Source organism: Halichoerus grypus, chromosome 2 (assembly GCF_964656455.1).
Source record: "Halichoerus grypus chromosome 2, mHalGry1.hap1.1, whole genome shotgun sequence".
In the NCBI taxonomy this organism is placed as follows: Eukaryota; Metazoa; Chordata; class Mammalia; order Carnivora; family Phocidae; genus Halichoerus; species Halichoerus grypus.
The window spans coordinates 52,668,701-52,812,879 of NC_135713.1; the positions used below are offsets into that span (position 1 = coordinate 52,668,701).

Sequence of the window (144,179 nt, forward strand, 5' to 3'; positions counted from 1 at the left end):
CAGAAAGAGAGGGAGAAGCAGGCTTCCCCACAGAGCAGGGACCCCAATGTGGGGCTCAATCCCAGGACCCTGGGATCACGACCTGAGCCAAAGGCAGACACAACCGACTGAGTCAGCCAGGCGCCCCTCTATGATTACATTTATATGAAATACCTAGAATAGTCAAATTCATAGACAAAAAGTAAAACAGTAGTTGCCAGGAGTTGGGGATCAAAGGGGACTTATTGTTTAATGGGTACAGAGTTTCAGTTTGGGAAGATGAAAAAGTTCTGGAGATGGATGGTGGCGATGGTTGCACAACAATGTGAATATACTTGATGCCACTGAACTATACACTTAAAATTGGTTACAATGGTAAATTTTACCTAATAAATATTTTCTGCAATAAAAAAAATGGGCAAAGGATTTTCCAAATAAGATATTAAAATGACCAATAAGCACATGAAAAGATGTTAGACGTTATTAGTCATTACGCAAATGCAAAACAAAACCATGAGATAACACATCATAGCCACTAGGATGGCAATCATCAAAACAACAGATAATTACAAGTGCTGACAAGATGTGGAGCAATTGGAACCCTCATAACATTGCTGGTGGGAAGGTACATGGTGCAGCCACTTTGGAAAACAGTTTGGCAATTGCTGAAAATGTTAAATATAGAGCTGCCATATGACTTATCAATTAAACTGCTAAGTAAATACCCCACAGAAATAAAAATATATATCCACACAAGAACATGTGCATGACTGTAGCATTATTCATAACAACCGAAAAGTAAAACAGCCCCATTATGGAGTGAACATGCCCCCCAAATTCATATGTTGAAGCCCTAAACCCCAATGTGATGGGATTTGGAGGTTGGGGGGGTCTGTGGGAGATAATTAGATTTGGATGAGGGTGGAGCCCACTTGATGGGATTAGAGAGCTCTCCTTTCCATCCTCCCAACCCATGGGACCCCCTTTCCCCCTGCTATGTGAAGATAGAGCCAAAAGGTGGCTATATGCACACAGAAAGAGGGCTCTCACCAGGAACCAAATCTGCCCAGCACCTTAATCTTGGATTCCCCAGTCTCCAGAACTGTGCAGAGGACAGACTTTGTTCCACAGTGGATGTGTCATTTGTTTTGATACTCATAAGATGTCCCTATTAATTCCACTGTTTAAAAAAAAATGAAAATCTGAAACAGCAATAATTAATTCATAGCCCAAAAGGGGTTCTTAACATCACATCCATTGCTAGCAATTTCCTAATAGGTTCTTACCCTTTTTTAAGCACTTTTTGTTAAAGGGTTTGTGAGTTAGAGAGTATTACAATAAGCTAGCCCTTAATTTCTCAAGCTAACCCAAAAGCTATTGTGAAATGACCATCTGAAAATTAAAAATAGTGATGTCTAAGACAGTGAGTTCAGTTGAACAGACCAAAGTATAATTGAACAATGAAATTCTGAACTTGGATTTCAGGTGTGGATAAAACATCATTCTTTTGTCCATGAACTTCAAATCATTTCATAAGTACCTCCATCAAGAAAGCATTTGTGGAGGGTCACCTGGGTGGCTCAGTCAGTTAAGCATCCAACTCTTGATCTCAGCTCAGGTCTTGATCTCAGGGTCATGAGTTCAAGCCCCATGTGGAGCTCATGCCCAGCATGGAGCCTACTTAAAAAAAAAAAAAAAAGGAAAGGAAAGAAAGCATTTCTGGAGACGTAATTCAGCAGGGAATGTAAGATGTGTGATGGGAGAAATAGAAGAATGAAAAGTTAACCACAAGCCAGGTGACCCTGAAAAATCTCTGACCTCACTGCCCTCTCCAAGAAAATATGGATCACAACCTATTCTGAACTAAACTGTGTCCCCCTTAAAATTCATATGTTGAAGCCCTAATCCCACTGTCACTATATTTAGAAATAGGGCCTTTAAAGAGAGAAAGTTAAATGAGGTCCTAAGGATATGGCCTCTAAACTAATATGACTGTTGTCATTGTAGGAAAAGGAAGAGGGGTGCCTATCTGTCTCAGATGGTAGAGCATGTGACTCTTGATCTCAGTGTTGTGAGTTCAAGCCACACATTGGGTTTGGGGCCTATTTAATTAAAAGGAGAAGAAGAAGAAGAAGAAAGAAGGAAGAAGAAGAAGAAGAAGAAGAAGAAGAAGAAGAAGAAGAAGAAGAAGAAGAAGAAGAAGGAGAGAAACCAGCAAGATGGGAGCACATAGAAAAGTCCATGAGAGGACATAGCAGGAAGGTGGCCATCTGTAGACCAAGGAGAGGGCTTAGGAGAGTCCAAACCTGATAACACCTTCATCTTGGATTTCAGCCTCCAGAATATGAGAAAATAAGTTTCTGTCATTTAAGCTACTCAGTCTGTGATATTTTATTATGGCAACCTAGAAAACCAAAACAATTTTTGTCCTGAAAATCTGGCAAGGATTCTAGGAAGTTTGGATTAGAAAATACATGCGGAATTCCTTTGTCAACAATGAAGTGTACTAAAAACAGAGGATGCCATTACCTCTTTTTTTTTTTTAAGATTTTTTATTTATTTATTTGAGAAAGAGAGAGAAATAACGAGAGAGAGAGAACGAGAAGGGAGGAGAGGGAGAAGCAGGTTCCCCGCTGAGCAGGGAGCCTGATGCGGGGCTTGATCCCAGGACCCTGGGATCATGACCTGAGCCGAAGGCAAACACTTAACTGACTGAGCCACCCAGGTGCCCCTGCCATTATCTCTTGATTGGAATCATCACACACTTTCATATTAAGGGAATGTTCACTTAAGGAAAATGTTTAACAGAAGGAAGTCTAAAGAAAAACCTAAAATATTGGTTTATGTTTATTCGATTTATATTAAGCCAACTCCTCCCAGTTTTTGAGCTCTTTTATCTGGCATATTAGGAGATAAATTCCTAGTTCAAGGTTAAAACAATTGGAAGACTAATTTATTATTGTAAGTAATGAAGGGCAAAGTCTTGATAACATTGCTCAGTTTAAATATACTCAGTCACTGATGTCAGCAGTGCTATGGGTTATAATTTATCTCCCAGAAGATTACTTATATTGATAGATAATGATATCTAACACTTACCGAATTCTTACATGTTCTCTTTCCATGTATTAGTTCAATTAATCCTCACAATTTTTGATATGCTGTTAAAAAAGTACTGAGGCTGTGAACTAGTAAGGAGGGAAACTGAGACCCAGACTGTAGTCTGACCCTTGGTGTCTCAAACCACAGTTTTTAATTATTGGAAGTTCTTCTACAAGGCAAGGATTGGCAGGAAATGCCTTTTTTTTTTTTTTTTAAGAGTTACTCATTTATTTTAGAGAGGAGGGGAGGGGCAGAGGGAAAGAGAAAATCTCAAGCAGACTCTGCATGGAGCGCAGAGCCTGACACAGGGCTCAATCTCACAACCCTGAGATCATGACCTGAGCCAAAATCAAGAGTCGGATGCTCAACGGACTGAGGCACCCAGGTGCCCTGGCAGGAAATGTCTTATAGAAAGATTTGTATCAATGTTATTTGGCAGTATTATTTACCACATTCAAGTATTTTCATGCTCAGATACACTGTATTTATGGTTACATGATGTAAATATATGCATATTTCCATTAAAAATAGAAACACCCATAATATGTCTGAAGTTGTTATTCTATTTGAGTTAGATCTATGCATGGGTGGCTTCCAACAAAAAGCTAGATATTTTAGAAGGCATAAGCAAATTGAAGCCTTGTTCTATCATATTTTAACTACACATGGGCACATAAAATGCATGTTTTTATTTATTACTCTTACTTCAACACTGATATAAAGGTCCTAAACTTGACAAGCCAAAATATTTTAAATCAAGAAGAGAGTCCTGTAAATAATTTCAAAGTGGAAATTATGAACATAAAATAGCTATAGAAAACATAAACATGCATAAAGCATTTAGTGATGTTTCTTCACATCTAGTTAGAGAATTTCAAGCATGCTAAGTACATAGAATCTCTGCTCCTTTGTGTTGTTTGCTTCCATTGTAATCTGTGAGTATTTGACTAGAAGCTTCTATAACAATACAGCTGACCAAATGTAAATTGACTAGTGTCATAGGAGGTTTTAGATTGTTCCAGTAGTCAGATGCTTCTTTTTCACTACTGGCTCTTTCCTGTCATTATTTAAACATGTGCAGATCTAGCTCATCTTTGAAAAGCAAAATATCTCTCTCAATATCATATGCACCCTGTGACCATTGCCTCCACCCCTCACAATCAAGCTCCCTGCAAGAGTGCTTTATATATCCATTGATTTCATTTTCTCTCTTTCTTGTTCATACATCATTTTATCCTCTTTACAGCATCAAGTACTGGTGCTCCCTCTGTCCTTGAAAAACTTTCTCTTGATTCCTATAACACATCCTTCTGTATCTCTTGTCTCTAACTGATTTACTTCCACAACTCAAATCATCCCCCTTTATTCTGATGAGTCCCAAAGCGATCTGCAGCACCTAAAGTTTCTCTGGGTGCTTTTTGGACATCACCACTTGGAAGTCCCTCAGGCATCACTAGCTCAAAGACTTCCCCCACAAACCTGGTCTTTTTCCTGTATTCCATGATCTGAGCATATAAACAGAATCTCCATTCAACCTACTGCTTAAACCAGAAATCTGAACATCATTACCGACTCTTCCTTCTTCCTGATCCCCTAACCAGTCAAATCTCATCAGTCTCTACAATCCATCCACTGTACCCCAAAAGGTCCCTTGAATCCATCTCCTTCTTTCCATTCCCACTCTTACTCCCTCGGTTCAATCTCATCACTTCTGTCCCAGGTTAAGGCAATGGTCTCTCAACTGCTCTTCCCAACTCCACTGTTGGCCCCCTCTTCACAGTCTTCATGCCAATGCCCAGTAGTCATTCTAAATTACAATCCAATTGTGGCAATCCTTTAAATTCCATGGTTGGTTTTCTAAAAACTGTAGAATAAAGTCCAAAATTCCAAGCATAGTATAATGGTGTACATGGCCCTTTAGGATGGACAGCTGCCCTCTCCCCACCTCACTGTTAGACGCCACCCCCCACAACACCCTCCACACATTAGCCAGAGTGATCTATATTCCATTTACAGAAATCAGTTCACTCTCTCTTTCCTCTGTGCCTTTCCACATACTGTTACTTTTGTCTGGAATGTCCTTTGCACCAGCCTCTTCAGTTGGCTAAATCTTTCAAAACTCAGATCAGGAATTAGAGTGAAGAGGATAAAGAAACAAGGAACATAGCGACATAAAGCAAGGAAGGCCTTGACCAATTCAAGGCTAACGTAGAGAACAAAAGTTCTGACCTATGACATAACCTTATTCTAGTACAGTGCAACAGAAAAAAAAGCAAGATTAGAAAATGCAATAATACTTCATTTTCCAAATCTCAACTCTGACAAAACCTTTTGTGTAGAGGTGTACATGTGTGCACATGTGCTTTTGGGAAGAAAGTGTAGCAGCCTAGGGAGAAACCTGAATAAGGGTGGGAACTGTTATCCAACCCCATTCCCACCCTCTCCTACCAAAGCAGCAGACCACAGAGAACCCCCCCTCCCCCCCAGTGTGGCCTTTAGACTAAAGACATGCACCTGGATGATAATGACCCAGCTTATCCTTCCAACCCCTGTCATCACAGAAAATAATAACCAACACATCCTGTGGCCCAAAGTTATAATATTTTTAATCTGGGACTACAAAATACAAAATATTTTTAGTCTGGCACTTCCGATGTCCTCAATAAATATTTGTTGAATGGTCAGACAAAGTAAATAGGCAACATTGTCAAAATGTTGATAGCTACTGAAGCTGGGTAAGGAGTTTGAAATGTTCCAAAATAAAAACTTTTTTTAAATGCAGTATAATCCAAATTCAAATTATGTTTAAAGTATATTTAGTTAACAGTAAATGGTAGCTACCAACAGGAAATATATAGAATATCCCTCAGTTCTGAATAATATACGACAATAACATCAGAGTTCTTAGAGAACTGAGTAAGATCGTGTGGGTTTAAGTTCAGCACACACCCTGCCTGCCATGTGGGAAGTATGTAACAAATACAAACTCTTTTTATTATTGGCTGATCTTGGCTTTGAGCTCCGCACTCAACAGAGTCTATGTCGATTGGACTAAATGCTAGCAGATCTTCCCCTGATGTCTCCCAGTGCCTTTATGTGGCAGTGGTTACGTGACAAAGTTTAGTTTTGCATTGAATGTAGTGAAACCTCAATTAGTTGGAAGGGGATACCTTATCTAAGGTAGTTAGAATCTCTGAATGGCAAGATATACCTGACATTACTAATCTATTTTCTACGTATCCTTCTCCCTGCCTCCCCCCCACCACCCAGACTATACACAATTTCTCTGGTACCCCACGGGCTAATAAAGAGTCAAAAAGCCACTGCCGAGCAAGCTCTCTTCATATGAATGAGACTGAGTGGATGTTCTAGTGAACCGTTGGAGAGGTGGAAGGGGTTGTAATAACTAGTTCCAGGAAGGATCAGAAAGCAGAGTGGAAGCTACTCAGCTGAAATCCTTTTGATCCTCGATTCTTAGTCCCTCATCACAATTGGAAAAATCAACATACAAAAGTTCTGGACATTGGTCAGGGAGCATAAACAGAGGGTGAGGTGCAAAAGCTCCTCCAATCTCCAGGATAGAGACAGACCCAGTGAGGAATTTCCCTGTGAGTCATGGCAGCGTTTGACACTGGACCACCGTTATACCTGCTTGTTACAATTTTTGTTGCTCAAAGGCACTTCTACAGTCTACAATGTAGAGAATATGATTAAGTCTTCCTGTGACTGCCTGGGATTCTCGCCCAGCTTCAAGGCCGTTATTCTGAGCTTTGGTTCTTCCTGCACTTAACTGGCGACAGAGAAGAAAGTATGAAGATGGCAGCTGCATATATCATTGAGCCTCGAAAATACCTGAGAAGCCAGTCATTTGAAATATTCCTGAAACTCATTACTAAATCTACACATCTTTACAAATAATTTCATAGCCAATGAATAGCTCATTTTCTTTCTTTCATCGTTGAGTCTTACATTTGCACATTTTTCTAATTAGGTCTTTTCAGTTATTTAAATGATAGTCTCTATTCTAATATTATGGAATAAAAATGACAGTGGGGGTGAGGGGAAGGAGAAGAGGTAAGGAATATCCATTTGACTTGATTTATAGTTAATCAATGTTTCTTTAGAGCTATTGAAACAATTACTTTCATGTAGGGAATTTCAGATTTTAAAAAATAATAACAAGATCCTAATGTGAGAGAAACATTTTTATCACATAAACACTAATATACTACCTAAAGCCTCGTGTGAAAATTTCAAGTATAAAAGACGTAGAAATCAATACATGCTATTTAGATAATTTTATTAGTTTTAACTAAACAATTCTAATACTCTGATTCTAGGCTGAGAAGACTAAATCTGACAATTGAGAAAACCCAATCAAATGTATGTTTAAGCAAGACATTTCAAAAGAAATGTTAGTAATTTAATGATAAAGGCTACCATTTAGCAAGTATTTACTGTGTTCTGGGCATAGTGCCTACCTCTTTATGTACTTTGCTTTATTTCTCTCAATAACCCTATGAATAGGGTACTTTGACTTGCCCAGAATGGAAACCAATGTGATTTAATAACTTGCTAAAAGTCACATAGCTAGTTAGTAACCTATGATTTGAAAATAAGTTTTATTCCAAAGTCTATGTGTTTATAGTGTTCATAAGACTACACATTTTACCAGGACAGGGACCAATATATTTTGTTCTCCACGGCACATATTATGTGTTCGAAAGCTGGAGTGTATATATATACATACATATGTAGGAATATATACATATATATTCCTAATTCTGTAACTAAAAGCCAAAAGAGAAACATGTACATTTATGAACTCACACATTATTGTAGTGAGTACTTTTTAAATGTTTTAAATTGTCCATTTATACTCACTATGTTAGTTTGTTTTCAAGGAGGACCAAGGCCCCTTCCCCATTTGAAAAGCTGAATTTTGTCAGCTAAACTGATTTTGTAGCTGAGGTATTATTTTGAGGTATTAACTTTTCTCCCAGTTTTCCCTCCCCTTTCCTCTCCACAACTCTGCCCCCATTTCGGGGCTTGGTTCTGTGACATTGCCTAAAGAAAATACACCTCAGAGAAAAGAGTAGAGATACCAGCAAATCTTTCAGATTTTCACTTTTCATAGCTCAGAGAGCCACTAACCAGGAAGAGGTCATGATAACAGAGACATCCAAGTACAGTTCATGAGAACTGATAACTGACTCTGCTCACCAGTCCTCAGAGGGAGGGAGTCCAAGAAGGCTTCAGGCTAATTATTTTCCCACCAACATGGCATGGGCTCACTTCACACATGAGTCTGTGGACTTAGATTCATAGTTCCTACAAATATTTTCCCATGTAGTTTCCTCTTAAGAGTCAACCACACACCTTCCATTTTAAGCCATTAAAAAACTACCAACTTTCTCTTTCAATTTGCTCAAAAATAAAATTCAGAAAATTGGTAAAGACCAAGAATTTACCTAGCCCAACTCCATTCTTGGTACATTATACCAAAAGTAAAATAAAGCAAGAATCAATTGATTTCCAAAGCTCACAAGGAGAAACCTATGGAATTTAATACACCGCCGCATAGAAAAATTCATCTCCTCTCCCTGTGTGATGAAAAATTAAGGCTTTATTTTGTGTTTTGTAACTAGCCACTGTATTTTTATAAAGAGAGGCCGAACAACTCTACTAAACCGCAGGGAACAAAAACTCCCAGTACATTCTGGAATGACATTCTGGCCAATCCGGCTGCCAGAAGAGACCTTAGCCAGGACAGGGTGCGTGCAGCATCTAGTTCGATCTCCTCCTCATTGAAGACACTTTAGGAAATTCTCCAATGAGAGACGCTTAGGGGTAGGGGGCGTGGTCTCAAGGGGCGGAGACTTTGTCTCCGGGATAATGGGAAGTGTGTGCTAATTGGCTGGACTTCCTCCCTCCCAGACCAGCCCTCTTTGGACCGCTGGGGCCATCCATCAAAAGAACTACACCAATCAGAGGCTAAAATTCCCCCCTTCCCTTCCCACCAGGGGAAAGCCCCGCCCTCCAATATATTACTCAGTCGCTCCGGCGCGGCCCCTTCGGCTCCGAGCTGATCCTGTGGTGGGCAGTGTCGTCAGGGCGGCGCTGCAGAGACCTCCACCCAGGACGGCTCCCCCTCCCCGGGCCTCTCCCCTCTTACCCGCGAGTCCCCTCGCCTCGTGGGCCTGTCGGATCTGATATCGTGGGGTGAGGTGAGAGCAGGCCCGGGGAGGGTGGTTACCGCTGAAGAGCCGCAGTCGCGATCAAGGTGAGCTGGGACTTCGGGGTTGACTTCGTGGTGCGGCTAGGGAGCAGGGTTGGGGGCGTGAGGTGAGGGATAGGTCCGGCCCGCGCTCTTTTCCTCGATTAACTCTCCCGTTGCTGTAAGCAACAAGTCCAGGCTAGTCCGAGCTTGGAGGGGCGGGGCCAGATCCGACCTCCTGAGAGTGTTACTGTCAGGTCGGCCAGCTCCCAGGGACCAGCCCAGGGCAAAAAGAGCTGGACCCATAAAGTTAGAGGTTCCTCATTTGCCCACCCCTTCCGTCGCGCAACTTTAAAGATCCCCTGCCTACCTGTCTTTCACTTGGTGTGGGAGGTATCCTTGTATCTGGGGCTTAGCTTGTGGCCGGGACATAGAAGCTGTGGAATACCGATTCTTAAAATTAATGAAACTCCCAGGTTCATTTTGCAACTTAAATTAGTCTCCCGCCCTCACTACGTGTTCCTGTAGCACCCTTTAAGTTTCCTTTCCTGACACCAATAAAAGTTAACAATTACTGAGCGCCGTGCGTCAAGCATTGTGCAAAACTCTACGTGAATCATGTTAATTTAATTTTAACAGCCATTCAGAGAGAGAAATATTGTTACCTCGTTTTACAGAGGTAGAAATAAATTCATTATTATCGTCCAACGTTTCTTAGGTACCTATGTGCTAAGCACTATACCTAGGTGATCTCATTTTTCCACACAGGCCTCTGAGGTAGGTAGTAACCTCATACCCACTTTACAGATGAGGAAATAGGGATGAAGTAAAATTAACTAACATTAACAGTTCATACTGTTAATATATGGCAGAATTACATACTACCATCTAATTTCAAAGTTTTGGCACCCATCTTACAGCATCTATATTGTTACCTCTTGACAATGAATGACTTGAACAAATATTTCTTGAAGATTTGCCATTTTTGTTAAGGTATGGCTCCTGCCCTCTAGGAACTCACAATTTAGGATGTGACCAACTGGTGGGATGGGAGGTGGGGGGGATTGTAACAGATGGCACTTTGCAACGACTTAGATTCACTAGCGGCATTGGGGAGGGGAGACTTGTGTTATAAAGCACTTGGCATGATAGAAGGCAGGCAGGGCTTTTCTTACACTCCTTTCTGGGCCTTGTTCTATATATAGATGATAGAGGTACTGACAACAACTGACTCTCAGAAACTGCTACACCAGCTGAATGCCCTGTTGGAACAGGAGTCGAGATGTCAGCCAAAGGTCTGCGGCTTGAGACTAATTGAATCTGCACACGATAATGGCCTCAGAATGACTGCAAGGCTAAGGGACTTTGAAGTAAAAGATCTTCTTAGTCTAACTCAGTTCTTTGGCTTCGACACGGAGACATTTTCTCTTGCTGTGAATTTACTGGACAGATTCCTGTCCAAAATGAAGGTATGTTTAAAGCTACATTACACTGAGTATTTCTTAGTTTTGCTTATTGTGTTTTGGAGATGGAATTGCTCTAGCTTTGGGATGGCATTCATAAACTTGACCTTTTTTATTTTCTTCAAGTAGCCAAAACATTGTGATAGTTCTGTGTACGTTCTGTATACATTCTGTACACAGAACGATATGATGAATGCTTCCTTATAATCAAGAATAAGGCATCGTTAAATTTAACTTCTGACATTGAAAAATAGTCTAATAGCAAATAATTGCAGACTCTCCCAGTATGAGAGTTGGCTGTTGTTTTTAAATTGAAAGAAGTGTGTTAGAGGTAGAATGCTAGATTGTGGTTAAGAATTAGAGGTTTGTTTTTTGGTGGGTTTTTTTTTTTTTTCTTTTTTTGGATGCTGTGAACCACTTGGTCGGTAGAGTATATTTCTTAATCTCCAGTCATATATAAGGTTCTAATTGTTGTAGCCTTAGACCTATTCAGATCTTGCTTATGCTTGCCATTTTTAACATCAGTTGGCATACAGTTAAGAAGAGAATATCTTCTGAAGGAGAAGCATTTATATAATTATTTCCCTATACTGGATAAGCAGGACATCCATGTAGCTTTCAGAGCTTGCTTAACTGTTAAATACATCTGCCTTCTTTGTGCCAATGGTCATTCATGGATGAGATGATGTAACAACTGGAATGGAACTCATCTTTTAGTCCTCAGTACCTAACACAACACGTCATATACAGAAGAAACTCCATATTTGTTGAATTGGATGGTTCAAGAAACTTGCTCGACAGATTAAATTATTCTTTAGGCACCTTGTGCAAGCACTACCTTTGAATCTATAAATGTTGCACAGATTAATAATATACGTCTGTCCCTTGGGGCGCCTGGGTGGCTCAGTCGTTAAGTGTCTGCCTTAGGCTCAGGTCATGATCCCAGGGTCCTGGGATTGAGCCCCGCATCGGGCTCTCTGCTCCGCGGAAAGCCTGCTTCTCCCTCTCCCACTCCCCCTGCTCGTGTTCCCTCTCTCGCTGTGTCTCTCTCTGCCAAATAAATAAATAAAATCTGTCCCTTAAGGATATTACAATCTTACATGAAAATAATATTTGTACCAATAACTATCAAACAATGCACGGCATAATAAGAAAGATAATTAAACCAAGTATGTTGCTGAAGGGGTTCCAAGAAAAGGAGGGTACAAACACTGGTAAAAGCTTCTTAAAGTTTCATTTAACTTGGAACTTAGGATGGAAAGAAGTTTGACCCTGTCACATTGTAGACATTCAGGCAATGATAAATAAATAAGAGAATGGTAGTGGATAGAGCTTTACAGGCAGAGTAAAACAGTGTGTGCTAAAGTATTTAAAAACGATTTTATGTGTTAACTACAAAGAAAACAGCCTGGAAAAACACGACATCCGAGAAATAAATTTTGCATACCTTCCGTAAGGAGTTTTAGTCCTTCTATAAGCCTTTGACCAGTTAATTTATTTGGTCCAACTAGAACTTAGTGCTTACGGTTCTATAATGATTTAGGAAGAAAAAAAAAAGAATATCTTATGGACTGAAGTCAAACATTATACTGAAACTTAGTCCAGTTTCTCCAAAATTGGTTGCAAGTGGGTACATAGCGTCGACAGGCTGCAGTTAAGGTATGATTAGATCTCGTTAAGTCCTGCACAGTTGAGAAATAATACCTCAAAGATACATTTTCATAATGATGGATCTGATTATCCTTTATGTTTTTTTAATTGAAATAAGCTAAAACATGGGCTTATTGTCTTTTTTAGGTACAGCCCAAGCACCTGGGGTGTGTTGGGCTGAGCTGCTTCTATTTGGCTGTTAAAGCAATAGAAGAGGAAAGGAATGTCCCATTGGCAACTGACTTGATCCGAATAAGCCAGTATAGATTTACGGTTTCAGACTTGATGAGAATGGAAAAGATTGTATTGGAGAAGGTGTGTTGGAAAGTCAAAGCTACTACTGCCTTTCAGTTTCTGCAACTCTACTATTCACTCATTCAAGAAAACTTACCAATTGAAAGGTATGTAATCTTTGTTTTGACCAGAGGAGATTTGGAAATCAGAATGGTATTCTGGATGTTGCATAAAATCAGTATCTTGGGATAATTCCAATCAAAATAAGTAAAATGAGAAAAAAAAAAAGTAAAATGACAGCTGCAGCTTCTTGGATTTCACTTCACTGTCCAGCAGAAGTGAGACTTTAAGTTGTCAACAGCTTTTTGAAGTCTGTGAAGGCTAATTCTTGGGATTAAAGGACATTTCAACCTTTTTTTATTACATTTTCCACTTTACAGACTACTTAACTCATAGAACCTAGTAAGTAAGCATCTAACAGATTTATGGAAAAAGAACTTCAGTAGCTGCAGAAATAGATTAAAATGAAAAGAAAAATAACTTGATGGTTGTGATATGATACTTTTTTGGCAGGGGTGGGGGGGAGCAAATTATTTAAAATTCATGTTGGTATCTTTAAGAAGTTAATGCCCCTGAAAGAAGGGGAATTCTTCAAATAATTTATTTTCTGTGGTAAGTGTGCATAAACTTCATTTTAAAATGACTTCTTTGATGTTCTAAACATCTGTCTTTTGACTACATGTAAAATTATCTACATAAAATTAATCTCATTTTCATTTTCTATTTAAAGGAGGAATAGCCTTAATTTTGAAAGACTAGAAGCTCAACTTAAGGCATGCCACTGCAGGATCATATTTTCTAAAGCCAAGGTAAATATTTTATAAAGATTAAACCTATTTATATACCTATTTTCTATTCAACACTTAACTTTAAAATTTACCTCTTTTAGCCTTCTGTGTTGGCATTATCTATCATTGCACTGGAGATCCAAGCACAGAAGTGTGTAGAGTTAACAGAAGGAATAGAATGTCTTCAGACACATTCCAAGGTATGTCAAGGTCATAGCCTAAATGGTGTTAACAGCTGTAAAAGAAACTAAACCACTTGTACTATCTCCTGAAGTAAAATGAGTTGTCATGTGTCTATTTGAAACTTGAGTAGCTTACTTATCCTCAAATTTATTTAACAAGGAAAGACACATGTTAGTAAGATTGCAATTATTGCTGTGGTTAAATACTATAGGACTTTTGATTTTAGAGAGAGCGAGCAGGGATGGGGGGGTGGGGAGGAGTGAGAGGAGAGAGAGAGAGAATCTCAAGCCGACTCCCCACTGAGCGTGGAGCCTGACATGGGGCCCGAGTCCATGACCGTGAGATCATGACCTGAGCTGAAATCAAGAGTCGGATCTTTAACCACCTGAGCCACCCAGGCCCCCCATGTAGGACTTTTATTTTTATTGACTAATATTTTTTTTTTTACTTTATGTACAGATAAATGGCAGAGATTTGACCTTCTGGCAAGAACTTGTATCCAAGTGTTTAACTGAATATTCATCAAACAAGTGTTCCAAACCAAATGTTCAGAAGTTGAAATGGATTGTTTCTGGACGTACTGCACGGCAACTGAAGCATAGTTACTACAGAATAACCCACCTTCCAACAATTCCTGAAATGGTCCCTTAATTGGTAAATGTGGTTCATAGTTACTCTCCATATAAAGAAAATTTTCTAATGCTATAGTTCTATAATTCAAGAATTAAAATTGAATTCTTTTCAAAATAAACAAGACAGAGTTCGAATAGTAATGGGGAAAATGACTTCACTGATCTAGTCAGTTAATATTTTGAGGGCATTTACTACCTTCAAAATACAGTACCCTAAGAGTAAGGAATTATCTAATCTTTGGTATGTACATTAGCCATTTCATTAAATTATCAGCTTAGAAAATCATATCCTCCTTAATAACCTAAATTTTAAAAGAAACACTAAGACACTATTTTTCACACCATTTTGCTATATGTAGACTTTAAAGTTAACACAAGCCTGAGCAGGACAACAGAACCAAAAGTTTGAACGGTAAATTATCTAGTTTGAGACTGTTAGCTTATAAGCAAAATCAGTATGAACTTGGATGTTACACTTAAAGTAAGTTATGGCAGATTGTCTCCATACTGGGTATCTGCAAACTGCCAGGGTATCTCAACACTATACCATTGCTATAGCAGTTGGAACACTGGAAAGTAGTTATATGCATAAAAAAACGAGAATCTCATTACTAACGTAGGATATACATTCTTGCCATCTGAATTTAACGGAGTGGTGATTTAACTTTTTCCTACTCAAAACTAAATGTTAACACATCTACATGTGACATGATTATAAATCTTTGATTAAACAGTTCATTTGTAACAGCTAATAATATCTATGTTTGGCAGAATTCTAATAACTTGATTTTTTTGTTTGTTTAAATAGGATTGTTACAGCAACAAAAAGCTCTTCTCTGAAGCCTTTCTCCACAATCCTGAGCTATGGATTCCATAATGTTATAATGGATTTAAGCTGTGAAGCCTCAGAACATCACAACTAGATTAGCATTGATGTTCTCAGATGTGGGAAAACTACCTAATTAACAAGCTGTAGTGGAATTCAATTAAATTTGAATTCATCTGTGAGGCATACAAATCAAAGCTAAGAGCATAAATGTGAAATGTTAATAACAAGCCTGGGAAGGTAAACTGTGAATCTTCGTTTCTAACATTGACCCAACCTTCTATATTGGGTCAGTATATCGTATTTAGGTGTTATTAAAAGTGGTAACGTAATTAAATTCTAAATTAGGAGGTATACATCAAAACCAACATTTCACAAATGCACTTTTAAGGCATAACAAGAAGGGTCACTATTAGGCAGTGAAAATGGTTTCTTGGTATCTATAGTGCAAGTAATAGATAATCCAGAGATTAGACTTTATTGATACTTGGGAATTACACTTAAATTTGAAGGCATTTTATAAAAGGAAAACTACACGCCTAGTCATTTTGGCATATTAAGTTATCTTTAATATTTTTTCTAAAAAGCCGGTGATGTTTATATCCATGATGAAATTTACACAATATCTACTGCCTCCATCTAATCCCATCAAGAAAATTTGTTTTTATTGTATTAGTAATTCAAAATAACTTCGCTCCAAAAACTTGCTGATTTAACACTCCAGAAGTTTTTACTAAGGGCTGTTTTTATAAAAACTGCTGTTGCTTCTAATTTAGAATTCTTAAAGGAAGAGAATATACTTTCACTAATTGCCCCGCCTGTGCCAAAAGAAAGTCTAAAAAAGTAAGTAAGCATCTTCATAATTATAAAGTTGTTAAGGTAGTATTCGAGATTTTCTATTAAGTCAGTGACTATAAGGAGATCTACGGCATTAAAAATGTTGTAAACAGTTACTCAGTGCAGCAAGTAGCCTGAGTCCATCCATAATGGCTGTATCCAATTTTGACATCATGTTATCAGTAAATGTGCACTGGAAAATAAACCAAAGAACCACAATATATCTTATACTTTTGTGAACTGTGTTCTGTGGATAACTTCAGTTTTCCCAAAAGGCTGATATATTTCAATAATTTGACTACATCAGTGTTAATTCTGAGTTGGCAGAGGTAGCCTAACCAACTACCATTATGTTTTGGTACTAAGGGATATTATCTTTCAATAAAGTTATTGAAATGCATTCCTTTGCTGGGTAGTTCTCTTTGTTTCTGTTCTGATTTAACTGTGATACCAGAACCACAATAAAAAGCTATCTCCACTCAGTATATTTAAATTTAGCGGGAAGATGCACGATAGCAGAAACAAAATCTCTGTTAATAGTATAGCTATTGCCTAATTGATGCTTTATTTTCTAATGGCTTTTCAGAAGACACAAGATTAGGACAAATATGTTTAATGTGCATTAAAAAGTTGGTGATGTAGTACTGGTAACTTGTCATTTAGATTCATCACTACTATGGATATTCTCAATACAAATTCACCCTTATATTCTGCCCAACTGAAGTTCTGTGCAAACTGCCTTACCTTAAAAGGCATCCCAGCAAGGTGGTTGTTAATGACAGGTAATTATGTTAGTCTGCTAACATATTGTGTTAGTCTGCTTAGATTGGTAATTGGAACTGAAACATAGGATTTTGAAGTGTTCATGTTTAATTAAACTAAGAAGGCAAAGTGAACACTGCAGAGTTATTGAAACAAAAACTTAAAAGGAAAATTCCTTTTGCACTTGACTAAGATTAGATATATTTAATAATCCCTCTTTTCAGTGTAATTTTTAAAAAGGGCACCTGAACCTTATGTATTTCTACTTATGAGGCATACTATCTAAAACAAGAGACGGGTGCCTGGGTGGGCAGTCAGTTGAGCATCCGACTCTTGGTTTTGGCCCAGCTCATGATCTCAGGGTTGTGGGATCAAGCCCTGCATCTGGCTCTGGGCTCAGCATAGAGTCTGCTCTCTCCCACCTCCCTCTGCCCCTCCTGCTCATGCCCTCTCTCTCTTTCTCAAATAAATCTTAAAAAGAAAACAACAACAACAAAACACATTTCTGGGGTGCCTAGCTGGCTCAGTCCAAAGAGCATGCAACTCTTGATCTTGGGGGTCTTAAGTTTAAGCCCCACGTTGGGCATAGAGCTTACTTAAAAAAATAACACATTTCTCATCTAACATTTGTGATTAGCAATAATGATTTTTTACTGTCAGGCACTACTGTCGTGTTTTATATGAATCCTCTCATCTAATCCTCCAAACGGAATCAGGATATCCAAATTTACAAACGAACTGGAGTCACACAGAAGGTGACTGATTAGCCCAAGGTCACATACCTGGTAATTGGAGTTAGAATTCAAATTCAGGCAAAGGCTTTGTTCTTAGCCACTCTGCACATTACCTCCCAAATAGAAAATTAAATGGACTGATGAAATTGAGTAATTTCCAAACAAAACTGTATTCTAGCCACATTAATTTCAGGGCTGCCATCATGATCATAAAAGAAGAGTAACACCTTGGAATTTATTTTCCCTATTTTGTAATAGTAGATTAATTTTTATAAAATGTATTATTGCTTACTAAGTTTAACCTGTAAATTTTCATAAACCAAAACCAGTAAACATAAGTCAAATAAGATGGATTAAGATAAGCCAATTTTGGGGGGGCACCTGGCTGGCTCAGCTAGTAGAACATGCAATTCATGATCTCAGGGTCGTTTGAGTCCCACAATGGGGGTAGAGAATCTGTAAAAAAATAAATAAATAAAATCCTAAAGAAAAATAAAAGCCAATGTTTTACATTAATTTGACAAAGTAGATTTTGGAGCAAGTAAAATGATCAGGATTAAAAAGGGATCATTAAATAATGATAAAAGAATCAACTTACCAAGAAGACTTGACAATCCTAAATTTGTAGGCACCTAACATCAGAACTTCAAATACAAGAAGCACATTGGAAAGAAAAATGGACAAAGTTTCAACTACAGTTGGAGATTTAAACACTATTCTCAGTTATCTATAGAACTACTAAGAAATCAACAAGAACACAGAAAAATTGAGTAATACCAATAACCAAGTGGATCTACTTGACAAAAAATTTCATCCTAAAGCAACAGAATAAGCATTCTTTTAAAATACACACGGAATATTCACCAAGACAGACTATATCCTGGGTCACAAAAAACCCTGAAGAAATTTAAAAGAACTAAAATTATAAAGTATGTTCTCTGATCATAAACTAGAAATACCAGGTAACAGGAAAATCTACAAACACTTGGAAATAAAACAACAAGAGTTCTGAATAATTCAGGGCTCTAAGGGAAATTCTAAAGAGTAAAATAATTTGAACTGAATGAAAATATCAAAATGTATGAAATGTAGCTAAACCAGTGCTTAGAGTAATTCACATTATTAATTGGCTTTTATTAAGAAAAAAAAGTCTCAAAGCTTCCACATAAAGAAACTAGAAAAAGAGCAGAATAAACCCACAAAGCAAGCAGATGGGAAAAGGTTATTAAAAAAAAGGGGTTTAAAAATCAGTGAAACTGAAAATAAGGAAAATCAACAAAATAAAAAAATTCTTTGAAAAAAGCAATAAAATTGATGAATCTCTAGCAAGAATGACAAAAAAAGACATTACCAGTATCAGGACTGAAAGAGATAACACTATGTTAAAAGGACACTAAAGAAACAATACATACAACTATGCACATCAAGTTAAATGAATCCATCCCTTGAAAGAAAAGAACTACCAGAACTTAACAAAATAAACCAAACTAAAACAAAATAAACTAGATAACCTAAGTTCTGTTTTTAAAAACTGGATCTGTTGTTTAAAATGTTACTGGCAAATCCCATAAAATGCTGAAAGAAAACAACACAAATTCTACACATCTCTTCTAGAAAGGAGAAGAATCACTTTCCAATTCATTTTAAAAGGCTAGCATTGGGCGCCTGGGTGGCTCAGTTGGTTAAGCGACTGCCTTCGGCTCAGGTCATGATCCTGGAGTCCCAGGATCAAGCCCCGCATTGGGCTCCCTGCTCGGCAGGGAGTCTGCTTCTCCCTCTGACCCTCCTCCCTCTCATGCTCTCTGTCTCTCATTCTCTCTCTCTCAAATAAATAAATAAAATCTTTAAAAAAATAAAAATTAAAAAAAAATTTTTTTTAAAGGCTAGCATTACCCTGGTACCAAACCAAGATAAAGATAACACAAAATCTCAATGATGAGACCATTATCTCAAATGAACAGACACGAAAATCTTCAACAAACAAATCGAGATACGTAAACGGCAGTAACATGCCATGACCAAGTCTGGCGTGTGTGAAAATATAAGCAGGTTCAAAATTTGAGAATCAATCAAATCAAAATTTGAAAACCAGACAAGACAAGGACAGCCACCCCCACCACTTCTAGTTTTCTAGCAAGTGCAATGAAGCAAGAAAAAAATAAAGATCTATGGAGTAGTACAGACTAAATAAAACCCTGTTTGTGGTTTCTGAAGAAAATCCCAGGAATTCATAACAAAAAACTCCTAGAATAAGCAAGTTTAGGAAGGTCACAGGATACAAGGTCAACAAACAAAAATCAAACATTTCTATGTTACTAGCTATGTACAACTGGAAACAAATTTCAAAAAATATATCATTTACAACAGCTCCAGAAAATGAACACTTAGGAATAAATCTAAGAAAAGATGTAAATATTCTATAAGCTGAAAATCACAAAATGCTCATGACTGAAATCAAAGAGATACTAAATGGAGAGATGCCCCATGTTCAAGGACTGGAAGATTTACACTATTCCAGTGAAAATCCTAGCAGGACTTTTTGTGATACAGACTGAATATAGCTGATTCTAAGCTTTACACAGAAAGACAAAGTTAAACAGCTAAAACAATTTTGAAGAAGAATTAAGTTGAAGAAATCATGCTGCCCAATTTTAAGACTTACCATAAAGCTACAATTATCAAGGCATTGTGGTATTTGTGAAGGGACAGACACATGGATCAATGAAATAGAACAGAAAGATCAAAAACAGACCCATATAAACAGCAATTGATTTTTGACAAAAGTGCAAAAGCAATTTAATGAAGAATGGACAGTCTTTTCAACAAATTATTTTGAAACAAATAGACATCCACATGCAAAAAAATGAAGTTCCACCTATATTACACAGCTTACACAAAAAATTACTTAAAATGGGTCATAGATCTAAATGTAAAACATACAATAGTAAAACTTTTGGAAGAAACATTGGAAAAAATCCTCATAACCTGGGGTTACACAGAGTTCTTAGATATGATACCAAAAGCATGGTCCACCAAAAGCATGATGAACTAGAATACATCAAAATTTAAAACATTCATGTTTTAAGACACCATCAAGAAAATGAAAAAAACCTACACAATAGAAGAAAATATATGCAGCTAATATATATGAGACTTGTGTACAGAATATATAAAGAACTTTTACAACTCAATAATAGACAGATAACCCAATAAAGAATGGGCAAAGGATTTGAATAAACATTTCTCCGAGGAAGATACATAAATGGTCAATAAGCACAAGGAAAGATGCTCAACATAATTAGTCATCAGGGAAACACAAAACCACAGTGTGATACCACTTCATATCCACTAGAATGGCTAAAATTTTAAAAATCATGTAACAAGTGTTGGCAAAGATGTGGAGGTATTAGAAATTTCATACACTAATGGTGGGAATGTAAAATGGTATAGCCACTTTGGAAAACAATCTAGAAATTCCTCAAATGATCAGACATAGTTTCCATATAACTCGAAATTCTATTCCTAGGTAAGAAATAAAAATATACATACACATAAAAACTTGTACTTGTTTATTTTTTTTAAAGATTTTATTTATTTGAGAGACAGAGGACGCACACAGGTGCACGGGGGGCAGGGGCGGGGAGAGAGATGGAGAAGCAGGCTCCCTGCTGAGCAGAGATCAACTTGGGGCTCCATCCAGGGACTTCAAGATCATGACCTGAGCCGAAGGCAGATGCTTAACCAACTGAGTCACCCAGGTGCCCCTACTTGAATGTTTATAGCAGCATTATTCATAATAGCCAAAAGGTAGAAACCTCCCAAATGTCCATCAACTGACAAATGGATTAATGTGTGGCAAATATACAATGGAATATTATCCAGTCATACAGAAAGAATGAAATACTGACATACTAGAACATGAATGAACCACTAAAACGTGCTAAGTGAAAGAAGCCAGTAACAAAAGACCACATTATGATTCAATGTATATGAAATGTCCAGAAGAGAGAAATTTATGAGATAGAAAATAAATTAGTGGTCACTTGGTTGGGGGTAGAGGGAGAGGGAGTTGAAAGCTAAAAGGTACGGGATTTCTTGAGGTGATGAAAATGAAAACTGACTATGGTGATGGTTTAATAGATGACTATACTAAAAATCACTGAATTATATATTTTAAATTGGTAAAATGTATGGTATGCGAATTATATCTCAATAAATCTGTTTTTTAAAAAACATTATAGGGTGCCTGGGTGGCTCAGTCGGTTGGGCATCTGACTCTTGGTTTCCGCTCAGGTAGCGTCTCATGGGTCAAGGGATTGAGCCCCACAGCGGGCTCCGTGCTTGACAGGGAGTCCGCTTGGGGATTCTCTCCCTCTGCCCCTCCGCCCCGCCCTCTCTCTCTCCAGAGTGGATAAATAAACCTTTAAGAAAAAAAGATTACATATGATTCCACTGATGAACATTCTTGAAAAGACAAAACTATAAAGACAGTCTTAATCAGTGGTTTCCAGGGTTTGAGGCTATGACTACAAAGAGAGAGTATTTTAAGTTTTTGTAGTGATTAAACTATTAAATCTCTTGGGGCGCCTGGCTCGCTCAGCTGGTAAGAGCATGCAATGCTTGATCTCAGGGTCATGAGTTTGAGCCCAATGTGGGATACAGAGTTCACTTAAAAAAAAAAAAACTTAACTGTTCAATCTCCTGATTTTGAAGGTGCTTACAGATACCTCTACATGTTAAAAGTCACAAAACTATGAACAGAATCTACATGCTAAAAATTCACAAAACTACGAACAGAAGAGTTAACTTTACTGTGCTTATTCAAAATATGAATTTCTTTGAAAGTCGAGAAGCCAATTAAAAAAGCCTCTTCCCCAACAATTTATTCCTAAATTTATTGGTTAAAGTGAACAAGATAGCCTCTTTGCCAAAGAGTATGGCAGGGATTCAGTGGCCCACAACGGGGTGTGTTCAGGTCCAAGCAGGTGAGGATATCCCTGTTTGCTGCAAGGTGTTGGAGCCTGAGCAGAGTAAGGAAGGCATTCATGTGAGATGACCTAGAATAGGCAATCAAATATATTGAGGATAACAGAAATCAGACTTTTCACTGTTGTTATAAATATAGAAAGGGAGAAAAGAAAAATGAACCCCATGGGATTAGACATGAAAGTTTAAGTGTGAACTCATGGTTTTCAATATATAGAAATAAACATAGCTGTACATATAAGCACTATACACAGCCAACAGCAATTGCTCACTAGCACACAAATCTTGGTTTCTAAATACCATTCTCCATCTAAGAGAAGCAGGAGACCTTAAAAACATGGCTTATTCTTGAGCTAGGGCAGGGAAAGCATAAGCCTGGTATCAACTTGTGCCAGAAAATAAGAACTTACTCAAATAATGATGGGACAGGTCAACAGGACATGGAAACCACCTAAAATGGTTTTCCCCTAGCCAAATCAAGAAAAATTGTAAGCATCAGAGTAATGCAAGTAATAGATTTTAACCCACTGAATAAAGTAGAAAATCATGAATCAATAAAGATATAAATAAGTTGGAAGTTTGATGAGAAACAGAGTAGTACTCCGAAGCTACCGTCCCACAAAATAATTATAAACCTACAAAGAATAGCTTTACTGTGGAGAAGACTGACAGACACCACTTATTCAGTGATCTAAGTAAACACCAACAGAAAAAGGACAAATCAAAATTACTAACTCACAATAGGATGCAGTAAGAACACAACATCATGGGGCACCTGGGTGGCTCAGTCGTTAAGTGTCTGCCTTCTGCTCAGGTCGTGATCCCAGGGTCCTGGGATCGAGCCCAGCATCGGGCTCCCTGCTCTGCGGGAAGCCTGCTCCTCCCTCTCCCATTCCCCCTGCTTATGTTCCCTCTCTAGCTGTCTCTCTCTCTGTCAAATAAAATCTTTAAAAAATAAAAATAAAAAGAACACAGCATCACTTCTGTAACATCCCTGCCAAAGATGAATAACCTGAGTCTAATCATGAAGAAGTATCAGACAAAACTCAAAATGAGGGATGTTGTACAAAATTAGCCTGTAATATTCAAAAGTGCCAAGGTTGTAAAAGTCAAGAAAAAATGAAGATTTGTTCCAGACTGAAGTAGACCAGACACCGGACATTTAATCTAAAGGGAAGGCATGATTGTGACTGGATCCTTTTGCTATACAGAACATTATTGGGACAATCAGTTAAACTTGAATGCAATAAAGATCTGAGGATTAGATGGTCATAACGTATCAATGCTAATTTCCTGATTATATGGTTGTATTGTAGTGATATAAGAGCATGTCCTTTGAAGGAAATACACACTAAGGTACTTAGAGATGATGCAGCGTCATATCATAAACTTACAAACAGTTCAGGAAGAAAACAGTTCTTTGTACTTTACATGTAACTTTGCTATACATTTGGGATTGTTAAAAATAATTTTTAGGGGCACCTGGCTGGCTCAGTTGGTGGGGTGTGCAACTCTTGATCTCAGAGTTGCGGGTTCAAGTCCCACACTGGGTGTAAAGATTACTTAAAAATTAAATTTTTAAAAAATGTAGAGAGATATTTGAAAATTCCAAAGGACATAAAAAGAATGAAATAAAATTTCAAGATAATCCTTCCTTATATGTCTAGATCACTGAAGAGCAAAACTATGTCCCTGACTTATAAACATTAACCATTATTTGCTTTTTGTCACTGACAAAGGACTCACCCAATGATCATATTCACGTCACTGCTTGTTTTGTATTAATCCATTCCTATTGTTAAGTCTCTATTTTTCAATTTCTTGACAAAGTCATCTCCCAAGGAATAATATATTACTTCAGAAATTTTCATTAACTCTTAAAATGAACTTACTCAGAATATATTTGTGGACTTTTTCCTTTCTTAAAACTTTTTTCAGTAATATAATTCCTTATGTGTACTGGCATACTTACAGAAAGGGGTACACGATTCCTATTTAGAAAAGTTTATTGAACATTATTCCTGCATTACACTTATTGAAAGAAAAATTTAATTGTCCCTGAAGGCACCGGTCATTTCACATGATCTATACCCTAATGTTTTTTGTATTAAAAATACAGGTTAAATCTGAAATTAGTAAAATGCAGCATATAAAACTTCATGCTGAGCAAAAAAACAAGTCCAAAAAAAAGTTACTCTATATCAGTAGAATAGTTTCCACAGTATATAAGATGTTTCCTATGTAAATGATATTTGAATGCAATTTTTAGAACCATAGTTAAATATATTTTGCAATTTGTTAACTGCAGGTATCCACATTTTCCTTCCACCACATAATCTGTTCCTTTAAATTGGCAACATCTGCTGGGATCCACAGAATGTAGCAAAAAAAAAAAGTAGTAGTTATTTCTCAAGATTTGAGAAGTCTGGTCCACCTTTAGTGTAGTTTCCCGAGATTTCTGCTCCACTGAAGTCAAAACCAGGATTCTAAAAGACATGAAAAAAATTATGATAAATCTTAATAAGGAAAAATATAAGATATAACTCAAAATATAACTCAAAGGGAAATGGTAAAGATATAAACTAGCAAGTGACACAACAGGAAATCCAAATGGCCAATAAACATGTCAAAAGATGTAATCACCAAAACAGAACTTAAAACTAGGAGGTATATCTCAATTTTCAGATCTACAATATTTAGAAGATCGATATGTATATTACAAGTTGACAAGTGTATGGGCAAACACATACTTCAGTATGAGTGTGAAAACAGATTTTAATAACTATCATCGTTTGGGAGTTTACTACATGCCAGGCAGGGTTCTAAGAGCATATTCAACTTTATCAACATATTCAATCCTCATAACAATCCTAGGAAGTACTATCTCATGCTTTAGTCTTTTTGGAAGGCATTTCATTTATTCAACAAACATTTACTGAGTTCCTACTGTTTGGAAGACACTACTAGAGGCATGTGGAATTCAAGAGTGAACAAAACAAAGATCCCTGAACTGGTGGAGCTGACATTCTTAGAGGAGGACACAAGTAATAAACTGTAAGTTATCTAATGTAGAGGTTGGCAAAGTTTTCTGTAAAGAGCCAAGTAGTTAGATATTTCAGGCTTTGAAGGCCATACAGTCTCATAACTCCTTAAGTCTGGAGTTGGTATAAGAAAGACAATATACAAATGAACAAGCATAGGTGTATTCCAATATAACTTTACTTCAAAAACAGGCAGTGGGCCAGATTTCCTCTGTGGGCCATAGTTTGTGAGCCCCTGATCCAGTGTTAAAAATTGGTGCAAGTGCTACAGAAAAAGAAGAAAGAAAGAAGAAAGAAAAGCAGGGCAGAGTAAGGGAAATCAGAAGATTATAGTATTTAAATAGGATGACCAAAGATAAAGTATACTTTATTGAGCAATGACTTGAAAACAGTGAAGAAGTTAGCCAAGCTTTGGGAGAAGAACCCTGTAGTCAAAAGGACAGAAAAGGAATGGCGTGGAATGTTCAAAAATAACAAAAAGTATGGCTAGAGCAGAATGACTGAAGGGGAAATTAGTAGGAGAAGAAGTCAGGGAGATCACTGAGACCACATCGGATAGAATGAAAGAGTTCTGAGAAGAGAAGCGATATGTTCTGACCTGCATTTTAAAAGGACTACCATGCTATTTTGAGAACACTGTAGCTTGGCAAGGGTAAAAGAGAACAACTAGAAGGTTATTGGAGTAATCTAGGCAAGACACTACAGATGGTCCAGATCAAAGTGGTAGTAGAGTTGGTGGTGAGAAGTGGACAAATTCTGAATATATTTGGAAGGTAGTACCAGTAAGGTTTCCTAACAAATTGGACAGGGTGTGTGAGAGAGAGACAGGAGTGGAGGAACATTTTTGTTCTTTGGTCTGATCAAGTAGTTTCCATCAACCAAGATGAGAAGACTAGAGGTAGAACACGTGTGGGAGGAAGTTAGGGAGTTCATGTTGAATATGTTGAGTCTGATATATCTGTCAGACTGTCAAGTGGAGATACTGAATTGGAAATGTGACTCCAAAATTGGGGAAAAAGTCTAAACTAGAGATACATATTTGGAAACCATCACCATATAGAAAGAAATTATCCATCAAAACTTTAACAGTGCTTTGATCCAGTAATTCTTCTCCTAGATAAATTAACAGAACATTGGAATAGTTTTAGAGAGATGAAAGCACAAATTTTGTTCGAAATAGACACAAATCAAAAAATCCAAATCTTAAAAAAAAAAAAAATCCAAATCTTATCAAAAGGGAATAGCTAAAGAAATAATGTTGATATATTCAAACTAGAAAACCCTCTGAAGTAGTTAAAAGGAACAAGTTTTATCTATACATACTGGTAGGAAGAGACCCAAGATGTATTATTAAATGAAAAAAACATGAACAATACACATAGTGTGATCCTGAATTTATGTTAAAAACAAAGTAGCAAACCAATACATCAATGAGATAAGAATGAGACAGATGCACAGAATGGAGAGATGTTGATGAAAGGAACTTTTCACCTTTTTACACTATGTAAGTCTATATTGATTGAATTTTTATGAATTCATTTATGCATTATTGGTGTAAACAAATTTAAACTTAGAAAACATGACAGTACAAATAAATTCCTCTACAGAAAATTTGACAAAATAAAACCCACACAAAGAAAGACCAGTCATTTTTCTAATGATTTAACTTAAAAAAAAAATCCTCTAAAGAACTTTCGTAATTTTTTGTAACCACATTTGAGTTTTAATTTCAAATAATAATCATTCTATGATTTTAAAATGTTTAACAATATATATTCATACATTCATCTGACTTACTTCTTTCTGGAATCTCTCTAATGTAAGTTTTCTCTGCATTTGGTCTTGCACCCAAGGATCAGCTGCATATTCAGATTCTAGAAGAGAAGTCCAACAATTTGCTGCATCTCTCTTTGTCTTTGTAAGAACAATACGGACCATTTTTCTGTCCTCTAAACAAACAAAAATCACAAATAAATTAGAGTTCATCATTAAATTTATTTTCAAAAATCATTAGGTAATCTTGACATACAATTATTTTCAATGCATTTCTATCACTATTCTCTTCCAAAGCTGCAAAGACAAAGGACGTAATACAACAGAGGGAAACATACTAAGTTCCAAGACAAAATTAATTTTTAAAAAAAGATTCCAAGAATTATAGATTACCCTTACCCAAAGTCCATGTTCCCTCATCAGCTATTGTAGAATCAAAGAGCTTGCCCTGAAAAATAAACATATAAGGTACTAAAAACATATTTCATTAATTTTTATAATGCTTTCATGATTTAAGACTTTCCTAATTTCCTATGTAATCCACATGTAATTGTCTAGTTTGGTTATAGTAAGGAGATAAAATTTTATACCATTTCTTTTTTTTTTTTTTTTTTTTTTTAAAGATTTTATTTGACAGAGAGAGACACAGCGAGAGAGGGAACACAAGCAGGGGGGAGTGGGAGAGGGAGAAGCAGGCTTCCAGCCGAGCAGGGAGCCCGATGCAGGGCTAGATCCCAGGACCCTGGGATCATGACCTGAGCCGAAGGCAGACGCTTAATGACTGAGCCACCCAGGCGCCCCTATACCATTTCAACATATTGATAGGTGCTCAACCCTATCTTTCCTCCTAGAAAGTGAAATGGAACCTAGTTTACATTGCTTGAAATATTTACTATGACAAAGAACATAGGGCTCTCTAAAGAAAGATCAGGGCTCCATATTTTAGAAGATGAATAAATATTACTGATCACTGAGCCAAATGTGAAATTAATATCTGAAATGCTTTATCTTTACCAATTGAAATGAACTACAAGAAGAGCTTTCCTGCTGAAATTAAGAAATGATATCTCTTAAAATAAACTTTAAAAAACTGGTTCAGGGGCACCTGGGTGGCTCAGTCGTTAAGCGTCTGCCTTTGGCTCAGGTCATGATCCCAGGGTCGTGGGATCGAGTCCCACGTCGGGCTCCCTGGTCCGCGGGAAGCCTGCTTCTCCCTCTCCCACTCCCCCTGCTTGTGTTCCCTCTCTCACTTTCTGTCAAATAAATAAATAAAATCTTTAAATTAAAAAAAAAAAAACTGGTTCAATCTCTTTGTTGGGCAATGTAGCATCAAAAAAATTGTAAAGCGGGGCGCCTGGGTGGCTCAGTTGTTAAGCATCTGCCTTCAGCTAAGGTCATGATCCCAGGGTCCTGGGATCGAGCCCCACATCGGGCTCCCTGCTCCGCGGGAAGCCTGCTTCTCCCTCTCCCACTCCCCCTGCTTGTGTTCCCTCTCTCGCTGTATCTCTCTCTGTCAAATAAATAAAATCTTTAAAAAAAAAAAAAAAAATTGTAAAGCACGTACTATAGTTCTGATACAGATTAGCCGTGACTGATTTTTCAGAAACTGTTCTTTTAAGAAAGAAATCAGCAAATATAAGTTTAAAAGAGAATGCACCTGCTCAAATCCATTTTGATTTGTTGCTACTTGCCAAATTTAAGTTTTAGGAAATGAAATTAAAAGGTCACATAAAAAGAGAAAACATTTTTTCAGTATGTCAATACTAGTGAGAAAAAACTCTATGGGTCTAAATGTATACCTAAAATCCTAAAGTTAAAGTTACTGTTAAATTCCCAAAGTCACTGGAATTACTAAAGGAAATATGAATTGTAATCTTAAACCACTGTTCAGGAAACTATGAATTATACAACTATCCAGAAAACTCAGTAAGATCCAAGCTGACATAAATCAATGTCTTTCACATGAATCTTTCTTTTCCCTGAGGCACTTAGAACATTTCCATATAGGGGCGCCTGGGTGGCTCAGTCGTTAAGCGTCTGCCTTCGGCTCAGGTCATGATCCCAGGGTCCTGGGATCGAGTCCCATATCGGGCTCCCTGCTCGGCGGGAAGCCTGCTTCTCCCTCTCCCACTCCCCCTGCTTGTGTTCCCTCTCTCACTGTCTCTCTGTCAAATAAATAAATAAAATCTTTAAAAAAAAAAAAAGAACATTTCCATATAAATAATAGCTAACATGTAGTGTACACTCATTACATACTAGACACAAGTCCAAGCTCTTAATTCCCCTGGATACCATGTTATGCTCAAAACAATCCTATCAGAAAGTTACTACAATTACCATACTTTGTGGGTGAAGGCAGAGAGACACTGAATAATCTCTTGCCCAAGGTTACAAAATTATAAAAATGGCATAGTCAGGTATCCTACAACAAGGAATCTCCCTTCACCACTTCATTACACTGTCATCAAACATCTTGAGCATCTAATCTGGGAAAGAAATCTAACTTCAAAGTAACTGAATTTAACTATAAAGCTTATCAAGGAAAAAGCGGCTCCCAGATCCAACGGACATGATGAGAATAAAAGGAGTATTATTTTCTTCAAACAACTCTCGACCACCTGCTTAACCACTCCACAAACATGCAGAATTTTTCTGTTTGATGAAAAAGTAAATCACCTGACATCATCTCTGAATCCTCATCCCGATATCCTTATCCTTTATTTTCTTCTTTACTGTTCTATAACTGCCTGAACATTTATTAGTTTAGCTTTATTATGCCTCCCTGCAAGAACATAACCTATCTGAGTGCAGGAAACTTCTGTCTTGTTCACCATTGACCTCTCAACACCTCATCAGTGCCTGGAAGAAATATATGCACAATAAATATTTGTTCCTTTAAAGATCTAAGTGAAGACCGGCAGAGGAACAAAAGCATTAGCTTCATTTGGTTTAGAAATAAAGACAGAAAACAGGGCTCCTCAAATCTCTACGTCAACTCAGGACTAGCCGTGAGAGTGGGGGGCTCCGACCAGACCAGGCCAGTGATAGCGCTCTTTCGGCCAAAGGAGCCATTCGGCCTCCCAACAGTCTTTTCACGGAAACCATGAACCTTAGGACTCTGGGACTTAGAGCCCAGGAAGAAACTGAGCACAAGCCCAGACCTGCCGCTACCTTGAGGATCTCGCGGCCACCCACGGCCAGCGCCACATGCCGGCTCTGCAGGCCGCACTGGATATCCTGGGCGCGAGTGCCAGGCGGCACCTGAACTTCAATGAACACCTCCTCCAAGGTCTGGTACCACTGGCCCCACGGCGTCCCGCACGGAACCACCCCACTGCGCTCCTCAAACGGGGCCGACATACTCCAGTAGCCTCCCAGCTGCAGCCGCACGGAGCGAGACCAGCGCACGCGCGAAATCTCCACGCTCAGGCCACGCCCGGGACTCTCCGCTCAGGTCACTGCACATGCGCAGGGACGTAGGCTGATGTCTCAGCCTGTTCCTTTTTCCTTTTCAATGGCCATTTAGGGCCCTGGCAGTACCCAGTCTGAAAGAACTGAAATCCGGGGAAGTTTACACCCAAGGAAGGGTCGGAGGTTGGAACCAGTGAAACTAGAACTCACTGCACGGCCACCTATATGACGCCAAAAGCGGACTTTCCAAACTTCTCAGTTATGAAATGCGCTTGCGCAAATGTTGCTCGTATGTAAGTTACAATTGAGTAACGCCAGGAATGATTGGACACGGGGTGGGAGTGGAGGAGGAAGGAGGCAATAATAGTTTCCTATTGGCTGATAACCTAAACGCAAAGAAGCCCTAATTGGACGCGTCGAGGTTAGGTGCGCATGCTCTTTAGATGTTCCCGTCCTGGATTGGTGTGCCCAGGATTTTGGTTTCAAATCTGCTGACGTTAGAGGTGGGCGGGGAATAAGCCGGGAGGTTTGAATTTGCAGTGAGTAGGCTGTAATAAGCGGCAGGAAGTTGGGAGGAGAGCTAGTGACCTTCAGTTTGTGGAGCTGGTCGTCAACATGTCTTTTCCTAAGGCGCCCCTGAAACGATTCAATGACCCTTCCGGTGCGTACGGGGAAAGGAGCTGGGGGTCGGGATATGTTGTCACGCACCTTGCCCCTTTTGGTTCCTTTCATCGGAGGCTAATAGGCAATTTTAGGGCTGCGATGGGTCTCATTCAATTGATTCGTTTTTCTAAAATCTATACTAAACATTTACTACATTCCTAGTACTATTCAGAGTGATAAGGATACAGCAGTGAATGAAGCAAAGCCCCTGCCTCATGGAGTTTACGTTCAACTGGAGAATGCAGCCAATAAACAGTACTGTGGAGAAACTAAAGCAGAGGGAAGGGAATCAGAATAAGGAAACTGTTGGTAGCTATTTGATGGTCGAGTGCGGAAGGCCTCACTGATAAAAAAAAAAAAAAAAATTGACCTGTGGCTTTTCGTATGAACTTGTGGTTTTCTTTTGGATATTCCATTCAGGAATAAAAGAAGGATGATTGGTAAAGGCAGTAAAGGAAAAGACCTGGAGCACGAAAATAACGTATACTACAGTTTCACAAAGGTCTAGTAGGTATACAGGCTGGATTTCAACCTAGTTCTTCAATCAAAATCCTAAATCTAACAACCAAATTTGATTCTTTAGTCTTTAAGGAAGTTTTTGTTAAGTATGGTTTTAATTGTTCTCAACTTTCATGATGCTGCTTTGTCACTGTCCACCATCCCATCATTTGCTGGCCCATATCCCATTTTGGGAGAGTGTAAACCTAATGATGAACCAGAATATAAGATTTCAACATCATTTTATTTTCTGGCTGCTCTGACAAGTCTAGACTGGCACTTCTCATGCTTTCCCACAGAAGCATTCCTAAAAGAAGAGAGCTGGGCGCCTGGCTGGCTCTGTAGGTAGAACATGTGAGTCTTGATCTCGGGATTGTGAGTTCAAGCCCCATGTTGGGCCTAGAGCTTAACTAACTAACTAACTAAATAAATAAATAAATAAAAATTTAAAAAAGGAGAGAGCACACAATAACCACAGGCTCTGCATACCCTCATCCTCTCTTCCCCCAAAAGACATAGCTAACAGTAATGGTGAAAGTCTCTCGTTTGCTTTGAAACATAAAATGTTCCCCACTGCCTGCCTCAGCCCCTATCCCAAATGAGTAAAATAGGTGCTCTAAGACATGCCATTGTTAAACTGATTTTAGGGAAACCTTGCCAGCCTCCTATTCACCCCAGGTTATAAACAGTTTGTAAAGTGAGAGATTTGAGCTAGCCAAGATTAATGTTTTTTGCTAAGTCTGCCTTTACCTTAGATACCCCAGTGAATTCTGTATTTCAATTTGAAACTCTCTTCTGATTAGAAATCCACTATCTCAATTCCTTATTGACCACATTTAGGTCAAAAAGCTCCCAGGATTGGAATTTTTGTGTCATTATTTTTGTTATCATTATTCCAGGTAGAGGAATGGAAACTTCATTCCCTCCTTGATGTTTTTATAGCCTCTTAGAATTGATGAAAGGAGTGACTTTAATACTTTTAAATTGTGTCCCAGAATGAGAAATAAATTGTGTATCTCTATCCAGGATATATTTTTTTATATTTCTACAGCTATCACTGAAACAAAAAGTCCCACAAAACAGTGCTTAACTTTGCTACATTTGAGTCACACTGATATTTTCTATTGTGTTTCACTTTTTTTAATGCTAGTCAAGATGTACCAACAAGTTCTTATCTATCATTCCATTTAAAAAACACGGGGCGCCTGGGTGGCTCAGTTGGTTAAGCGACTGCCTTCGGCTCAGGTCATGATCCTGGAGTCCCGGGATCGAGCCCCGCATCGGGCTCCCAGCTCGGCAGGAAGCCTGCTTCTCCCTTTCCCACTCCCCCTGCTTGTGTTCCCTCTCTCGCTGTCTCTCTCTCTGTCAAATAAATAAATAAAATCTTTAAAAAAAAAAAAATAAATAAAAAAAAAAAAATAAAAAAATAAAAAACACTTAAGGGACAGCCGGAGTTGCCTTGAAATGGTCAAACTCCTTGAAGTTCCTCTTTATTTGCATGAAACTCTATGCTGAAGTAAATAGCTTTTCAGAGAATAGTATGAATCTATTGATTCTCAGTCGGTTAAAGCTTTATGCTAATGATATTTTTACCCTTTTGTTTAAGTAGGCTTTATGCCCAGTGTGGGGCTTGAACTCATACCCTGAGATCAAGAGTCACAGGCTGTACCAACTGAGCCAGCCAGGCTCCCCTTATGCTAATGATTGTCCTGAGAATGAGATCTCAAGTCGACTATGCATAAACACTCTGAAGTGCCTTCAGTTTGAGACTCTAGTTAAGTGAGGTTATACTGTATAAATTTCTGGATCATAGAAATATTGTCTAGTACAGGGGTGCCTGGGTGGCTCAGTCAGTTAAGTGGCTGCCTTCTGCTCAGGTCATGATCCCAGGGTCCTGGGGTCAAGCCCCTTGTCAGGGTCCCTGCTCAGCCTGGAGCCTGCTTCCCCCTCTGCCTGCTGCTTCCCCTGCTTGTGCGTTCTCTCTCTCTCTCTGTCAAATAAATAAAAAATATATATTGTCTAGTACAGTTTGTACTATGTATAACATGACTTTATAAATTTCCTGATATGTCAATATTAGCCAGAGATGAATTATCACTATAAATTTTTATTCCAGACTAAACCTTGAGGGCTAGACTTTTAGTTGCTTCATTTCTAGAATCTGATGGTAGTTACCTCAGTGACTCTCTTTGAGTAGAGTTGATTCCAAATATTTTTTTCTTATATTCAATCCTTAATACAAAGCCATGTTGCTTTTTTTAATGATGTTTATCTCAAGACAGTCTTCACTGTTTTGTTCAGTTGCCTGTTTCTTTGACTCATTGAAATAAAGAGCATTTGGGGAAGATAATGGTGTTTTTCATAGAGAGGCCTGTTTTTGTACTATCAAATGGATGCTATTTTTACATTTGAAAAAAATAAACTATTAATGGTATTTTGCATTTGTATTACTTTATTATGACATGTTTTTAACTTAAGATCATAAATTACATTAGATGAGACATTAATGTGCTATGTTTCCTTTAGGTTGTGCACCGTCTCCAGGTGCTTATGATGTTAAAACGTCAGAAGTATTGAAAGGACCAGTATCCTTTCAGAAATCACAAAGATTTAAAAAACAAAAAGGTAATGGATTCCAAAATAAAATAATGGTTATGTGATTTCATAAGTTTTAAAGTTATGACTAACAGTATTTAAATTAGAAGATTCTATACTATTTCTAAAAAAGTGAAGCTACAGTTATATGTAAATTTTCTTATTTGATGAATTTACAAATGAGTCAACTACAGAATAATGCTTTAATCATTTCACTGTTGTATAACCAGAAAAATTAAGCAAGATACTCATGTAAATATATAGTTTCCCTTTTGGTAATTACCTTAACCTTCTGTCAGGGAATATCAAGAAAATCAGAAAAGTGTTGGATGTGAAAATACTGTTGTGCAACTAATTATTCGGACATGTACAATCAAGAAATGAACTTTATATTACTTCACTAATAATTACAATAAGAAATTTGGAAATTGGATTTTGTCTGTGTTTCAACATGTAAGCACCAACCAAGATCTGTACAATTTATTTTATTGTAGAATCTCAACAAAATCTTAATGTTGACAAAGATACTACCCTGCCTGCTTCAGCAAGAAAAGTTAAGACTTTGGGATTAAAGGTGAGGAACTCTGATATTCTAGCTGGTTTATCACCTAAATCATGAAAACATTTCTGAAAAGTATTTTATTTGATTAGAATGGATTAAGTGTATAAAGTAAGGTTATAAGTAAACCTATAAATTAATAAAAAATATTATCATTAGGACTCTACCAAGATTTATATTTCTGCCTGTGTCATTACTAAATATATTGTTTAAACGTGCCCACAGTTCAGAATTACAAAACAGTCTCCACTTCTCAGTCATTTCTCAATCTAAATTGTCTAACACCTTGTAAGCCTTTAAAAAGTATGCAGTGCTTTGATTTGGTAGTTAATATCATTTGAGTTGTTTTGGTTTTGTTTGTTTGTTTGTGCAGAAGGGTAAGTATTGGTGAAGAAAAAGGAAAAAAAAAACATTCTAAGGCCTAAAAGAGATGTGCTGCTCAAAAACTATCAAGGAGTGGTGGGAGATTAAATTCTTAACTTCATGTTATGGCTTGTGTAACAGCCTAAGTGTTATTAGTGTTTCCATTAGTTCATAAAGCAAGTTGTAGTTTCTTAAGAAATTGCAAAAAGAGATTTGTTAATATGGAAAAGATTGAGAGTTAGGAAACCAAGGCTGTAGGGTAAGCTTAGACTTGTTCATTCGTTCAGCAATTACCTAAGTCTCTTGTTTTATAATGTGGGGCTTCATTATCCAATATGGAAGTGATTAGCCACATGTGGCTATTGAGCACTTGAAGGTGAAGAGCTAAATTTTTATTATTATTTAATTTTAATTAATATATATTTAAAAACTGATACTTGATTCTGTTGTTGGAAAACGCAAATGTTTTTTGGAACATATTGGGTATGTGAATCTACTTCTTGATCTGTACATTTTATGAAATCTAAATATAGATCTCTCTCTCTCTTTTTTTTTTTTTTGTAAGTAGGCTCTACACCCAGAGTTACAGTGTGGAGCCCACTGCGGGGCTTGAACTCACAACCCTGAGATCAAGACCTAGCTGAGATCATGAATCGGATGCTTAAACAACTGAGCCACCCAGGCGCCCCATAGATAGCTATTTCTGATAAAAATCTAGCATCTGAATGAGATGTGCCGTAAGTGTAAAATACACAGCAAAGTTTGAAGACCTAGTACAAAACACATAAAATATCTCACTGATAATTTTATACATTATAATATAATGACATATTGAAATAATACTTTTTACATTTAGGGTAAAATAAAATATATTATTAAAATTCTACTTTTTAAATATGAGTACTAGAGGGGTGCCTTGCTGGCTCAGTCAGAAGAGCATGTGACTCTTGATCTTGGGGTCATGAGTTTAAGCCCCACATTAGGCATAGAGATTGCTTAAACAAATAAATAAACTTTAAAACATATATATGACTACTAAAAAATTTGAAAATACATATGTGGGGGGCGCCTGGGTGGCTCAGTCGTTAAGCATCTGCCTTCAGCTCAGGTCATGATCTCAGGGTCCTGGGATCGAGCCCCACGTCAGGCTCCCTAGTCAGTGGGGAATCTGCTTCTCCCTCTCCCTCCACCCCTCCCCTTCTCATGCTCTCTCGCTTGCTCTCTCTGTCTCTCTCAAATAAATAAAGTCTTTAAAAAAAAAAAAGAAGTATGTATGTGGTTTGTGATGAATTATTATTGGGCAGCACTGATATAGACAGTCTTTTCTTACACATTGATTTAAACATATATACAATGGGATATTCTTCAGCCATAAAAAGGAATGAAATCCTGCTGTTTGCAATAACATGGATGGACCTAGAGAGGATAATGCTAAGTGAAATAAGATAGTTAGAGAAGGATAAATACCATATGATTTCACTCATACGTGGAATTTAAAAAACAAACGAGTAAAGGGGGAAAAAAAGAGAGACAAACCAAGAAATTGTCTCTTAACTCTAAAGAACAAACTTATGGTTACCAGAGGGGAGGAGGATAGGAGGATGGGTGAAATAGGTGATGGGGATTAAGGAGTGCTCTTGTCTTGATGAACACCTGGTGATGTATGGAAGTGTTGAATCACTATATTGTACACCTGAAACTAATATTACACTGTATATTAACTATACTGGAATTAAAATTTAAAAAAATAAAATAATTTTTAAAAAGAAGTTGCTTTAAATTTCTTGATTTGAATTTCTTGAAGAAACAGTTCTGAGATTTTGAATTAATTACAGAACTCTTAGAAAACTTACATACAGGCTTGTGTAAAACCCCTAATTAATAGACCTTCCTTGATAGAAAATGCCATCATATGGAAAATTAATAAATATGAAACTGATAAAGCCCCCCCCCCAACTTAGAAGCACATAAAGCAGGTTGTGTTCAATATGTTTATCTATTTTCTTCCATTTTAGATGGAAAAGATAGATATTCTGTTTAGGGCCATTGTGTCAGAAAAGCTGTTGGATATAAAAATACATTGAACAAAAATTATATGTCTTATTTAGAATAAAGGCAAAAGTAGATTAGAACCAGCTTACACGGGACACCTGGGTGGCTCAGTTGGTTAAACATCCGCCTTCAGCTCAGATCTAGGTTCCGGGATCCACCCCCACATCTGGCTCAGCGAGAGTCTGCTTCTCCCTCTGACCTCCCCCCTCTTGTGTACTCTCTCTCTCTCTCTCTGAAATGAATAAATAAAATCTTAAAAAAAAAAAAAGTATCAGCTTACCCCATTTTAATTTTTATGTCTTTGCATGTGTAGGTTTTTTTTTCCTCTTTGGGTATCAAGGTTTAAGTTTATTACTCTTTGTAAGATTCTTTTCTTTCTGGGATAGCATAATTAAATATTCAAAATGTATTGATGTTTACATTAGAAAGAAGGCATTCAGCAGCTTTATTCATGAAGCTCCACCTGTTCTTTTCCCTGGGCTTATTAGGAAAATCCTAATAATCTATTAGGGTGAAAACTCAAACCTGAAATATTTTAAGATTTAAAGAACCTTTTCCTTCTTTTACCAGACAAGTCTCCTACAAAATGTTTAATAGGCTCAGTGAAATGTTTAAAATAGAAATTAACTGTTTGATGAGGAGCTCCCCTCTACTTGCTAGATAGGATGCTGCCTGATTCATGAATTGCTTAATGAAGCCAATTAGATCTTTAAGAAAAAAAAAGAAAGGGGTGCCTGGCCGACCCAGTCAGTAGAGCCTGTGAATCTTGATCTTGGGGTTGTGAGTTCAAGCTGCACACTGAGGGGTAGAGTTTACTTAAAAAAAAAAAAAAAGAAAAGTAAGAGAAATTAAAGTGTTTAATCTTTTTTTATAACTGAAAATCAAATCTGTGATATTTGTGGCACTTAAATTTGCTTATCTCTGTTCTTTGACTTTTAAATAGAAGGAATCTCAAAAGAATGATAAAGATTTGAAGATATTAGAAAAAGAGGTAAGCAATGCTTTCAACTTAATTGAAAAACAAATGTGCTATAAAATGGAAAGAGTTGGGACGCCTGGTGGTTCAGTCGGATAAGCATCTGCATTCCGCTCATGTCATGATCCCAGGGTCCTGGGATCGAGTCCTGCATTGGGCTCCTTGCTCAGCGGGGCGCCTGCTTCTCCCCCTGCCTGCCGCTCCCCCTGCTTGTGCACTCTCTCTCTCTGACAAATAAATAACTAAAATCTTTAAAAATAATAAAATAAAATGGAAAGAGTTACTTAGAGTTAAGAGACAGGGATTCTGTTGTGCAGTTTGGCGAGTTCTATAGCAGATGGGCAAGGCCTACCATCAGGACCAATGCCTGCCAGTTAACTGTTGTTCCCTAGCTTCCTTAGATACCATGTTTCAGAGCCTGGTTGTCCATGTGGTATGCTGGCAACGTCAAGTTTATTGGGGTGCCTGGGTGGCTCAGTCGTTAAGCGTCTGCCTTCGGCTCAGGTCATGATCCTAGGGTCCTGGGATCGAGCCCCGCATCGGGCTCCCTGCTCCGTGGGAAGCCTGCTTCTCCCTCTCCCACTCCCCCTGCTTGTGTTCCCTCTCTCGCTGTGTCTCTCTCTGTCAAATAAATAAATAAAATCTTAAAAAAAAAAATCAAGTTTGTTAGCATACTAAGGGACAGATTCAAGATAACCCACTTCAATGAAAAATTGATAACTAAAAATTACTGCATTGATTTATCACAATTATGCATGGGTCAGATATTTATATTTACTCAGCGCACACTCTTCCTGTATGCTAATCTATATGTTAAGACAGTGACTAGCTAGAGAATTTCTTAATGAGCATGAAATCCTAGCAGGTTAGTTGAACTCTGAAAAAGTTGTGCTAACCGGACACATCCTCAGCACTGTAGGTATATGTATGTCTTATTCAAGGATAAAATGGAGCTGGAGGGTGAACCTGGAACTGTCCTGTCCAATATGGTAGCCACTCACCACTTGAGACTTCTTAAAGTAAGAACTCAATTTTTTGATCACACTAGTCACATTTTTAAATGCGCAGTAGGCACTGCAGTGAGTGGTTCCCATACTAGACAGTACATTTCTACCATGGCAGAAGTCTCTACCGAGCAGAGGTGACTTGAAGAACCCACTTACTGGGGAGCCTGGGTGGCTCAGTTAGTTGAGCATCCGACTCTTGATTTTGGCTCAGGTCGTGATCTAGGGGTCATGGGATTGAGCCCCAGGTTGGGCTCTGCGCTCGGTGTGGAGTCTGCTTGGGATTCTCTCCTTCTGCCCTTCCCCCCGCTCTCTCACTCTATATATATAAAATAAAATCAATAAAATCTTAAAAAAAAAAAAACCCACTTACTTCCATAAGCAGGGGTAAGATAGTCACTGCCAGCTTTGCTTTTCTGGCAGTCTTTTTTTTGTATGTTTCCATTGCTCACCAACTCTTTTTAGTGCATATATTCTTTTGACATATTACAACTTTCATTGATTATAGTTAAATGTTGGCTTAGGACCAAGAATATGTCAAGTTAACTTTGCAAATCTCTGCCCTGGTTGCTCTGATTCTTTTAGTATTTAGTTATATTGGCCATCATTTTATTGAGGACACATGCCTACAATAGAGGGATTGATACTTAGAGATGTGATAGCTGAGTCTCAGAGAGATGGCTGGTGAGTGAGTGGCAGTGCCAAGATCAGAACTGGTAATTTGTGTCAATTTCTTAATCTTTTAGAATAGAGATTTTAGACAAATACAGCTCTATTTTATTTAAACCCCACAGTATTTGTAGTTTGTTTAATTTGAATTAATTAGCAACATGTAGAGTAGAATTTCATACAAAACAAATTCAGATTTCTGGCCTATGTAGTGAAATCAGAAGATCTGACAATACTCTTACAGATTTTTAAGACCTATCATAAATATGACTGTTGAAACAGCTAGTAAAATCGGAATATCTAAGAGCATCATGTCACAGGGGTTTTTCTAGAACTTTAATGTTTCATTATCAATAGCATATAGTTTCATTGGCACTGTATTGGTGATTCATTCATTTATCATCTTGTTTCTGTCCAGATTCGTGTTCTTATGCAGGAACGTGGTGCTCAGGACAAGCGGATCCAGGATCTGGAAGCTGAGTTGGAGAAAATGGAGGCCAAGCTAAATGCTACAGTCAGGGAGAAAACATCTCTCTCTGCAAGTAATGCTTCACTAGAAAAACAGCTTATTGAGTTAACCAGGACTAATGAGCTACTAAAATCAAAGGTATTTGAACCTGATAATAATACTTACAATTGAATAAATTAAAAACATGTTTTTTTTTCCTATATAGTTGTTTGGAATTTTAGGCTCTAGTTTAGTCTTTTTCCTTCACCAAATGTACCTTAAATGTTAAGCTGCTTCCAAAAAGAATTATTATCTTTTTTATTATGGTACCTTTTTTATTATGGTATAAGAGGGCATAAACAAACAAGTTACTTTTGTTTTAATGTCTGATATTTTGTCACCCTTCTTCAGAGTTACCCCCAATAAATAAGGCCATTAATAAAACTTGCAAAATTTACACCTAGAGGTCACTTTAAAGATCTTTCTCTGAAATAAATAATAGCATAACAGCAGGCTTCCATCTCAAATCCTTTTGGAAGTGAAGTGGGAAATGAATAAATTTGTGGACTAAATATGTTTAATAGATAAATTTTGTTTATTAATATTAATATACTAATAGATCTTAAAGGACATAACATGGTCATCTGCTTTTGTCTGAAGTAGGAGGAGGCTGTAAATCACTGTTCAGTTCGATAACAGTCACTTACTCAGGGCCTGTAATGTGCTGAGCTCTTTGATTACAAAGGGAGCGAGGGTGCATAAGAATCAAGCTTGGGGCAGGGAGCAGATTCCTGGGTCCCACTGAGGGAGATTCTGATTTGGTAGGCCTGGGATGGACCCTGTAGCCTACATATTTCCAAAGAGATCAGGCAATTCAGATGCATTTTGCTAAGCAAGCACACTTGACAGAATCCTCCCCAAGAAGCTTGTTATAGAGGCTTGCAGTGGACTCTTCAGCATGCAGAGGTAGGTGACCACCCAAGCTGCTCTCAAAAATAAACCAGAAAAGGGCGCCTGGCTGGCTCAATCCGTAGAGCATGCAACTCCAGATCTCGGGGTTGTGAGTTCAAGCCCCACATTGGGTGGAGATTACTTAAAAATAAAACCTTCCCCAAAAATTAAATAAATAAACCAGAAAGTCATATTAATCAAGAAGAGGGACAAGAGCAGTAATAGCATAAAATCTGTAATTCTGGTGTGGTCAAAGCCTATTTTCTCTACCAGAGTATAACATAAGTAAATAATAGTTCCAGTAAAAGAATAATCAATATTTCTGTGATTTTTATGTAGGACCTAGTAGAAAATATTTCTGAATTTTTTATGTTTCTTGTACTTAGTTTTCTGAAGATAGTAACCAGAAGACTATGAGAATTCTAAGCCTCGAGTTAATGAAACTTAGAAACAAAAGAGAAACAAAGATGAGGGTGAGTGATATCTTTGGTGAGTTTGCTGTGTCTGGATCTGGGGGTCTGAACAATCTCTCATTTCCTAAAACAGATATTTCTGTTGTGTAGAGTGTGATGGCTAAACAGGAAGGCATGGAGGTGAAGCTGCAGGTCACTCAGAAGAATCTTGAGGAGTCTCAGGGGAAAATAGCACAACTTGAGGGGAAACTGTGAGTGACTAAAAAAGAAATTATTAAGTGTAACTAATTCTTGATTTACCTCTCACCCTGCTCTTGTTTACTGAGACTGAACCTTCCTTCGCTTATGTCATTGATCCCTGCTTGCCCTATTTCTCTTCTTCAGCGGAGCCCTGATGATTCCCAAACATTTTATGCTGAAAAGATGTATGAATGTTTTAATTTTGTCCATCTTCTGTATAAATGATGAGGAAAGGCTTCATAATCTTTGTAGTAGCACCATCTTATGGAGATGGTAGACCAAAATAGAGGAATATTGGTATAGGAAGCTGTGATTAATGCAAATCCTAGCCTTCTTTTTATTACTGAGCTGTAACTTACCTACAAAAAAATATACTGAGCATAAGTATTCAGTTTGTTGACTTTTGACAATTGTAATCACCTCTGTAATCACCACCCAAACAAGATAGAGAACATTGCCATCCTTCCAGAAAATTCCTTCCTGCCCCTTCCTGCTCCCCTGCCCTTCCCCATTGTGATGTCCCCCAACCCCTGAAGCCACTTTCTGACTTCCATCATCATAATTAGTTCGGCCTTTCGTGGGGGATGGTTATCACAGTATGTGCGTGTATGTCTTTTGTTTAACATAATGTTTTGAGATTCATCTAAGCTGTTGTATTATAATTTGTTCCTCTATTTCTGAGTAGTGTTCCACTACCTGAATTTAGCTCCATTTGTTTACTATTTCTCTGTTGATCATCATTTGGGTTTTCAGTTTCTGACTGTTGTGAATAAGACTGCTATGCATGTCTTTTTCTGGACATAAGTTTTTATTTCTCTTGAATTAACATCTAGGATTAGAATTCCTGGATCATAGGGTAGTGTAGTATATGTATAATGTGTTAAAAAACTCAAAAGTGGTTGTCGCATTTTACAGTCGCACTTAGCAGCGTATGATAGTTCCAGTTGTTCCACTTCTTCTCCAAGGTTTGATATTGTCAGTCTATTTGATTTTGGCCCTTCTAGTAGGTAGGAAGTAGTGTCTTATTTGTCATTTTGTTAGTATAAGGGTCAAGCTTCTCTTTCTGTGCTCGCTGACCATTCATATAAATCCTTTTATAAGGCGTCTATTTAAGTTTTTTGCTCATTGTTTGAATTGTTTGGAGGAGGTAAACACATGAGTAATTAGAAGAAAGGCAACCTAAAACAAAGGCTTAATAGCAACAAAATGCTATTTTGTATGTGCGGTGGGTAGGGAAGCCAGGAAAGCTACAAGAAAGATCATTTCTAACACTCAGGATTTTATAGGTGATAATTATCATCATCATCATAATTTTATCAGAATTTATTTGGAAAGCTTAAAAAAAAACCAAAACTTCAGTTTCCTATTTGAATATTTTAAATTGTCAATTTGAGAGGTCACATAAAATGATGGTTAAGAATTTGGATGCTACAGTAGAGCATGCGACTCTTGATCTCAAGGTTGTAAGTTCGAGCCCCACATTGGGTGTAGAGATTATTTAAAAATAAAACTTTAAAACACACACACACACACACTAAAAAAAAGAAGAATTTGGACTCTAGAGACAGCCTATCTGATACAGCATTATTTGGTACAGATTAAGCATTATGTGTGACTATTGTACATATTCATAATGCCATTTTTTTCAGTGTTTCGATAGAGAAGGAAAAGATTGATGAAAAATCTGAAACAGAAAAACTCTTAGAATACATCGAAGAAATTAGGTAATATGAATAGTAGTTTTTAATTGGACCTTATTTTGTTGAATAGTGATGAATACATCATTTCATCCTTTTTCATTTAATTTTCTCTGTGCCTAAATTATGTGCTCTTCAAAATAATTTGTTTTAATGCAGTTGTGCATCAGATCAAGTGGAAAAATACAAGCTAGATATTGCCCAGTTAGAAGAAGATTTGAAAGAAAAGAATCATGAAGTTGTAAGCCTTAAGCAGTCTCTTGAGGAAAATGTTGTTTTACTTTCTAAACAAGTAGAAGACCTGAATGCTAAGTGTCAGCTGCTCGAAAAAGAAAAAGGTATTTAGATAAGTAATATGTACAATATTTAAGGAAAGTACTGCTATATGAAAACATTTTTTAATAATTATGTAAACAACATAAAAATCCTGTTCTCTATATGGGAATTTTTATCTTTTATAATGTTTGTTCTCTATTTCAATATATTGCTTGTCTTCATTGAAATACATACAGTGGTGCAGTTCTTGACTTCCCCATTGGGTGGCCATTTAAAATGAGAAGATACAGAACCAGGGTTCGAGGTTTTATTTTGTACAATAGAATATATACTATATTATATATATAAAATGATACGAACCTCAGAGTTATGTTTTGGCTTTACTTCTTTCGAAATACTTGATCTGTGTAACATGCTAATAACAAAAAATATGGAAATCCAGTTTCTCAAAGTTAGTATCTAATTTCAGCATTTTTCACTTTTATAGAAGACCTTGTCAACAGGGATAGAGTACGGGATGAAACTCTAAATTCTGAAATGCAAAACTTAAAGGAGAAACTTACTCTTGAAAAACAGGAACATGAAAAACTACAACAAAAAGAATTACAGACTGATTCACTTCTGCAACAAGAGAAGGTAGTTTACTACAATATAAAAAAAGAAAACAACTTGTGCTTATTGTATGTCATTCATTTCCACGTATATCAGAAAACCTTTCAATTGTATATGTCCTTCACGCTGACAATTCTATTTTTAGCATCTTATCCTGCGTAAATAGTCCTGTCTATGCTACAGATTTATCTGCAGAGATGTTCATGACAGGGTGATTGATAATGTGAAAAAATTATAAGCAACTGATGAACCAAAATAAGAAAACTGTTTAAAAATATTTTCTTGTAGGATGCCTGGTTGGCTTAGTCGGTAGAGCATATGACTCTTGATCTCAGGGTTGTGAGTTCCAGCCCCACGTTGGGTATAGAGATTACTTAAAAATAAAATCTTAAAATAAAAATAAAATCTTAAAGGGCGCCTGGGTGGCTCAGTTGGTTGGGCAGCTGCCTTCGGCTCAGGTCATGATCCCGGAGTCCCTGGATCGAGTCCCGCATCGGGCTCCCTGCTCGGCGGGGAGCCTGCTTCTCCCTCTGACCCTCCCCCCTCTCGTGTACTCTCTCTCATTCTCGCTCTCTCAAATAAATAAATAAATCTTTAAAAAAAAATAAAATAAAATAAAATAAAATCTTAAAGATATATATATATTTTTCTTGCACATTCTGTGTTAGATTACTACTTGGGCATTTACAGTTATGTTATAAAATAGTGTCTAAATGCATGTGAAACAAAAGTGACAGTTTTTAAAAATCTGGATTACATAAAGAATAATGTACATATTGGTGAGAAAAACAGTTCACTAAAAAAAAAAATGGGCATAGGATGGAAATTCATCATTCTCAGAAGTAGAAATTCAGATAATCTATAAAGATGAAAAGATGCTCTACCTTAGTAATAAAGAAATTGAGATAATTGTTTTTCCCTTACAAGATTAGTACAAATTAAAACATTTGATAATATATAACATGTTAATGAGAGTGGAGCAAATAGGTACTCAAATGCACAGATAGGAAATACTATATTGTTGGGCAACCTGCAACACTGAAGGAATTAAGTAGATTTATATATACTGACTTAAAGATCTCAAAAACTATTTTTAGGATTTTTTTAAATGACCTTTACATATGTAGCTTATATTATTTATGTGTGTGTGTGTGTGTATTTTTTTTTTAAGTACATAAGTGTATAGAAAAAGACCAGAAGGCATGTATACCAAACTAGTGGTTATCTCTATAGTGAGAAAACTAAGATTGGGGTGGGGTATAATCAGAGGCAATTTTCACTTTACTTGGGTTCTTTTTGTTTTTTGTTATTTTTTTTGCCATCCAGTCCCGCAACTGCATTTATTGTTGGCAGACCTCCAAATGTTTTTTTGTATCTTAGTATCTAAGAGATGTGTCTCCTAAATGCATTGTTAGGAGTGTAAAGATGGAGGGAATGCTTATTTACAGTGAACATTCTTTTTAAAGGCAAAGGGCCCTGTTTTCATTCATTAAGTGCTCTGGGCACATCTATACCAGGTTTTTCTTTTTGTTTTCGGTTGAGGTATAAATTGACATAAAACAGTATATAAGTTTCCGGTATTCAACACAACAATTCAATACCTGTGTGTATTGCAAAATTATCACCACAATAAGTCTAGTTAGCATCTATCACCATAGATAAGCTAAAGAATTTTTTTCCTTCTGAGGAGAACATTTAAGATCTATTCTCTTAGCAACTTTCAAATATGCAATACAGTATTGTTAACTATAGTCACCCCACTGTACATTACATCCCCATAACTGAAGTATTTTATAACTGGAAGTTTATACCTTTTGACTTCACCCATTTTGTCCACACCCACCTCTGGCAACCACCAATCTGTTCTCTGTAGCTGGGTTTTTTATTTGTTTTTAGATTCCACATATAAATAAGATCATATAGTATTTTTCTTTTACTTATTTATTACAATATCCTCAAAGTCCATCCATAGCATCACATATAGCAAGATTTCCTTCTTTTTTATGGCTAAATAATATTCATATTATTTACCACATGTGTATATACCACATTTTCTTTATCCATTCATCCATCAGTACATATTTAAGTATTTTCCGTATCTTAGCTATTGTAAATAATGCTGATATGTACATTGGGTGCATATATCTTTTCAAGTTTGTATTTTCATTTTCTTCAGATACTTAGAAGTGGAATTGCTAGATTGTATGGCAGTTCTATATTTAATTTTTTGAGAAACATTCATACTGTTTTCCATAGTGGCTACACCAATTGATATTCCCACCAACAGTGCACAGTGGTTCCCTTTTCTCCACATCCTTGCCAACACTTGCTATTTCTTGTCCTTTTTTTTTTTTTTTTTTTTTGGAATCTCTATGCCCAACGTGGGGTTTGAGCTCATGACCCCAAGATCAAGAGTCACATTCTCTACCAACTGAGCCAGCCAGGCACCCCTGTTTATTTTCCTTTTGATAATAACCATTCTGACAGATGTGAGGTGAATCTCATTGTGGTTTTGATTTGCATTTCCCTGACGATGAGTGATGTTGAGCATCTTTTCATGTACCTGTTGGCCATCTGTATGTCTTTGGAGAAATGTCTATTCACATCTGCTGCCCAGTTTTTAATCAGATTGTTTGGGGTTTTTTTGCTTTTGAACTGTAAGTGTTCTTTATATATTTTGGATATTGACCCCTTATCAGATAATTATTTGCAAATATTTTCTCCCATTTAGTAGGTTACATTTTCAATTTCTGGTGGTTTCCTTTCCTACAGAAGCTTTTTAGTTTGATACAGTCCCACTTGTTTATTTTTGCTTTTGTTGCCTTCGCTTTTGGTGTCCTAGCCAAAAGATCATCACCAAGATCAATGTCAAGTTGCTTACTCTGTTTTCGTCTAGGAGTTTTATGGTTTCAGGTCTTACATTCAAGTCTTTAATCTATTTTGAGTTAATTTTTGTTTATGGTATAAGATAATAGGTCCACCTTCCTTCTTTTGCTTGTGGTTTTCCAGTTTCCCAATACCATTCATTGAAGAAACTGTTCTTGCCGCATTGTATATTTTTAGCTCTTTTATCATAAATTAATTGACTAAATGTGTGGGTTTGTTTCTGGGCTCTATTCTATTGATCGATTGTCCATTTTTTTTTAAAGATTTTATTTATTTGACACAGAGAGAGAGAGAGGCAGGCGGAGGGAGAGGAAGAAGCAGGCTCCCTGCTGAGCAGAGAGCCCTACGTGGGGCTTCATCCCAGGACCCCGGGATCATGACCTGAGCTGAAGGCAGATGCTTAACCAACTGAGCTACCCAGGCACCCCTTGACGTGTCTCTTTTTATGCCAGTACTGTTTTGAGTGCTATAGATTTGTAAGATAGTTTGAAATCAGGAAGCATGAGGCCTCCAACTTTGTTCTTCTTTGTCAAGATCACTTTGGTTATTCAGGGTCTTTTGTGTGTCCATACGAATTTTAGCATTTTTCTATTTCTATGAAAATTCCCATTTTGATAGGGATTGCATAGAATCTATAGATTGCTATGGTTGTATGGATATTTTAACAATATTAATTTTTCCAATCCATGAGGACAGACTATCTCTCCATTTGTGTCTTCTTCACTTTATTTTAATGTTAGAATTTTTTCACAGTGGTGATTTATTTGTATATTATATAACTTTAAAATACATTTATATACTATCAAAATCATAGTATACTTTTTTTTAAGATTTTATTTATTTATTTGACAGATAGAGACATAGCGAGAGAGGGAACACAAGCAGGGGGAGTGGGGGATGGAGAAGCAGGCTTCCCGCCGAGCAGGGAGCCCAATGTGGGGCTCGATCCCAGGATCCTGGGACTATGACCTGAGCCAAGGGCAGACGCTTAACGACTGAGCCACCCAGGCGCCCCATAGTATACTTTTTATATAGTATCATCTGAGAAAAATATATGCTGAAAGTCAGTTGTAAATTATAATTTTAGTTTTACAAGGAATGTGTTGTGGGTGTGCAATGCATAGAAAAAAGACTGAAATAACATTTACCACAGTGTTAACACAGTGCAGGATATAATCCATGACAACATGCAGGTGGATATCTATATTTTTCAAGTTTCTTTGAAGCTCATGAATTTAGTATTCATACTTTATTATCTGTACTTCTTTTTTGTGCTTAAGTAAAAGCCTCATGATGCCATTTCATACTATTTCAGTGGTTTTCTGTTTGGATGTAGGAATTGTCCTCCAGTCTTCAACAGAAGCTATGTTCTTTTCAAGAGGAAATGTTGAAAGAGAGGAATCTCTTTGAGGAAGAATTAAAGCAAGTACTGGATGAGCTAGATAAATTACAGCAAAAGGAGGAACAAGCTGAAAGGCTAGTTAGGCAGTTGGAAGAGGAAACAAAATCTCGAGCTGAAGAACTAAAACTCCTAGAAGAGAAGCTGAGAGGGTTTGTATTAATAATATTAGACCTCGTGTTTAATATGACTTCAGATGTTAAAAGGTATTTTCCAGTACATTCTCTCAGGATTCTCAGGTCAATCATGCGAGTAAGTGAGGTTGGAATTATTTTACAAGTGAGGAATAGAGAGGTAAAATATACGCATAGAATGTGTATGCAAACAAGTATGACAGCCGAAGTTAGAAGCATAGCTTCTTTCTTTTTCTTAAGGCCAGAAGTTTAAAAGGATGTTAATAAACAAATGACCAAAATTTGGGGTTCCCTTACTGCTCATATGTTATCTAAAATTATTGGATGTCAGCATTATAGCAATAACAGATTTAGAAGAAGAAAAAAAAAGGTGAGAATCCCACCCTTTATTAAGAAACATTTCCATTTTTTGCCCACGTGTACATTAGATTACATAGCATAAGTCATACCTTTAATTACCTTTTCTGAGGGAGCACAAATAATCAGAAGTAGCAATCAAAAAAGCAAAATGAGAAAAAAATAACCAAACCTGGGAAATATTCAAAAATAAGAAATTTAAGAGATCTCAAACTTTTCCTTTTTCTTCTTTTAAAGTAGGCTCCACGCCCACTGTGGGGCTTGAACTCACAACCTCAAGTTCGAGGGTCACATACTCCACTGACTGAGCCAGCCAGGTGCCCCTTGGACTTTTTTTTAATTCTAATTCCGTATTATTTTTATTACATTATGCATCCTTCTCCACTATATTTATTTAAAATATCCAGGTTGATTCTTGAGTTCAAGTTGTAACTAAAAATAATTATGTTATTTGAATCCTTGGGATTTCCTTACTAAAAATATTTCTAAGAAAGAACCAAGAACTATACATGAGTCTACAGAATTGTAATGTATCTCACAACTATGTATCTGTCTCCTGTTGGATATTTTTACTAAAATCCTTTTTCTATTTTCTTGTGGTGATCAGTGATAAAAAGGACACAAAGGTTTTATGCCTGCTTTGGAGGGGAGCATTACCAAAGTGTTATTAGGGGGAATTGTTCCATACTGGAGCCAGTCTCAGGAAAGAGCACTTTAAGAAACTGAGTAGATGATGTCAGTTTCAGGGAGGAAAGAAGGTTGAGACAATCATTTATTCTAACTCAAGGAATTGGGTACAGAGTTCAGGAGATAAGGATTTTATTGCTGGGTCTTCTAACCAGCTCTGTGATTCTAAGCAAGACAATTCTAATTTCTTTAACTTTCTATTTCATTAGATACAAAATAAAGGGGTTTTAATGACATGATCTCTAAAGTTCCATCCAGCCTGGAAATTTTAGGCATAAGAGAAAAACTAAGAAAATTGAAAGTGATTTCTCTATGGGGCAGGGAAGAGAATATTTTTGTCATAAATCCTTTACTATATGTGATTGCTTTCAGCTGTTGGCATGTAGATTTTTTAAATCCCATACTCATTATAGAAGGAATTTGATTAGTTGTTTATTTTCTCTGTCTGACTTAGCCTATAGGTGAATAATAATGTACCAAATAAGTTATTGAATCTTTGAATAGTAACAATTTATTATGTGGTTTACTGAAATAAAATAAGTCTACATAGTCCTATAAACTCTTTTTTCAAAGAAATACCAAGTGTAAAGACACTTAGTGTTTCTTAAATGTTTAAATGCAAAGACTTTATTCAATCCGAGTGCTTTTTAACTGCTAATTTTTCACATTCTTTAGTTTTGTTTGCTGCAGTTAAGATTGTTTTAGAGTCTTTTTACCCTACCTTCTTCCCCAAAAAAAATTTTAACTACCTACATAAGTACATATAATATTGAAAGAAAAATTTAAAAATGAGTAAATTAGGATTAAAAAAAAGTAAAATAAGGGCAGGAAAGATAAGATGAAGCCAGAAGAGAAGTTAGTGCATAAAGAAACATGCTATTAGAAGCAGATCATAAAGTTAAATCTAAGCTATCTAGTAGCGTACACAAAGATGCAGACATTGGACACATGATCCACAGTGTCAAAAGGTAAATACTAATCCCTTTCTTGGAATAATGATTTGTAATTAGTGTTTTATCTTTTAATTGTTCCTTAGGAAAGAAGCTGAACTGGAAAAAACTAATGCTGCTCACAGTCAGGCCACCCTGCTTTTACAGGAGAAGTATGATAGTACAGTGCAAAACCTTGGAGATGTTACTGCTCAATTTGAAAGGTATTTTTATTGGGAGCCTGCACTCTGAAATATAATATGAGTGGGGAGGAGTGTTTAGTGAAGTCTGAAAAAATAATCACACAAATAGAGTGGTTGGTATTACTATAACTTCCATAATGACCAACCATAAATAGGCATTTAGGGTTCCCTGGTAATCTTAATATTTATACAAATTTCCTTTCCTGCCATCCCCTTCAAATTTCATGTGCTCTCAAACCTTTGGCACTTCTGTCTTACTCTCCTGACACCATCTTTTTCCTCATGAAGAATTCTAAAGCTTTTATCTCCTCATTACCAAACCTGTAAACGCACCTGCATTTTGGTCATCCTATCTTCCCACCTGTTACAGGAGAAGTGTTCCAGTCTTTTAGCCTTCAGTGACATTATTCCATTTGTCCTTTTCAACCTTTCAGGTGGATTTGTTTCAGTCAATATTAAAACATGTTAATGCATTTATCTTTAAAATACATAAATTTTAGGGGCACTTGGGTGGCTCAGTCATTTAAGTGTCTAACTCTTGATTTCGGCTCAGGTCATGATCTCAGAGTCATGAGATCAAGCCCTACACTCAGCAGGAAGTCTGCTTCTCTTGCTCTCTCTCTCTCTCCCTCTGCCCCTCCCCCTGCTGGCATACTCTCTCAGATAAATAAATAAATCTTGGGGCGCCTGGGTGGCTCAGTCGTTAAGCGTCTGCCTTCGGCTCAGGTCATGATCCCAGCGTCCTGGGATCAAGCCCCGCATTGGACTCCCTGCTCCACGGGAAGCCTGCTTCTCCCTCTCCCTCTCCCTCTGCTTGTGTTCCTTCTCTCTCTGTCTCTCTGTCAAATAAATAAAAATTAAAAAATCTTTTAAAAAATAAATAAATAAATAAATAAATCTTAAAAATATGAATATAAAATACTTAAATTTTAGGGGTGTCTGAGTGGCTCAGTCAGTTAAGCATTTGACTCTTGGTTTCAGCTCAGGTCATGATCTCGGGGTCATGAGATCAAATCCCGCTTCAGGCTCCACGCTCAAGGTGGAGTCTGCTTGGGATTCTTTCTCTCTTTCTCTCCTTCCTTTTCTGTCCCTTCCTCCCCTCCCCCACCCCACCCACTCATGCATGCTCTCTCTCTCTCTCTCTCAAATAAATAAAACCTTTAAAATATATAAATTTTATTAACTCCTTTGACCCCCCCCACTTCCTTCTGCAGCTATCCAGCAACACCTCTCAATCCCAACACCCTTCTTCATCCAAAATTCTACTCATCTTTGTAGCTTGTCTTGGTAGAAGCTTCTCTATAATTACTGTATCCGTTTCCTCACTTCCTATTCCATCTACTTATTATTTTCCCTTTAAAAAAAAAAGCTTCTTTTGGGGGGACTACAAATTGCAGGGGATAATTAAAGAAATTTGTGTGCATCTCACACCAAGAGCATATTGATATAAACATTTTTATTATATTTAGAGCATTTGGGGATGAGGTCTCTTTGTCTTATATCTATTTTAATATATTTAATAAATACAAAAGGTATACAACACATAAATTATAAAACATAAAGATAAAATCAACATGCATGAGCCAGTAAGACAACCAAACCAGTAGCCAAAAGATTTCAACAACTTAGTATTATATAGGAGTTCCTCTACTGTCCCATCTGCCTGCTTTCCACCAATAGATAACACCATTTAAAGCCTACATTAATAATTTCCTCACTTTTTTCCTGTGTATAATTTTATAGCATGTGTAGCCATACAAATATATTATGTAATTTTGCCTTTTTCCTGAACCTTGCCAAAAAATGTCATTATGCTGTATGACATTTCCTGAGACTTGTCTTTATATTCTGCATTATGTATGTTTCAAGAATTGAATCACATTGTTGACTGAGGTTATAGTTTGTTCATAGTAATTGCTGTAGAATATTTGATTTTATTAATATTACCACAATTTACCCATTCTCACTTTGGGCTTTTGGGTGGCTTTTCATTTCTTTCGTTATTTATTTTATTTATTTATTTATTTTTTCATCATGATAAGTGTACTCTTTAATCCCCATCCCCTATCCCCCCCACTAACTCACCCACCTCCCCTCTGGTAACGATCAGTTTATTCTCTGTGGTTAAGAGTCTATTTCTTGGTTTATCTCTCTCTGTGTCTCTCTTTTTTATTTATTTATTTATTTTTGCTTCTTTGTTTCTTAAATTCCACATGAGTGAAATCATAAGGTATTTTTCTTTTTCTGACTTAGTGTACTTAGCATTGTATTCTCTGGCTCTATCCATGCTTTTGCAAATAGCAAGATTTCATTTCTTTTTTATGGCTGAATAATATTCCATTGTATATATCTACCACATCTTCTGTATCCATTCATTTATCAGTGGACACTTGGGCCGCTTTCATAATTTGGCTATTGTTGATAATACTGCTATAAACATAGGGGTGCATGTATCCCTTTGAATTAGTGCTTTTATATTTAGGGGGAAAATACCTAGTAGTGTGATTACTGGGTCATAGGGTAGTTCTATTTTTAATTTTTTGAGGAACCTCCATACTGTTTTCCACGGTGGCTGCACCAGTTTGCGTTCCCACCAGTAGTGCAAGAGGGTGCCTTTTTCTCCACATCCTCATAAACATTTGTTATTTCTTGTGTTTTTGATTTTAGCCATTCTGGTAAGTGTGAGGTGACATCTTGTTGTAGTTTTGATTTGTGTTTCCCTGATGATGAGTGATATTGAGCATCTTTACATGTGTCTGTTGGCCATCTGGATCTCTTCTTTGGAGAAATGTCTGTTCATGTCTTCTGCTCATTTTTTAATTGGACTATATGTTTTTTAGACATTGAGTTGTATCTGTTCTTTATATATTTTAGATACTACCCATCATCGGATGTCATTTGCAAATATCTTCTCCCACCTTTTAGTTTTGTTGATTGTTTCCTTTGCTGTGCCAAAACCTTGTATTCTGATGTAGTCTGCATAGTTTATTTTTGCTTTTATTTCCCTTGCCTCAGGAGAATATCTAGAAAAATATTACTACAACCAATGTCAGATTAATGCCTATGCTCTCTTCAAGGATTTTTATGGTTTCAGATCTCACATCAAGGTTTTTAATGCATTTTGAGTCTATTTTTGTGTATAGTGAAAGAAAGTGGTCCAGTTTCATTCTTTTGCATGTAGCTCTCCAGTTTTCCCAACACCATTTGTTGAAGAAATTGTCTTTCTCCCGTTGTATATTCCTTCCTCCTATGTCCAAGATTAATTGACCATATAATTGTGGGTTTATTTCCCGATTTTCTGTTCTGTTTTATTGATCTATGTGTCTGTTTTTATGCCTGTACCATACTGTTTTAATTACTACCACTTTGTAATATAACTTGAAATCTGAAATTGTGGTACGTCAAGTTTTGTTTTTCTTTTTCAAGATTGTTTTGGCTATTCAAGGTCTTTGTGGTTCCACACACATTTTGGGATTGTTTGTTCTACTTCTGTGAAAAGTGCTATTGGTATTTTGATAAGCATGGCATTACATCTGTAGATTGCTTTGGGCAGTATAGACATTTTAACAATATTTGTTCTTTCAACTTATGAGCATAGAATGTCTTCCCATTTCTTTGTGTTGTCTTGAATTTTTTCTATCAGTGTTTTATAGTTTTCAGAGTATAGGCCTTTGACTTCTTTGGCTAAGTTTATTCCCAGATAATGTTTTTGGCACAATTATAAATGGTATTTTATTAATTTCTCTTTCTGCTGCTTCATTATTAGTGTATAGGAATACAACACATTTCTGTACATTGGTTTTGTATCCTGTGACTTTACTGAATTCATTTATCAGTTCTAGTAGTTTTTTGGTGGAGTCTTTAGGGTTTTCTACACATAATGTCAAGTCATTTCTAAATAGTGAGAGTTTCACTTCCTTACCAATTTGTATGCCTTTTATTTCTTTTTGTTGTCTAACTGCTGTGGCTAGGATTTCCAGTATTATGTTGAATAAAAGTGGTGGAGTGGACATCCTTGTCTTGTTCCTGACCTTAGGGGAAAAGCTTTCCATTTTTCACTATTGAGTGTGATGTTGGCTGTAGGTTTTTCATATCAGGCCTTTATTATGTTGAGGTATGTTCCCTCTAGACCTACTTTGCAGAGGGTTTTTATCATGAATGGATGTTGTACTTTGTCAAATGATTTTTCTGCTCCAATTGAAATGATCATATGGTTTTCATCCTTTCTCTTACTGATGTGATGTTGATTGTTTTGTGACTATTGAACCACCCTTGCATCCCAGGAATAAATCCCACTTGATCGTGGTGTTTGATTTTTTTTTAATGTATTGTTGGATTCAGTTTGCTAATATTTTGTTGAGGATTTTTGCACCTATATTTATGAGAGATAATGGCCTGTAGTTTTCTTTTTTGTGTGGTGTCTTTATCTGGTTTTGGTACTCGGGTGATACCGGCCTCACAGAATGAATTTGCAAGTTTTCCTTCCTCTTATGTTTTTTGGAATAGTTTGAGAAGAATAGATAGTAACTCTTTAAAAGTTTCATAGAATCTTTTGCTACTATTAATAGTATTCTTAGGAATATTCTTGTAGTCTCCTAGTATACATGTATAAGAATTACTCTGAAGTCCTACAAATGTGAATGTTCAACTTTAAAATTTAATGCCAAATTGCTTTACAAAGTGGCAGGGAGAATCTACACCTTCACTAGTGTTGTACGGGCAACCATTGATCTACTTCGTCTCCAAAGCTTGTTAGATTTCTTAAATTTTACCAGTGTACTTAGTGTAAAATGACTTTTTCCTAGGGATAATCCACCTCCCCTTTTCTATAAAAGGCTTATATATGACTTTTATTCATTTCTCTATAGAATTACTATCTTTTCCTGATTGTAAAGTTTTTATCAGCATTATGGGTTGTAAATATCTTCTACCAAAGTGTGGCTTATCTTTTCATTTTCTTTGTGGTTTCTTCTGATGAATGGAAATTCTTGATTTTAATTTTTTTTTTTAAGATTTATTTATTTGAGAAAGAGAGTACACACAAGTGGGGCGGGGAGAGGCAGAGGGAGAGGGAGAGAAGCAGACTCCCCACTGAGCCCATGCGGGGCTCGATCCCACAACCCTGAGATCATGACCCAAGACATAATCAAGAGTTGGACACTTAACCAACTGAGCCACCCTGGCGTCCTGATTTTAATGTTTGAATTTATAGATTTTTATATGAACATGTTTGCGTGTAGTTTAAGAACTTCTTTCTATCCCAAGAACATAAAGGTATTTACCTTTTATTTTTAAGTTTCTTTTCTCCATCCAGATTTCTGTGTGTGCAGTGATATAGGGAACAAATTTATTTTTGTTTTTCCATATGGATAATCTACTGCATATAATGTATATGTGTACCTATAATGTATATGTGTACATATATTTCTATTTATATATGTTCAAGCATAAATAAAAATTATATTTTAGTAGTGTTTTCAACCCTGTGAAGGGATTTCCTTTCCTGCTACTTTGAAAAATTGTGCCTTGGGAAGTTTTTAGCCATTCTATGACTTCACTCACCATCAGTATGCTAATAGCATTAAAATTTATTTCTTCAAACCTGATCTTTTCTTTCAGCTTTATACCCATATATCCAGCTGCCTACTTGACATCTCAAAGTAGGTATCTCCCTACCATGTAACATTAACCTGTCCAAAACAACTCTTGATTTTCTTTGTCTCTTTCTACCTTTCCCTCATTCCTTTTTATTTCAGTCAGTGACATCTCCCTCTTTCCAGCTTCTCATTCCATAACTCTGAGAGTCATCTTTAATCATTTTCTCTCCCTTTCTCCCAACATCCAACCTATTTCATGAAATTTGCAATTCTGCCTTCAAAAGAGATTTCACATCTTTCCATTGCCAAGTCCTTGTCTAACCGTCCTTTACCACTCCCCTGGGCTGATGTACTCCACAGTGATGACTGGCCTCGTGCCTCTAGCATCTGCTCCTGCATCCCTGCTTCATTACATTCCAGTCTCATCTCTTAGCACTGTGTTCTACCTGCCTCAGAGTACATATGCATCTTTTCCCTCTGAACCACTTTCACCTGAATCCTAGCTAACTTTTCTTTACCTATCACATCTCAGCCTAACTATAAATTCCTCAGAAAGGCCTTTTCTGAATCGCCAAAACAGTACGTTCCCCTGTTTGTCAGCTTTCTGCTCTTTAGTTTTCTTTTTCTTTTCTTTTCTTTTTTTTTTAAGATTTATTTACTTATTTATGAGAGAGAGAATGCGCGGGCGTGCACAAGTATGGGGGAGGTGTGAAGGAGAGGGCGAAGCAGACTCCCTGCTGGGCAGGGAGCCCTTTGCAGGGCTCCGTCCCAGAACTCAGATCCTGACCTGAGCCAAAGGCAGATGTTTAACCAACTAAGCCACACAGGCGCCCCTCTAGTTTTCTTCATAACACAAATCTTATTATACATATATTTTCACATTTTTTTGTGAAGACCTGGAGAGGCATTTCCCTGTCTTCCCCACAAGATCATAAACTTTGTGACAATAGGTGCAGGGATCATATATTTATTTGTTTTGGAGTAATTTTCATGTTTGGTATACTTCATACACATAGTAGGCACTCGATTTGTTTTTTCTTTAAATGAACAGCGTATGCCATATAAGCTCATTAGTACTGACCTCAGAATACTGAATTCTTACCTGTGTAAATGCATGGTTTATAAGGTTTTGTTTGTGTTACCTTAAACCGTATAAAATATAAACTAATGAGCTATATATTTATCATGCATACAGTAGTTAGAAAAATCCTTCAACTTTTTATTTTCCTTTTAATAAGTTATAAAGCATTAACAGCTAGTGAGATAGAAGATCTTAAGCTGGAGAACTCATCACTTCAGGAAAAAGTGGCCGAGGCCGAGAAAAGTGCAGAGGACATTCATTATCTGATATTGGCAACTGAGACCTCAAATCAAGAATACGTAAGGTATGTGGGAGAACTAAAACCTGCCCACACTTGTAGCGTTAGAACCATTAAGATAATTTAATGTTGAAAGCCAGCTACTAAATGATGCAAGGAATTGTAATTTCATGACTTGCTTTGGGTGATCTTCAATTGCAAATTAAGAGTTTACACAGTTAAAAAAGTACAATTTTTGGAGAGTTCCTTGAGTTGTTTTGTTTCATTTGTTTTTGTTTTTGTTTTTGTTTTTTTAAGTAAAAAAGGGGGGAAAAGTTACTAAAATGGCTATAAAATGTTTAGTGGACTCTTCTCTCTCAAACTCAAGGATGCTTCTAGATCTGCAGACCAAGTTAGCACTTAAAGAAGCAGAAATTAAAGAAATCACAGTCTCTTCTCTTAAAACAATAACTGACTTGCAGAACCAACTCAAGCAACAAGGTGAAGAGTTCAAGAAACAACTGGAAGAGGAAGAAGCAAGGTAATCTAGGTTTAGAACCTGACTGCCATATAACCTCAGTAATTTTTTCTAATACACTGTGTTTTTAAATTTCATTTCCCCTTACAGAAAAGCTGGAAAAGAAATCACAGTGGCAGAGTTAACTGAGGAAATGAATAAGTGGCGTCTCCTTTATGAAGAACTATATAATAAAACGAAACCTTTTCAGGTTTGTCAGTTGGGTCTATACTCACTTGTGTTTGTTTTAGGCATTCACCTTGTTCCGTCATAGTCACCCCAGTGACTTGATTTTTCTGAAAGATCATTTTGCTGTATATTTACAGTGCCAATTTAACTCCTTATTAAAGGAGACTTATAAATTTTTTTTAATTATTATGCATACATTTTTTTGTGTAGTCTTTATAGGCTAAAAATTACCTTCTAATAAGAGACTTGATAGCTTAGAAGGCTCTCCTGATAGAAATTTTCGATAATTTATGTAAATTTGTGATCCTTAATTTTGTTATGATCTTTTTGTGTTTCTCAAATTAATATACTGATCTTAAAATAAAAAAGGATAAATGCTAATCTCAGCACTTAAAAAAGTGGGAGGACAGTATTGGTTATGACATGGTGATCCGGCTGATACACAGATTAGACTGGCTAGCTGGCCTTCTTTCCCTGATTCTTTCCCACTGCTTTAGTGATCTTAAAAATGAAATACACCAAAGTTTTTTTAAAGAGTCTCACAGAATTTATGGAGAGCCCTGAGGATATGTCAGCATGATCTGGTTTTGTCCATCATTTTTTTTTTTTTTGGTACTTGAGTTTCCTTTGTAGTTTATATGAGACAAGTAAATTTAACATTTCTAAGTCTATAAAAAAAATCTTTTTCAGCTACAACTGGATGCATTTGAAGCAGAGAAACAGGCTTTGTTGAATGAACATGGTGCAGCTCAGGAACAACTAAATAAACTAAGAGATTCGTATGCTAAATTACTGGGTCATCAAAATCTAAAGCAAAAAATCAAGCATGTTGTGAAACTGAAAGATGAAAATAGCCAACTCAAATCGGTTTGTAAAATAACACTTAGTTCTATTGAAGGTATTAGGGTGGGGCATTTGTTATTCTAACTATAAAATTTGAGTTTAAGGAAGGACTTTGGTATTGGAAAAAACTAAGTTTATAGAGGAACATCCATCTGAGAATTATGGGTTTATTTTAGAGTGTTGACCAGATGGCTATTAATGTTCTCAGGTTTTCCAACTACCTCATTAGTATATTGAAAATCACTAGTGTAATTGGAAGAGTTCATAAACCTTTACACATCCATTTCTATTTGCAAAATAGCAAAGTCCTTGGTATAAATAAATATGATAAAGATAAGCCGTATTCAAAAATAGTTTAAGCATTTGGGGCACCTGGCTGGCTCAGTTGGTAGAACGTGTGACTCTTGATCTCAGGGTCATGAGTTCGAGCCCATATTGGGTGTAGAGATTACTTAAGAAAAAGATAGCTAAGCATTTAAGTTTTTTTTAACACCTCTATTAAGATATAATTCACATACCATACAATTCACCCATTTAGCGTATTCAACTCTGGTTTTTAGTACACTCACAGATATGCAACCATCTCCATAGTCAATTTTAGAACATTTGTATCACCTCAAAATGAAACCCCTTACCTTTTTTTTTTTTCTTTTTTTTTTTATTGTTATGTTAATCCCCATACATTACATCATTAGTTTTAGATATAGTGTTCCATGATTCATTGTTTGTGCATAACACCCAGTGCTCCATGCAGAACGTGCCCTCCTCAATACCCATCACCAGGCTAACCCATCCTCCCAACCCCCTCCCCTCTAGAACCCCCAGTTTGTTTTTCAGAGTCCATCATCTCTCATGGTTCTTCTCCCCCTCCGATTTCCCCCCCTTCATTCTTCCCCTCCTGCTACATTCTTCTTCTTCTTTTTTTCTTTCTTAACATATATTGCATTATTTGTTTCAGAGGTACAGATCTGAGATTCAACAGTCCTGCACAATTCACAGCACTTACCAGAACACATACCCTCCCCAGTGTCCATCACCCAGTCACCCCATCCCTCCCACCCCACCCCCCACTCCAGCAACCCTCAGTTTGTTTCCTGAGATTAAGAATTCCTCATATCAGTGAGGTCATATGATACATGTCTTTCTCTGTTTGACTTATTTCGCTCAGCATAATACCCTCCAGTTCCATCCACGTCGTTGCAAATGGCAAGATCTTATTCCTTTTGATGGCTGCATAATATTCCATTGCATATATATACCACATCTTCTTTATCCATTCATCTGTTGATGGACATCTTGGCTCTTTCCACAGTTTGGCTATTGTGGACATTGCTGCTATAAACATCGGGGTGCACGTAGCCTTTCGGGTCCCTACTTTTGTATCTTTGGGGTAAATACCCAGGAGTGCAATTGCTGGATCATATGGTAGCTCTATTTTCAACTTTTTGAGGAACCTCCATACTGTTTTCCAGAGTGGCTGCACCAGCTTGCATTCCCACCAACAGTGTAGGAGGGTTCCCCTTTCTCCGCATCCCCGCCAACATCTGTCATTTCCTGACTTGTTAATTTTAGCCATTCTGACTGGTGTGAGGTGGTATCTCATTGAGGTTTTGATTTGGATTTCCCTGATGCCGAGCGATATTGAACACTTTTTCATGTGTCTGTTGGCCATTTGGATGTCTTCTTTGGAGAAATGTCTGTTCATGTCTTCTGCCCATTTCTTGATTGGATTCTTTGTTCTTTTGGTGTTGAGTTTGATGAGTTCTTTATAGATTTTGGATACTAGCCCTTTATCTGATATGTCATTTGCAAATATCTTCTCCCATTCTGTCAGTTGTCTTTTGGTTTTGTTGACTGTTTCCTTTGCTTTGCAAAAGCTTTTTATCTTGATGAAGTCCCAATAGTTCATTTTTGCCCTTGCTTCCCTTGCCTTTGGCGATGTTTCTAGGAAGAAGTTGCTGCGGCTGAGGTCGAAGAGGTTGCTGCCTGTGTTCTCCTTTAGGATTTTGATGGACTCCTGTCTCACATTGAGGTCTTTCAACCATTTGGAGTCTATTTTTGTGTGTGGTGTAAGGAAATGGTCCAGTTTCATTCTTCTGCATGTGGCTGTCCAATTTTCCCAACACCATTTGTTGAAGAGACTGTCTTTTTTCCATTGGACATTCTTTCCTGCTTTGTCGAAGATTAGTTGACCATAGAGTTGAGGGTCCATTTCTGGGCTCTCTATTCTGTTCCATTGATCTATGTGTCTGTTTTTGTGCCAGTACCATACTGTCTTGATGATGACAGCTTTGTAGTAGAGCTGGAAGTCTGGAATTGTGATGCCGCCGGCTTTGCTTTTCTTTTTCAACATTCCTCTGGCTATTCGGGAAACCCCTTACCTTTTAACTGTCATCTCCCTATCTCCTCATTCACCCCTCCCACCACTAATCTACTTTCTGTTTCTATAAATTTCCCTATTCTGGATATTTCCTATTTGTGCACTCAAATAATATGTGGTCTTTTGTGACTAGCTTCTTTTGCTTAACAGTGTTTTCAAAGTTCATCCATGTCGTAGCATGTATGAGTACTTCATTTCTCTTTATGACCTAATAATACTTCATTGTGTGGATATGTCACATTTTATTTATCCATTTGTCAGTTGATAGACATTTGACTTGTTTCCACCTTTGGGCTATTATGAATAATGCTCCTATAAGCATTCATGTACAAGTTTTTGTGTGGACATATGTTTTGGTTTCTCTTGGGTTATACTTACAAGTGAAATTGCTTGGTAGCTTGGTAACTTTACGTTTAATCATTTGAGGAACTCTTTTCCAAAGCAGCTGTATCTTTCTATATTCCACCTGCAATATATGAGAGTTCCAGTTTTTCCACATCCTCACCAACATTTCTTATTACCTGTTTTCTTCATTCTGACCATACTAGTGGATGTGAAAAGATACCTAATTGTGGTTTTGACTTGCATTTCCCTGATGACTAATGATGTTGACCATCTTTTCTTGTGCTTATCAGCCATTTGTATGTCTTTCCTGGAAGAACTGTCTATTTATATCCTTTGCCCATTTTTAATTGGATTACTGTTTGTTTGTTTTTTTAATAAATTATGGGAGTTCTTTATATGTTTATAAAGATACTCATCCTTATCAGATGTATTACTTGAAAATATTTTCTCCCATTCTGTACATTGTCATTTTACTTTCTTAATGATGTTCATTGAAGCACAAAATTTTGACAAAGTCCAACATATCTATTTTTTCCTTTGTTTCTTGTTCTTTGACATTTAACAATCCTTTGCCAAATCCTAGGTCATGAAGATTTATCCCTGTTTTCTTCTAAGAGTTTTACAGTGTTAACTTTTATATTTAGGTCATTGATCCATTTGAGGGTTTTATATACAGTGTGAAGTAAGGGCCCAACTCTATTCTTTAGAATGTGGATATCTAGTTGTTCTCATGCCATTTGTTAAAAAGACTATTCTTTCCCCAGTGAGTGGTCTTGACACCCTTGTTGAAAATCAGTTGACCGTTTATTTATGGTTCATTTCTAGACTCTCAAATGTATTCCACTGATCTATCCTTGTACTTCTACACTGTCTTGATTACTGTTGATTTGTAGTAAGTTTTAAAACCATGAAGCATGAATCATCCTACTTTCTCCTTTTTCAAGATTGTTTTGACTATTCTGGGTTCCTTGCAATTCCGTATGAATTCCCAAACCAGCTATTCAACTTTTACAAAGAACTCATTTAAAATTCATATGGGAGGGGCGCCTGGGTGGCTCAGTCGGTTAAGCGTCTGCTTTCGGCTTAGGTCATGATCCGGGGGTCCTGGAATCGAGTCCCGCGTCAGGCTCCCTGCTCGGCGGGAAGCTTGCTTCTCCCTCTCCCACTCCCCCTGCTTGTGTTCCCTCTCTTGCTGTGTCTCTCTCTGTCAAATAAATAAATAAAATCTTTAAAAAATAAGATAAAATAAAAAAATAAAATTACATGGGAATTATGCTGAGTGTGTAGATAGGCTTGGGGTATTGCTATCTTTTTTTTTTTTTTTTTAAAGATTTTATTTATTTATTTGACAGAGAGAGACACAGCGAGAGAGGGAACACAAGCAGGGGGAGTGGGAGAGGGAGAAGCAGGCTTCCCGCCGAGCAGGGAGCCTGATGCAGGGCTCAATCCCAGGACACTGGGATCATGACCTGAGCCAAAGGCAGACGCTTAACGCCCGAGCCACCCAGGTGCCCCTTAACTGTGTTACATCTTCTGATCCAAGAACATGAGATGTTTTTCCAATTACTTAGATCTTTAATTTCTTTCAATAATGTTTTGGCCATTTCAAAATGTAACTTTTGCCCTTCTTTTGTTAAATTTATTCCTAAGTATTTTATCCTTTGTAATGTTGTTGTATGTGAAGTTGTTTTCTTAATTTCATTTTTGGGTAGTTCATTGCAAGTGTATAGAAATAAAATTGATTTTTGTATACTGGTCTAGTATTCTCCAATCTTGCTGAACTCATTTATTTGTTGTAATAGTTTTTTAGTGGCTTCCTTAGGATTTTCTGTATAGAAGATCATTTGTAAATAGAGATAGTTTTACTTCTCTTCTAACAATGCATTTGATTACTTTTTCTTGCCTAAGTTCCCTGGGTAGAACCTCCAGACAATGTTGAATAGAAGTGATATGAGTGAACATCCTTGTTTTGGTCCTGATTTGGGGGAAAGCATTCACACTTTCACCATTAAGTATGCTATTAGCTGTGGGTCTGTCATAGATACTCTTTATCAAATTGAGAAAGTTTCCTTCTATTACTAGTTTTTTTAGGGTCTTTATCATGAAAGTGTGTTAAATTTTGTTAAATGCCTTCTCTGTGTCTATAACATAATCACATGACTTTCTATTGATATGATTTCTTAAATTAATTGATTTTTGGATATTAAATTAACCTTGGATTTCTGATAAATTTCACTTGGTCATGGTGTATAATTCCCTTTTTATAAAGTTGCTGGATTCACTTTGCTAATTTTTGCTAAGGATTTTTTTCATCCATATTCCCAACAGATACTGGTCTATAGGTTTTATGTACTATCTTTGTCTGGTTTTGGTATCCAGGTAATGCTGACCTCATAAAATTAGTTGGGAAAGATTTTTTTTTTTACTTTTTGAAATAGTTTATGAATAATTGGTTTAATTCTTCATTGAATGTGCAATAGAATTCAGTAGTGAAGCTATCCGGACCTCAGCTTTTCTTTGTGGGTAGATTTTGATGACTATTCAATCTTTTCATGTCTTAGGAGTCTATTCATATTGACTTTCTTTTTGAGGCAGTTTCAGTAGTTTGTGTCTTTCTAGAAATTTGTCTATCTCATTTATGTTATCTGATTTATGGATATATAACTGTTCATAGTACTTTTTTTATAATCCTTATAATTTTGGTAAGGTCAGTCATCATATCCCTTCTTTCATTTCTGATTCTAGTAATTAGAGTATTCTCACCTTTTTTGGGGGGGTTCCTTTGGTTCTATGAATATATATATATATTTTTTTTTTTTTTAAAGATTTTATTTATTTATTTGACAGAGAGAGAGGCAGGGAGAGAGGGAACACAGGCAGGGGGAGCAGCAGAGGGAGAAGCAGGCTTCCCACGGAGCAGGGAGCCCGATGCGGGGCTCGATCCCAGGACCCTGTGATCATTACCTGAGCCAAAGGCAGACACTTAACAACTGAGCCACCCAGGCGCCACCCTATGAATATATTTATAATGGCTACTTTAAAATCTTTTTTGGATAAGTCCAATATCTGGTTACTCTTGCAGGCAGTTTTTGTTCCCTGCTTTTTTCCAATGTATAGGTTATGCTTTCCTGTGTCTTTGTACATTTTTGTCAGATAGTGGATATTTTAGATTACATATTATAGCACTTCTGGTTATAGCCCTCTCCTTCCAGGTCCGTTGTTATTTTCTTTTCTTTTTTTTTTTTTTTTAATCTTTTTTTTTTTTTTTTTAAGACTTTATTTATTTATTTGACGGAGAGAGACACAGCGAGAGAGGGAATGCCAAGCAGGGGGAGTGGGAGAGGGAGAGGCAGGCCCCCTGCAGAGCAGGGAGCCCGATGCAGGACTCGATCCCAGGACCCTGGGATCATGACCTGAGCCGAAGGCAGACGCTTAACCGACTGAGCCACCCAGGCGTCCCTCGTTGTTATTTTCTTGTCCATTTGTTTAGTAATTGGCTGGATTGTGCTAGTGAATTCTATTCCTTCTCTCCACTCCCAGTAGTGTTGTGCCTCTGATGTTGCTACTCAGGGAGATTCAGTTTAGAATATGCCCACAGTCACCCTGGCATGACACTGATTTTGGTAAGGCTGTCTTCCTCTGTTTCCCTGATCACTTGTTAAACTGCTAGTTGCTAGATAACTAGTTGCTTATTGCTCTGTTATTTTCAGCAGTGCCCTGGAGCATAATTGCTCTACAAACTAACCCAAGTAAATTCTGGCTCTTCCATTGGAATTGTGTCTGAGGTCAATGATTATGTTCTGACTCCAGAAGGGTTCCTCCCAGCTGTCTTATTCACCAGTTTTAAACCTACTATTTAGCCTATATTTTGAATCACCTCCCAGTTCCCTTACACCACCAGCTCTACTGTTCTTCCAGCTTGAACTTCTCTCACTTCTGTTCCAAGTGAAATCAGCATTCTGTTCCAAATGAAATCAGCCCCTCTGGCAAGAAATTAGGAGCTATGTGTTTTAGAGCCCACTTCTCCCCTCCAGATAAAATCTCTGAGACAGGGTTTTGGAGCTGAAGTTGGAGAAGATGACCAGCTTTTCTCTGAGCGACACATCTGGCCTAGGAACTGAGTGCTTGGTGGACTTGGGGGAGAGGGAAAAGGGGAACAGCCTGAGGTTCTCTCCCTGGCATGGAATCATCACTTTATGAGCCAGGGCAAAGGTGATCAGGGTCTCAGCATTTTCAGCACACAGTTCCTAAGGTAGAGCCCTTTGTTCTACGGAAGAAAGGATCTTTCACCTCTCAGCCACATTTACTTGGGACATGGCCTCAGCAACAGGTAGCTGGGGGTGAGAAGAGAAATGCTGATGTCCAGCTTCTGGCAGGAAAAGCCTCCGAGTGGGTGCTGGAGGAAGAGAGGGCCCCATATTCTTCACTGCAGCTGTCTGGTGTAGAGTTTTTACCTCACTAAGGAGCAGGGTTGGTTTAAATACCACAGACCCTTAACTTTTTTTACTGTATTTTTCTAGATTTGCTTGAATAGAGATTTCTTCATTGGCCATTTTGCCTTAGGACCATTTTTACAGGCTTTAAATGGTTGCCTTTTTTATAATTTTTAATTTCCCTGGGAAGCAGGTTAGTGGAGCTTCTGAGGCTGTCATGCCAGAGGTTGGCCTCTGCATTTCATTTGGAGATGAACTTTTATCAGAAACAGCTTTGTATGTTTGCCACTGTAGAGTGGCAAGAAGATTTAAATGTCTCATTATCTCCTCTGTCACAGCCCTTCAGAGTCATTTTTAATTTGTAGTCTTAAATCCTGTATCTAGTAGTGATTTTTGCCTTTTGGTTTGGTAGATGAGCAACTTTGGAATTTGTCAGTAACATGGATAACACAGTTCACCAACATGAACTTTAATTCTTGTTTATTGTCTATATTTTTCTTACATAGGAGGTGTCAAAACTCCGCTCTCAGCTTGCTAAAAGAAAACAAAATGAGACAAAACTACAGGAGGAATTGAATAAAGTTCTTGGTATCAAACACTTTGATCCTTCAAAGGCTTTTCTTCATGAAAGCAAAGAAAATTTTGCTCTCAAAACTCCGTTGAAAGAAGGTAAGAAAGGAATAAATGCATAAGTGACATCTTCCTTTGGATTTGGTTTCACAGCATGTTGCAAGTTATCCATTTTTACAAACCGTGAGCATTTGTTGACAATTTCTGATGTACAAAATCCATACTAAGATTTTTGTGTAAAATGCCTTTTCCTCCTTCCATACTCTCTATTTTCCACATGTCTAGATCCCACCTTCAAGCCCGGTTCAGGTCCCATGTTCCTTGAAGCCTTGTCTGACATTTTTGCTCCTACCTGCCCACCCAAACCCCACCCTACCCCCAGAATTGTTCCCTTTCTCATACCCTTAAATGTTTAACCTAAATGTCAAATTTGTAGTTGTGGACAAGTAAAGTTTTCTTTTTTGACTATGAATCTTTTCATCTTTGACAATAAATCAAAATTGGTTGAAATAGTGAATGAAGAAATATAATTATGTGGGACACCTGTCTGGCTCAGTTGGAGGAGCATGCTACTCTTGATCTCGGGGTCATGAGTTTGAGCCCCACATTGGGTATAGAGATTACTTAAATAAATAAAACTAAAAAAAATTTTATATATATATATATAATTATGCTACAGAATGCAGACATTGCTTCACCTGCCTTATAGAAGATAGGAAATGCCTGTTTTTAATTTATAATGACTGATGGATTAGTTTAGAAGACTAATACCTCTTTTTAATATTTCTTCCAGGCAATACAAACTGCTGTTGAGCTCCTATGGAGTTTCAAGAATGATGCAAGTAAACATCTGAAAGACCTGTTAAAGATTATTTCATTCTTACTATTTTTATTATTATTGTTGCTGTTATTATTATGTTTGTAATGAATATTTTTAATGTATTTAATATTAACTTCCTATTCTTAGGTATGTGAAGGGAAGTTCAATATTTTTTACCAGTATGACTTCTGACATTTTATTTTCTGTTATCTGTACCTCCTCCTTGTCACCTCATTATACACCTTCTCACTGGCTTTCCAACTTACAACTCATCCCATCCAATCAACATTCCTTTAAAAATTTTTCAGATTATTATTCCCCTACTCTGAAACCTTAGACAGTTTCAAGATTCTAATCTATAGGTTTTTTAGTTTGATACCAGAGGCCTTTTCTAATCTGAAACTCTTAAGCTAGGCTAAAACACCTTGGCTTGTTCTTGCCTCTACCTGGATTGTCTAATAATGTTCATTCTGTTGTACCCATCATCCATTTATCCAGTTCAAATAAGAAATAAGGGTATGCCTAACTCCATAGTGATCTCTTTGTCTCCTGTCAGGGTCACTGAGTTGGTCAGTAATTTGCAGATTCCTAGACTCCATCTCAATCCTACTAAATTAAAATCTAGAGTTTAGCCTGAAAATCTGCATTTTTTTTACAAACTGTGCAGTCAAGTCTTAGATACACTAAAAATCTGAGAAACTATCTTCAAGAGAATTTGTCTTAGAGTGCTTGGCATCTGACTACTGGCTGCTTGATTAATATTTGTGTAATATGAAATAAAACCACACATTAAATCATTTACCCCGTTATTCAACTTGTATTATATGAAATTACATTAATGGTTCTACTTAAGGTGTATTTCTTGTTTCTGCTCTCCCCTCCCTACCTGTCCCCAGAATCACACATGGTAGTATATTATTTAGAAAGTGGTGATTCTTCATCTAAAATAACTGATTTATTTTATTTTTTTATTTTTTATTTTTTTTAAAGATTTTATTTATTTATTTGACAGAGAGATAGCGAGAGCAGGAACACAAGCAGGGGGAGTGGGAGAGCGAGAAGCAGGCTTCCTGCTGAGCAGGGAGCCCGATGTGGGACTCGATCCCAGGCCTCTGGGATCATGACCTGAGCTGAAGGCAGACGCTTAACGACTGAGCCACCCAGGCGCCCTAAAATAACTGATTTATAAGGTTGGTATGCTATTATAAGCCACAAGTTCAGAAGAAATGTAGAAATTAGAAAAAAATGCACTTCAGATATAAAGACAAAAATAGGTGAAAAGTAATACAGTGTTTTGTTTTGTTTTTAAGATTTTATTTATTTATTTGAGAGAGTAAGCAAGAGAGAGAGCAGAGGCAAAGGGAGAGGGAGAAGCAGACACCCTGCTGAGCAGGGAGACCAACATGGGGCTCGATCCTAGCACCCTGGGATCATGACCTGAGCTGAAGGCAGACGCTTAACCGACGAGCCACCCAGGTGCCCCATATATCTTTTAAGATATACCATGCTGAGACATGACATCAGCAAGATGGCAGAATAGAAGCCTTGGACCCTCCTCCCCCACCCCATAAACATACCGACCAAGTCAGCGGTAATACAGAGACAAATTCCCTTTGTGAGCAATCCAGAAACTAGTTGAGAGTGCCAAAAATATAAGTCAGCATCAGATAGTGTCTTCAACAAATAGTGTTTGGAAAACTGGATATCTAAATGCAAAACAGTGAATGGTACAAAAAAAAATCATCTCAAAGACCTTAAACTGTAAAACAACTAGAAGAAAATATAATAGGAAAGCTTCATGACATTGGTCTTGATAATGATTTCTTGGTTATGATCCCAAAAGTCAACAAAAGCAAAACTGGACGAGTGAGACTTTTTTTTTTTTTTTCTGCATAACAAACTAACAACAGAGTGAAAAGAATTCAAGAAAATAATTGCAAACTATATATCAAAGGGGTTAATTTCCAAGAAGTATAAGGAACTACAGCTCAGTAGCAAAAAAAAAAATAATAATAATAATAACCTGATGTAAAATGGGCAAAGAATTTGAATAGATACTTCCCCAAAGAAGACATACAAATGTCAAACAGGTATAGGAAATGATGCTCAGAGGGACTAGTCATCAGGGAATTACACATCAAAATCACACAGATATATCACTTCACACCTGTTAGGATGGCATTATCAAAAAAAAGAGAGAAAAGTGTTGGCAAGGGTATGGAAGAATTGGAACCCTTGTACATTGTTGGTGAGAATGTAAAATAGTGCAGCCACTATGGAAAATGGTATAGAGGTTCCTCAAAAAATTTAAAATAGAATTACCATATGATTCAGGAATCCCACTCCTGAGTATTTATCCAAAAGAATTGAAATGAAAATCACAAAGAGATACTTGCATTTCCATATTTATTGCAGCATTATTCACAATTGCCAAGATGTGGAAACAGCTTAAATGTCCAATGACAGATGAATGAATAAAGAAAATACAGTGGAATATTATTTGGCCTTAAAAAAAGAAGGAAATCCTGCCATATGCAACAACGTGGGTGAACCCTGAGGATATTACGCTAAGTAAAATAAGTCAATCACAGAAAGATAAATACTACATGTGATTCTACTTACATGAGTTATCTAAAATTGTTAAAATCATAGAAGCAGAGAGTAGAATGGCGGCTGCCAGAGGTTGAGTGGAGGGGGAAATGGAGACTATTTAATCCAGTCATGCAAAATGAGTAAGTTCTCAAGATCTGCTCTACAATACCATGCCTATAGTTAAAAACACTATATCTTGCACTCAAAATTTATTAAAAGAGTAAATCTGTTAAATGGCCTTACCACAAATTTAAAAAAAAAAAAGGATAATGTAAACCAATTGAAAACAAAAAACTAGAGTGTCTATATTAAGAACAAATAAAACAGATTTCAGAGCAAAGAATATAACCAGGAATATAAAGAAGTTCATGTCATAATGATAAATGAGTCAGAGCATTAGGAGGACAAAATCTAAACAAAGCACCCACTAATAGTTTCAAAATACATATATCAAAAATTGATAGATTTTCAGGGAGAAATAGAAAAATCTGTCATTATAGTTAGAGATATCAATAGCCTCCCTCTGGGGCACCTGGGTGGCTCAGTTGGTTAAGTGTCTGACTCTTGATCTCAGCTCAGGTCTTGATCTCAGGGTCATGAGTTCAAGCCCTGTGTTGGAAAAAAAAGAGCCTCTCTCAATAAGTGGTAGAACAAATATATAGAAAATCTGAAAGGATATTGAAGATTTGGACAATACTCTGAACCGACTTGATTAGATTGACATTTATAAAAAAACTACCCAACAACAGTAGAATATACATTCTTTTTATGTAAACATACAAAATTTACCAATATTGACTATATCCTGGGCCACAAAACCAGTTCTCAATGTAAATGGATTCAAATCATACCTGCTATATTCTCTTCCACAATGGAATTAATTTAGAAATAACAGATCTCTGGAAAACCCATAGATAGTTGGGAGATTAAATAATGCACTTCTAAATAAGCCATGGGTCAATGAAAAAAATCAAAAGGGAAATTAGAAACTATTTCAAAGAGAATCAAAATGAAGACACAATGTATCAAAATGTATGGAATGCTTCTAAAACAGATTTAGAGCAAAATTATCTCACTGAGTGCCTATATTTCAAAAGAAGAAAGGTCTCAAATCAATGCCCTCAGCTTTTAACTTAGGAATGAGAAACAGAAGAGCAACTTAAACCCAAACTAAATAGAGGAAAAGGAATACTAAAGATCAGAGCAGAAATCAAAAAACTAGAAAACAGAAAAATAATAGAGAAAAGTCAATGAAAGTTTATTGAGATCAATAAAATTGATAAACCTCTAGACTGATTAGGAAAAAACTACCAATATTAGGAATAAGAGGTATTATTTTTGTGATGAATATATTTACTGCCTTAACTATGGTGATGGTTTTATGGGTGTGTGTATATATATATGTCAAAACGTCAAATTGTATATCTTTAATATATAGTTTTTTATGTGTCACTTATACCTCAATAAAGCTCTTAAGACAAATAGTTTATTCCCAAACTAAAGTTTTAATGTTGAGATTATTCTTTGGACTACCAGTTTAAAATGGCTTTATTTATGAAGACTTGTTTATTTTTGTGTGTATTACTTTTTGTTAATATTTGTTTTAAAAGAAATTAGGTTGCATTCTTGTACTTTTTAAAAAATTTTGAGTTTTGTGAGGAGGGTTTCAAAAAATTTTTTAGTCATTAATGGAAGAAAATCCTTATATGCCCCTGTTAAAATTGCATTTTCTAAAAATATAAACAATTTGAAGCTAATGATTTCTTCCTTTTTGAGATTATGAAGAAAATGGAACAGATTGTTAGGAGGAATCTTTGTGATGGTTTCAGACTGAGAAGGTTGACTCCCAAACTTTATTTTTTGTCCTCTCCTAACCCCGTCCAGCCCCAGCATTATAATCCTTCAAGTATGATATAAATATCTTTATCTCATTAAATAAAATACCATAGTAGATATTTGGAACAGTTTTAAAATGTATTCCCAGCGTTTTGCTAACACTACCTCAGAGTAGCGTCTGAGAAACTTCTAGTCTTGAAAAGCCACATATTGGAAAGTGTTTATAGTTAAGGCCTAATGAAGATTTACAGATACTCAGCTCCTAAACTAGGCTTCTGATCTAGGCCTTAAGTAATTGAGGTGATCTCAATTTTCCTCCTATTGCAGATAATATTTTCTTTTTTTTTTTTTTAAGATTTTATTTATTTGAGAGAGAGAGAGAGCGCAGGGGGAGGGGCAGAGGGAGAAAATCTCAAGCAGACTCCCCACTGAGCATGGAGGCCCACTCAGGGCTCAATCTCACGACCCCGAGATCATGACATGAGCCGAAATCAAGAGTTGGGACACTTAACTGACTGAGCCCCCAGGTAAGAAGGTCTCCTACAAAATTGTTTGAAAGCAAAAGGTGATGTAGGTCCTTGATTAGCTAAGTAGTTAACTAAGATCTTGGTTTGCAAAGTACTTTGTGATCTAGCAGGAGTTTCCAACCCCTTTCAGGTCAGGTGAGGAGGTGAGTACTAAGCTAGGACCTGAAGAAATGGGTAGGAGTGAGTCAGATGAGGATCAGGGATGAGGATTCAGTGGAAATGTATTATCAAATGGGAAGGTAAGAGAGTTTGCCCCATTTAATAAACAACATTTAGTATCACCAGGAGAAAAGTGGCAAGAAGTTGAACTGCAAGAATAAGTAGATCTGATTGTGTGAATAATAATGAGCAAATTGCATTAATACAAAATGTGATCTTTAACCTGTGACAATAGTGAGCCATTAAAGGGCAATGGATCAGCATCAGATGTTTCTGAATGTCACATTGACTGCTGAGTGAAAAATTAATTCTATGGAAATAAACCAGAAGTCAGATCATTTATCCAATATAGTACCTAGTCTGCATTAGACACTGTCTAGTTGCTTTAGAAGAAAAAAAAAAAGATAATAATCCAGGTAAAAAGAGAAGATGGCCCATAGCCTAAGGGAGAGTTGAAGGCTTTCTGGCTTAAACAATGGATGAATGACCTTGCTATTCCCTGAGATAAAGAACTTGGGTGAAAGAGCCCATTTGCCAAGGGAAGTAGACACATTCAGTTTGGGACATACTGAGTTTGAGGTGGAGTGGAGATGTCAGGTCGAGCCTTGCATATATAGGTCCTCGGGAGAAGGCTCTGAACAATAGATACACATCTGGGAACGGTGTATATATGGATGGTAACTCTGATCCTTATGGATCGGTGAGATCTGCCATTGAGAGTCGTTTAAAACTACCAAGATTTCTTAAATAACTACCATGCTAGAGGCAAAAAAATGTATGAAGATGGCTCCTATCTTCACAGAGCTTTCGGTCTAGCAAGAAAGACAGTCACCCTTACATAAAGTTACAAACTGACTTAATTGTGCTGAAGAAAAAGTAGCACAGCTTTAATAATATGAGGATGGAGGTACAGAGGATAATAAATGAGCAGCAATGGATTACATCAAGGACTACATGAGTGAGTGGCCAGTGATGTTAGTTTTCCATAGTGTTGCCAGAAGTCGTCATTATCATCATCATCATCAGTCCCAGTTCTCCCCAAAGGAGGAGGCTATCTAGGGGAGAAAGTTCAGACCTTTCAGAAATCAGCTGTGAAATGAACGGACTACATTTCTGAGGGAGTGCCAGGCTAGTGTGTACTGAAGGTGTGGATGAGGTCTCTTTAGAAGGAAAAGAGCTGAGGGGTGCCTGGGTGGCTCAGTCGTTAAGCGTCTGCCTTCGGCTCAGGTCATGATCCCAGGGTCCTGGGATCGAGCCCCATGTTGGGCTCCCTGCTCAGCGGGAAGCCTGCTTCTCCCTCTCCCACTCCCCCTGCTTGTGTTCCCTCTCTGGCTGTCTTTCTCTCTGTCAAATAAATAAAAAAATAAAAAACCTTAAAAAAAAAAAAAAGAAAGAAAGAAAAGAGCTGAACTTTGGACTTTTTATTAACACTTCAAGCTTTTGCTTCAAGGTCTTTGGCATGCTGCCTCCAGGGAACATGTGGGACCTGGCCTGTGTGTGCTGAGGCTAACAGGTAAAAACCCAAGTGATAGGAAGCCTGGGCTTGGGAACTGAGGGCCATGTCTAGTTCAACTCAGGCCCTGTATATCCACGTTAGCCCTTAACCTTGAATACTTGTCCATGTTCACACTACTGACAAGAGAGCATTGTCCACAGTTTAGGATGCCCTGCCTCCTTCCTCACCATCCCTGGAAACCCTCACTCCAGATCCTCTATTCTTGTTGCTATTCATGACTTCTATGGGAATATCTCCTGGAAATAGGGTGGGGGCCCCAAAAGTAGTGGGAAAGTAAAATAGAAGAACCCAGAGCCCAAAGATATGGAGACATTCCCTCTCCTTACAAAAGTTTTCATTGAGACCCCAAGTCTAACATTCCTTCAAATTAGGAGTCACCTGAGCCTTAATCACAAGTCAAATTTTGTCAACTGATTTTCTGGAGACCATTACTATAGAGAGGGTGGCTCCAATACCCTCTCTTCCCATCTCAGTCATGATAATGTTTTATCTCTTCTCCCTGAATCAGGGAGAAAGGACTGATCCTCTGTCACCCCCATCCACTTCATAATCCTCATTAGCTTCAAATTCAAGAGAATAACAACAGCAGGACAAATATTTGCTGGTTTTCTGTGTTTTCATTTGAACTATCTTAATTCTCCTCCTGGCTCTGTAGATGCTGCAAAGTGAGTAGGAGAAAATTAAGAGGGTGCTATAAGAAATTAAAAAATACAAAGATTAATATTTCAAAATCTTATCTCACTACACTGTATTTTAAAACTTACATTGAGAGAAATGACCAAAGGAAGAGAAATAAGTGTAAAATTTGTGAAAAACAGTATTTATTGACAAGCCCAAGCTAGAGATATTTAAAGCCACCTCTGAGGGGTGCCTGGCTCAGTAGTTAAGTGTCTGACTTCGGCTCAGGTCATGATCTCAGGGTCCTGGGATGGAGCCCCAAGTGGGACTCCCTCCTCAGTGGGGAATCTTATCCCTCTGCCCCTCAGCCCCTCCCCCCACTGGTGGGCTCTCTCTCTCTCTCTCTCAAATAAACAAAATCTTAAGAAGTAAATAAAGCCACCTCTGAAAAAGGTACATAGTATAGCTCTTTCTCCCTTGTCTTTCTCATTCTTAACCCACTGTAGTCTGATTTCTGTCCCCAGTCCTCTGCAAATCTCCTGCCAATTTCTCCAGTGAATTCTATCTTACCAAATCCAATGGGCACTTATCTAGTTTCTTCTCATGCTAATAGAACTTGCTCTTTCTTGGAATGCTCTCTTTTCCAGAGAGCTGAAGCCATGTACTTGGTTTTCCTTTCACCTAACTGTTGCTTTTCTCACTCCTTTGCTGCACCATCCTATACCTGGCTTGTTATTATTGGAGTAAGGAGTTGAACCTGGACTCTCTAACTACACTCACTCTCTCCCTAGATGACCTCACTAAGTCTTATGGACTTTGCCCCCTCCCAATATAATCACTGATTTAGATGAGAAACATCAGTGGAGGCAATTAGGTGAAAGTTGTTAGGTTAGAGGATACTCACAGGTTCCAAAGTAGGATCCTGAAAATTACTTATTAATTGCAAGGGGTAAAACAATGTGCCACCAGGGGCACTTGGCTGGCTCAGTTGGTGGAGCATGCGACCCTCGATCATGGGGTCATGATTCGAGCCCCACATTGGGTGTAGGGATTACTAAAAAGGAAGGAAGGAAAGTAGGAAGGGAGGGAGAAGAAAAAAGGAAGGGAGGGAGAGGAAGGAAGGAAAGAAGGAAGGCGGGGGGAGGCAGGAAGGAAGGAAGGGGGAGGGAAGGAAGGACCACCATACCAAATGGTAAAACACCATGAATATTAGGATGACCTTTTGTCAGGTGCCTCCTAATATGATACAACATGTGTACACAGCCCTATCAATCTAATCAAGTCTCAAAAAAAAAATCACTTTACAGAAAATACAAGGCTTAGTATAATATTATATGAATCCCTGAAGAAAATCATCAGGTAACTGGTAATGTCTCTTCAAAAAGCTAATGTGATAGGGGAAAAAATATGAATGTTAACATAAAAACCTGCACACAAATGTTTATGGCGGCTTTATTCATAATTGCCAAAACTTGGAAACAGCCAATATGTCCTTGAGTAGGTGAATGTATAAATTGTGGTACATCCAGACAATGGAATATTAATCAGTGCCAAAAAGAATGAGCTATTAAGCCATGAAAATGCATGAGGGAAATAAATGCATATTACTAAGTGAAAAGAGTCGATCTGAAAAGGCTGTATACTGTGGATTCTAACTGTATGACGTTCTGGAAAAGGCAAAACCTCGGAGACAAAAAGATCAATGGTTGCCAGGAGCTGGCAGGGGACGGAAAGGGATGAACAGGCGGAGCACAGAGGATTTTTAGGACAGTGAAAATGCTCTGTATGGCACTACAAAGATAGATATATGTCATTATACATTTGTCCAAGCCCACAGAATGTACAACACCAAGAGTTTACTAATGTAAACTGTGGACTTTTGTTGATTACAATGTGTCAATGTAAGTTCATCACTGTAACAAACGTATCACTCTTGTGGGGTTGTTGCTAAGGAGGTTGTGCAAGTGTGAGGGGCGGGGGATGACAGGAGGGCAATATGAGGATCCATATTGCTGTGAATTTATTTTATTATTTTTTTTAAGATTTTATTTATTTGACAGAGAGAGACACAGCGAGAGAGGGAACATAAGCAGGGGGAGTGGGAGAGGGAGAAGCAGGCTTCCCGCTGAGCAGGGAGCCTGATGCAGGGCTCGATCCCAGGACCCTGGAACCATGACCTGAGCCAAAGGCAGATGCTTAACAACTGAGGCACCCAGGCTCTCCTCCTGTGAATTTAAAACCGCTCCTTTAAAAAAGGAGATGAAAAGAGTAAACAAAATGTGGGAACCTTGGTGATATATGGATTTTTTTTTTTTTAAAGCTGTAAAATATATTCTTGGTACAATTAGAGAAATTTAAATGTAGATGATATTATGGAATTGTGAATCTTCCTAAGTGTGACAATGGTATTGTTGTCATATGAGAGAATGACCTTATTCTTAGAAAATGAATGCTGATATTTTTAAAAGTAAAATGTCATGACATTAAAAAAAGTAAAATGTCATGATGTCTACAACTTATTTTGAAATGTTTCAGAATTTAATTTAAATATATGTAGAGGGGTGCCTGGGTGGCTCAGTTAGTTAAGCTGCCAACTCTGGATTGAAGCTCAGGTCATGGTCTTTGGGTGGTGTGATCGAGCCCCAAGCCCCGTGTCAGGCTCCACGTGCTCAGCAGGAGTCTGCTTGAGGTTCTCTTCCTCTCCCTCTGCCCCTCTCCCTGCTAGTGTGCTCCTTCTTTCTAAAATAAATAAATAAATCTTTAAAAATATAAAATATATATAGAGAAAGCAATTATAGTAAAATACCAACAATTGTTGAATTGGGTAGAAAGTATAAGGATGTTCATTAAGCTCTTTAATCTTTCTGTAAGTTTGAAAATTTTTATAATAAAAAGTTTTTAAAATTCTGCTACATTAGCTAAAAAGTTACATATTTTAGTTCAGTCCTCTCCTCAAAGTTCTGACTCATGTATCCCTCCTTCCTCATCACCCTCAGCTGATGGCATTACCACATACTTAACTGAAAATTGAAGCAGTCAGACAGGACTTCCTCATCTTCCCTCTATGAAATTTACTAACCTGAATACACATGTCCTCATATTCTCTTGCTTTTACTCCTCGTAATAATTGTATTATTGTTTGAAAGACAGTGATTCCAGGGGGAGGGTTATCCTTCTCCACTCCACTGATGGCAGGCTGGGCCACGAGACTTGCAGTGTCCCTTCTTTCAGGAGAATTCTACATTTCTGTGTCTGTAAATGTGAATTGGACAACAGCCCTATTTCTAAACAAGGTCACGTTCTGAGGTGCTGGGGATTAGGACTTCAATGTGTCATTTTGGGGGTCACAGTTCAACCCATAATACCTCCTATTAGTTTAATGGATCATCCCCACTGTCATACAAATGTGCTCTAGTAGTAGACCTTCCAAAACTGAAAAGAAACAAGGCAAAACAAAACTCACAGTCCTCCTTGGATCTTACATAGCACCCTCCACCCTTCCACACCTTTACCTCTTCACAATAACAGTGTTTGGAAGAGTTTTCTACAATACTGAGTTCTACATCCTTATTTTCCAGTCCTTTCTCTCAGCCTTCAGTTTAACATCTGACCCCTCCCCTACTAACCTGCCAATTCCAGTGGCCACCTCAAAGAATTTGGCAGTGTCCCTTGGATAGTGGTGATGGTTGCACAACTCTGAATATACTGAAAACCATTGAATTCTACACTTTAAAAGGCTGAATTTTAAGGGTTTTTTTTCCCTGATTGATTTTCAAATCTCCTTATATAGCATGGCAATTAGCTCTGGATTTCTTATGCATCATATATATTTTCTCACAGTTTGTCTTTTGACTTGGTTAATTATCACTATTATTATTACTATTGTTGGTATGCAGATATTTACAAAATCTATATAGTCTAGGTTGTTATTTTCACTTTTGGTTTCTGAATTTCATGATATGCTCATTAAAGGCTATCTCACCCCAAGATTATTGTACACATTTTCGTCTAGTGCTTTTCCCCCACATCTTAACATTTTAAATCTGTCGACAACTTATTTTAGTATAAGTGAAGTAGGAATCCAGTTTATTATTTTTAATGATTCATTTTTAATTTATCTTTATTCCCTAATAAATTCCCATATGTATATTTGAGTCTATGAGTTAATTAGTATAAAAGTATCTCACAAACACATGCCTAGCACATCAACATGCTTAAAAATTTTGGGGGACAAGATGATGAATTAATATTAAATTTACTTTTAGTTTCTTGGACCTGTGAGTTTGATATACCAGAGGAACATACAGGTAAAGATGTCTTTTTTTTTTTTTTTTTTAGATTTTTTATTGATTTATTTGACAGAGAGAGACAGCGAGAGAGGGAACACAAGCAGGGGGAGTGGGAGAGGGAGAAGCAGGCTTCCCGCGGAGCAGGGAGCCCGATGCGGGGCTCGATCCCAGGACCCTGGGATCAGGACCTGAGCCGAAGGCAGACGCTTAGCGACTGAGCCACCCAGGCGCCCCGGTAAAGATGTCTTTTAGGCATCTGGAAACGGGAAGTCATAGCTTGAGAGAGAGTTTGGGACAGAGCCATTCATGTGAGGATAGGAGTCACAGAAATAGGAATCAAAGGCAATTTTAAAAATGGATAGGAGTGAGGAGGGGAGAGGAAGTTGTAAAAAAGAAAAAACAAAAACCTTTGTTCTTGCCCTTGGGGTATCATTATAACTTAGAGATATATTTCTTAAACTTGAAAAATGTGTGCTTACCCTATCAAGGAAAAAGATTTTGATTTCTTAGGTCCTAATGAGTTTTAAAAATTTAAATACTGTCCATTTAGTTCATCATTTATACTTTAACTGAACTCAAGGGGTTCACCTCTTGGGGTCCACTAAATTGAACAAAACCCAAGGAAGTGTTGAAAGCAAAGAACTTTTCATTACTTTTAGGAGACAGGGATAGCTCTCAAAGTACTCTCCATGCGGTTAGTAAAGGAAGCTTTTATTCAGTGTATTAGGGGGCAGGGAGTTTGTATGTATATTAAGGAATATATATATATTCTATTAGGCACTTTGGTTCAATTACACATGCCTAGCACATCAACATGCTACAGCATACATTGTTATGTTCAAAAATGGCAGAAAACCCCACCCATTGGAGGAGATCTTAGCATTATAATGAGCTAAAGGTAACTTCAGGACAGCTCAAGGGGCTTCTGTGTAAGCCCTCAGCTCCAAATTAGTCAGAATGGCTAATGCAAGGGGCTATCAGGAAAATACCTAGCCAGGTGTCTCCTTGGCAGGAAGTACTGGTCTGGCAAAACAAAAGACATTCCCTGCTTTGGGCCCTACTCCCCCTCCTCCCTTCTGCTAATAGCTTTCAGCCCTCTGATCTGAATAACTTCCCATTGCATCCTAGCAAACAGTACCTACCAATGCAATGGTTAACCCTACCTCAAACTTATATCTTGGGAATTATTGACTGAGTCTAAGGTTGTGACCCAAATGATCCAAAATATGACTGTGTTATTGTTTTATTTTTTTAAAGATTTTTATTTATTTACTTGACAGAGAGTGAGAGAACACAAGCAGGGGGAGCAGCAGGAGAGGGAGAAGCAGGCTCCCCGCTGAGCAGGGATCCAGGACCCAAGGATCATGACCTGAGCCGAAGGCAGACGCTTAATGACTGAGCCACCCAGGCACCCCTGTGTTATTATTTTAAAATTGAGTTATAAATTACATGTAGTAATATAGACAGTGAAATGAACAGATGTTAATTCTTTTTTTAAAAAATTCAATTGCAACTTATTTTTTTAATTTTTATTTTTTTTAATTTTTATTTATTTTTTTTAAAAGGATTTTTATTTATTTATTTGACAGAGAGAGAGAGAGAGCACAAACAGGGTGAGCAGGAGAGGAAGAAGCAGGCTTCCTGCTGAGCAGGGAGCCTGATGTGGGGCTCAATCCCAGGACCCTGGGATCAGGACCTGAGCCAAAGGCAGACGCTTAACCAACTGAGCCACCCAGGCACCCCTAAATTTTTATTATTTTTTTAAGTAACCTATACACCAAACGTGAGCTTGAACTCATGACCCTGAGATCAAGAGTTGCATGCTGTACCGACTGAGCCAGTCAGCCACCCCCAAATATTAAGTCTTACAGTTTGATAAGCATATATACCCTTGTTACCCATATCCTATGAAGATATAGAACTAAAAAAATAAATAAGATATAAAATATTTCCATTACCCCAGAGAGTTCATTTATGGCCTTCACAGTCAATCCTTCCCCCTCCCCCAAGCTAGTGTCTTTTAGCATAGTTTCGATTGTTTCAGAATTTCACATAAATGGAATCATACTCTTTTGTGTTTAGTTTCCTTAACTCAGCATAATGATTTTGAGTTTCATTCATATAGTTCATTTCTTTGTATAGCTAAGTAATATTCCAATACTATGAATATACCACAATCTATCAGTCTATCCATTCATCTATTAACGGATATTTGGTTTATTTCCAGTTTTAGGTTATTTTGAATTAAGCTGCGATGAATATTCTTGTGCAAGTCTTTACGTACATACGCGTTCATTTCCCCTGGGTAATCATACAGAAATGGAATTACTGATTTAGGGTTCAACTTTATAATAAATTGCCCAACAGTTTTCTACAGTGGTTGTGTCATTTTATACTCCCACTGGCAATGAATGAGCAATCTAGTTGCCAAAAATGCTTGTTAGCATATGATGTTATCAGTCTTTTTAATTTTAGCCATTCTGTTAGGTATGTAATGGTATTGTAACTGAACTAACACAAGTTCCCTCTTTGGTAAGTCACAGATAGGAACTACACCAGACGGAGTTGTTGCACAAAGTAAACTTATTTGCAGCAAATAAGGAGATCACAGGGAATAACTTCCAAAGCCGTGAGTCCCCAAACAAGGGTGAATGGGGTTCCTTTTATTTAGGGTTAGGATGAATATTTAGAAGGGAGCCTGATCATCGCATGTAGAGGCAGGCATAAGGTCACACATGCACCTAAAGGAAACATGCCTGTACATACATTATATATTAAGTAAATGAGGCTTGTGTTCCCCCCTCCTTGGGTGGAGATTTTATATAATATTATATAATAATAGAGTATTATAATGAGGGAAAGGTAACTGTCGGTCATTCCATAGGTCACTCCGTGGTCCATCTGTGCAGGTGTGAGACAGGGTTTGAGCTCAAACTGCTCTGGGTGGTACTCAGGGGAACTCTGCCCAGTCAATTGTTATTGCTTGAAGGGTAGTTTCAGTTTCCATCACCGGGTGGATGCTATGCTGCTCCTCAGGTCTTTTGGCTGAGTTAAGCTGGAAAGAAGAGCTTAAGGAAAAATGTGGGACAAAGGTCGGTGGGTATGAGTAGGTGAGCAGTAAAGGTCAAGTCTTGGGGTCTGGCTGATGACAGTGTTTCAATATGATTTTAATTGGCATTTCCCAGATGTTGAGCATCTTTTTATATAATTATTGGCCATTCTTTGTCTTTGTGAAGTTATCTGTTGATAATGTATCCACTTTTAAAATGATTTTTAAAAATTATTGAGTTGTAGTGTTGTCGATAACCGACCTCTATGCTTTGGAGCCAAAATATAACACAAAGACAGAGTTTGGAATAGAGGAACAATAGCTTTATTGCTTGGTCGGGCAAAGGAAGCTGCAGCAGGCTATGGCCTTCAAAACTGCAAGCCCCCCTAGAAAAAAGGGCTGGAGGCTTCATAGGGAAAAAGAGGATCTAGCCAGTTTTGACAAGAATTGCGTATGTGCTGCCAGCCTATGTAGTAGTTTTCAGGGTGGTACTGGGTTCCTGAAACAAAAGGCTAAGAACAGAAGAGGGGAGATTTGCAGAAGGGAGGAGGGAGGTTTGTGGAAGAGAGGAAAAATGATACTCAACTCAGTTTAAAATCAAGCTTCGGGAAAGCATTAGTGCAGCCATTTGATTTTTGCTCAACTTTATGCTCTAAGTTTTTTTATTTTAATTTTTTTAAAGATTTATTTATTTGAGAGAGAGAGCATGAGAGAGGGTGGCGGGGCAGAGGGAGAGGGAGAGAACCTCAAGCATATGCCCTACTGAGCACTGAGACCATGAGATCAGGCCCTGAGCAGAAACCAGGAGTGGGTCACTTAACCAACTGAGCCACCCAGGCACCCATTATGCACTTTTTAAAAAAGTTATTTATTTATTTAAATAATCTCTATACCCAACATAGGGCTGGAACTCACCACCCGGAAATCAAGTCACATGCTCCAGCAACTCAGCCAGCCAGGTGCCCCTCAACTTTATGATTTTAAGCAGATTCAGTAGGGGTTCTTTAAATATTCTGACTAGAAGTCCTTTTCAGATATATGTATAAAGATCCCCCCCCGTTTGTGATTTGCTTATTTATTTTTTTATTATTGTTTGTTGATAAATTTTTTATTTTGATAAAATGTATCAATTTTTTAAAATTGCATAGTTCTCCATGACTTATAGACCTTCTGCATGTCTCTAGAGTTTACTGTGCGCTGTGTGCTTGAACTGTCTAGAATACAAAGAGTTAAGTGCTTTTTTCTTAGCTCTATCTAAATGGCATGTTGTTGTTGTTCTTAAATTGTTACAAAGCCATAGTCCAGAAGAGTGGTTTAAAATGTAACTGAGTATATTCATTGTCCTTGAAATTGTTAAAAATAAGATTACTGGACTTCACTCCTACAGAATGATTTTGTTTCATAGGTTCTGTGGTACAGGCAAGTTTGTGAATCATTCATCTAGAAATCCTTAATGCTTGGCCAAACTTAGAGCTACTCCACCTACCATTTTCTCAGTCCGAAGGTAGCATAGTGTTAATAGAAATGACCTGTTGCATTTTAACTGTTGGGTGCTGTTACCGCCAGTGCCTTTTACTGTCCTTTGAAATAGTTAATTAGAAGGCATTGGGCAGAAAAGCACTGGAAAAACTTCAGGTTCTGTTGCAATAAGGCATAACTGAATAAAATATTTCAGAACACGAATCAATTGCATGATCTGTGTGCTTTCCAACTGTAAGCTCTTGCTTTTCTTCTGCAAGAGAAAATTGCAACAAGTCTTCACAGTAAGTTTTTTTGTTTCTTCATTTTTAATTGGTTCTCCTAATGATTTTGCTAATGGACCCTAACTTGACATGCAATTAAACATGAAACTTCTCATTGGGTATTTTCAACACTGCCAGGGGGAATCAGCTGCCAGTTTACTGCAATGTGGAAAACTGCATGAGATTCTGGGATTGGAATCAAAATGCTAATTTAAAAGGTCGAGTGAAGCTGAGGCTCACGTTTTTGCGTGCCTGCGCTCTCTTCAGGCAGAACAAAGACCCAGGCAGAAGAGGCAGAGGCTGAGACTCATCCCAAATCTCTTTTCCTGAGATAATTTTGGAATCATGCCTGAAATGCCGGAGGACATGGAACAGGTAAGAGCTAGCTATTCAAGAAATGAAGCATTCTGGAGTTAGTTTCTTTAAAAAGCATCCTAGTGAATGTCTTGTAAAAACCACAAGGGTGTGTTAAAAAAAGAAAAAGAAAAAAAGAAGCGGGTGTCATTCATTTCTTTAAAACATGTAACTTTGGGACATGGAAGAATATACCAACTTAAATTATTGACCCCAGAAACCAGGTTCTGAAGCTCAGCTAAGTCTCATTAACTGACAAAAATAAAACGCAAAACAGAACAGCAGTTTCATTTATCAGACTAAATGCAATGATGTGTAGGTGAAGGTTCTATATAAGTAAGGATTTTATCTATAGTTATGTGCTCCAGCCTTTCTTTGTCTTAGCATGAACTGAATCTGCTAACATAACTTTAGCTCCAGGCTGCTCCCTTAGAATTTATAGACTTAGTCACCACAGGAACTTGGATATTGTCTGTACAACGACAGCATTTTTGTTCGCAGAGAAACTTTCATCTTTAAAGAGAATGAATAAAAACTATACATGAACATATACCTCTAGAACTATACTCAGGTTTTACCTGGGAGGTATCAAACCAAATTTTCAAAGGTAGGCAAGAAAACTCTTGTTCCTAACTCTGGACAAGGCTGCTCGGAGATTGAAAAAATAGTAATTGCATATGCATGTCCTTAAATCTTCGCACTGTACACTTAATTTTTTTTTTTCTTACCAGAACGATCAGATTGCATCACACGTTGCTTCTAGAAATTAACAACAACAACAAAAATCCCAGTTTTTCAAGAGGAGGATTAGGAGGATCTTGAATTTGCCTCTCCTACCCACCCGCCCACACTCACCTTTTCTTTGTTTGCAGATTACGAATGTTTAATGCTGGGGCAGTCCTCTCAAGGACTCTCTGAATAATGCTAAACTGATTAACAGTAACACTTTGGGTACAAATGAAAATCGGACAGTGAGGGGCTTCAGGCTCTCTTCCCCCACGGTTCCAAAGAAAGATTGTTTACTCGAATAAAGAAATGAGTTCTTGTTGGGGGGTTGGGTAGAAAGGAAATTCACAGGGCTCAGACAAAGAACTTTTTCAAAAGGCTCCTTAGTCTTTACTTCTGAAATAAACCAAAAGGGATTATAAAAATAAGGCCTTTTAAGAAAAATCCAAGCAGCGGTCATGTCTGTGGGCGACTTTTAAGCCTTGTATCCGGCGTGTCTAGGTAAGACTCCGGACTGTTGGGTGCAATGCTGGCGAACCCTACACGGTCCATGGCGGGCGGGTTTCTTCCTGAGTAAATTTCACAGGCGTCCCGACTGACGGGGATTTTGCAGTTTTGAGCTGGGAGGGAAACCAGTTGCTTGCGAGGTCTTTCTCAGCACTCAGGGCTGTTGTTTTTGATTCACTACTTTTAAGAAGCCATGCAAGTGGTGGAGTGTCGCATTACTCTCTCCGCTTGGTTTCTTATTTAATTTGCTGTGGTTGAGGAGGCCAAGCTCGCGGAGCCCGACGGGGCAGCTCCTGATGGGACTGCTTCTCAAAGGGGGTTGGATGGGGTTTGGACTCCTGTTCATTCCGCTAAATTGTAGAGCCCCTGGCTCTACTACCCATAGATTCTCGTTCTGTATTTATGGGTACAGTCCGAGAATCAGTGTTTTGAAGATGCACCAGGATAATTCCTCCCCCTAGCGCCCCCCCCCCTTTATTTTTAACTAGTTAAAAATAGTTTGACTTATTTGGAGAATTTCACACGTACCACTTTTTAGCATCCCAGAAAGACAAATGGGTTGTTGAGGTGTTAATGACTCAGATGCCAACACTTGTATTTTTATTCTTTGTCTTTCTAAATCTCTGGAAAAAAAAAAAAACAACACTCCTAATGCTGCAGAGATAGATGTCCACTCTCCTCCCTCCTCCTCGTCTTCCCCAAACCCACCCCCTGGCTTTAAAATGTTTTCTCCTAGTTTATGTATTACATGCCCAGTTGATTCTTACGCACTGCACAGTCTGGTGACCTGAAACTCTAGGCAATCCAATTCAATCCTTCTCTAGTCTAGAACAAAGACAAAGAGAGAAAAAAGTACATAAAATAAACAACTCCTCCCCAAACAAAACTTGTATTCTCTGCGTAAGGCCAAGGCCTTTGTTTTGTGTATCCCTTTAAGAGTTGGCGAGTGGGCTGGGAGCGTATTGAACGCGCCCGCCTCCTTTCTGGGGGGCTACGGCTGAGCGTGGCCAATCAACGGGCGAGGCCTTGGCGGCGGAAGCCGGAAGCGGAGAGCGGGGGCCGGCCCGGACCTAGGGAGGCGGGCCGAGGGCGACGGAGCTGCGGCCCGTGGCGATCCTGGGCTGGAGGAAGTGGCGGTCGCTGCGGCGGCGGCGCGGAGACGGCGGGCATGGTGGGGCGGGAGAATGAGCTCTCCATCCACTTTGTTCCCGGGAGCTGCCGGCTGGTGGAGGTGAGGGAGTCGGCCCGGGGGTCTCGTAGGGGGAACCGGGAATGCAGAGGGGGACGAGCTAGGTCGCGGGGGCTCGAGTGATTTACCCTGCGCATCCTGCAGGAATCCGAGCCCCCGGCTCTGAGTCGCCCCAGCACCTCCATTCCAGCTCTGGGAGGAGAGGGCGGCGCCACCGAGTTTGTTTACTTTTGTGCACACCCGTCAGTGTTTGCTCTTCCAGTCCTGCGGCAGGAAACGAGTAGGTCTGGTTTTATTCTGTTGTCTTCTGTCTCCCTTCCCAGGAACGAAGAGGGGCTTTTCAGAGTTCTTTCGGTTTTGTTTTATCTCTCTGAATTTCTTTTTCATTCTTTGTTCGGATCTCTCGATCTTACCAGTTCTTATCTGAGAAAGAAGGGGAAAGTTTTTTTTTTTTTAAAGCAGATTTGGAGATGACAGCTTGTTGAACTCTTAGTGCAAGGCATTATGTTATCCACTTTACATGCATTATTTACATGCATTATTTAATCGTCATAACTATAAGATACTGTTTTTGCTCCATTTTACAGATGAGAAAATTGAGGTTTACAGGATGAGTCCTTCGCCCAAGTTCATTCAGTAAGCTTGGAGCCGAGATTCAGATACCAATCTCTTTCACTTTCTTAGGCTTTGAACCGCTATTGAGGTTACATAAAGGAAGATTGTTACTGTGGGAGAGCTATCCCAGGCATCCCTCTCCTCCATTCTTTCTTGTATTTCATTCCAGGCTTCCCAGCAATCCACAGAATATATCTAGCAATGGGGAAAAGGAAAATGTTAATGCCTAGACGGATATGTCTTATGGAAATAAGAGAAGATATGGGAGATGGCTGTTTTTGATATTGCAGAATTTTTATGCTTCCAAGAGATAGTGTATTTAGTATTTCTAATCACTTTGGGGCTTGGGGGGGTAAAGTTAGGCTAGATGGACTATTTAAACTTCTGTATTGTTCCTATGTGCCCCCAAAAGTACTGAATGCATAATGTTACATGTTGTTTACATATATATGCATACGTGTGTGTAAAGCTTAATCTTTTTTCACAGTAGGAGTTCAGTAAACTAATGAAAAGATTTCCTTCACTAAAAACGATAACCCTGTATCTTTTTTTTTTTTTTAAGATTTTTTTTTAATTTTAAAATAATCTCTACACCCAACATGGGGCTCAAACTCATAGCCCTGAGATCAAGGGTTGCATGCCGTACAGACTGAGCCGGCCAGGGGTCCCCACCCTAAATCTTGACACATATTTGCTGCTCTCAGAATGTGTAGAATTAAAATTCACTTGTGAGAATGAGGAATGCCTAACAGCTTACATTGGAGAAGGCGACTGTAGTGGTGCCTGTTAAGACTGTCTTGTAGGGTAGAAATAGAGTGACAGTGTCACGTAGGTAGTCACGGGATCTTGAGTTTCTTAGAGTCCAGTAATGTCTACTCAAGAGATCTGCCTCCAAGGGAATGTTGTATGAGGTCAATTAAAGAAATGCATAGGAAACTGCCAAATTTAAGAGGTTTTAAAAATAGCAAAGTATTATATTTACCACTAAAATTTAAGAAGATCTCTATTTAGATGTTAGTGATGTCTCATTCTTTTTCTAGGACATTCTGAGTAGAAGTTAATGCAGGTGTGCTAAAGTAGAAATCACTGCCCCAGAGTAGTGTTTGACCATTTTGAAAGAGCCATTTATCCCATTACCTATAGTTTAGTGTCATTTGATTAGGTAGCATAATAAAAGTGGTACCTCTACATTTATTTATATGTATTTAAGTTTTACAAGAATTCTTTTGGTGTATATAAATCTGGTCACTTGTAGTTCCGTACTTCTAAGAGTTTATATAGTTAGAGGCAAATACGTTCAGAGTAACTTAAAGTGATACTTGATACTATACATATAATAAAAATTAAGAAAGTAGACTTTTCAGGGGCGCCTGGGTAGCTCACATGGTTAAGTATCTGCCTTCGGCTCAGGTCGTGATCCCAGGGTGCTGGCTCCCTGCTCAGTGGGGAGTCTGCTTCTCCCTCTCCTTCTACTCTTCCCCCCTGCTTGTGCTCTCTCACTCTCTCTGTCAAAAAAATAAAGTCTTAAAAAAAAAAAAAGAAAAAGACTTTTCAGGCAGACAGTATTTTCACCTCTTTATTGTGGTTTGGGTTAACTACAGCTTCGGGCGCCTGGGTGGCTCAGTTGGTTAAGCGACTGCCTTCGGCTCAGGTCATGATCCCGGAGTCCTGGGATCGAGTCCCACATCGGGCTCCTGGGTCAGTGGGCAGCCTGCTTCTCCCTCTGACCCTATCCCCTCTCATGCTGTTTCTCTCTCTCTCTCTCTATCTCAAATAAATAAATAAATAAATAAAATCTTAAAAAAAAAAAACAAAACTACAGTTTCTTCATTCTGAGTTCCTTGAAGTGCATGGATATTCCTGAGTTTTGCAGGACTAAAATATTTTATGGAGTAACAGTCCAAAGTAATTTTTTAGAGGAATATTTTTCCTATTAAAAATAAAAAAAATCAAAACAATGTGCTTTTTAAAAGCGTCAGGTGGATTTGTTTATATATAGAAAGTCAAAAATAGATATTTTTGTTTGGCATCTTTTAATTTCAGAGTGAGGCATACTTTATTTGCTAACCACCAATAAACTTGCAGTCCAAATGACAAAAGTCTTGGCTCTTATAGTGGTGACAGAAGGTGCTCATTCAGTCTCTAGAGAGAACTCAGTGAAAAGAGGAAAAATTAAGTAAATGAAGTTCCTTTCACTTTTTTTCAGTCCCCTCTATGTTAAGGATAATACGAAAAATGTTAGAATTGTAGAACTGTAAAGCTGGAAGAGCCTTAGTCATCTTTTTTTTTTTTTTTTTTAAAGATTTTATTTTTTTATTCATGAGAGAGCGAGAGAGAAAGGCAGAGGGAGAAGCAGGCTCCCAAGGAGCAGGGAGCCCGATGTGGGACTCGATCCCAGGACCCTGAGATCATGACCTGAGCCGAAGGCAGACGTTTAACCATCTGAGCCACCCAGGCGCCCAAGAGCCTTAGTCATCTTGTCCACATACCTCATTTTACTAATGAGGAATTCTATCAATAGAGATTTCAGTAACTTCTCAATACCACATTTTGTGGCAGAATAGTTAAAATTTAATCATTATGAAATCAAATAGAAGGTCAAAGGATTAAGACAAAACTCAATATGTATTTGGCTGGACCACAGATGCTAGAAACAAGTTCTGGGCCCAGCCTTTTCCATTTCTTGTAGGTAAAGCCTTTAACATCTCTGGGCTTCAGATTCCTCAGTTTGGAAACAGTATTTGCCCTGCATGTCTAACAAGGCTATTCTTAATGATCAGAAGGTATGAACGAGGCTTACATAACACTCGATAGTTTTCTAATATAAGATTGTGCAGTATCATTTCCGTTTTAGGAAATGCTTGCACTTCAGATCTCTGCTCATTTAATAAAGAAAATTCTTAAGCATTGACATCTGACCACTGGGTACCATGGACTGTTTCCTCTTCTAGGGATCTTACAAATTACCCCAGGCTATAAGGACATAAGGTTGGGGCGCCTGGGTGGCTCAGTCGTTAAGCGTCTGCCTTCGGCTCGGGTCATGATCCCGGGGTCCTGGGATCGAGGCCCGCATCGGGCTCCCTGCTCCGCGGGAAGCCTGCTTCTCCCTCTCCCACTCCCCCTGCTTGTGTTCCTTCTCTCACTGTGTCTCTCTCTGTCAAATAAATAAATAAAATCTTTAAAAAAAAAAAAAAAGGACATAAGGTTGTATTTTTTCCATGCAACCTCATCCTTTTTTTAAAGTTAAGTGGATTAAATTCCCTAAGAGCCTTGCTGTCCTTGTAATTTAATACTGTATTTCATCAAGTCTAAGATGTACTTGATTATAAGATCATCTGAGCTCTGATTTTAAGATGCACTAAAAAGCAAAAGACAATGCCAGACTATGACACAGTAATAAGATGCATCTCTATTTCATTCATTTAACAGGGATGTTAAAATGAGGAAAAAGTGTGCTTCACAGAATCAGTGAAGTACTCAGAGATCTGAATCCACTGTTCAGTAACCTTTGTGGAATACATATACTTGTTCTTTCACTTTTCTTTTGTCTTTTTTTTTCTTTTAAGATTTTATTTATTTATTTGACAGAGAGAGATAGTGAGAGCAGGAACACAAGCAGGGGGAGTGGGAGAGGGAGAAGCAGGCTTCTTGCGGAGCAGGGAGCCCGATGCGGGGCTCGATCCCAGGACCCTGGGATCATGACCTGAGCCGAAGGCAGACGCTTAACGACTGAGCCACCCAGGCACCCCTCTTTTTTCCTTTTTTAATGGGAGAAGAGGGAAGGAAAGATGTTGCTTCTAGAACGGTAGATGACAATTTTTTGGCTTCTTTGAATAAGATAAATTTTTCTTTAGGAAAACCTTGGATTTTTCCTGGAGTTCAAGATTATACTTCTCCAAGGGCATTTCCCAAATCACCATCTTCAGCACATTCCTGGGAACTTGTTAGAAATGCAAATTATCAGGACTTATCCCAGATGTACTGAATCTGAAAGTCTTTTGCATGATTCTTATAAATAGTGAAGCCTAAGAACCACCAACTAAGAACTGTTATATATTCCTTTGCTTCTTTAATGTAATAAAAAGAAACTCAGAAGAAACCAAATCATAGCTCTTTTATAATAATTTTCCTAGGGATCTTAATGGTATTTATCCTGTATAAATTGTTTTCTGATTGTGTCTACTAGGCTTGGCATGTTTTCTCTTCTTTACAAATCAGTCTTTGTAGAGCGGTTTTTCTTGCCAAAATTCAAAGAAAATATTTTGCTGGCTGAAATCCTTGTTTTCATAGATCAGTTGGCTTAGAGCCAAGTTTTACAACAGAGAGCCTAGACGATTTTTACTTCAACTTTTAAAATGTTTGGAATTGGTTGAACTAAGGAAAAAATATCTTTAAGAGTTAACCATTATATGTTTTTTTTTAAGATTTTATTTGAGAGACAGAAAGTGTGAGAGAGCATGTGCGCAATCGGGGAGGGAGAGGGACAATCCGACCCCACGGGGAGCCCAACCTGGGGCTTGATTGCACCACCCTGATCATGACCTGATCAGAAACCAAGAGTTGGATGCCTAACCGTCTGAGCCACCCGGATGCCCCCCTTTATACTGTTTCTATCAGCCCTTTCATTTCAGATTTTTACTATGGTAAGAATACCTAATTTGGGGGGCTTTTTTTTTTTAAGATTTATTAATTTCAGAGAAAGAGAGTATGAGCATGCACGTGCATGCAAGCTGGAAGGGCAGAGGGAGCAGGAGAGAGAATATCAAGCAGACTCCCTGCTGAGTGTGGAGCCCAATGTGTGGAACCCAACACTGGGCTCAGTCTCACGACTCTGAGATCAGGACCTGAGCTGAAACCAAGAGCTGGAGGCCTAACTGACTGTGCCACCCAGGTGCCCTGTGGTGGCCTTCTTTAAAAAAAAAAAAAAATTGCATAGTGTCAAATTATTCCGTTGAACTAATGACTAACAAAGAAAGATCTTTAGTTATTGTATGCTTGTTTAAAGTTTTTTATTTTTATTTTTTTAAGATTTTATTTATTTGAGAGAGAGGGAGCAAGAGAGAGCATGAGCTGGGGAAGAGGCAGAGGGAGAGGGAGAAGCAGACTCCCCTCTGAGCCAGGAGTCTGATGCGGGACTCAATCCCAGGACCCTGGGATCGTGACCTGAGCTGAAGGCAGATGCTTAACGAATTGAGCCACCCAGACGTCCTGCTTGTTTAAAGTTTTTGACAGCTCAGAATAGGTGACTATAACAGCACTTGAAATAAAAAGACCCCAAATTGAAAAAATGTAATAAAAATTTTTTTTAAAGATTTTATTTATTTTTTTGACAGAGAGAGACACAGCTAGAGAGGGAACACAAGCAGGGGGAGTGGGAGAGGGAGAACAGGCTTCCCGAGGAGCAGGGAGCCTGATGCGGGGCTCAATCCCAGGACCCTGGGATCATGACCTGAGCCAAAGGCAGACGCTTAACGATTGAGCCACCAGGCGCCCCTAATAAATTTTTTTTTTTTAAGTAGGCTCCACACCCAACTTGGGCTTGAACTCATGACTCTGAGATCAAGAGTCGCAGGCTGTACCAACTCAGCCAGCCAAGTGGCCCTAATAAACTTTTTATGGGTGCTTTTTAAAATAGTAAATGTTGATTTTATTCAAGAGTTTGGGAAATTTGGTGTTACCCATCTTGGGAAGAAGGGAAGTTTTTAAACTGCTTTGGAAAGAACTTTTTTTTCCCTAAATTGTAGTTCCTTTTAATTTCATTGTGTAAGGAATTTTTTTTTTCATATAAGAACACAGATTAGTTTAAAATATTTTAGTTTCTTTTTTCTTTTTTTCCCTTATCTTCTGTGTAGGGTCCCCCCCCCCGACCATGTTAGTTTTAACTGGTCTGTTAAGGTAAATTTAGAGTTAACTCAGGAACATTTACCAGTCAACCTGGAATATTATTACTATAAGGACCACATTTATTTTTCCTCCACATAAATTCCTGTGAAATGAGAATTCTGTAACTCAGACCTATCAGAATATGATAAATCAATGAGAGTTGAAAGAAAACTTGGGATTACAAACTGAAGACCAAAATTGTCAATTTGTGAAATTATTGGTGGATTACAGCCAGATAGTTAATCGGGGCACAAAAAATTAGTAAGCTTTGGGGCGCCTGGGTGGCTCAGTCGTTAAGCGTCTGCCTTCAGCTCAGGTCGTGATCCCAGGGTCCTGGGATCGAGCCCCACATCGGGCTCCCTCCTCGGCGGGAAACCTGCTTCTCCCTCTCCCACTCTCCCTGCTTGTGTTCCCTCTCTCACCATCTCTCTCTCTGTCAAATAAATAAAATCTTAAAAAAAAAAAAATTAGTAAGCTTCAAACTAATTGTGCATGTTTATAAACTGGAGAATGTAATTAAAATTGCTCTTTATTCATTTGGACATCATTGATCATTAAAATAAGATTTTCCATTATTAACAGGAAATCAAGGCACCTGGCTAGCTCAGTCAGTGGAGCATGTGACTCTTGATCTCGGGGTTGTAAATTCGAGCTCCATGTTAGGTGTAGAGTTTACTTAAAATTAAATATTTATTTAAAAAAATAGGAAATCTAAATCTATTTGACTAGGTATATCCTTATACTATCATCTTAGGTTCTTAGGTTCTTCTTAATGGTTAGGATTAATAAAACCTTTTCTTTTTTTTTATTTTTTTAAGATTTTATTTTTATTTATTTGAAAGAGAGCACAAGCAGGGGGAGCAGCAGGCAGAGGGAGAGGGAGAAGCAGACTCCCCGCTGAGCAAGGAGCCCGATGTGGGGCTCGATCCCAGGATCCTGGGATCATGACCTGAGCCGAAGGCAGTTGCTTAACCATCTGAGCCACCCAGGCACCCCAATAAAATCTTTTCTTAACTGATATAATTATTGATGCAGCTTGATCTTTGTTCTAACTTAAGAATTGTCTAATAGATATGGGACATGAAGCAAACTACTTAGACTTGAAGTAGTTAGTAAACAATGATGGTGACTAATTTTGTAGAGAGAATATTTTCAAAATAAGTAATCCTTTTTTCTCCCACTTCACCTTTTAGGAGGAAGTTAACGTCCCCAGTAGGCGGGTTCTGATTACTGGTGCCACTGGGCTTCTTGGCAGAGCTGTGTATAAAGAATTTAAGCAGAATAATTGGCATGCCTTTGGCTGTGGTTTTAGAAGAGCAAGACCAAAATTTGAACAGGTTAATCTTTTGGATTCTGAAGCGGTTCATCACATCATTCATGATTTTCAGGTATGGTTGTCTGTTTATTTTAACACATATATAAACTATATTAAGAATTGTCTCTAAACTGTATTAAGAATTGTCTGGATGATTTAGAAAATGTTCTTGCTCTCAAGGGAGTTACTGTACTTAAGCTCTAACCTATTAAAAGCAGCAAGAGTAAACAGTTGACCCTTGAACAGTGCAGGGTTTAGGAGTGCCGACCCCTGCACAGTTGAGCATCTATGTATAACTTTTTACTTCCCCAGAACTTAACTGCTAATAGCCTACTATTGACTGGAAGCCTTAGCAATAACATACATAGTTGATTAACACATATTTTGTGTACTTGTTATATACTCTATTCTTTTTTGTTTTTTTTTAAAGATTTTATTTATTTATTTGACAGAGAGAGACACAGCGAGAGAGGGAACACAAGCAGGGGGAGTGGGAGAGGGAGAAGCAGGCTTCCCGCTGAGCAGGGAGCCCGATGGGGGGCTCGATCCCAGGACCCTGGGATCATGACCTGAGCCGAAGGCAGATGCTTAACGACTGAGCCACCCAGGCGCTCCTATATACTGTATTCTTACAATAAAGTAAGCTAGGGAGAAGAAAATGTTACTGTAAAAATACATTTACAGTACTGCATTTATTTATTTTTTTTAAATCAGCATACAAGTAGACTCGTAATTCAAACCCATGTTCTACAACCAACTGTATAGTGCACTTTTTTTTTCCTGTAAGCATGGAAAAGTATATGCAGTCCTTAAAAAGATTGGGTTGAAATACAGGTTGACAAAACTTGGAAATTTTATAAAAAGCTTTTGTTTGTGAGGTTCTCTTGTTAAGTACAACTTTATATGCAAATGCCTTTTTAATATTATCTGTAAACCTTACAACACTGCAAAGTAGATATTATCGTTTCCATTTTAGAGATGACAAACGCTCAGGTTAAATAACTTGTTGACCATTGGTGCAGAAAAGTTACTGAAAAATTTAGGTTCTGTTCTACCTCTGATTAAATTGAGAGTTAAAGTTCTTTTCAATAATGTCCAAGGGACACCTGCATCAGAAGCACTTGGGGAACTTGTTCTTTAGGTCTCACTCCCAGAGATTTTAATTCAGTAAGTCTGTGTGGGGCCCAGGACATTTTAAGATGCACTCCAGATGAGGCACATTCAAGTTTTAAAACAACTCTAAGATTGTGCTTCTTCAGTAGTTGTTAAGGAAGGAGATAGTTTGGTATGTTTGTACATTAGCCCTGCCTGTCAGTGGTTTTACCAAATCTTCGCCTTGGTTCATCTTCTCTGGGAAGTAGATGCCCCTTCTTTACAAAGGATCCTGAGCATTCTTCTATCTTTAATTTAATTTTTTTTTTTTTTTTTTAAGTAAGCTTTAGGCCCAACATGAGGCTTGAACTCACTACCCCAAGATCAAGAATCGCATGCTCTACTGACTGAGCCAGCCAGGTGCCCCCTTTCCTCTGTCTTGATGTCTGTCACATAATACTGAAACAGTCTCTTTACATGTTCTTCTTTTCCAGTAGATGATGAAATCCTTGCTCCTTGCACAGTGCTTAGTATACAGGCGACATACTAAATGCTCAACTGGAAGTATAGTTTTTATGGATAGTTGACATTCTTTAAATGATTGGTCTAAGAGATTTGAATTTATGAATTTAATTTGAAATTGGTATTCTTTTAACATACATTAATTAAGTATTTAGGTCATATTAATTACATAAATGTTAGCTCTTTTCTCCCATCTAAATTAGAGAATAAAGCTTATTTTGATTGAGAAATAATATTTGTTGACACTGAGTTTGTCTGGTTTTGCCTAGGGATTACTAAATTGCTCTTTCCTTTTCAGGGCCTACATTTATTTTAAGGAAGTTTGAAACTTGAAAAAGGGAAGCATGACAAAACTATTACAGCGATTCTAAAAAAAATTACGATTCTTTAGTTGAAGGAATGTCGATTTAACAAACCTTTTTTATGAATTGAGTTACTGTTGGAAGGCTGTAGCTCCCCTATTTTACTCCTTTTGCGTTAAAAATACATCAATGTTTAACTTCCAGCCTCATGTCGTAGTACATTGTGCAGCAGAGAGAAGGCCAGATGTTGTTGAAAATCAGCCAGATGCTGCTTCTCAACTTAATGTGGATGCTTCTGGGAATTTAGCAAAGGAAGCAGGTAATGATGACTTTATAAAATCTTTGTAAAATATTAAATAATTGCTGAGTTTATAAAGATTAAAGTTTTCTAGATCACTTATAAGAGATTTGTTTATATATGATGAATAAGCTATTATAAATGCCAGTACAGAGTGATGTTCTGTAATAATTTAATAGATTATTTTCTTTCTTTTATGTCTGTCTGTCTTTTTTAGCTTTAATTGGAGCATTTCTAATCTACATTAGCTCAGATTATGTATTTGATGGAACAAATCCACCTTATAGAGAGGAAGACGTACCAAGTCCCCTAAATCTGTATGGCAAAACAAAATTAGAAGGAGAAAAGGCTGTCCTAGAGAACAATTTAGGTAAGACACAATTTCGTTAGCCCCTGATAGTTTTGATTGTTTTGATATATATATATGGAGATGATGTATGATATATAAATGATATATATATATGGAGATGATGTATGATATATAAATGATATATATATATATGGAGATGTACAGATCTAGGTATATATATGATATACTACATGTGAAAACTACATATAAAATTTTGAAACAATGAGTCAAGGAGCATAAATCATTGGAGAAAAATTAGAGAATATAGTTAATAAAAAAGAAAAATAAGAATTTTATTTTATTTTATTTTTTTATTTTTAGATTTTATTTATTTATTTGACAGAGACACAGTGACAGAGGGAACACAAGCAGGGGGAGCGGGGGAGGGCGAAGCAGGCTTCCCATGGAGCAGGGAGCCCGATGCGGGGCTCGATCCTAGGACCCTGGGATCATGACCTGAGCCAAAGGCAGACGCTTAACGACTGAGCCACCCAGGTGCCCCGAAAAATAAGAATTTTAGAAATCAAGGGCACCTGGGTGGCTCAGTCGTTAAGCGTCTGCCTTTGGATCAGGTCATGATCCCAGGGTCCTGGGATCGAGCCCCGCATGGGGTTCCCTGCTCCGTGGGAAGCCTGCTTCTCCCTCTCTCACTCCCCCTGCTTGTGTTCCCTCTCTCGCTGTCTCTCTCTCTCTCAAATAAATAAAATCTTTTAAAAAAAAAAGAATTTTAGAAATCATTAAGAATTTATGAATCCTTCCAGACTTTTTCCAGTATCAGTATATACATGCATGTCATTATATAAGGGTACCTGGCTGGCTCAGTCAGTAGACCATGTAACTCTTGATGATCTTGGGGTCGTGAGTTCAATCCTCATATTGGGTGTAGAACTTACATTAAAAAAAAAAAAATGTTACTGTATAAAGAAAAAAATCTTATAGTATAAATATTTGTAATATACTTTGGAAAAACAGGTCTGTATCATTTCTTCTAGATTGAGGTATTTGTTATTTTTTGTATGGTTTTTAAATTTTTTTTTTTTTTTAAGATGAGAGAGGGAGAGTTTGGGGGGGAGGGGCAGATGGAATGAGAGAGAGAATCTCAAGCAGGCCTCATAACCATGTGGAGCCCAACGCGGGGCTTGATCTCACAACCCTGAGATCATGACCTGAGCCAAAATCAAGAGTCAGACACTTAACCGGCTGAGCCACTCAGGTGCCCCGGTTTTTATTTTTTTTATTTTTATTTTTTTTATTTTTTTTTTTTTAAAGAGGATTTATTTTTTTATTTTTTTTATTTTTTTTTAAGATTTTGTTTATTTATTTGACAGAGAGAGATACACAGCGAGAGAGAGAACACAAGCAGGGGGAGTGGGAGAGGGAGAAAGAAGGCTTCCCGCAGAGCAGGGAGCCCGATGCGAGGCTCGATCCCAGGACTCTGGGATCATGACCTGAGCCGAAGGCAGACGTTTAACGACTGAGCCACCCAGGCGCCACCGGTGCCCCGGTTTTTAAATTTCTATTTGTATGGCTCTTCTTTTCCCTGTGTTTGTGTATACATACACATAAGTATATGTGCTAATATAAAATGTATACCCTTATTGAAAAAAATTAAAAAGAAATCAAAATTGTAAAGGGTGGAAGTTCTTTTATAATGCTGCCTCTGAGAAGCACCAGATATGGTTAGGTAGGAAAGCACTTTTTTTGAATTTGTAAAAATGGTGGATTTCGTTTTATAACCTGGTACCCCCCCATATTTGTATTTCAATGCATATTGAATCGTCTCTGGGTTATCTTTTTCCTATCAGTGGCTGCATAGTACTTGATTTAATGATTCCTTGCACTGCTTTACACTATACAGTCTTTAAGAAGCATCCTCTAGTATAGACACCATACTTACAGGCATTTAGATTCCAGGTGTTTTTTGTTTTTTGGTGGGTTTTTTTGGTATTATAAATTATTCTGCAGGAATCATCCTTGAATACCTATCTATACATGTTTTTCCAATATGTTAATTTAATTAAAAAGTTGTTAATTTTCGGTTAAAGTGTTAATTATCCAAAGTCTGTTGTAACTGCTGAGTAGGGACCAACATAAAATCTGAAAACTCATAATTCCTTAATCAGTGGTTTCATGAATTATGTGGTGAAACACTCACCTAACTTTATTCACCACTTGTTAATGTGTCATGTGCCGTGTGTGTGTATTTTTTTTCGCCGAACTTGTTGAGAATTAGTTGAAATTCACCCCAAAATACTTCACCATGTTGTTTAAAAAAAAAAAAAGGTAAAGATTTATTTACTTATTTATTTATTTATTTATTTTGGGGTGGGGGGAGTAACAAAGGGAGAGAATCTTAAGTATACTTGCACTGAGCAGAGCCCTATGCGGGGCTTGATCTCACAGTCTGAGATCATGACTGAACCGAAACCAAGGGTCAGAGACTCAACAGACTGAGCCACCCAGGTGCCCCTATGCAATTTATCTTCTAACAAGAATGTTCTCTACATAATTACAGTGTAGTTATCACACTCAGGAAATTTTTTTTTTATGTTACGTTAATCATCAGACATTACATCATTAGTTTTTGATGTAGTGTTCCATGGTTCATTGTTTGCGTATAACACCCAGTGCTCCATGCAGTATGTGCCCTCTTTAATACCCATCACCAGGCTAACCCATACCCCCACCCCCCTCCCCTCTAGAACCCTCAGTTTGTTTCTCAGAGTCCATAGTCTCTCATGGTTTGTCTCCCCCTTCAATTCCCACCCCCTTCATTTTTCCCTTCCTGCTATCTTCTTTTTTTTTTTTTTAACATGTAATGTATTGTTTGTTTCAGAGGTACAGGTCTGTGATTCAACAGTCTTACACAATTCACAGCGCTCACCATAGCACATACCTTCCCCAGTGTCTATCACCCAGCCACCCCATCCCTCCCACCCCCCACCACTCCAGCAACCCTCAGTTTGGTTCCTGAGATTAAGAATTCCTCATATCAGTGCACACTCAGGAAATTTAACATTAATGTGATGTTATACTATATCATCTATGTAGGAATTTTCCCACTTGTCTCAATAATGTCCTTCACTGCATCTTATTTTTTAATCTAGGATTCAATCAAGGATCTCTCATTGCATTTAGTTGTCATGATCAGTTTAATTTCTTCATTATTATGGTTGCTAAAAATAATATATAAAAATACCCCAAATGACAAGAGACCTTTAAAAATATTCAGTGTGATAGTTGTTAAATGGGCATTATTATAGGTGAACTATGTCATTTTGGTATACTGCAAGTTTTCTACAACAGTATTTTTTTTTTAACAATTTTATTTATTTGAGAGAGAGAGAGAGCGCGCACATGAGCACAAGCATGGGGAGCAGCAGAAGGAGAGGGAGAAGCAGGTTCCCTGCTAAGCAGGGACCCTGACGTGGTGTGGTTCGATCCCAGCGTGCTGGGATCATGACCTGAGCCTCAGGCAGATGCTTAACCGACTGAGCCACCCAGGCGCCCCACTATGACAGTATTATTTAAATCCACATACTTTCATTTTATATCAAGACTTCAGAACCAGTCAGCTTTAAAAAATTACCCGTTTTTATTAATTCCTAGGAGCTGCTGTTTTGAGAATTCCTGTTCTGTATGGAGAAGTTGAAAAGCTTGAAGAAAGTGCTGTGACTGTGATGTTTGATAAAGTGCAGTTCAGTAACAAGTCAGCTAACATGGACCACTGGCAGCAGAGGTTCCCCACACATGTCAAAGATGTAGCCACTGTGTGTCGCCAGTTAGCAGAGAAGAGAATGCTGGTGAGAGTCTTTGGAAGGAAGAGTTCCTAACTTCCCTCCACAAGTGAAAGTCAAAGTGTTTTTGCTTTCTTTATTGTTATATGTAATAACATATATCTTTATAATAATATAAATAAATAAATACAGGGTTTAAAGCTTTTTTTTTTTTAAAGATTTTATTTATTTATTTGAGAGAGAATGAGACAGAGAGAGCATGAGAGGGTCAGAGGGAGAAGCAGACTCCCTGCCGAGAAGGGAGCCCGATGTGGGACTCGATCCCGGGACTCCAGGATCATGACCTGAGCCGAAGGCAGTCGCTTAACCAACTGAGCCACCCAGGCACCCGATTTAAAGCTTTTTTAAAACTACAAGGTGACCAAACAAAAGTAGTTTGCAAATAGTAGGCTATATTTATGAATAGTAAAAATATTATGCTCTTGTGTTTGAATTTTTTTCTCACATACTGTGGACCCTGTCTGTCATTCTTCTATTGCAAGATGACTAAAATCTTGTATTTTTTCTTTGGATGACAAAATAACGTCTTTAAGAAATTAATCTGTTTAAGATTTATGTAGTGCCAACGAAGACTCTCCATAGGAATTTTTAATTTCAGCCTTTTTAAGAATGATTTGTAATTTTTTTTTTAGATATTGAAATAGGAGTTAATATCAGACATTTGAAAAGGTTGCGACTAACTAGAATATTAATAGAAAGATGAGAGAGTGATTTATTTTAGAATGTTAATAATAGGTTGTCCATAGTTTTTAACACATAAAAATTTATGTTTTAAATATGTACTATGGAACTATTTAAGGATGTCATGCCTAATTAGCTCATACTGCAAAATGGTTCTATTACGTTTTGGTTTTATTAGTATAATTAAAAATACTCATTAAATTGGCCTGTGTTTCCGTAAAAATCTGTACTCATTCTTAGGATTCCCACTAAAAATTTGGAGCCACTTATATTTTTATTAAAAAAAAAATTCTTAAGCCTAAATTCTAGAAATTGCTTCTTAGGTTTAGCTGGGTATATTTATAGGAATTTGATTTTAAATATCTCATGGGGAGCATTCCAGAAAGGAGGGATGCATTTTAATTCCTGGACTTTTAAATTAGCTTTTTTTTTGTTTATTACTCCACTCAACTCAAAAAGTTGAAACTATTTTGAATTTTTATGTCTTTATTAGGATCCATCAATTAAGGGAACCTTTCACTGGTCTGGCAATGAACAGATGACTAAGTATGAAATGGCATGTGCAATTGCAGATGCCTTCAACCTTCCAAGCAGTCACTTAAGACCTGTAAGTACATGGTGTTTAAAACCTCACTTGTTGAAAGCCCAGATCTGTCACTATAGTATGTATTACTGATAAAACTTTCTTGTTGCTTTGAAAATATTGGATAACTTCATTTTTTGGTACTAATTAAAGTGAACTTTGTATGTTGGCGGTTTATATTGTTACTTATCTCTAAATTATCATTTATAAGGAAGCCTATGAGTATTGGTGAAGTTTATAGGAAAAGTACTGTCTTGATAATTTATTTGTGTATTTTTCCAGTGATCAAATCAGATTTTCAGTGAACGGCAAAGTGAAATAGAGATTATAAAACTGCAACATAGGCTTTTCATTTATTTTTAAATTTTTTGCTTTTATTTTTCTTTAAAGATAACTGACAGTCCTGTCTTAGGAGCACAACGTCCAAGAAATGCTCAGCTTGACTGCACCAAATTAGAGACCTTGGGCATTGGCCAGAGAACGCCATTTCGAATTGGAATCAAAGAATCACTCTGGCCTTTCCTCATTGACAAGAGATGGAGACAAACGGTCTTTCATTAGTGTATGTGCAGTTTGGTTTTTTTTTATTGAGAAGTATAGTATGTGGCACTTTTTAAAGAAAAAAGGAAATAGTTTTGTATGAGTGCTCTTTAATTGTGACTCATGATCTTTCAGGTAAATGATGCTCTTGCACTAGTGAAATTGTCTAAAGAAACTAAGGGCAATAATGCCTCATTTGAAGTAATGATTTTTCTTTTTATCATTTTGTTCTGGCTTAACTTTGTTTGAGTATAGTGAATTATGATTCTTAAATATTTACGAGCCAGGATGAGACAGATCTACTGTAGACTTTTTCTTGGATGAAATGCATTATTCATTCCTATAACCTCTACATTTTCAGGACTTTTGCAACTGTTGACCTTTTTATGTTTTAAAGTGAGTTAAGTAGTATGAAAATCATTGGTGTTCATTATTTGCATTGCTTGAGCTCTGATCAAAATGTTTGAAGAAAGAAACTTTATTTTTGCAACTTATGTGCAGTTTTTAAGCTTGAGATATTTCAACATGTTATGTATATTGGAACTCCTGTAGCTTGACGCCTCCTGCTTTTGTAGCAGTGTATGGTGAGCACTTGACAGAGAGAGTATGTGTGTATGTGTATGTGTTTTTTTAATATGTGTAAAACTGTCCTTTTCACTCCATGTCACTAAGTGATATTTCATATCTGTGGTTATACTAATAATGATGGGCCTTATAAGTCTTTTGGCCATTCAAAAATAATAATAAATATGTACTGCTGGCATGGTAATGCTTAGTTTTCTTTTATTTACTTATTAAATGTAAGGACCAAACATCTAAACTGACTGGTATTTTGTTGCTTTAATTTTTAAAAATTATATTATGTAACATCTGATGCCTATATATAGTTAATATCTATCGAGATATAAATAATAAAAATGAACCCTGGTGAACTCCACTTGAGACCTAGAATGTTACAGATACTGTATCTACCTGTGCCAACTGAGTGTTTTTTAACTAAAAATAACTATGTAATCTTGCTACATATTTACATTGAATGTTCCTTCTGAAGAATGCAGAGTATTTGAATGTATTATCTATACAGAGTAACATTGAGGTGACCTTAGCCTCAAGGATATTTTTGATCCTTAATAAGGAATCAGCATGGTGGAATGAAGCGTATGACTTGGCTTCTATTCAGGGGTCAGTGCGAACCCTGGTTTTAGATTTTCTGATATCACTTCTGGGGTATCCTTTCCCTAGGTTATGATTTTATCCTCCATTGGACAAAAAGTATTTGTTTCTTAAGTTCCTAATTTACTTAGAGTTTTAGGTTTAGAGAGAATCAGGTTTCGATGATTTGTTTAAAGCACCAATTCCCAAACCATGTTATATTTTATAATTAGGGAAATTTTAGTGGTACCTTGACCCCTAACCTGGACTCACTGAAATAGAATTTCTGGAATTGAGACCTGCTAATCTAGTTTTAAATTTTCCCTGGATGCTTCCAGAGTAGCCAGCCTGGCACTTCCATTTGGCAACCACTGGATTAAAGCTTTTTCTTTTTTTTTTAAGTTACTTCATTTCACATAGTACAAAATTGAAGTTTCAGAGTAAAAAACCTTTCTCATTCTTCTCTAGCTACTGGTTTTCCATCTGTGGAAGAAACAATGTAGATCAGATCCTAGTATGTTTCTGCAGGCACTCTGTATAGTAAGAATACACTCATTACATATGTGTGTGGACATACATGTATGTCACCATCCCTTCTTTATACAAATAGTATAATATACATTTTTCTGTACTTTTAAAAAATTTAATATACCTTAGAGTTTATTCTATATTAGTTATAATGAATGTCTATATTCTTTTTTTTTTTTTTGCTATTCACTTTGAAATTTCAATTTTTTTTTTTTTTTAAGATTTTATTTTTAAGTAATCTCTACATCCAACATGGGGCTCAAACTCACAACCCCGAGATCAAGAGTTGCATGCTCCACCAACTGAGCCAGCTGGGAGCCCCTGAAATTTCAATCTTAACAGAAAAGTTGTCGTAATAGCACAAGAATGTCTGTATTCCCCCTTCCATATTTCCCAGTTATCAACATTTAGCCACATTTATCCTATCATTTTCTCTTTCTCTTTACATACACACACAAAGTATGGTTTTTTTTCATGAGCTATTTAAGAGTAGGTTGCAGATTAAAGTGATTCCTAATCACTCACCTACTATATAAGCCTCAGTGTATAATTTCTAAAAATCAGGATGCTCTTCCACATGACCCCATAATAACCATCAGAATCAAGAAATTAACATTGATACAATTTCCAATCCATAGACCCCGTTCAAATAAGTTGTGCCAGTAACATCCTTTATTAAGTCTATCCAGTCCAGGATTACTCATGGCATTTCTTATCATTTTACTTCACCTTCAACCTGCAGCAGTTACTCAGTGTTGTTTTCTCATTTGTGATCTTGACTTTACTGACCTCTCTCTTTAAAAGAAACATTGACATTGACACTTAAAAATGCCAGTATTGCTCCATTCTTTTTTGTGTAGCTCCATTCTCTGTCGGTGAGAAATCCAGCTCCTGTTATTCTTAATATGCTTATTAATTGGCTCAAGTCATCTGTAAGAACCATTCTGATCAGAGTTTTCCTGCTACCCTCATCACAGACCTCCATGAGCCAGTTGAGCATCCCTGACCCCTGCGCCATGGCCTGATGACAGTGACCGTGTCAGTCACTGTACCTAGTAGAGGCCACCAGCCCATGCGGTGTACTGCACCAACAGCCACAGAAGCTACCACATACCTACTTGCAGAGCACCAAAGAGAAGATACTAGGTATTCTTTCATGCAGTATATATTCCATTGTATCAGTGAACGAACCCCAATTTATTTATTAGTTTCTGAATGATATACTTCAGGTTGTGTGGAATTTTAGAGCATGCTTTTAATGAGCCCAATGTATAAAACATTCAAGTTTGTGAGACTTTCTCTTCTACTGTATATCCACAGATTATACCTGTAATCTCACAGGTATATATTCCACAGGTCCTGGATGTATCAGTCTGTGGTGTAAGAATGAATTTAGGAAAAAATCATTACCAAAATAGGAAAAGAGCTTGATCTGTAGACCTGAATGTATGAAGTATAGAATGTATATTAAATATTTCTCCGACTATTTTTGTTATATGTTTAAACCACTGTCTTATGTAGTTAAAGGTATTTGCTTATTTGGGGTTTTAATACAAAATAGTAATCATTTCAGCCACTTTCAGAAGGAAATAGCAAATATTCAACTGTCCAATAAAACCTTTGGGAGAAATTACTGTTGGAGTCTAAATTCTATCTCTTTGCAAACCAAATCCTATCATTAGCAGTAAATAAGGCAGCAGATTTTAATTCAACTGTGTAGATTAATCAAGAGAGAATTTTCTGACTTGAGGGCAGTATTATGTATAGCGATTAAGAAACAGTCAAATCTGGATTCGGATGTGGTTCCACCACTTGCTTCTGGCAAGTTATTTTTCCTTTGAGTTTCAGTTTCTTTGTAGGGTTAAGTGGGAGTAATACTATTTCACAGGTCTATTGTGGAAATGCGTAGAGCAGAGATGATTAGCAAAAAGTAGCAGTGGACTTACCAAGTGCCTTGGGGAAGGGCTTGGGGAGGTGTGTGGAGGAGCCTGTGCTTAAACCCTCTATGGCTAGCTGCACTTTCTGACATAAGACAATGGGAGTTTTCCTCCATAAGCAGGATTACAAATGGGTTTTTTTCTTCGTGATTTTTTTTATATTTTCTGACTTTTCTACAGTGAGCATACGTTTAATATTTTGGAAATAAATTTTAAAAGATTTTTATTTATTAGTGCAAGTGGGGAGGAACAGAGGAGGAGAGGTAAGTGGGGAGGAACAGAGGGAGAGGGGCAAGTGGGGAGGAACAGAGGGAGAGGGGCAAGTGGGGAGGAACAGAGGGAGAGGGGCAAGTGGGGAGGAACAGAAGGAGAGGGGTAAGTTGACTGTGCTGAGTCCCACAACCCTGAGATCATGACCCCAGCCGAAATCAAGATTCGGACGCTTAACTGACTGAGCCACCACCCAGGAGCCCTTAAAAGATTTTAAAGAGGGGATACCTGGGTGGCTCGGTCAATTAAACGTCTACCTTCGGTTCAGGTCATGATCCCAGGGTCCTGGGGTTGAGTTCTGCATTGGGCTCCTTGCTCAGCGGGAAGCCTGCTTCTCCCTCTCCCTACTTGTGCTCTCTCTCTCTCTGGCAAATAAATAAAATCTTTAAAAAAAAAAAAGATTTTAAAGAGGATAAATTATTCTTGTAACCTCTTTAGCCTAACTGCCTTGCTTCTGAAGTTCTGTATTTTGCCACGAAAATGGCAAAATACTTGAATTTATATGTACCTAATTGTATCTCTGGAAATTGGATGTTAAAATTCCTGTATTTGCATTGATTTAATTTATTTATTTTTAAATTTTTATTTTTTTTAAGTAGGCTCTACACCCAACGTGGGGCTTGAACTCAACGACCCTCAGACCAAGACTTGAATGCTCTACCAACTGAGTCAGCTGGGGGTCTCCCCCCACCCTTTTTTTGAATATTGTTGTAGGGCTTTTTTGTTTTTGTTTTTGTTTTTGTTTTAACAATTGATTTAACATCAAAAGATGGCCATGAAATTGCTTAGCTCATTCCCGCAATTGTTTTGTTTTCTGTGGACCCCATCTTCATTCTGATTTTTGACAAACATACAACATTGAACAATTTCAATTTTTCCCCACTTTGTTACGGAACTTAAAAAATGTTGCCTTTGAAATGTGAACTTGTTAATAGAAGTTTCAAAAAGTTTTTTTTTAAGTTTATGTAAGTAATGTCTACATCCAACATGGGGCTTGAACTCATGATCCCCAAAATCAAGAGTCACATGCTCTTTTGACTGAGGCAGGAAGGCTCCCCGGTTTCAAAATGTTTTAATGTGAGATGCCAGAAGTTATCCAGGGTAAGTCAAACACTTGGGCATGTTGGAAGGCTGGGAATAATTTTTTATTCTCACCCCCAGACTTTATGTGCTTAGTACCTATTAGGTTGTTGGATAGTTGAATTGAAAGAATTATGAGGGTTCTGGCCTTCAGAAATGTTCTTCTATCATTAGAATTAACCCTGAAACTATAGGAAAAGGATGGATGATAGAAAAAATACATGTCGTATGAGGTAACACCATAGGAAACCGTGCCATTGTCTGCCTGGTTTGATTATGTGTCCCTCAGCAGCATGAGGGATAATCCTCTTTAATAATGTCAACCTCAAAACATTCCTGAGTTCTCTTAGTGATTCACTGCAGATCCATCACCATGATCCACTTAAGTCAGCTAAACCAAGTTAACAACTGTCTCCGGCTACAGATGAGCTTAGCAGGCCCAGGTTACTTATTTAAAATCTGGAAGGGTTAAGAAATCTAGATGTGAACTCTAGTGAGAAAATTGGTTTCATCCCAATCTTGGAAGTAAAAAAAAAAAATGTTTTTAATTGTGATAAGTCATACATAACAAAAGTACGTAAGATGTATACACAGTTTAAAGAGCAATGATAAACACCATGTGCTTGTACCACGTACAACAACCCAGGTTAAGAAATAGAACATTGTGGGTACCTCAGAAGCTCTCTATGCAGTAGTCTCCCTTTATCCGTGGTTTCGCTTTCTGTGGTTTCAGTTACCTGCGGTCAACTGCAGTCTGGAAGCAGACGATCCCCCTTCTGACGTATCGTCAGAAGGACAGTAGTAGCCTAACGCTACATCACAATGCCTACATCATTTACCTCACTTCTCATCACATAGGCATTTTCTTATCTCATATCGTCATAAGAAGAAGGGTGAGTACAATACAATAAGATATTTTGAGAGAGCACATTCACATAACTTTTATTTTATAGTATATTATTATAGTTGTGCTATTGTTAATCTCTTACATTGCCTATTTATAAATTAAACTTTATTATAAGTATGTATAGGAGAAATAGTATGCCTAGGGTTCAGTACTCACTGCTGTTTCAGGCACACACTGGGAGGTCTTGGAACATATCCCACATGGATAAGGGAGACTACTGTATGCCTTTCCCCTAGTCTACCTGTATTAGGGTTCTCCAGAGAAACAGAACCAATAGGGTGTGTATATATGTTGCAAGAAATTTATTATAAGAAATTGGCTCATGTGATTGTAAACACAGGCAAATTGAAAACTTGCTGGTTGGACCCACAGGCTGGAGACCTAGGAGAGCCAGTCTTCCAGTTTGAGTTCCAAACGCAATCTGCTGTAGAACCAGGAAGAGCTGATGTTGCAAATAAAGTGTGAAGGCAGTCTGCTGGTCAGTTGATTGAATTGAGGCCCACACACATTATGGAGGGCAATCTGCTTTACTTAATGTCCACTGATTCAAACGTGAATCTCATCTAAAACACCTTCACAGAAACACCTAGAATAATGTTTGACGAAATATCTTGGCTCCCTGTGGCGTAGCCAAATTATCATAAAATTAACCGCTGTAGTGCCACTTGTCCCTCCAGAGTCAACCATTATCCTCACTTTTTTTTTTTTTTTTAAAGATTTTATTTATTTATTTGACAGAGAGAGAGACAGTGAGAGCAGGAACACGAGCAGGGGGAGTGGGAGGGAGAAGCAGGCTTCCTGCCGAGCAGGGAGCCCGATGAGGGGCTTGATCCCAGGACCCTGGGATCATGACCTGAGCCGAAAGCAGACGCCCAACCATCTGAGCCACCCAGGCGCCCCTATCCTCACTTTAAAAAAATTTTTTTAAAGATTTATTTATTTGAGAGAGAGTGTGTGAGCAGAAGGGGCAGAGGGAGAGGGAGAGAGTCTCAAGCAGACTCCACGCTAATTGCAGAGCTGGATGTGGCATTCGATCTTGCGACCCTGAGACCATGACCTGAGCTTAAACCAAGAGTTGGACACTTAGCTGACTGTGCCACCCAGGTGCCACCCCCACCAAAATTTTTTAATTGTGGTAAAATACCCATAATGTAAAATTTGCCATTTTAACCAAATTCTGAAGTGTGTAGTTCATTAGTGTTAATTATATTCACCAGCAGATTTCCAGAACTCTCCATCTTGTAAAACTGAAACTCTATGTCCATTAAACACCTTCCTATTTCCATCCTCCCCACCCCCACCCCCACCCCCCGCCCACTGGCCCTTGGCAACCACTATTCTAGGTACTTAATATAAGTGGAACCATGCAGTATTTGTCTTTTTGTGACCAACTTACTTCACTTGGCATAATGTCCTCAACGTTCATCCATGTTGTAACATGTCAGAATTTTTCATTTTTAAGGTTTTTAAAATATTTTTAATATTCCCTTGTATGTGCCAAATTTTGTTCATCCATTGATGCTTCCATCTCTTGGCTGTTGTGAATAATGCTGCAGTGAACATGGTTGTCAAGTATCTCTTTGAGACCGTGCTTTCAGTTCTTTTGAGTACATACTGAGAAGTGGAATTGCTGGATCATATGGTAATCCTATTTTTCAATTTTTTTTAAAGATTTTGTTTATTTGAGAGAGAGAGAGTGAGAGAGAGCGAGAGAGCATGAGCAGGGGGGAGAGGGAGAAGCAGGCTCCCCACTGAGCAGGGAGCCCAACATGGGGCTCGATCCCAGGACCCTGGGATCATGACCTGAGCTGAAGGCAGACGCTTAACTGACTGAGCCACCAGGTGCCCCTATTTTTTAATTTTTTGAGGAGCTGCCATATTGTTTTCCATATTGGCTGCATCATTTTACATTCCCACCAACTGCACAAGATTTCCAATTTCTCTTCCTTTTTGCCAGTACTTATTTTCTGTTTGTTTTTAATAGTAGTCATCTTACCATCCTTCTGAGGTAGTATCCTGACCTTTGTATTTGTCACTATCTTGATTATTTTTATGGTTATTTGCAATTTGTGTATCTATCTCTAGCTATATATTATTTCACTTTGAAAAATGGATAATAAACATACAGCTAGACAGGGAAAAAAAGGGTCATATTGCCACAGCCGAGTGACAGCTCCCAGGAGATGATGAACAGAATGCCTCTGGCATCACCTTTCCTGAATATGTACAGAGCTCCTGGGAATTCAGTGGATAAAAGTGTAAGGAAAAGGAAAATTTGTCCTACTATAGAATAATGCTATGAGTCAGGGACTGGGTGGCCAGTAGGAATGTGGTAAGGGGGACTGCTTCTAAGCTCATCATGGCCCACCTCTGGCTCTCAGACATTTTTGGGGGGAGTAAGATGAGGATACCCACCTATTGCAGGCATCACAGCATGAAGGACAGAGTAGGAATGGATAACATTTTGCTCAGGCTCATCTGGCATTCTCATGTTTTAAAAAAAGATGGTACAATTGCAGAAGCATCTTGGTGGGAATAGCCCTCAGCTTACTCTCTTTAGTCATATTGCTCCAATCTGGACTCATTGCCTTGTATTTTCTGATCTCCCTTCACTGTTGTCCTGTAATTTCCCCTATTCCTTCTGTGTTGGGTCTCCTGTTTTCCTGTATTTCATTTCTCTCAGCTTCAGTAGCTTCCTGAGAAGAAATCCGTAGGATAAAAATGTTAAACTTGACTGAGTGCCTGGGTACAAAATTTTAACAGGCGAATAATTTTTCCCCCAATTTTTGAAGACCACGTTCCATTGTGTTTGTGCTTCCAGTGCTGGTATCGAGAAGTTCAGAGCCATTGTGATCTTTTGTTTTTTGTTATGTTTCTTTCCCCCTCTCTGGAAGCTTGTTGAATCTTCTTTTTGTCTTTGGTATTGTAAAATTTTACGGTGGCATGCCTTATTGTGGGTCTATTTCCATCCATATCTCTTAGCACTGAGCCCCTCCATCTTTAAACTTACATCCTTCACTGTTGCATTGCTATCTCTTCCCCATTTTCTTGTTCATTCTACTTTATGGTTACTGTACCTCATATTTTGATTGTGGTAGGCTGAGTAGTGTCCCCAACCCCAAGATGTCCATGTGCCAATCTCCAGAACCCATGAATGTTACTTTATATGACAAAGAGACTTTGCATATGTAATTAAATTAAGAATCACAAGATGAAGTTATCCTGAATTGTCCTAGTGAGTCCAGTATTATCACAGAGGTCCTTTTAAGAGGGAGGCAGGTAAGCAGAGACGTAGGACATGTGATAATGGAAGCAAGAGGTTGGAGTGATGCAAGGAAGAGATCACAAGCCAAGGAACGCAGCAGCCTTCACGAGCTAGAAGGAGCAAGGAAGCATTTCTCTCCTAGAGCTTCTGGAGGGAAGACCCTGCCAACACCTTGGTTTTGGTCCAGGGAAACCCATTTCAGATTAATGATGTCCCGAACTGCAAGATAATAAATTGTTGTTTAAGACACCAAGTTGATGGTAATATGCTACAGCAGCAATAGGAAATAATACAGTTGACCCTGGGACAATGTGGGTATTAGAGGCCCTGACCCCCTGTGCAGCTGAAAATCTCTGTCAAACTTTTGGACTCCTCCTCTCCACCCCCAAAATTAAACTACTAATAACATATTTTTGACTAGAAGCCTTATTGATAACACAGTCGATTAACATATTTTGTGTGTTATTTGTATTATATACTGGATTCTTTTTTTTTAAGATTGTATTTATTTGTCAGAGAGAGAGATTCTTAAAATACAGTAAGCTAGAGTGAACAAGTGTTTAGAAAATAATAAGGAAAATGCATTTACAGGGGCACCTGGGTGGCTCAGTTGGTTGAGCATCTGATTCTTGGTTTTGGCTCCGGTCGAGCCCCGCGTTGGGCTCTGTGCTCAGCATGGAGTCTGCTTCAGATTCTCTCTCCCTCTCCTTCCCACTCGCTCTCTCTCTCAAATAAATAAATTTTTTTTTTTTTAAGATTTTATTTATTTATTTGACAGCAGAAGCAGGCAAAGCGGCAGGGAGAAGGAGAGGGAGAAGCAGGCTTCCCGCTGAGCAGGGAGCCTGATGTGGGGCTCGATCTCAGAACCCCGGGATCGTGACCTGAGCTGAAGGCAGCTGCTTAACCGACTGAGCCACTCAGGCGCCCCTAAATAAAATCTTAAAAAAAAAACCAACGCATTTATAGCACTGTACTTAAAACATCCACATGTAGGTGGACCCATGCAGTTCCAGTCCATGTTCCAGAGTTAACTGTACACTGATCCTCTGAATTTTATTTTCTTTCCTATTTTTTAGCTCTTTATCTTTTAACATTTGGGGAGATTGTCCTAACTTTTAAAATATTTTCCTCAGTTTTTCTCCTAAATTATTCTTTTTTTGTTGTTACCTCCTTAGTTTCCAAGAGCTTTTTTTGTTTTTTCAGTGTTTCCTTTTTGTAAAAAAAAAAAACAAAAAACACTCTCATTATCTCATGTTTCCTGGATGTATGGACTCTTATCTCTCTGAATTATTAGTGATAGTTTTGTTTTCGTTTCTGTTTTTTTGGCTGCAAGATCTCTCTTTCCTCCAAACTGCTTTTGTTTCTTTGTGCTTGGTCTGTTTCTTCTTTGCTGTTAGAGGCTTTGCTAAGCTGTCCTGTAATCTTTGGCTGTCTGATCATGTTGGGAGTGAGACACTAAAAGGCTTATTGGAATTGCAGAATATATGCATGCAGGAGACAGTCCTGTGGATTGTAGGATGATTAGCAGCATCCTTGGCCTGGGCTCATGTCAGCCCTCTAGTCAAGACAGTCAAAAGTGTTTCCAGACATTGCCACATGTTCCCTGGGAGCAAAGTCATCCCAACCGAGAACAACTAGGACTGTGTGAGTGGTTCCCTTTCACTGGGGAACTCCGACGGTCATTATTTTTAGTTTTCTTTTTCCTTTTGGACAGGTCAGATTCCTCAGAAAAGGGTCTTCCCTTTCCTTGCTTGAAGGGCAAAGGTCTGACTGCCTGGGATCTGGTGGTTGGGTGGGAGATGAAGCCTGGGATCTGTGCTGTTAAACTATTTCTGTGGTAGTTACCACAAAAAAAGTGTTGCAGCGGGAGGAGATGGATAAGCCTGTCAGCACATCACTGTCATACCTTTAAGCTATCTCGAGAGGCTAGAGATAGAGGGGCCAGAAGGGAAACCAGCCTTGGGGGCTGGTGGCACTCATAGCACCGGGGGATTCTCCCACACCATCCTCTTCCTACTTAAGTTAATTCCATCTTAGAGATTCCATAATTAGTAATTGTCGAGGGCCATTGTTAGAACCAAGTTCACCTTCTATATAATAAGCTTTCTTAAGACTGTGGAGTTCATCCAGTAGAGACCTAGTCCCAAGATACAGGGTAAGCAGTTTTGGGTTCTTTACTAGATTATGTGAGAGTTCCCACACAGTTGAAAATTCCTGCAATTAGCATTTAGCTTTCATCTTTTCACTTAATCCTCCCCTTTTCGGTGCAATACCTCCATCCTCACATTCCTTCCAGTCCAGGTCTCTATAGAATAAAAGTCCAGGGCGCCTGGGTGGCTCAGTCGTTAAGCGTCTGCCTTCGGCTCAGGTCATGATCCCAGGGTCCTGGGATCGAGTCCCACATCGGGCTCCCTGCTCGGCAGGAAGCCTGCTTCTCCCTCTTCCACTCCCCCTGCTTGTGTTCCTGCTCTCGCTATATCTCTCTCTGTCAAATAAATAAATAAAATCTTTAAAAAAAAAAAAATAAAAGTCCAGTAATCTGGGCGTGTTGGGGAAGGGATCAGGGAATTTCAGAGTAAATTATTTTGGTTCTCAGCTCTCCCAGCCATTGGCTATAATTCAGCTTTTTGAGGCTTGTTGAATCGTTTACATTAGTCCTCTTTGCCTTCTAGCTTCCAAAATTTTGTCACTATTGTCTGCTTTCCTCTCCTCCCTGTCCTTGTTATTTTCTTTTCAAAAAGATTTTTCACTGGGGTTTTGGGAGGAAACCAAATTTGATACATGTCTTGCATCCACCATCTTAAAATGGAACACCATACTTTTATTTATTTTCATAGGCTTGGATCATGAATCTCTTCCTGACCCACTTTATGAGCTGAACACTCTCAGTTTTCTTTAGCTTAATGCCTTCCATAGCAGATTTTGTAATGTCCTGGCTCACTTGAGTGGCTATTCTTTGCCATTATGTATTTGGGAAAGCTGATTACACCTGGAACGTAAGTATCTTAGATGAGGTCATTTATCATTTAATACAAATGAAGCACCAAACTAACCATTATATTTTTGGTTATTAATATTGCCTGCATTCATCTAGAAAAAGTGATGCTGTTATTAGTCATGATTCCTATTGTTTTGGAGTGGTTTTTATTGAAAAGATCTAATATTCCTTGAATTCCTGTGGACCTCTTGTTACAGACTGTCAAGGCTGAGCTTTAAAATTGAGAAGAATCAGTTTTATTGCTTCCAAGAACAATTCTTGGGAGATGACTAAGGGTCAGCATGGCATATTAACAACGTTAATCTAAAACAAAGCTAATGATTTTCATCCTTTATCCAATGTCCCAGTTAGTGTCCGTAAGTTAATAATGTCAGCTTCCTGAAAGGACACTAGATTCTTTATGTTTTCCATTTGTCAGATACAATTTAATTTGATTTTAGCAAGTGCTATTTGAATTTCCATTGCACAGGGGTACTAAATGCTATATGATAATACAGTTAATATTAAATCTCTTGTATTTGGGCACTTCAAGGATGATCTAGGTATATAAATATGGTATGATGATGATCTAGATATATAAATAGGATGTTACAGGGATGCCTGGCTGGCTCAGTCAATGGAGCATGTGACTCTTGGTCTTGGGGCCATGAGTCCAAGCCCCACATTGGGCATAGAGCTTACTTACAAAAAATAGGATATTACACTATAGACGGTGTGTTGATTTTCTATGAGTCTTTAACACATTACCACCTATATAGTAGCTTAAACAGCTCAAATGTATTATCTCATAGTTCTGTAGGCCAGAAGTCTGCCACAGCTCTCCCTGGGCTAAAATCAAGGTGTTCTCGGGCTGTATTCCTTTCTGTGTAGGCTCTAGAGAAGAATAAGTTTCCTGCTCAGGTGGGTTGTTGATAGAACTTAGTCCCTTCTTGCTAGTTGTAAACTGAGGGCTCTTCCCAGCTTCTAGAGGCCACCACGTTCCTTGGTTTGTGGCCCCTTCCTCCATCTTCACAGGCTGCGTCAGTGGATTGAGTCTTGAGTTTCTCCAACCCTTCTGCTCATCTCTCTCTGACCACAGCTGGGAAAGGTTCTCCAAATTTAAGGAGGCATATGATTAGATTGTACATTCCCTGATAATCCAGGATAATCTCCCCATCTCAAGGTCAGTGGCCTTAGTCACGTCTACGAAGTCTATTTTGCCATTTAAGGCTCTGGGGACAGGGCGTGGACATCTGTTGGTGACCATAATCCTGCCTGCCATTAATGTAGTTCTGTGACTAAAAAATGAAATTATTTAGAATTGGCAGCTTGAAAACACAAGTAAAAATGTTCCCTTAAAGTAGATAAGTGTTCCATCATTTACTTAAATCTGTTAAAGGAGGGTAGCAGAAACAACCACCTTTTGACAGTATTCCTTCTCCTCCCCAAATTTCGTTATTTTATTTTTGCTGCAATCTTTATTTATTTATTTATTTTAAAGATTTTATTTATTTATTTGAGAGAGAGCAGGAACGGGGGGTGGGGCGGAGGGAGAAGCAGACTCCCCGCTGAGCAGGGAGCCCGAAGTGGGGCTCAATCCCACGACCCCAAAGGCGGACGCTTAACAACTGAGCCACCCAGGCGCCCCCCTGCAATCTTTATTTAATCTTTGGTTAAGATTCTTCATGGGGTCCCTGGGTGGCTCAGTTGGTTAAGCGTCTGCCTTCAGCTCAGGTCATGATCCCAGGGGTCATGGGATTGAGCCTCACTTCGGGCTCCCTGCTCAGTGGGGAGTCTGCTTCTCCCTCTGCCTCTGTCTGCCGCTCCCCCTGCTTGTGTTCGCTCTCTGTCTCTCTTTGTCTCTCAAATAACTAAAATCTTTAAGTAAAATAGTATTCAGAATAACGCAGGCAATCCTTGTATCCTTTCGTAAATACTGACTGCATCTGCCCCCAAAGTGATAGCCATTGCAAGGGGACAGATAAAAATGGTGGGGACATTTTCTTTTTTCTGTATTCTTAGAAACTGTCATTTAAAGGGAAGTCAAATTAAAATGGAGATAACTGAATAGTTTAGGAGGCAAATGTCGCCTTTCTTTGCTTTTACCCAGAAACCTCAGCGTGTGATCCTAAGACAGACTGGCAATATTGTCTACTGTCTTTTATCATGCTCCAAAAAGCAGCTGATTATCTTGGAAGGGCTTCAAAAGCAATTAAGAAAGTCCCTTATGTCAAGTTACATTTCAGACAGGACAAATTAGATGTATGGGGAAATGTCCTGATAAAAGTACTTGAGAAATAATGAATCTGTGTACAATTTGTAATTGCTCCTGCAAAAAATTTACAACATGAAAGAGGCTGTTAACCTGAGACTGAAACTCAGAGATGTATTTTTTTTTCATTACAAATGCAAATGCCTTATGAAATTGAGCCCAGAGCATTTTAAAATGTCCAAAATGTAATTCAAAACATTGTTTATTACATCTCTGTCTGGGCTCTTCACTGCATCACAAGTTGCTTTGTAAATGCTGATTTTTAAGCAGCAGGTCTGCAATGAAAAAATGGCCAATTCGACTTACTAATGTGGCACAGGCGCCAGAATAAAGGGTCAGGGTTAGCACCGATGCCGCAAAAGGGTGGTGATGGATGGTGATTGAAAAGACATTTAGTTACGTGTCTGCGAGATTGTTGCAATTGGTTTCTACTTTATGCATTAAAGATGGACAGGTGATCTTCAGTCTGCATAACCCTATCCCTTTGACTAAGGACCAGCTCCATGGATAACCAATAATGAGTTAGTAGGGTCAGGGGTTGGTGGGTTGGGTGCTGGAGGCTAGGGATACTCAGTGAGAAATAGGTATCATCTAGATAGAGTACTTTTATCACAATGCTGAGAAATTCAAACGCAATTTCCTTCCCTTATGAACTGTTATTCCCCTCGGAGTAAAATGATTTCAACTCTTCCAAACTGCTTGGATTTTATCCTCAATTTCCTAACTTTTGAAGTATGAGTGTGCCCATTGCTAATTTTTCCCCAGTGATAAACATTAGCAAGTGGGAAGTTATTCTAGGGTTATTATACAATATTTATAGCCCACTTTTTATTTGTGAAGTGTTTGAAGGTCTCTTAAATATGAACTGTTTCCAAATAACCTTGGGCTCATTTTTTATCTTGATCCAAATCCCATGGAAGCAAACCAATCATGAAGCTCTCTAAAAAGTCATTGGGAGCCCCAGGCTCAGAACCCAGCTGTGGAGCATGAACTATTAGGTTCTGTGCTGCTGGAAGCTTTGAGTAACTGAGCCACAGGGACGGATGCTCATTTAGGAATCAAAGTTTGTGCTTTGTATCTGGAAGCCTTTGCCTGAGCTGAGGAAGGTGGACTAAATCCCTCATAGGAGTCCAGATTGTATAGACTTTACTTTTTACACAATTGCCTTTGAGATTGTTCAACAAAGTGATGTCTCTTCTGTTTAAAGAACAGAGAATAGGAACAACAAACCAATGAGAAACAAACTTCAGGGTATTCCAATCTGCAGGATGACTCTGATTTCTAAGTTTGTCTTCATTAATGTTCTATTCCACTTTCATCGGTTCATGTTTTCTCCTGGTGAGCTTTTCCCCACTCCCATCCATCCTCAAATACCATCACAGGTACATACCTCATTATTTCTTACTTTGATCTGCCTTCTCCTGATTTACAACTTGATCACGTTAATTTCCATCTCTCATCAAAGTATGTTTGTCCTGATTCTCTCTAGAGTCAGCATTTGACATGATAACAGTAATCATGCTTGCCGAGTACATTTCTAAGTACAAATCCATTTATGCTCAAAATAACCCTCTGGAGTATTGACTACTTGTGCTCATTTTCTCCGTGGAGGAATGGGAGACACAATGAGGCAAAGCATGTTGTTTAGGCCTTACAGCTGGAAGTTGGTAGAGTCAGGGTTCACGCCCAGCTGATCTGGCCCCAGAGCCCATAATGTTCACCTGTGCTTTTCATTGGCTCTTATAGTGGGGAGAACATCAGCTTTAGGTAAGTTAGACCTGGGCTTAAAGGCAGATCTTGATCTCTGTACTGGCTGTTTTGCCTTCGGAAAATGAAGTAACTTCTCTGGGCTTTAGTTTCCTGAGCAGTAAGTATCTATTTGTGTGCAACACCCAGACAGCCCTCATAAGCTTGCATGGCCAATAGAAGGTGGTTGTATTGTATTCAAGTACTTCCTCAAATAAGCCCTCACATTGTTTTCTTTATTAGTTTGGACAAATCTCTCTCTCTGCACCCCTTTCTTTACTTGGCTTTACCATATGTAAATCTGATCATGTTAATCCACAGCCATCTATTGAGTCCTATGTAATCTCCTGTGCATATGGGAGTATCAAGAGGAATGGTGCATAATTCTTGTCCTAAAGGATCTTGAAATCTAATAAGACCTAAGAATTAAACATGTATAGATGCTATACAAGCATATTAATGTTTTTGGAACAACAGCTATTAGTAAACTACCAATTATTTAGGTATCCTTCCAGAGCTAGCCCATGCATTGATTAAGCATATATTTATATACATACTTCTTTTTAAAAAATGTAGTTAAAAGCATGCTGTAATCCTCAGGTTCCTGGCTGTTTTTTCACTGGACAATATATTTTGTAGGTCATTTCATAGCTGCACCTATATACACACACACACACACACATATGCTTCATTATTTGTGATAGCTTCATAGTATCCCATTACATGGAAACCAGTTCTTTCCTTTTATTATTGCCTTATTGTTTTTAACTCCAAACATATACATCAAACTTGCCCACTCACCTGAGTCTTGGATTTAAATGAATTTTAATTCATTGCAAAAAGTCTGTTCTTTTTTTTAAATTCAATTAGTCAACATATAATACATATAATTCATCATTAGTTTTTGATGTAGTGTTCAAAAAAAGTCTGCTCTTAAGGGAGAAAAATTTAGGTACTGAAATTTTGAACTTCATTAAAACATTTATATCTTTATTTTGAAGGTGATGACATTTATTTGGATTTATATTCTGACTTATTTGCTTAGGAAAAACAGCCTCATTAAATCATAGTCATATCAACATACCAGACGAATGTTAAGAAAATGTTAAAGGGGTTCTGTGTATGGAGAAATTGTTGGAGTAATTTTTAATAAAGCAGCACCCTCATGTATCATGGCCACCAGTAACAGTAGATGTAATTCCTACCCCATTGCTCTCCCCATATTTGAAAGTGGGGCTTTGGCTTCCTCAATCACTGTAGGTTTATAATTTTATTTTATTGTGGTAAGAACACTTAGCATGAGATCTACCTTCTTTTTTTTTTTTTTTTTTTTTTTTTAAAGATTTTATTTATTTATTTGAGAGAGAGAGAGAGAATGAGAGAGAGAGAGCATGAGAGGGAGGAGGGTCAGAGGGAGAAGCAGACTCCCTGCCGAGCAGGGAGCCTGATGCGGGACTCGATCCCGGGACTCCAGGATCATGACCTGAGCCGAAGGCAGTCGCTTAACCAACTGAGCCACCCAGGCGCCCGAGATCTACCTTCTTGATATCAGCACCACACTCTAACCAACTGAGCTAACCGGCCAGCTCCTTACCTTCTTGATAAAGTTTTAAGTGTACAATACATTATTGTTAATGTTGCACAAGGGTTGTATAGCAGATCTCTAGAATGTACTGATTTTGCGTAATTGAGACTTTATGCCTATTGATTAGCAATTCCCCATCCCCGCTGCACCCTTTCATTCCCAGTCCCTGGCACCTACCAGTTTATTCTGCTTCTAGGAGTTTGACTATTTTAAATACCTCATACAAGTGGAATCATGCAGTATTTGTCCTGTGACTGGCTTATTTTATTTAGCATAATGTCTTCAAGGTTCATCTGTTTCATATTGTAGGATTTCCTTCCTATTTATTTATTTTTTATTTTTGTTTTTATTTATTTATTTATTTTAAAGGAGATAGGCTGCCGAAGGGCTGAAAAGAGAAAGGAGAGGAGGGAGGGAGGGAAGGATCCCTCTGAAGGGCAAAAAGGGATAGCCTTCACCCTTTTGGGCAAGATAGGTCTGGCGGGTTCCCCCAGGGGCTTCGGGTCCTCACTGAGGAGGAACCTTGGCTGGAGGTCGTCAGTTCCCCAAGGAGTCCTAGAGTCAATCTACTGAGGGGAAGTCCTGAGAAATTCCCAGAGAATCCGGGGAGAGCCCCGGGCTGGCAAAGGCTCCTAGTGTGGGGTCCACCAAATTGGGGTGGGGGAGCCCACAAAGGCTCCCGTATGGGCCACCAAGTGGGGTGTCTCTCCTGATCAGATGGGGGGCCACCAAATATGGGGTGATCCTTTGGTTAGAAGCTGGCAGTGTGGGCAGTGAAAGAATTCACCCAAGGCAGAACAAGAGAAATAGAAGCTTATTGAATACGAAGGGAGGAAGCCGCCGGCAGGACAGCAGAGCCTGTTTGCCCCTTCTTTTTTTTTTTAGATTTTATTTATTTATTTGACAGAGACACAGGGAGAGAGGGAACACAAGCAGGGGGAGTGGGGGAGGGAGAAGCAGGCCTCCCACCGAGCAGGGAGCCCGATGCGGGGCTCGATCCCAGGACCCTGGGATCATGACCTGAGCCGAAGGCAGACGCTTAATGACTGAGCCACCCAGGCGCCCCTGCCCCTTCTTTTTTAAAGCTAAATACTATTCCATGGCATGTATATACCACATCTTCTTTATTTATCCATTGACAGAAGCTTAGGATATTTCCATATCTTGCCTATTGTGAATAATGCTTCATTGAGTATAGGAGTGCAGATAATCTCTTCCAGATCCTCATTTCATTCTTATGGATAAATCCATTAATTTTTTGAGGAATCTCCATGCTGTTTTGCATAGTGACTGCACCATTTTACATTCCAACAACAATGTTCTAATTTGTCCACATCCTTGCCAACACTTACATTTGTTAGTCTGATGGTCACCCTAACAGGTGGGAGGTGATCTCATTATGGTTTTGATTTGCATTTCTCTGATTATTAGTGACATCGAGCATCTTTTCATATACCTGTTGGCTATTTCTTTGGAGAAATGACTATATAAGTCTTTGGCCTATTTTTAAGTTGAGTTTTAGTTTTTTTTGCTGTTGAGTTGTATGAGCTCCTTATAGATTTTGGAAGCAAAATCCTTATCTGGCATATGGTTTACAAATATTTTCTCCCATTCTACAGTTTGCCTTTTCACTCTCTTGTTTCTTTTTCCTCACTCTAGTTTTTGCTGTTGTTATTTTTTGTTTGCTTGTTTGTGTTAGGGCAACATAAAAGGAGATATAACATGCTCAGCAAATTTTAACTGGTAATTTTCACATTTTTATTCAATAAAAGCTGATGTTTATAATGATGTTTTAGAAATTCCAAGATGCCGGTATTATTGTTGAAGAAAGATAAAATTCATGCTAGTTTTTTTCCTATATATATATTCCATATATTTCATTTATTTTTACCTATATTTTATTCTAAATTTTTCTTGTGCTCTTAACTGTGTGCTCAGTGCTTTACATGCATTATGTCATTGAATTCTAACATCACGTGAGGTATGTGTTATTCCATCTTACAGATGAGAGAAGCTCAGGGAGACTCAGTAACTCACCCAAGATCATATAGCAGGTGGCAGAGTTGGAACTGAGGTCTGCTTGTATCCAAAGGCCTTGTAATGCTGTTCTGCCACACTACCTCTACGTCTTTGAAAACTGTGGATCTGAATGTCATATACATAAATGCAATCGTATGTATATGTGCACACCTACCCACAATGTTAACTAAAATAGTACTCAGCCATTCCAGGTAGCTCTTTGTTGTAGATAGAGGGTTTAGACCCCCACAGTGTAACATTATACTCCTTTTTTCACTTTGAAAATCTTTGGCCAGCACTGCCAACAGGTAACCAATTTGATTTATATGAATTTTATCTCATCTCAGATTTGCCTGTTTGGGGATGGAAGTGACGAAATGAGGCAGAAGAGTGAGTTGATGGAAAAGGCATTGTATAATATTCACTATGTGCTTTCTGTACTAAGCAAAGAGCTTTGTAGTTGTGGTGTGTAGTAGAAGCTCATCTGTATCATATCAGAGTCCACTTTACTTGGGGAAAACCCACTGCATGTGGTTCTCATGAGACTAGACTCCTTCCTCCTCCCTGCCTGGCAAGGAATGGTCATTTGATCAGTACGTAGGCAGAGAACTCCATTTCCTTGGCCAAAGGGATTGGATCAGAAATGGGCATATGACCCAGTTTGTGTTATTTTAACCTCTTCATGAGATTTTTGCTGTGACTATCAAGAGTTTTCTTTTTTTACCTAGGAAAAATAGTTGTGAGGGTAAAGATTAGCGGCTATCTGAGCCACCATGTGTAGGCTACACTGTAGTCTAGGAATGAACTTCAGAAAAGCAGAGCCAAAAGTTTGAGAGAAATATTGGAATTCCTAATGACATCAGTTGAACCCTTTGTTCAGCTATGCTCGAAGCCAGCTTCATTGTCTTGAACTTTCCAATGACATGAGCCTCCTTGGAGCAATGGCATATTCAGGGCTGGAACTGTGAGGTGTGCATAGGTACCAGAAAGTAAGGAAGTGATCAAAAATAACGGGGGCATGTCAGAAGGACACAGGAACCAATGTGAAGACTCTCCTAAGAGCCACATCTGGGACAATTTTAGCATAATAATAATAATAGAATATTTGATATGTAATAAATATGTGAGTCCATACCAATTTACATAAATCATGGAATAAACAAATAAATCAGGGAAATGGGACAGCTTTTCCTTAACAGTAGAATTCTAGTTGATAAGTGTAAGATGCATGGTGGAAACAGAAGCTTACCATTTGCCAAACACCACAGTAATAATTGTTGCAGGCGATAATCATTGGTGGATGCTAAAATGAGTGAATGAAAGTATGATGAGAAAAGCCTATTTGCACCATCCCAAGATACCACCTTACAAAATACTTATTTACAAAGGAGAAACTAGTAACTCTACAGCGGAGAAACCTTGTAGATACTACCTTGACCAAGTAATCAAAGTTAATATCACAGCAATGAGACATTGACATGTGGCTTCTGATATGATGCCCTAAGAAGGACACAATGTCACTTCTGTGGTATTCTTATCAAAAATGCATAACCTGAATCTAAATCATGAGAAAATCTGAGACAAACTCAAGTTGAGGGACTTATTTTATTTTATTTATTTAAAGATTTTATTTATTCATTTGATAGAGACACAGCGAGAGAGGGAACACAAGCAGGGGGAGTGGGAGAAGGAGAAGCAGGCTCCCTGCCAAGCAGGGAGCCCGATGCGGGGCTCAATCCCAGCACCCTGAGATCATGACCTGAGCTGAAGGCAGACGCTTAACGACTGAGCCACCCAGGTGCCCCGAGGGACTTATTTTAAATAACTGGCTAGTATTCTTCAAACTTGTCAAAGTCAAGAAGGATAAAGAAGACTGAGGAACTTTCCCAGATTGGTAGAGACCAAGGAGATATGAAGCCTCAAAGCAACATGGGATCCTGGACCAGAAAAAGACAATTGTCAAAATTTGATTCAGGTTTGTAGATTAAGGTATTTTTATCAATATTAATTTCCTGGTTTTAGTGGTTTATGGCAGGGGCGCCTGGGTGGCTCAGTCTGTTAAGTGCCTGCCTTCAACTCAGGTCATGATCTCCAGGTCCTGGGATCGAGTCCTGCATCGGGCTCCCTGCTCAGCAGGGAGTCTGCTTCTCCCTCTCCCTCTAACCCCCCCAACCCTGCTCATGCATGCTCTCTCTCTCTTAAATAAATAAATAAAATCCTAAAAAAAAAGAGTTTATGGTAGTTAATTTGTTTATATTTTGGGGAAGCTGGGTGAAGGGTATATGGAAATTGAGTAGTGTTTTTGTAATTCTTTTGGAAATCTAAAATTATTCTAAATAAAATTATTTCCCCTCTTGTTGTCATTTTAAGTTATTTTATGTTAGGTTTCTCTCATCTGAAACCAAAAATGCTGTAATTTAATAAAGTATACTTATTTTGTTGAATTTTCACAACAGCCCCATAAAGCTTTAGGTAGTTTAAATAATTTTCACATAGTAAATGACAGAGCCAGGATTTGAATCTACATCTGCTTGACTTCAAAATTTTATGCATATTATAAAAATAACCAACTGGATAAGCAGTCCAGCTTATGTTAAAATTTACTGTATTTTCAAAAACTCTACCTTGTTCCAGAGAAGACTTGAAGCAGAATACTTGAGATTTGAGTACAGGTTAGGAGAAATATTGGCAAAATATTAGAAAATATTTTAGTGTTTGTGTTTTATAAGCATACAGTAAAACTCTAATTATGTGGTACAGGAAGGCATACCAATTAGCCTCAATATGGACTTCCTCTGAAAATAATTAACATTTGACAGACAGTATGATCTAATGAACCAGATGACTGAGGCATTTTTCCAATGGGATACATACCTGGTTTAAGCCTTTGATGAACTGTTTTTTTAGATGGGAGTAGTTTAAGGAAAAGCAAACAGTAGGGCATGTTAAAGTATCTATTAACTAAACACCCTGAAAGGGCATAAAATGCCTCCAGCTGCCAAAAAACAATTAGGCTGCAAATATGCCTTTGGTTACCTAACTACACATTTCCCTAAACATTTAGTTCTAATTAATTTTCTTCATTACACAACAATGCCTCTCCTAATTACACTAGAGAAATTCTATAAACCTACTAGCTATTCGAAGTCTTTATTGCACAAATTATTCTGGTAGGCCCCTATTAGAAGCAAATCCTCACTCTCTAATTTATACATACCTCATCTCAGCGGACATGGGCTACTTAGTAAACCCTTGACAGCCCAGCAAACTAATCCTGATGTGACCATTTTCCAAATTAGGAATTTTGGCATGATGGAATACCAAGGCTGAATAATTTAAAACATACCAAGGTAAAGGAAAGAAACGTACAAACACAAGGACCGTGTAGCATCCGAATTCATACACATGTTGCCAAAGTTTGTGATCCCTGGATCAGCAAGAGAGGCTGACTCTGAGGAGAAAAAAAACGCCTTTGCTTTCAGTGAACTCGTAAATACAAAGGGTAGGCAGTGGCGGTCCTCAGGCACCAGAAACAATACAGCGAGTACAGTCAGTATAAAGAACTAAATGGGTCATTGAATCATAGACTTCTAAGGGTAGGAAGAGACCCCGAACCCCTCACCTCATAAACGAGGACATCAAGGTCCATTAAAGTGACTTGGGCTGGTGCTACTCTCCAAGGTCCTGGCAGAGCTGGCCACACAACACAGTGTCACCCTAGAGAGGGTTAGTACACTTGATTGGAGCCTATTAGCTGTTTGAAAGTTGGGGCAAAGCAGAGTTTGATTCCTACACAGCTATTTTTGGCTTCCTTTCCCAGCCACATAAAAACTGGTGAACTTAATTATCAAGGTTTTGGAGGATGACATGTAAGCCAGTCAGTACACATGCATCTTCAGTATTCAAAACTCAAAGCCAATGGATGGTGATTTAGCAGCTCCCCTTTCTATGCCTGGAGTGTGGTGATTAATCAACCATCTCAGCCCAGGCCTAGGGACATGCTTCTGACTTTTTTTTGGTACATATGAATTTTCTCTCATGACATTAGATGAAAAGTTACCTAGAGTTTTGCTAGCATCAACATCACTTGGGAGATTATTAGTTCCCAAACCTATAGGAACAGAATTTGCATTTTAACAAGATCCCCAGATAATTCATGTGCTCACTGAAGTTTGAACAGCATGGGTCTAGAGCAGTAATCCTCAAATGTTAGCATGCCTCCACTCATCCGGAGGGCACCCCATCCCCAGAGTTTCTGAGGCCTAGAATTGGCATCTCTAACAAGGCTATCAGGAGACTTCTGAGAAAAAAGCTTGGATTCTGGCATAGACTCTCTGCTTTGCCAGATCTTTGGGGGTTTTGGAGATTCAGTTGCTGGAGTTTTTGGTAACCGAGGGCTCTTTATTGTTCACGAAGTGTGGATTTGTGCAGTCCTTTTGGTGACTGGAAATTCTACACATTTGAAGATATCAGTAAGTCAGTGGTTTCAGAGGTAGGTTGTTAATGCAGATTGCTGATCCCCACCGCCAACCCCTCCCCCACCCCCCCAAATTAGTGGGTCCTGGATGAGGTCCAGAAATATGCATTTTTAATAAACATCCACCTGATTCTGAGACAGGTGGTCAAACAACATACTCCGAGAAACACTGATTTAAATGCTGAACATCTTAGGGAAAAAGCAGGATTTGTGCCCTCTCAGCAGCAGGATTTCAACATTCTCCCAGTGCGGGCAGCAAGTACTTCTCATAATTTAGAAATTGAAGCAGTTCCAGGAAGTCAGTCCACTGAGCCTTTTCCTCATGGAAGCCCCAATAGAACTTGCTCACTCCTCCTTTCTTAATTATGTCTGGCCAGAAGTGAGCACTCCAGCCGCTGTGTTCTTTAATCTACTTATCCATCTTATAACTGCAATTAATCAGGTGCAGCCATCCATCTGGTTAATATGAGGACAAGCTGTTAATTTGTGAATGAAGATAAAGGTCTAAAGACAACAAACAAACTAGCAAGGAGCTCTAGAAGGTAACATTTACCCCAAACCCTGCAAAGCAGGGTGAAGGAACAGGGGAATTCACTTGTTACAATAAAATAAGGAAACGCTTTTTGGTGGAGGGAAGTGAATATAGAATTTAGGCACCTCTGGGTATCCATGTGGCTTGTCCCCAGGTCATCTCTGAACTTAGAATCTTTAGCTATAATATAGGAAAATAATAGGACTTAATCTTCATCTCAGGGAAGTGAGGAGACTCCACTGAGATCAAGAGAGACAAAACACTTTGTAAAATGCAGCAGAAATATTTTTGGTCATTTCTGTGTATTTCTTTTACTTGTTTCATAGATATACAGGGGGATCTCTTTTCATGCGCATCTGACACTTTGAGTTTTCTAGCAAGGAGATTGCACACGTTGATCACATGGTAGCTTTGCTATTTTATAGTCTTCAAGTTTTTTTTGTTTGTTTGTTTAGTTTTTTGGTTTCTAAAATCCACAGAACAGATTCCCTAGTCCTTTCCAACCCCAGTCTTAAACTTAAATGTACATTTCAGTGTGTTATGGACTGAAGGTGTCCTCTTCAAATCCACTTGTTGAAACCCTAACACCCCGTGTGATGGAATTGGAGGTGGGCCTTTGAGAGGTAATTAGATTAAGATTATATTTTGAGGGTGGGACCCTGGTAATGGGAATAGTGCCTTTATAAGAAGAGGAAGAGAGAGAGCACCTAGGAAAGGCCATGTGAGCACACAGCAAGGGGACACATTTCTTTAAACCTGGAAGAGTGTCCTCACCAAGAACTGAATGTGCCAGCACCTTGATATTGGACATCACAGCCTCCAGAACTGTGAGAAATAAATATTTGTTGTTTAAGCACCCCCCCATTCCCTTCAGTTTATGGTATTTTGTTATAGCAGCCTGAGCTGACTCAGATGGGGCTCCCTGCCACTGGGCCCAATTCAGTAGGTTTGGGAGGAGCCTGGGAATTTGCATTTTTGGGGGGGATTTTTTTTTTTTTAAGATTTTATTTATTTATTTGAGATAGAGTGAGATAGGGCACAAGCAGGAGAGGGAGAAGCAGGCTCCCCACTGAGCAGGGAGCCCAATGTGGGGGCTCAATCCCAGGACCCTGAGATCATGACCTGAGCTGAAGGTAGATGTTTAACCAACTGAGCCACCCAGGCGCCCCAAGAGAATTTGCATTTTTGACAAGATCACTTTCCTTTTTAATTCTGCGGTGTTATGGACTGCATTTTAAGCACCACTGCATTAAAACAAAATTTCCTCTGATTACAAAATGTAAGCTTTCTTTACTTTTAAAAAGTTTATGTTCTCTACCTCATATTCCTACTCCTGGTCTCCAATTTAAAAGGAAGCATACACCAGATTTAGAACTAAATGAGGTATAGAGAAAATATACACCTAATGACCTTGCATGCACTTTTGTCAACACTGCACTAAGCACAATTTCTTCTTTTCCATGTCATTAAGAAATATTTTGAAAGCCTTTCAACTACCCTAGGAGTTTATGATCAAGTTGGGAAGACCAAATATACCCTGCAAAACACTTTGCGAATAATTACTGAGCAAAATAAACTATGAATGCAGAACAACATTGCCTAAAGTCCCCAGGTGAGAGCACTGTCACATTCCTAAAAGGAGAAATTGAGATCTAAATCCCAAGTGCTCAGAAAATCTACTTTATCACTTCAACTTGTTTACAGCCAGCTAGAGGCAAACCTCTAGACTACAGTTCAATCACAGATGGGGTAAAACTTTGAAGTGCTTCCAGTGGCCTAACGGTCTGCCCCATGTCATTAGATAAAGTCTGAGAGCAGTCTCTCCAAGTGTGATCTATGGGCCACCTGCAGCAGGATTGCCTTAGAAATCTATTCAATGTACCTCCCCCCAAAAACCTTGAAAGCCAGGTTGTGGAAACTTGTCATTTACCTAGCTCCCCAGATAACTCTTATGTTTAGTTTGAGAGGACATCCTCCAGGAACTTCTCCCCAACCCCACCCAGTACATCTGACTTCTGGGATTACCACTTTGTTCTTGAGACAATGTTACTCGGCAGGCATTGTTAAACCTGCAGCTGTCAGGAGATGTTGAGTTTTCAGTTTCAGTCTGGGTAGATTCAGATAGGACAGGAGCCTTCCCTTTGCACTCGCAAGCACAGAGATCTGTGATGGACAAATGGGGAGGTGAAACTCTGTGCTGTGAATTGTGTAAGACTGTTGAATCACAGACCTGTACCTCTGAAAAAAATAATACATTATATGTTAAAAAAAAAAGATAGTAGGAAGGGAGAAATGAAGGGGGGGAAAATCGGTGGGGGAGACGAATCATGAGAGACTATGGACTTTGAGAAACAAACTGAGGGTTCTAGAGGGGAGGGGGGTGGGAGGATGGGTTAGCCTGGTGATGGGTATTAAAGACGGCACGTACTGCATGGAGCACTGGGTGTTATACGCAAACAATGAATCATGGAACACTACATCAAAAACTAATGATGTAATGTATGGTGATTAACATAACATAATAATAATAATAAAAAAAGGAAATCCAAAGAAAGAAAAAAGGATCAGGGTCTGAGGATAGTTTCAAGAGCCCTGTCGCTGTTGGGCGGGTCCCAGGGAGTTGGACTGATTAGGTTGAGACTGTAGTGTGAACCCTGAAGGGTGGTGTTTGTTTGTTGTGAGCAAGTGCCTGATTTCAGCTTTGATTGCCCAGGCATCCATTTCAAAGTGGCGTCCACTTCAAAAATGACTATTTCTCATAAACACACGCCAGCTACATGATTCAATAAAAATCCAGGCCACCTCCCCGCACCGATGCTCCTTGGTTTTAGAGATCTTGGTTGATTTTGGTGACTGACCATTTGGGCCACTTGTCTTTTCCCTTCCCTGCACTTTAAACTCCCCCTGTTATGTTTTAAGTTCTCCAATAAAGAGAGAGCCCTTGAAACCCTAGGCCCCCACCTTCAACCCCGATAAAAACAGAATGTTTGGCACTCTCCTGTGCTCACTCTCCCTCCCTCTCCGACTTCTACTCCTCCCTGAGACCTCACTGTGTGGCCCCAGGCGTGCTGTGTAATTTCTAGGTCTTGTAAATAATAAACCTTTATTTTTTCCAAAGTTTCCGGGTGGTTGTTGCTGAAGGGCGTCTTGCTATCATAATAAGAACCACAAGGGTCAGTCCAGTGGTAACACTGGTTTGGAAAGGTGTCTGTGGGAATCTCACTGGAGTCCAGGTGAGTGCCCCCAGGCATTTCTAGCATTACTATTGATAAGCTGAGACCAGCACAAAACAGAGGTAGACTTATTTTTGTTTGTTTTCTTAAAAAGTCCTGTTTCTAAAAAGAAAATTTCTTTCATTTACCCATGCTGTATCCAAAGGGTAGATGACAGGAATATGAGGGCAGTAAATTTAGTCCTGTGATCTATTTATGAGCTTCAGGCTGAGGCAAAGTCTTTCTTCTTGAAAGCCATTGAGCAATTTCTAATTATGAATGAATACATATCCATTGTGGACACCTGTAAAAGCAGCAATAAATGCAAAGAAATCTAATCCTATCAAAATAATCTAATGATTGCTGAGTGTATAGTGGTGTGGGATTTCAGATTATTAATAAATGGAGCCACGCTATGCATTTGCTAGCTGCTATCTTCCCCTAATATAAATATTGTCACTGTTTTTCTCCTTTAAAATATATTCTGTGCTCTGATTTTTAAAATGGCTACATAGTTCCCCATTGTATTGATATTATGGTTTATATACATAGTCATTGATATGGAATGCACTGTCCTTTGATAGTTCCCAACAAGATCTCCCTGTTTTATACCAGATGGCTTCTCCAGCTCTTGCCTAATGATCAAGGGGTAATGTTCTGATTATAGTAGTTGTTCCATTTTTCTCCCTTTAGATCACTTACGTTCTCATTTCATCCTTAGGGGCTTTCTGAAAGCAACTACAACAGTCTCAACCCCTTGTATTTCATTCATTCATTTATTTATTCATCAAATATTGAGGAAATGGAGGTGACAGATACAAACCCTGCCTTTCATGGCTTTGATTCTGGTTTGAGCTCCAGAGCAATATACTAGTAAAAAAATATATAATGCCAAGTAGTGAGAAGAATCACTTAAGTAGGTCTAGATTTATCGCTCTTAATTGGAAGGACATCTGTTACACTACAAACATTACTGTCAGCAAAATCAGGGTAGAAGGCTGAGGTCACAGTGGGTCAAGGGGAGGAGATCAAGGACCCCCTCTCCTCCAATATATGAGCACTTCTCGTTCTGTCACTGATGGTCTTCCTGGTTCCCCATTTTATGTACCATATAAAGGCATGATCCGATTATTAGCTCAATGGATGACAATTTTTTAAATTAGATGGCGAACACCAGGCCTCCTTTCTGAAGTAGATCATTTTATTTATAATGGTCTTGCCTTTGGCTTGCTGCTTACTGTTTTTGTGGTTTTTCTTTTGTTGTTGCTTCTTTCTTTCTTTCTTTCTTTCTTTCTTTCTTTCTTTCTTTCTTTCTATCAATGAAGGATTTAGACTGGATGGACAGTGTTGGGAGTCTTGTTTCTCTTTTAAAGTTGAACAGAATGCTATTTATTGCGTATTTCTGGGGTCAAGCAAATCAATAAAGGAGGCCAACAAAAGCATGTCCTTCAGAAGTCACCAGCTCACTGAACGTGTATTGTGGCAAAAGCTGCACTTTTGTATCTTAAGAAAAAGGGATGGATCCCAATACTATCTAACTTCTCTGTCAGACCGCAGATGAAGAGAAACTAGTCCAAAAAGTTATGTTTCCTCACTGAACTTTCAGATGTCTGCTCATAGATGAGCTTCTAATTAACCAAAATCTGGCTCCCATGAGGTCACTAAAAATCTGACACTTTTTCAGAAGGAAATTTTAGAGTAACCCTCTGATCATTTTAGAGAGCATTGAAGCATAAAAGCATTTTGCTTTCCAATGGAAGTTCTTTTCTGTTCGTGTCAAAGATAAAATCTCCATGATCCCTTCTGTGTTTCTAAGCATCACGGCTAAACAGCTTAAAGAAATTTCCCATCCTTTTTCTCTAATTTGAACCTAAGCAGGCTTGAAGGGAGCAATAATGATATCTAGGATGGCTTCGTGTAGACCTCGATGGTTTTTGTGTATTTTCATTATGCATTTATTTGGTAATCAGAGGAAGTTATTTTGCTTCTTATATATCCAATTCCTCAAACAGAGTAAAGTCAGAATAAAGTGAACCATCAAGTGTTATAAAAGTTTCACATTAGAGGAAAATATCCTTTTAGCTTTATTTTAATGGGAAGGGAATTAAGAAGTGCATGCTCAACATTTGTTAAGTCTGACTATTGTAGAATCTATTTCCTTACTACACAATGGTGAAATTTTTGTGGGTTAAAAAGAAAGGATGATACGTTAGTTGGCTTGGGCTGCCATAATAAGGTATCACAGACTGGGGTGGCTTAAACAACAGACATTCATTTTCTCACAGTTCTGGAGGCTGGAAGTCCCAGATCTCAAGGTGCTGTTAGTATGGGTTTCCGTTAAGAGCTTCCTCCAAGCTGGCAGACCGCACCTTCTCGCAGGGTGCCTACAAGGCCTTTTCTCTGCGCATGCTCGGAGAGAGTGCTCTGGTTTCTTTTCCTCTTTCCATAAGGACCCGTCCAACTGGATTAGGACCCCACCCTTGTGACCTTATTAACTTTAATTATCTTGAAGGCCGTATCTTCAAAAATAGTCACATTATGGGTTAGGGTTTCACCATGAGTTTTGAGGGACACAGTTCAGTCCGTAACAGATGGAATAATTCTGAGGGACTTTTGTGAGGGATCTTTCTGAAAGAGTTCTTCCCAAGTGTGAAAACCCTTGTAACCTCTATCACTGAAGTAGGTAGAAAGGGGAGTGATAATTTGAAATGGGACTTTTTAGTGCCGACAGAGCCTCAGACCTGAGCATGTTGACCCAGAACCCAGGGTACCCCTTCAGGAGCTCGTTAAAACTTTTCAATCTACCTATGTGAGGGTTTCCAGATTCAAGCCTAGAGAATTTCTACAGGGTGGTGCGATACTTTGGTCTACCAAAAGCTTTCTCAGCTTTCTTTCTTAAATAAGAAACATGTTTGTTTGTTTATTTATTTATAGGAAGAATCACTTATTTTTTTAAAGATTTTATTTATATATTTATTTGAGTGACGGGGAGAGAGAGAGAGCAAGAGGAGGGACAGAGGGAGAGGGAGAGAGAGAATTTCAAGCTGACTCTGTGCGGGGCTCCATCCCAGGACCCTGAGTTCATGACCTGAGCTGAAATCAAGAGTCAGACACTCAACCAACTGGGCCACCCAGGTACCCCAAGAAATATGTTTATTAATAACCAAGTCACCTTTTCCTTTACCTTTAGTGTCAGTCCCCAACCAAGCTAAACACATGTTTCTGAACTGGATTTAATGCATATCTTAATGACCACTTTTGTCAAGGATTTATGCAGTCTTCCTTGTGCTCTTTGAGAAACGTCAAGTTCATGTAATTTTTTAACCTACCTCATTCTACTTTATATATGTCAAACCTCTCAGTCTTCAAAAGGGAACAATTGTGCTCTCTTTGGACATAAATGCTCTTGCTGCTGGTGAAATCAGGTCTGTTTGTTCAATTATAGGACTTTCTCCGGATGCCTACAATGGAACATTATGTCTGGTCAGTTAGTGGTCCTTTAACCTTCAGGTAAAAACAGCATGGCCTGGAGAAGAAAATTTATTTTTTCTCCTGATTAAAAAAAAAGAGATTATGGATGATCATTATAGAAAACAGGAAGGAGAAGGAAGAGAAGAAGAAGAAGAAGAAGAAGAGGAAGTGCAAACCCCACATACGAGAAAGCAAGCTCATCATCTTACCACGAAGAAATAGTCATTGTTAACATTTTGGCTTATTTTCACCTGGTCCTTATTTTAATAGTATTGACAGAGTATTTGTCATGTGTTAAATACTTTGCATTCATTGAAAGATAGACCTTGTTATCTTAAACTCTTAGAAACTACTATGATGCATACAGATAATGTATTTAGGGTACTCCACATCTACGCCCCCCCCCATAGATGGATTCCCCTGTGTGGGTTTCTCTGTACCTTATTTTACTCAATATTGCTATTATAGACATTTAATCATGAAAATAAATAATCTTTAAAAATATCTATTTCATACCTCTATTTCAGGCTGCAGATGTAACACGATGTATTTAATCACTTCCCCACTGCTGGCTTTTGAGGTTGTTGCTCGCCTTTTTATGCTGTTGCTTTCAGCATACTTGTTCTGCCAAATCAGAACCAAAATGTCTATATTCTGAAACTTCATTTTACAGTAGGTATCAGGGCCTTTTTTTTTTTTTTTTAAACTATCTGGAAATTCTCTCTTATACCTGGTTATAGACAAAAAGACTTTGAAATATGAGCATTTCCAGAGAGGGGGAGGGGCATCAAAATCACTTTAAAGATTGGCAAGCAGGATCTGAAGTCCTCTTAGACCACAGTTCCTTCTATCACCGGACTCCTTCCATCAATTCCATACACATCTGTTTGGGGCGCAGACAGCCCCTCCTGGCGGAGTGCTCACATGGCCTTTTCTCTGTGCATGCGCAGAGGGAGCGCTATGGTTTCATGGCGTGGGTAACTTTATTTTGATAAAATTATAAGCTTCTGAAACACTTGTAAGAATAATAATACAAAGAGCTTCCCTTTTAAAAAGACTATTTTTAAAGAGCAGTTTTAGGTTCACAGCAAAATTGAGGGGAAGGTACAGAGGTTTGCCACACACTCCGGCCGCACACACGCAGAGCTTCCCCCATTGTTAACATCCCCCACCTCTGCATCCCTCCCTCCCTCTGACCCTGGCAACCGCTGATCTTTTTACTGTCTCCATGGATTTTGCCTTTTCCAGAATTTCATATAGTTGGAATCAGGCAAGTCTGATCATTTTTAAGAAGAGGGCACGAAAAGCTGCTGTGAGAGTGAGGGTTGTCAACTGTGAGCTTTGCTGTAAGGTGACTTCACTGGCTATTTCATTAGGATAACCCCATATCAGTGTTGTTAGGTATTTCCTGTTTGGCTGGTCAGATTTCCTGCAGAAGTCTTTTGTTATATCATGCCCAGAGGGTACTAATTTGGGTGTCAACATTCTGGGCTCAAGTCGGGGAGGAAGGCTGGGGTCTCAGGTTCTGGGATGTAAACTTTCTCTTAATCCTCCCGTTTTTGGTAGATGCTCCCTGCCTTGGCCTCCATAATATCCTCACTGGCCTTTTGTGCAGAGGAGGGGAGGAAATCTGTGCTTTTAACTGCTCATGAAACAGATGACACCAATTTTCAGGTTTTTAGTCCCATCCTTACTCCACAGTTCCAGAAGTCTCTAATGTGACAAACTGCTGGGCCTTTTGGGTTCTGAAATCGAATGAGTTGCTTCTTGGGTCACCCTCCTGACAGATTAGGTTTCTGCTTCCCAGGTCTGCAAGCTAAATCAATGACCACTTAGTCTGTTTTCCAAATCTCCAAATTTTATTTTCATTTTCTCTTCTATTCTTTGTCCTTATGAGTTTATGCCTTTTTCTTTTAAAATCCCTTTAGTATTGATATAGCAAGGTTTTGGGAGGCAGAGGAGATAATGTGTGTATTCTATTTCCTGAATTTTACTGAAAGTCTCCTAACACTTTTTTATATAATAAAACACTTTTTTTGTGCTATGGGTTTTTTTTCTTTAAAGATTTTATTTATTTATTTGCCAGAGAGAGAGAGAGAGAGAGAGTGAGCACATGAGCAGGGGGGAGGGGCAGAAAGAGAGGGAGAAGCAGACTCCCCGCTGAGCAGGGAGCCTGATGCGGGACTCGATCCCAGGACCTGGAGATCATGACCTGAGCAGAAGGCAGACGCCCAATGACTGAGCCACCCAGGTGCCCTTTTTTGTGTTATGGTTTTATTCCTATGTAGGTGAAGCATACTATTGATTATGAAGCCCTCGTAGTTTGTCCTACTGCACCATTCTTACAATTACAGGTGCTAGAGGGAGACAGAACTCTGTTCAAACAATGGCTCTGCCAGCTACTAGCTTTGTGACCCTGGGAAAGTCGCTTCATTTTGCCAAAGCCTCAATTTCCTCGCTTGTCAAATGAAAATGAAAATGACACTTGCCTCCTATGAGTGTTTTAAGGATTAACCAAGACAGTAGATTTAATGTGTCATCACGGTGCCTGACTCATAGTAGGTGCTCAGGAAATGGCTGCCCTTGGCCTGGTGCTCATCCTTAAATTAGTGTAGTGGAAGTGGCAGAAAATGGTCGAAAGAGCGAAGATATTTCCAGGGATTGAGCCTGTTTCTGAAATGCCGGTTTCTGTAAAAGTTAATCTTTAGATCTCACCTGGATGGGCAACTCTTGACATTTGAAGCAGGGAGACCTAATCCACAGGTGAAGGCCATAGCAACCCTCATTCATTCATTCATTCATTCATCAAGGAGTGCTCACTGTGTGGAGCATTTTAAGGTGCATATTATATAGCCTATGAGTTAAGCACTAAATACTTCAGAATGCCTCTCATAAAGCAAATTTGTTTCATATTAAGATTTAATAGAATTAACAAAATATCCTTAATAGTAGCTAATATTCAGTACATATTAAAACTGCTTTGATTATCATAATTTCCGTTTTCTAAACATTTGCTCTGTTTATTGATTTGGTTTCCAAATGTGGTCTTTTTATTGTTTTTTCATTCTTAAATCTCAGTTTTCTTTTAGCTCTCTCCCTCCTGCCCCCAAGCACTTCCCTTTTCTTTTTCCCCCCCTGTCTTTGCTTGTTGAAGAAAGAAGGTAATGGTTCCATCGAAAGTCCCATATTCTGGATCTGGCCAATGCATCCTCGTGGTACAGGTTAACTTGTTTCTCTATCTCCAGTACTCTGTGTGTTGGGGGAGGTGGAACTAAAGGCAGATTAATTTCCACATCAATTTATTTTTTATTTCTTTTGGAAGAATATGTTATAGTGGTCCCATGTAATTTATATCTTATCATGTCACATGATACATAATCTTTGGTTGTTTAGTGTTTAGTGATACTAATAAATCAGTGGTTTCAGGTGATGATATTCTCACTCTTTCAGGGTAAAGTTTCCCATCAACATTTTATTTAATTGTTTTATCATCTATTATTGACTATTATACATTGAATTGTGTCCTCACAAAAGATATGTTGAAATTCTAACCTCTGGTACCTATGAATGTAATCTCATTTGTGAATAGGATTTTTGCAGATATAATCAAGTTAAGATGAAGTCATTAGGGTGGGCTTAAATCCAGTATGACTGGTGTCCTCCTAAGAAGGGGAAAATGTCATGTAAAGTCAGAGACTTTAACCCCTCAAACAGTGGGGCACCTCTTTCCAGTTGCCCTCACTCAGAGGAAACAAGGATTGATCTGGCCCCCAGTGATGTAGGTGGTGGGTGAGGACGCCCCTGCCTGGATTCTGGGCTGCACACACGAGGAGCCAGCAAGGATGCTTTCTCCCACCATTGCTCTCCCCAACATCCTAGGCACATCTTTTTATAATCCAGTTTCTTAGGTATAAGGAGTTGTATTTTTATTTCATTTTCTAAGTCCTAGAACTTAACAGAAAAGCCTTTTAAATATTCTTTTAGGGGTGCCTGGATGGCTCTGGTGGTCTCTGTCAAATAAATAAATAAAATCTCTAAAGATTTTATTTATTTATTGAGAGAGAGAGAGAGAGCACAACCAGGGGGAGCAGCAGAAGGAGAGGGAGAAGCAGCTCCCCACTGAGCAGGGAGGCCGATGCGGGGCTCGATCCCAGGACCCTGGGCTTACGACTTGAGCTGAAGGCAGATGCTTAACTGGCTGAGCCACCCAGGCGCCCCTAAAAAAAAATTCTTTTATTTTATTTTTGGTTAATAGTTTTGTACTTTGTATTTTTTAATACAACCAACCAGTCTTTTTCCTAGCTGATCTTCTCCAAAGCATTGCTCTTTCTTACTGACAATAAAAATGGGTTCATGGCTCCAGTTAAAAACAACAACAACAAAAACAAGACAAAGCCTGGAATAATACAGGTGCAAGCCAAGGAATGCACAAGGATTGATGGGGTCGCCACCAGAAATGAGGAAGAGGCCAAGTAGGATTCTATCCAGAGTTGCAAAGGGAGCACGGCCTTGCTGACACCTTCATTTCAGACCACCAGCCTTCAGAACTGTGAGGGAAGACATTTCTGTTGTTTTAAGCCACCCAGTCTGTGGACTTCCTTACAGTAGCCCTAGGAAAGTAGCACAATGGCCATTTCCTGGATTTGGTGGTTTCAGTGAAAGTTGTGAAATGGTAATATTTGAATTCTGTCACTTCTTCTGTATCCATTAGCTGGAATTATTTCAGTAGAAAAACTTTCTTTCTTTCCCCAAGTCTATTTCATTGCCTTGGAATATATTTACTCTAGAAAGGTATAGTATATGTTGATGTTTTTTCCCATTCATTCATTCATTCATTCAAGTAAGCTTTATGCCCAGGGTAGGGCTTGAACGCATGACCCTGAGACCAAGAGTTGCATGCTCTAGGGGTGCCTTGGGTGGCTCAGTTGGTTAAGAGTCTGACTCTTGATTTCTGCTCAGGTCATGATCTCAGGGTTGTGCGATTGAGCCCCAGGTCAGGCTCTGCACTCAGCATGGAGTCTGCTTGAGATTCTCTCTCTCCCTCTCTCTCTGCTCTGGCCCCCCCACCCCTCTTTCTAAAATAAATAAATAAATCTTTAAAAAAAAAAAAAGAGTCGCATGCTCTAGTGATTGAGCCAACCAGGCACCCTTGTTCTTTCTGTTTTGATTGTCAAATTTCAAAGTAATGAGTTGGCAACACTTAGTGATGTCCAATGAGCTTATTTTTTTCCCATTTTTTCTTTTGAGTATATTATGGACTTATGAACTTACTTAAAAGAGAATGTCATTAATAAATTATTCTGGGCCTCTGGGCTTCTCCCAGTTGTAAATGAAATGTAGGATTGATATCTTGCCCATGGGTAAAATGTATACTAAGAAAAACGACCTTGTTAGGATGTCTAAGAAAATGCCTTTTGGTGACCCAGTGGGAGTCTATTTAAGTTCCAGTAGGGTCAAAGTTGAGTTTGGCTCAGATAATTCTCTGAAAACCAGTATAATATTAAATGTAATTATATTACTATTTGTTTTCCAGCTTGATAAATCTATCTCCTTAGAACTGCCACCATTTTGCTTGGAGAAGAATTAAGTTTAGATACACTCTCAGAATTTCTTCCTATCTCAAAACCATTACAAGCTATGAACAGACTCCCTCTTTTTATGGGGCAGATGAACATGAGGATAAAGAGTAGCAAATGAATGGAGATTTGTGTTTATTTATTTATTTATTTATTTATTTTAAAGATTTTATCCATTTGTTTGATAGAGAGAGACACAGCGAGAGAGGGAACACAAGCAGGGGGCGTGGGAGAGGGAGAAGCAGGCTTCCCGTGGAGCCGGGAGCCCGATGTGGGGCTCGATCCCAGGACCCTGGATCATGACCTGAGTCGAAGGCAGACGCTTAACGACTGAGCCACCCAGGTGCCCCTTGTGTTTATTTTTGAAAATAAAAATCTGGGTTTGAGAATTAGTGCATTTGAGGGAAAAACAGATTAATTAAAATTAGAAATGTCCTAAAAAATTCAATTTTATAGTGCTAGCTGTAGTTCACATCTCCCCACAAAATTCAAGCTCCCTCAGTGCAGGACCATGTCTAACGTATCAGTCTATCCTCACTCAGTATGAAGTTTTCACAGAGTAGGTGCTTCACAAATAAATGAATATAATTAGAATTCAGTGCAATTAAAGTTCTTTAAAAGATCAATATACGTTAGACAAATTCAGAGCAATGAACATCATGTGAGAAGATGGATTGGATCCAATTACGGTAAAAATGATACACTAACTGTATACAAAGTGATGCGGAAGTGCACTGATAAAGATGCCCACAATATAAAACAGGTATGGTATCGCATACTATCCCATTATATAAAGAAAAATGGTAGGTGATATTTCAGTATGAATTAGAAGGAACTTAGAGGAATCTATATGTCTCTAATGGGCTTAGTCCCTCAGGATGCAGTTAAGCAAAAAGAAACCACACAAAATATTTCAACGTAAGAGATTTCACATAGCGACATACTTACAAGGTTGGAAGTGCTCAAAGAGCAGGAGGGGATATTGAGGCGTCACAAAGACAATAGTGTGGGAAGCAGCGACCACATCTAGGAGTGAGAAACAAAGGGTGAGGTTGTGTGTTTTTGGAACCTCAGAGGGGGGCTCTGGCTTCTGGGAAAGGAACACCGCTTGCCTTCCACTTGTGCCTTTCAAAAGGGTATTGTCGCTAAGGTGCTAGGAGGGCTGGCGGAAGCTGGAGACGGGGCTAGAAGGAACTGCACCCCAGGGCTCCCGAGGCTGCTGGAGTGACACTGACAGGGGCTGCAAGCCAACAGGAAGTGGGACTTTCCTCTCTCATCCTGCTTCCTAATGCCCCTCTTGTGAGAAATGCAAGGTACAGCGTCCCAAGCAAAGCATCATCACAAAACAGATTATGGGAACGTAGATGTGGAGCCCAGAGACAAGAACTTAGTAAGTCCTGTGGGGGAGAGGGAATGCAGACGCTTACTCTCACATTTACGTACTTCCGCATTGTCTGAATTGGGTTACAGTGATCAAGCCTTATTATTATTATTTTTTTAAGTTTGTTTGTTTATTTTAAGTAATCTGTACACCCAACATGGGGCTCAAACTCAGGACCCTGAGATCAAGAGTCACATGCTCTTCCGGCTGAGCCTTCCAGGCGTCCCCAAGCCTTATTTTTTTTTTTTTAATTTTTTTTATTGTTATGTTAATCCCCATACATTACATCATTAGTTTTAGATATAGTGTTCCATGATTCATTGTTTGTGCATAACACCCAGTGCTCCATGCAGAACGTGCCCTCCTCAATACCCATCACCAGGCTAACCCATCCTCCCACCCCCTTCCCCTCTAGAACCCTCAGTTTGTTTTTCAGAGTCCATCGTCTCTCATGGTTCTTCTCCCCCTCCGATTCCCGCCCTTCATTCTTCCCCTCCTGCTACCTTCTTCTTCTTCTTTTTTTCTTTCTTAACATATATTGCATTATTTGTTTCAGAGGTACAGATCTGAGATTCAACAGTCTTGCACAATTCACAGCGCTTACCAGAACACATACCCTCCCCAGTGTCCATCACCCAGTCACCCCATCCCTCCCACCCCACCCCCCACTCCAGCAACCCTCAGTTTGTTTCCTGAGATTAAGAATTCCTCATATCAGTGAGGTCATATGATACATGTCTTTCTCTGTTTGACTTATTTCGCTCAGCATAATACCCTCCGGTTCCATCCACGTCGTTGCAAATGGCAAGATCTCATTCCTTTTGATGGCTGCATAATATTCCATTGTATATATATACCACATCTTCTTTATCCATTCATCTGTTGATGGACATCTTGGCTCTTTCCACAGCCCAAGCCTTATTTTTTATTGAGATATATTTCACATACCCTTTTTAGTATGCAATTAAAGTATACAATTCCGTGTTTTTTAGTATATTTACAGAGTCGTGCAGTTATGACCACTAATTCTGCAATCGTTTCTTCAGCCCGGAAAGAAACCTTGTGCCCTTTGGCTATCACCTCCTATCCCACTACATCCCCCACCCTCCCCTCAACCCTAAGGCAACCATTACCCTGCTTTTCATCACTATGGACTTGCCTATTCTGGACATTTCATATAAATGGAATTGTACATTATGTGGCCTTTTTTTTTTTGTTTGGCTTCTTAGCAAGATGTTTCCAAGATTCATCCATGTTGTAGCATGTGTCAGTACTGCCTTATTTCTTATAGCTGAATAATATTCCATTATATGGGTATACAACATTTTGCTTCTCCATCCCTCAGTTGATGGATATTTGGGTTTGCTACTTTTTGGCTACTATGAATATTGCTGTTGTGAACGTTTGTGTACAAGTTTTGTGTGGCTATATGTTTTTAATTCTATTGGGTATAGTGGAAATGCTGGGTCCTATGGAAACTCTATGTTTAACACTTTGAGGAACGATTTAACTATTTTCCATAGCATCTGCACCATTTTATATTCCTACCAGCAATGTATGGAGGTTCCAAATCTGTACATCCTCACGAAGACTTGTTATTGCCTGTCTTTTTGATCATAGCCATCTTAATGCACATGAAGTGATATCTCATAGTGATTTTTTTCTATAAAGTGAAATTGTACTTATTGACCATTTGTATATATTCTTTGGAGAAATGTCTATTCAAGTCCCTTACCCATTTTTAATTGGATTGTTTGTTTTTTGTTGTTGAGTCATAAGAGTTCTATATATATTCTGCACATTAGACTCTTATCAGACATATGATTTGCAAATATTTTCTCCCTTCTGTAGGTTGCCTTTCTACTTTCTTGAAAATGTGCTTTGATGCAGAAAAGTTTGCAATTCTGATGAAGTCTAATTTATTTCTTTTTACTCATATTTTTGGTGTCGTATCTCAGAATCCATTGCCTAAACCAAGGTCACAAAGATTTACGTATATTTTCCTGTAAGAATTTTATGCTTTTAATTCTTATATTTAGGTTTTTGATCTATTTTGAGTCAATTTTTGCATGTGGATATCCAGTTGTTCCAACATCATTTATTAAAAAGACTATTATTTTCCCCAAATGCATTATCTAACACCCATGTTGAAAATCAGTTGACCATACATATATGTGCTTTTTCTCCTGGACTCTCAAGTGTTATTATTATTTTTTAAGATTTTATTTATTTTATTTTATTTTATTTTTTTAAGATTTTATTTATTTATTTGGCAGAGAGAGACACAGCGAGAGAGGGAACACAAGCAGGGGGAGTGGGAGAGGAAGTAGCAGGCTTCCCACTGAGCAGGGAGCCCGATGCAGGGCTCGATCCCAGGACCCTGGGATCATGACCTGAGCCGAAGGCAGACGCTTAACGACTAAACCACCC

At 38.3% G+C, this 144,179-nt stretch overlaps 4 protein-coding genes across 5 annotated transcripts; 3 read left to right on the forward strand and 1 right to left on the reverse strand.

The window, feature by feature from the left end:
• The first annotated feature begins 9,131 nt into the window (after positions 1-9,131).
• CCNG1 (cyclin G1) lies at positions 9,132-16,371 on the forward strand. The gene is made up of 7 exons (XM_036103236.2): positions 9,132-9,364; positions 10,504-10,767; positions 12,559-12,812; positions 13,436-13,514; positions 13,595-13,693; positions 14,136-14,330; positions 15,117-16,371. The coding sequence occupies exons 2-6, from the start codon at positions 10,504-10,506 to the stop codon at positions 14,325-14,327; spliced, it is 888 nt and encodes a 295-aa protein (XP_035959129.1). The 5' UTR covers positions 9,132-9,364; the 3' UTR covers positions 14,328-14,330; positions 15,117-16,371.
• Positions 16,372-20,234: 3,863 nt separating this feature from the next.
• Positions 20,235-30,928, reverse strand: NUDCD2 (NudC domain containing 2). Its single transcript, XM_036103237.2, has 4 exons — positions 30,439-30,928; positions 27,667-27,715; positions 27,292-27,443; positions 20,235-24,939 (listed from the first exon to the last, which is right to left on the reverse strand). The coding sequence occupies exons 1-4, from the start codon at positions 30,625-30,627 to the stop codon at positions 24,856-24,858; spliced, it is 474 nt and encodes a 157-aa protein (XP_035959130.1). The 5' UTR covers positions 30,628-30,928; the 3' UTR covers positions 20,235-24,855.
• Positions 30,929-38,355: 7,427 nt separating this feature from the next.
• On the forward strand, positions 38,356-69,186 carry HMMR (hyaluronan mediated motility receptor). Its single transcript, XM_036103230.2, has 15 exons — positions 38,356-38,399; positions 40,476-40,664; positions 41,843-41,929; positions 42,020-42,120; positions 43,759-43,833; positions 43,966-44,144; positions 44,570-44,718; positions 48,917-49,131; positions 51,194-51,310; positions 58,125-58,271; positions 58,573-58,725; positions 58,813-58,912; positions 59,581-59,757; positions 67,398-67,560; positions 68,255-69,186. The coding sequence occupies exons 2-15, from the start codon at positions 40,488-40,490 to the stop codon at positions 68,272-68,274; spliced, it is 1,860 nt and encodes a 619-aa protein (XP_035959123.2). The 5' UTR covers positions 38,356-38,399; positions 40,476-40,487; the 3' UTR covers positions 68,275-69,186.
• A 15,643-nt stretch (positions 69,187-84,829) lies between these two features.
• MAT2B (methionine adenosyltransferase 2 non-catalytic beta subunit) lies at positions 84,830-106,675 on the forward strand. 2 transcript variants are annotated; one of them, XM_036103232.2, is made up of 8 exons: positions 87,261-87,427; positions 95,077-95,271; positions 97,319-97,433; positions 97,630-97,782; positions 101,371-101,564; positions 102,733-102,846; positions 103,213-103,384; positions 106,020-106,675. In XM_036103232.2, the coding sequence occupies exons 1-7, from the start codon at positions 87,365-87,367 to the stop codon at positions 103,381-103,383; spliced, it is 1,005 nt and encodes a 334-aa protein (XP_035959125.1). In that variant the 5' UTR covers positions 87,261-87,364; the 3' UTR covers position 103,384; positions 106,020-106,675. The 2 variants fall into 2 exon arrangements, with proteins under 2 accessions (XP_035959128.1, XP_035959125.1); XM_036103235.2 differs by lacking the exons at positions 87,261-87,427; positions 106,020-106,675 and adding an exon at positions 84,830-84,984 and having other exon boundaries at positions 103,213-104,182.
• Positions 106,676-144,179: the final 37,504 nt, after the last annotated feature.

Coding starts and splice junctions, on each gene's coding strand:
- HMMR (XM_036103230.2), top strand. CDS start 40,488: ATGCAGGAACGTGGTGCTCAGGACAAGCGGATCCAGGATCTGGAAGCT. Junction 41,930..42,019: donor AAAGAGAAACAAAGATGAGG/GTGAGTGATATC, acceptor TCTGTTGTGTAG/AGTGTGATGGCTAAACAGGA. Junction 58,272..58,572: donor TCAAATCAAGAATACGTAAG/GTATGTGGGAGA, acceptor CTCAAACTCAAG/GATGCTTCTAGATCTGCAGA.
- MAT2B (XM_036103232.2), top strand. CDS start 87,365: ATGGTGGGGCGGGAGAATGAGCTCTCCATCCACTTTGTTCCCGGGAGC. Junction 101,565..102,732: donor TAGCAGAGAAGAGAATGCTG/GTGAGAGTCTTT, acceptor TGTCTTTATTAG/GATCCATCAATTAAGGGAAC. Junction 102,847..103,212: donor CAAGCAGTCACTTAAGACCT/GTAAGTACATGG, acceptor TTTTCTTTAAAG/ATAACTGACAGTCCTGTCTT.
- NUDCD2 (XM_036103237.2), bottom strand. CDS start 30,627: ATGTCGGCCCCGTTTGAGGAGCGCAGTGGGGTGGTTCCGTGCGGGACG. Junction 27,716..30,438: donor GTGGCCGCGAGATCCTCAAG/GTAGCGGCAGGT, acceptor TTTATTTTTCAG/GGCAAGCTCTTTGATTCTAC. Junction 24,940..27,291: donor TAGAGAGATTCCAGAAAGAA/GTAAGTCAGATG, acceptor CATGTCTTTTAG/AATCCTGGTTTTGACTTCAG.
- CCNG1 (XM_036103236.2), top strand. CDS start 10,504: ATGATAGAGGTACTGACAACAACTGACTCTCAGAAACTGCTACACCAG. Junction 10,768..12,558: donor GATTCCTGTCCAAAATGAAG/GTATGTTTAAAG, acceptor TGTCTTTTTTAG/GTACAGCCCAAGCACCTGGG. Junction 13,515..13,594: donor TCATATTTTCTAAAGCCAAG/GTAAATATTTTA, acceptor TACCTCTTTTAG/CCTTCTGTGTTGGCATTATC.